The sequence below is a fragment of the Coregonus lavaretus genome (genome assembly GCF_964263955.1).
Source record: "Coregonus lavaretus genome assembly, chromosome: 37".
Lineage (NCBI taxonomy): Eukaryota > Metazoa > Chordata > Actinopteri > Salmoniformes > Salmonidae > Coregonus > Coregonus lavaretus.
Genome location: NC_140024.1, coordinates 1700916 through 1845094, shown reverse-complemented (window position 1 = coordinate 1845094; position 144179 = coordinate 1700916). Strand labels below are relative to the sequence as shown.

The window sequence follows — 144179 nt, the reverse complement described above, 5'->3', positions numbered from 1 at the left end:
TCCCCTTCAGTAATTCCCCAACATATTGTCAACATGTGCCATAACAACCTTTAGCCATAACAGTCCCGTGTAGCTCAGTTGGTAGAGCATGGCATTTGTTACGCCAGGGTTGTGGGTTTGATTCCCACGGGGGGCCAGTATGAAAAAAATTATGTATGCACTCACTAACTGTAAGTCGCTCTGGATAAGAGCGTCTGCTAAAATGACTAAAAATAACAAGGCCTCGGCGTCCCCTAAAGTTTCCAAAGATCTTTCCAAAATGTCACATTTTGAAACATCTTTATTTCCATGCATATAACTTAACAAAAAGCATTTTTATGACCAAATTCACACTCTAGTGTCGACAATCATTTTTTTCATGTTTTCATTAGTGTTTGAGATTAGGTTCCTGAATGGTGAAAAATCTCTTTAAATAGAACTACTTTTATAGCACTATTCACAAAATATCATACAGGTAGTCCCTCTCTCACTCTCTCTCTCATCATGTCACAAGCTGACAGGCTCCCAGGGGCAGGGCCATAAAAGGCCCCAGCTCACTCAACTGATTAGATATGCGGGACCGAGGATGCATACTGGTGACCAGGAGCGTTGAGCCGGCACACCCCGTCCTGGCTGGATGCCCATCTTCGCACGGCACGTGCGTGGTGCTAGCACAGGACGTACAGGGCTGTGCCGGCGCACTGGCGACACAGTACGTAGCTCCGCATAACACGGAGCTTGCCCAGTCATATGTCTTCTCGCGTGAGTACGGGGAGTTGGCTCTGCTCTAACCCTAGGCTCCGCAAACCACCCTTTTAGCCCCCCAAAAATGTTTTCTTGAGGCTGTCTCTCGGGCTTCTTCCTCGGCCGGCGCCTTCTGCGTTGCCGCTGCTCCTCTCTATACCGCGCCTCCACTGTCTCCTCCCAAGGACGGCGATCTATCCCGGCCTGAATCTCCTCCCATGTCCAGGAACCCTTCCCTTCCAGGATCTCCTCCCATGTCCAGGCTGTCTGCTCCTGGACACGCTGCTTGGTCCTCGTTTGGTGGGATCTTCTGTCACGTTCGTTTAAGGACTGGTCGAACCAAGGCGCAGCGTGATATGCATACATGTTTATTGAACCGAATAAACAACTACAAAACAACAAACGAAACGTGAAGTCCAAGGTACACAAACAACATACCTCAACACGGAACAAGATCCCACAACCCACTAGTGCCAATAGGCTGCCTAAGTATGGTCCCCAATCAGAGACAATGAGCGACAGCTGCCTCTGATTGGGAACCACACCGGCCAACATAGATCTAGACATACTAGATCTAAACATAGAAAATACAACATAGAAAATACCAAAAAGGAATATACACACCCTGACTCAACATCTAAGCGTCCTCTGAGTCAGGGCCTGACAAAAGGGCACATCGTTAAAGAGTACAATTATCATTTTTAGGTGTTTTTTAGCCTGTCAATCATTTATTGCTTCAGAAGCAGAATTGTATTTGTTCAAAGACACTTGGGATGCCCAAGTCATTAAGCATGTTTTGAGAATGTTGTGAACCTAGGTTGAAAATATTGAACGCATTAAGGCTTTAACACACTGATACTAACAAACAGACACAAAGACATACACACACACACCAAGGAGCCATTGGCTCTTGTGTAGTGAGGGAAACAGAGCGGGAAGAGACAGACAGAGACAGAGATTTCATTAAAGGTAAATTGCATTTTCTTTAAAACCTCTTATTTTCTTCAAGATCTTTAGTACAGAAATGCAAGCACACATATTACAATTATTAAAGGCGACTATTTAATATTAATTATTAAACTATGACTCTAATGTTTATTACTAAACCTTTATATAGATCATACATATTATTATTATTACACAATACTACACATAAACCTTTAAATAGATAATAAATGTTATTATGACACAATACTTTTAGTGCAGAAATGCAAGCATACGTATTACAATTATTAAAGGTGACTATTTAATATTAATTATTAAACTATAACACTAATGTTTATTACTAAACCTTTATATAGATCATACGTATTATTACTACATTACCTGTGCCATTAAACCCCTACAACTCATCCAGAATGCCGCAGCCCGTCTGGTGTTCAACCTTCCCAAGTTCTCTCACGTCACCCCGCTCCTCCGCACACTCCACTGGCTTCCAGTTGAAGCTTGCATCTGCTACAAGACCATGGTGCTTGCCTACGGATCTGTGAGGGGAACGGCACCTCCGTACCTTCAGGCTCTGATCAGTCCCTACACCCAAACGAGGGCATTGCGTTCATCCACCTCTGACCTGCTGGCCCCCTACCTCTGCAGAAGCACAGTTCCCGCTCAGCCCAGTCAAAACTGTTCGCTCTGGCACCCCAATGGTGGAACAAGCTCCCTCACGATGCCAGGACAGCGGAGTCACTCACCACCTTCCGGAGACACTTGAAACCCCACCTCTTTAAGGAATACCTGGGATATGATAAAGTAATCCTTCTACCCCCCCTTACCCCACCCCACCTCCCCCCCCCCAAAAAAAAAATAATGTTTTATTGTAAAGTGGTTATCCCACTGGTTATAAGGTGAATGCACCAATTTGTAAGTCGCTCTGGATAAGAGCGTCTGCTAAATTACGTAAATGTAAATATAAATGTAAACATACAGTGCTATGAAAAAGTATTTGCCCCCTTTCTAATTTTCTCTACTTTTGCATATTTGTGATACTGAATGTTATCAGATCTTCAACCAAAACCTAATATTAGATAAAGGGAACATAAGTGAACAAATAACACAACAATTACATATTTATTTCATAAACAAAGTTATGCAACACCCAATTCCGCTGTGTGAAAAAGTAATTGCCCCCTTACACTCAATAACTGGTTGTGCCACCTTTAGCTGCAATGACTCCAACCAAATGCTTCCTGTAGTTGTTGATCAGTCTCTCACGTCGCTGTGGAGGAATTTTGTCCCACTCTTCCATGGAGAACTGCTTTAACTCAGTGACGTGTGGGTTTTCATGCATGAACTGCTAGTTTCAAGTCCTGCCACAACATCTCAATTGGGATTAGGTCTGTACTTTGACTAAGCCATTCCAAAACTTCCAATTTGTTGCTTTTTACCAATTTTCATGTAGACTTCATTGTGTGTTTTGGATCATTGTCTTGCTGCATGACCCAGCTGCGCTTCAGCTTCAGCTCACAGACGGATGGTCTGACATTCTCCTGTAGAATTCACTGATACAGAGCAGAATTCATGGTTCCTTCTATTAAGGCAAGTCGTCCAGGTCATGAGGCAGCAAAGCATCCCCAAACCATCACACCACCACCACCATGCTTGACCTTTGGTATGATGTTCTTACTGTGGAATGCAGTGTTTGGTTTTCGCAACGACCGTCGGAAAGTCAGGCGCCAAAGCATGCTCGAGCTCCATGGCAGACGGCTCGAGCAGAAGAGGCCACCGCTGATGGATTGTGTGTTTTTTGGTTCCTTTACCTCTAAAGGCAGACCTACCCGGAAATGACATTTTTCTGTTCATTCTACAAGGGGTCACAAGCTCCCTATTAAGGGGTCAATAGCTCCCTATTAATGATACTTCAGCAATAATTATTGTTGGCAATTGATGATACATGTATGCTGCTATTTGCCATGTTGAAAATTACAATCACAGATTTGTAAAACAGACAGGAAATAGTAGCCTATTGTTGACTTGGTGATATGAGGTCTCAATCTTGAATTAAACTTTGTCTATGTTCAGGTTCAGAAAAAATTTGGCATGCAACCTTGGTTTATAGCAAAGTTACACAGTTGGTGATACAATTCATAACTTACCCAAGAGAGAATATAGTAGACGGTTACTGTCAAAAAGTGATTGATGAGTTTTTCTGTGTCCTTTAGTTGTCCTCTCATTGACCTCTTAATCAAATCAACATTTATTGGCCACATTCGCCAAATACAACAGGTGTAGACATTACAGTGAAATGCTTACTTACAGCCCTTAACCAACAATAATGACATCCTCTCTGGATGTTCTCACAATATTTAATGTGTCATTATATAACTTGATAGTTCAGCTGTTTCTTTGAAGTAAAAAACATTATTGAAGTAAAAAGTAATGGCCTGGTAATAGATGTGATGTGTAGTGACCTTGTTGAACTTTAAACGTGTTTGAAGTAAAATATGTTTGAAGTAAAAAGTATTTTCCGGGGAGGCCTGGAAGTTTTGTATTTTTGAAGTTTTGTGAAACTGCAAAACTACAAGCGAGAAGAAACCTCAAGAGAGATAAACCACAAAAAACTTGTGGGGGTGTCACACCCTGGCTCTGGGGACTCTATATGTTGAGCCAGGGTGTGTATATTCTATGTGTTGTATTTCTGTGTTGGCCAGAGTGGTTCCCAATCAGAGGCAACGAGTGTCAGCTGTTGCTGGTTGTCTCTGATTGGGAGCCATATTTATAGAGGCTGTTTTCCCACAATAGTTATGGGATCTTGTTCCAGTTGGTTTGTTCCTTTTGGTCTGTACCGTAGGACTGCACATATCGTTTGTTGTTTTGTTCTAGTGTTTACTCTCTTTAAATAAAGTATGTTTGCCTGCAACGCTGCGCCTTGGTCCACTCTCCCTAACGATCGTGACAGAAGATCCCACCACTCCAGGACCAAGCAGCGTGTCCAGGAGCAGGCAGCCTGAACATGGGAGGAAGCGCCGGGAAAGGAGCTGGAGAGGTTGGCGATGGCCCAGGTGGGCAAAGGGTGGTCCTGGGAGGACATGCTCGGGGGAAAAGGGCCATGGGCTAAGATTAAGGCCCTGGCGAGAGAGGAGCAACGGCGTCAACAGTGTCGTCGTCGGACGGACGAGAGGCAACCCCAAAAAAAATTTAGGGGGGGGGGCACACGGCATGGGCGACTGGGCAGCAGGAGGCTGCCACAGGGCGATTTGGGAGGTTGGCAGAGGAGGCCGCCAGGTTACGGGGGCCACTGGTCAAAGAAGGGAAGGAAGGTGTAGAGGCACGGCGAGAGGTACTGGGGTGTGTTACCAGTCCGGTCCGGCCCGTTCCAGATCCCGACGTAGGGCCAGTGGTGTGTGTCCCCAGTCGGTCCGGTCTGGTCTGTTCCTGCTCCCCGCACCAAGCCTACGGTGTGCCTCGCCAGCCCGGCCCGTCCTGTTCCTGCCCCTCGCACCAAGCCTACTGTGCGCGTCGCCAGCCCAGCCTGGCCTGTTCCTGCTCCTCGCACCAAGCCTACGGTGCGCGTCGCCAGCCCGGCCCGGCCGGTTCCTGCCACTCGCACCAAGCCTACGGTGCGCGTCGCCAGCCCAGCCCGGCCTGTTCCTGCTCTCCGCACCAAGGTAATGGTGCGCGTCGCCAGCCCGGCCCGGCCTGTTCCTGATCCTCGCACCAAGCCTACGGTGCGCGTCGCCAGCCCGGCCCGGCCTGTTCCTGCCACTCGCACCAAGCCTACGGTGCGCGTCGCCGGCCCGGCCTGTTCCTGCCACTCGCACCAAGCCTACGGTGCGCGTCGCCAGCCCGGCCCGGCCTGTTCCTGCCACTCGCACCAAGCCTACGGTGCGCGGCGCCAGCCCGGCCCGGCCTGTTCCTGCCACTCGCACCAAGCCTACGGTGCGCGTCGCCAGCCCGGCCCGGCCTGTTCCTGCTCCCCGCACCAAGCCTACGGTGCGCGTCACCAGCCCAGCCCGGCCTGTTCCTGCTCCCCGCACCAAGGTAATGGTGCGAGTCGTCAGCCCGGTAAGGCCCGTTCCTGCTCCACGCACCAAGCCAGGGGTGCGAGTCGTCAGCCCGGTCCGGCCCGTTGCTGCTCCACGCACCAAGCCAGGGGTGCGAGTCGTCAGCCCGGTCCGGCCCGTTCCTGCTCCACGCACCAAGCCAGGGGTGCGAGTCGTCAGCCCGGTCCGGCCCGTTCCTGCTCCACGCACCAAGCCAGGGGTGCGCATCGTCAGCCCGGTCCGGCCCGTTCCTGCTCCACGCACCAAGCCAGGGGTGCGCATCGTCAGCCCGGTCCGGCCCGTTGCTGCTCCACGCACCAAGCCAGTGGTGCGCATCGTCAGCCCGGTCCGGCCCGTTGCTGCTCCACGCACCAAGCCAGGGGTGCGAGTCGTCAGCCCGGTCCGGCCCGTTCCTGCTCCACGCACCAAGCCAGGGGTGCGCATCGTCAGCCCGGTCCGGCCCGTTGCTGCTCCACGCACCAAGCCAGGGGTGCGCGTCGTCAGTCCGGCACAACCCGTGCCTGGGTCACCGGTGCCTGGTCAGGTACCGGTCAGCTGCTCCACACCGGAGCTTAAGCAATCTGCTCCTACGATGTCCAGTCCAGCTCCAGCCAGCGGGGCCAGACCGGACCAGGGGCGCTACGGGGGGATTATTGGAGGGTGGTGGGCAAGCCCAGAGCCAGAACCGCCTCCGAGGAGGAATGCCCACCCAGCCCTCCCCTGGTTTGTTTATGTTTAGGCGCGGTCGCAGTCCGCGCCTTTATGGGGGGGGGTACTGTCACACCCTGGCTCTGGGGACTCTATATGTTGAGCCAGGGTGTGTATATTCTATGTGTTGTACTTCTGTGTTGGCCAGAGTGGTTCCCAATCAGAGGCAACGAGTGTCAGCTGTTGCTGGTTGTCTCTGATTGGGAGCCATATTTATAGAGGCTGTTTTCCCACAATAGTTGTGGGATCTTGTTCCAGTTGGTTTGTTCCTTTTGGTCTGTACCGTAGGACTGCACGTATCGTTTGTTGTTTTGTTCTAGTGTTTACTCTCTTTAAATAAAGTATGTTTGCCTGCAACGCTGCGCCTTGGTCCACTCTCCCTAACGATCGTGACAGGGGGTTACAAGCAGACAAGGGCCATGCTCATTCTACTTTTTTTCTAAGAAAGGAATTAAAAACACTTTCCAAAAAAAGAAATATAATACTATTACAAGAATTAAAGTTTACTATGCAAAATATTAAACTATGACAGTAACGTTTTTTTTTCTAAACCCTTATATGAATCCTACATATTATTATTGCACAATACTACACATTACGACCCAATATATGTTTTATATGTATAATATTTTTTTGTTGGAAAGATAGAAAATGTATTTTTCTTAGAAAATAATGCCTTGAGCATGTCCCTTGTCTGCTTGTTACCCCCACAGCTTGCAACCTAACACCACCCCATGGAACAAGGCACCACAACACCCACCCAATGGGAGAGAGAGAGATTTATTTAATTTAAGGTAAATTACATTTTCTTTCAAACCTTTTATTTTCTTCAAAACCTTTAGTACAGACATTTACACATACATATTACATTTATTAAAGTTTACTATGCAATATTAAATATTAAACTATAACACTAATAGTTTTTTTCTTTCTAAATCCTTATATAAATCCTACATATTATTATTGCACAATACTACACATTACGACCCAATAAATGTTTATATGTATAATATTTTTTTGTTGGAAAGACTGTTTTTTTAAATGTATTTTTCTTAGAAAATAATGCCTTGAGCATGGCCCTTGTCTGCTTGTTACCCCCCACAGCTTGCAACCTGACACCACCCAATGGAACCAGGCCCCACACACACCCACCCAATGGGAGAGAGAGAGATTTATTTAATTGAAGGTAAATTACATTTTCTTTCAAACCTTTTCTTTTCTTCAAAACCTTTAGTACAGACATTTAAACATACATATCACAATTATTAAAGTTTAATATGCATTATTAAACTAATGTTTATTGCTAAACCTTTATATAGATCATATTTACATTTTTTTTTTTTTACATTTTTTGTCATATAGCAGACGCTCTTATCCAGAGCGACTTACAGTTAGTGAATAATTTATTTTTATTTTTATACTGGCCCCCCCGTGGAAATCAAACCCACGACCCTGGCGTTGCAAACGTCATGCTCTATCAACTGAGCTACATCCCTGCCGGCCATTCCCTCCCCTACCCTGGACAACGCTGGGCCAATTGTGCGCCGCCCATGAGTCTCCCGGTCGCGGCCGGCTGCGACAGAGCCTGGATTCGAACCAGGATCTCTAGTGGCACAGTTAGCACTGCGATGCAGAGCGATCCACTGCGCCACTCAGGAGTACAAGTTATCATACATGTTATTATTACACAATACTACACATTACTACCCAATATATGTTTATATTTATTTTCTTGGAAAGTGTTTATAATTCTTTCCTGAATTGTATCACCAACTGTGTAACTTTGCCATAGTGTTTCTTTGTCATAACCCAAGGTTGCATGCCAATTTTTTTCTGAACATAGACAAAGTTTAATTCAAGATTGAGACTTCACATCACCAAGTCAACAATAGGCTACTATTTCCTGTCTGTTTTACAAAACTATGATTGTAATTTTCAACATAGCAAATAGCAGCATACTGTACATGTATAGTCAATTGCCAACAACAATGCTTGCTGAAGTATCCTTAATAGGGAGCAATTGACCCCTTAAAAGGGAGCTTGTGACCCCTTGTAGAATGAATAGAAAAATGTCATTTCCGGGCAGGTCTGCCTTTAGAGGTAAAGGAACCAAAAAACACACAACGAAGCAGCGGTGGCCTCTTCTGCTCGAGCCGTCTGCCTTGGAGCTCGAGCCTGCTTTGGCGCCTGACTTTCCAACGGTCGTTGTGAGAGTCAGTCAGTTGGTTAACAGTCGAGGCCAGCTGGAGAATATATCAAAAAGATCAGAATAGGTAATTGTAGCTATTGTATTTGTAGTAGTGTATTTCGTCGCTAATTAGTTAGTGACATTGTAGCTAGCTTCATTTCTGGACTGTTGTAGTCAAAGTTTTCTGGACTGTTGTAGTCACATTTAATCCCAGTAAAAATTCCCTGTCTTAGGTCAGTTAGGATCACCACTTTATTTTAAGAATGTGAAATGTCAGAATAATAGTAGAGAGAATGATTTATTTCAGCTTTCATTTCTTTCATCACATTTCCAGTGGGTCAGAAGTTTACATACACTCAATTAGTATTTGGTAGCATTGCCTTTACATTGTTTAACTTGGTTCAAACATTTCGGGTAGCCTTCCACAAGCTTCCCACAATAAGTTGGGTGAATTTTTTCCCATTCCTCCTGACAGAGCTGGTGTAACTGAGTCAGGTTTGTAGGCCTCCTTGCTCCTTTTCTATAGGATTGAGGTCAGGGCTTTGTGATGGCCACTCCAATACCTTGACTTTGCTGTCCTTAAGCCATTTTGCCACAACTTTGGAAGTATGCTTGGGGTCATTGTCCATTTGGAAGACCCATTTGCAACCAAGCTTTAACTTTCTGACTGATGTCTTGAGATGTTACTTCAATATATCCACATAATTTTCCTTCCTCATGATGCCATCTATTTTGTGAAGTGCACCAGTCCCTCCTGCAGCAAAGCACCCCGACAGCATGATGCTGCCATCCCCGTGCTTCATGGTTGGGATGGTGTTCTTCGGCTTGCAAGCTGCCCCATTTTTCCTCCAAACATAACAATGGTCATTATGGCCAAACAGTTCTATTTTTGTTTCATCAGACCAGAGGACATTTCTCCAAAAAGTACGATCTTTGTCCCCGTGTGCAGTTGCAAACCGTAGTCTGGCTATTTTATTGCGGTTTTGGAGCAGTGGCTTCTTCCTTGCTGAGCGGCCTTTCAGGTTACATCGATATAGGACTCGTTCTACTGTGGATATAGATACTTTTGTACCTGTTTCCTCCAGCATCTTCACAAGGTCCTTTGGTGTTGTTCTGGGATTGATTTGCACTTTTCCCACCAAAGTACATTCATCTCTAGGAGACAGAACGCGTCTCCTTCCTGAGCGGTATGACGGCTGCGTGGTCCCATGGGGTTTATACTTGCGTACTATTGTTTGTATAGATGAACGCGGTACCTTCAGGCATTTGGAAATTGCTCCCAAGGATGAACCAGACATGTGGAGGTCTACAATTCTCTTTCTGGGGTCTTTGCTGATTACTTTTGATTTTCCCATGATGTCAAGCATAGAGGCACTGTGTTTGAAGGTAGGCCTTGAAATACATCCACAGGTACACCTCCAATTGACTCAAATGATGTCAATTAGCCTATCAGAAGCTTCTAAAGCCATGACATCATTTTCTGGAATTTTCCAAGCTGTTTAAAGGCACAGTCAACTTAGTGTATATAAACTTATGACCCATTGGAATTGTGATACAGTGAATTATAAGTTAAATAATCTGTCTGTAAACAATTGTTGGAAAAATTACTTGTGTCATGCTCAAAATAGATGTCCTCACCAACTTGCCAAAACTATAGTTTGTTAACAAGAAATTTGTGGTGTGGTTGAAAAACGAGTTTTAATGACTCCAACCTAAGTGTATGTAAACTTCCGACTTCAACTGTATCTTAGCTAACTGTTAAAGCAGATGTAGCTAGCTAAGTCAATACGTTTAGGATCTAGCCTATGCGATAGTAGGTAACTAATTGAGTTAGCTAGTGTTTTTGTTTGTAAAACATCGATAGTCTAGCTAACACTAGGCATGAAAGCACCCGGTTAACATAGCTAGCGAGCTAACAGTCACAGTTAGCTATGCTAGCTAATGTTAGCTAGCTAGCTATGTCCATTGTGTCTCAAAGGACTCGCGTAACCCCAACTGGTCTCGAGCGGAGATGGCAAAGAGTGCTCCAAGATTCAATAATGATGATGATAATGGTATATTTTGTTTCATGTGTACTATGGCAGCTAAACGCTGAATTACAATAACACACACAATATTATTTTTTTACATGGTCCCGGTTGTTCTGTGTAAAATTAGCTACCTAAATTATTTAGATCTAGCTAGTGGTCGACCACAAAACAATAAATAGTTTTGCGAAACTATTCATGGTTGACCCTATACAGTCAATGGGTCAATCAGCTGCTGTCTTCGTTTATTGAAAACAAATCTATAAAAAAAAGAAAATAAACTATAAATATAATGTAAAATAACGTTCTATAGGTTGAATGATTAGTGTTTCCAGCTGACCCCATTCCTCACTTGAACCCAATGTAAACTGATGTGCTCTACTCAGACTGTTCGCAGCCAGAAACGTATGTGTGACACAACAGTTATCACTCATAATAACATATTATTTGTTGAACAACAATTACAGTCCATCCATTCTGGTTTACAATACATTTGAACTTTCCACTAATAATAACTATAAGTATAATGTGAAACAATATTCTATAGGTTGAATGATGAATGTTTCCAGCAGACCCCATTCATCACTTGAACCCCATGTAAAGTGATGTGCTCTATAATACATGTCTTCTTGTTTGTCTCTCCACCCTCAGCCTCTCTGATGGACTGTCTCCACCTTCCACCACCGTGCGCCAACTACTCAAAATGTGAATCTGAAGACTGGCACCCTGAGATGGTGTGTCTGGACAATAAAGGAGTCAATCTCAAATGTGAAAACTGTTCAAGGGTGTGTAGACTTTCACTAATTTTATTTATTTATTTCACCTTTATTTAACCAGGTAAGCCAGTTGAGAACAAGTTCTCATTTACAACTGCGACCTGGCCAAGATAAAGCAAAGCAAACTAGGTATCGATTCTTGAAGAAACTAGGTTATAAATGCTTGTTGAGCTTAGTTGAATTGTTCTTCCCCATCAGAACCAAACATAGGCCTGTTTAACTGAAAACAAACACTGTATAGCCTCAAAACATGGTTAAAACTATAATTTGTATATAATGGATGGCCAGTCCTTGCATCCATAGCTCTTATGTTTATGATCAGTGCTATCTGGAATCCTTGGGACGTCCCTACTCTAAACCATAACACTAATCTTAACCTTTATCCTAACCTTACACATAACCAAATCCCTTACCTAACCTTTACCATTTCAAATGTCAACTTCAATGGGGTAGAGACGTCCAAAGGATTCTGAATTGCACGCACCATATGTTTACACTCTGAGAGCTGTTTTCATGAATACTGGGCAGGGGAAACAAGAAGAGAGAGACTGGTGTGAGAGACTGACAGTGGCCAGACCATAGAATTAGATATTAGAATACTATTATGACATAGCCTGACCATAGATCACAGAAAATAGTTATTTTCTGAGGGAAATTGATCCGAGGACTTCTGTGCATATGTCCCTCTTCTTACAAGGAACCATAAGGTCTGCCATTTTTATTTTTGAAAACCACTCAAATTACATCTCCTCCGGAACCACAGGGCCAATCTGGATAAAACTTGATACAGTGAGGGAAAAAAGTATTTGATCCCCTGCTGATTTCGTACGTTTGCCCACTGACAAAGACATGATCAGTCTATCATTTTAATGGTAGGTTTATTTGAACAGTGAGAGACAGAATAACAACAAAAAAATCCAGAAAAACGCACATCAAAAATGTTATAAATTGATTTGCATTTTAATGAGGGAAATAAGTATTTGACCCCTCTGCAAAACGTGACTTAGTACTTGGTGGCAAAACCCTTGTTGGCAATCACAGAGGTCAGAAGTTTCTTGTAGTTGGCCACCAGGTTTGCACACATCTCAGGAGGGATTTTGTCGTACTCCTCTTTGCAGATCTTCTCCGAGTCATTAAGGTTTCGAGGCTGATGTTTGGCAACTCGAACCTTCAGCTCCCTCCACAGATTTTCTATGGGATTAAAGTCTGGAGACAGGCTAGGCCACTCCAGGACCTTAATGTGCTTCTTCTTGAGCCACTCCTTTGTTGCCTTGGCCGTGTGTTTTGGGTCATTGTCATGCTGGAATACCCATCCACGACCCATTTTCAATGCCCTGGCTGAGGGAATGAGGTTCTCACCCAAGATTTGACGGTACATGGCCCCGTCCATCGTCCCTTTGATGCAGTGAAGTTGTCCTGTCCCCTTAGCAGAAAAACACCCCCAAAGCATAATGTTTCCACCTCCATGTTTGACGGTGGGGATGGTGTTCTTGGAGTCATCGGCAGCATTCCTCCTCCTCCAAACACAGCGAGTTGAGTTGATGCCAAAGAGCTCGATTTTTGTCTCATCTGACCACAACACTTTCACCCAGTTCTCCTCTGAATCATTCAGATGTTCATTGGCAAACTTCAGACGGGCCTGTATATGTGCTTTCTGCATATGTGCCAGCACCATGCTTCACCGTAGGGATTGTGCCAGGTTTCCTCCAGACGTGACGCTTGGCACTCAGGCCAAAGAGTTAATTATTGGTTTCATCAGACCAGAGAATCTTGTTTCTCATGGTCTGAGAGTCTTTAGGTGCCTTTTGGCAAACTCCAAGTGGGCTGTCATGTGCCTTTTACTAAGGAGTGGCTTCCATCTGGCCACTCTACCATAAAGGCCTGATTGGTGGAGTGCTGCAGAGATGGTTGTCCTTCTGGAAATTTCTCCCATCTCCACAGAGGAACTCTAGAGCTCTGTCAGAATAACCATCGGGTTCTTGGTCACCTCCCTGACCAAGGCCCTTCTCCCGTGATTGCTCAGTTTGGCCGGGCGGCCAGCTCTGGGAAGAGTCTTGGTGCTTCCAAACTTCTTCCATTTAAGAATGATGGAGGCCACTGTGTTCTTGGGTACCTTCAATGCTGCAGAAATGTTTTGGTACCCTTCCCCAGATCTGTGCCTCGACACAATCCTGTCTCTGAGCTCAACGGACAATTCCTTCGTCCACATGGCTTGGTTTTTGCTCTGACATGCACAGTCAACTGTGGGACCTTATATAGACAGGTGTGTGCCTTTCCAAATCATATCCAATCAATTGAACTTACCACAGATGGACTCCAATCAAGTTGTAGAAACGGATTAATGGAAACAGAATGCACCTGAGCTCAATTTCGAGTCTCATAGCGAACGGTCTGAATACTTATGTAAAAAAGGTATTTCTGTTTTATGGGGTATTGTGTTTAGATTGCTGAGGATTTTTTAAAAACGTAATCCATTTTAGAATAAGGCTGTAACGTAACAAAATGTTGAAAAAGTCAAGAGGTCTGAATACTTTCTGAAGGCACTGTATGTCCGTTTTGAAGTATATGAAAATAGATTATACAAGTGGTTAGACATTTTCAACACACAAATGTTTCTTAAAAAGACTAGAAGAGAAGTAGTCAATTTTTCCTCAACCCTCAACCATGAAAGACTATCATGCATTTTGTTGATGTTGGTTCTATGTGTGCAGTTAAGGTCAAGGTGTGCTGCTTTGTTTTGAGCCAGCTGCAGCTTTACTAGGTCTTTCTTTGCTGCACCTGACCATATTACCGGACAGTGATTAAGATAAAAGTGTGAGTGTAATGTGTATGTATGTGTGTTGTGTTGTGTTGTGTCGGTATGCATGCATGCGTGTGTGCGTGTGTGTGTGTGTGTGTGTGTGTGTGTGTGTGTGTGTGTGTGTGTGTGTGTGTGTGTGTGTGTGTGCGTGTGCGTGTGCGTGTGCATATGTAGTGTATGTGAATGTGTGTGGGTGTTGTGTGGGAGTGTCAATGTAGTGTGTGTGAGTGAGTGAGTGTGTATATATAGTCTAGTGAGTGTGCATAGGGTCAGCTTACCCTCCTCAAATCCTAAGTGTAACCTATGGTGGTTGGGGGAAACTGTTAACATATCTTAGAACTGCATCTATGGGCAATTTTATTCCACTTGGTCTGGTAGTATGGCCAGTCCAGTAGCTGGCGCTTGAGTGTTAATTTTGACAGTTTTGTTTTGTGGGACAATTCCATGCCTTTTTAATGACTGACTGATTGGTTAATTGATAGCCTAAACTGTGCTGTGAAAAAGTTTGTGAACCCCTTAGGATAAAAAATACAAATATCCGAATAACAGATACAGATAACCTGAATAATACATGACTACAAAACATGATACTCTTTTAACATTTATTAAACAAAAATGTTTCAACATTCAGTGTCCTGGTGTGAAAAAGTATTTGCTCCTTTTGCTTCAATATTTGGTGGCTACCCCCTTGAGCAACTTATAAATGCTTCTTAAAGCATTCATAAAGGCTTCATAAGAAACATAAATGGGTCACAAATCATCTTTAAATATATGGCATGCTCTATAAAGGATTCATAAATGTGGCATAACTGTGTGACATAACCACCAATGTCAAATGTGACAAATCTGTGGAATCAGTTGACATAAGCACTGCTTAATAAAGGCTTTATAAATCATATTAAATTGAGCCTTCACAAAGCATCTATAACTTTGTTGTGTCATACAGATTGTTTTTTTTAAATATTGGGCCTGACCCCAACCTGACCCCAAGGCTATCATGATACAGCACTGCATGAGTTTATAAGACAATGCAGTACTTTCAGTAAGTATTCCCAGCATTCCATTTATTTTTATTTTGTCTATACTATAGGCCGGTTGTCTTCTCCATGTAGGTCAACCAATCAGAAAGTAGTCTGCTGCTTGGAATTGTCAATTTGCTGCAAACTCGAAAGGAGTTAAATGAGTTTTTAATGTTGAAACAAAAGAATGAGTCAACACTCAAGGACACAATTAAGTGACTTCATGTAATGTCAAACAAGAGACAAATTAATTATTAATTGAGGGTTAATTGTATAGCGACAAAGAGCGCTATTTCAGAGCAATGAATCAAAGGTTGTAGCTGTGACAACCTGCAATTTATGTGGAGCATTCTGATTAATTTAATTAAGTAGCACACACATAAAAAGCTAATTTCAAACATTTGATATTTTAGACATTTAGCAGACGCTCTTATCCAGAGCGACGTACAGTTAGTGCATCATACTTAAGGTAGCTTGGTATGTCAACCTCATATCACAGTCATAGTAAGTAGAAACTTTCCCCAATAAAGCAGCTATTAGCTAAATCAGTGCGAGTAAGAAAAGACAAGTACAAGTGTTAAAGGCGGAAGTGTAGTGGGGTAATAGTTATCATATTTTCATACTATATACACCTCGCTTGCGACTCGTAATAAGTCTTAGCAATTAGTCCATTAAATTAATTATCTGACTACCCAGGTAGCACAAACGTCTTGCCCACATCTGGCCTGATTCCAGCATGCCAGATCTAAAACTGCTGGCCCGGGTCTGGCAGCCGGATCTGAAACGAATGACGGTACAGACTAGGCAAGAGTCATTCGGGACAGATCTGGCAGGCTGAACTGAACCAAAGCTGCCATTTTAGCACCCCCCCCCCCCCCCCCCCCCACCCCAACAACATAAACATAAAAAAAATACATAACATTTTTTGATTTTAAAACATTCACTTAAATAGATGAAATCGACTTTGTGTTGGTGTCATCCCTCAACAGGCACTATGTATGTACAGTAGCATGGATGTATCCAAATAAATGTCACTAGAAAACAGCTTAAACAAATGTAAATGCAGCTACTGTGATGTTATTCTATTTGCAGAGTTGACACGACTGTGTTAGCCATAGTTGGCTAGCTAGCAAGCAAGGGATAAGAACATTGCCAGCCTGCATAGCAATCAAACAAATAGAATGAACAACAAGTCCGCTTCTCTAGCAACCTAACTCATAGAACTAACAACCAGGTTTTAATGGAAGGATGAAATAGTATGAATTTACTTATCAAAATTGAAATCTCAATGAAAACATGTAATTTTTACCAGTAAATGTGTTTTCTTTGGCAACCGTGGTATAAATGGGATAAACGCCTCCGTTCTGTACATTATCTGGAACTAATAAACTCAGACAGTACCAAGTCGTCCATTATTTCCAGATAATGTACAAAGCGTCAGTGTTTATCCCTTACATGTATGTATGTATGTATGTGTGTATGTAAATGTACATACAGTATGTCTTTTTGGGTCTATGCGCCCTTTCCTTGCTTTGTTCGGTCCTCTCCTTTCTGCCTCTGTCTGGTGCAAGCCGCAGCCACCTTATGACTTCTCATCTTCTCCGTCTCTCCCTCTGTAGCCTTTGATGTGAAAGTGTTTCTTCTGACAGCGCCTTAGAATAATAGAAAAAAAAGAGCATAAAAAGTGGTTACAAAAATGAGTCAGAGGAAAATCCTAGGAATCACAATCCAGACCACAAATGGGAAGCATACAAACACAAGACAATAAAGAGGTTTTCAATTTCAACACTGAGTCAAACGCCACCGTGTGGTCAATCTGAATGTGCTTACATATGTTGAGTCTTGAAAGGGTTTGGAACACGTGTAACAAGTTTGGTTACCATACAAATATCCGTGCCTGATTTATATGCATTAACAGTGCCTTCAGAAAGTAATCAGACCCTTTGACTTTTTCAACATTTTGTTACTTTACAGCCTTATTCTGAAATGGATTAAATTGAAAAAAATCCTCAGCAATCTACACAAAATACAATGCCTTGCAAAAGTATTCATCCCCCTTGGCGTTTTTCCGATTTTTTTTTTATTACAACCTGTAATTTAAATGGATTTTGTTTTGGATTTCATGTAATGGACATACACAAAATAGTCCAAATTGGTGACGTTTCAAAAAATTCAACAACAAAAAATGACGGAAAAGTGGTGCATGCATATGTATTCACCCCCTTTGCTATGAAGCCCCTAAATAAGATCTGATGCAACCAATTACCTTCAGAAGTCACATAATTAGTTAAATAAAGTCCACCTGTGTGCAATCTAAGTGTCACATGATCTGTCACATGATCTCAGTATATATACACCTGTTCTGAAAGGCCCCAGAGTCTGCAACATCACTTAGCAAGGGGCACCACCAAGCAAGCGGCACCATGAAGACCAAGGAGCTCTCCAAACAGGTCAGGGAGAAAGTTGTGGAGAAGTACAGATCAGGGTTGGGTTATAAAAAAATATCTGAAACTTTGAACAACCCACGGAGCACCATTAAATCAAATTTTTTTTAATGGAAAGAATATGGCACCACAACAAACCTGCCAAGAGAGGGCCGCCCACCAAAACTCACAGACCAGGCAAGGAGGGCATTAATCAGAGAAGCAACAAAGAGACCAAAGATAACCCAGAAGAGCTGCAAAGCGGAGAATGGAGTATCTGTCCATAGGTCAACTTTAAGCCGTACACTCCACAGAGCTGGGCTTTACGGAAGAGTGGCCAGAAAAAAGCCATTGCTTAAAGAAAAAAATAAGCAAACATGTTTGGTGTTCGCCAAAAGCCATGTGGGAGACTCCCCAAACATTTGGAAGAAGGTACTCTGGTCAGATGAGACTAAAATTTATATTTTTGGCCATCAAGGAAAACGCTATGTCTGGCGCAAACTGGTGGCAGCATCATGCTGTGGGGATGTTTTTCAGTGGCAGGGAGACTAGTCAGGATCGAGGCAAAGATGAGCGGAGCAAACTACAGAGAGACCCTTGATGAAAACCTGCTCCAGACTGCTCAGGACCTCAGACTGGGGCGAAGGGTCACCTTCCAATAGGACAACAACCCTAAGCAAACAGCCAAGACAACGCAGGAGTGGCTTCAGGAAAAATCTCTGAATGTCCTTCAGTGGCCCAGCCAGAGCCCGGACTTAAACCCGATCGAACATCTCTGGAGAGACCTGAAAATAGCTGTGCAGCAACACTCCCCATCCAACCTGACAGAGCTTGAGAGGATCTGCAGAGAAGAATGTGAGAAACTCCCCAAATTCAGGTGTGCCAAGCGTCACAAATTTGTAAAAACCTGTTTTTGCTTTGCCATTTTGGGTTATTGTGTGTAGATTGATGAGGGGAAAAAACTATTACATTAATTTTAAAATAACGCTGTTACATAACAAAATGTGGAAAAAGTCTTAAAGAATACTTTTTTTTTAATGTGGACTCCAGGAGGAGTAGCTGCTAATGGGGATCCTAATTAATTCAACTTTTACACTCATCATTTGCTACTGCTACTGCTGCTACTCTGTTCTTTAATTTACTCTTATTATTAGCTATCCTGATGCCTATTCAGTTGACTGTGCCTTCATGTACATTGCCTTCAGAAAGCATTCATACCCCTTGAATTGTTACACATTTTGATGTGTTACAGCCTGAATTCAAAATGGATTAAATAGATTTTTTTTCTCTCACCCATCTACACACAATACCCCATAATAACAGTGAAAACATGTTTTTAGAAATGTTTGCAAATTTATTGAAAATGAAATACAGAAATAGCTCATTTACATAAGTATTCACACCCCTGAGTCAAAACTTTGTAGAAGGACCTTTGGCAGCTGTAGGGTTCTGCATTTATTTTCTTAGTCAACCTTGTGTTCTTGAACGTAGCCCTGTTTCTTTGTGTTCTTGAACGTAGCCCTGTCTTTCATTTTTGTTCATTGATTTCACCTGTGTTTGTTACTCACTTGTTCTCATTAGCTCCTTATTTAGTTCAGTTCATTCTGTTTGTGCCTTGTGAGATATTGTTTGTTTTGACTCTGCTAAGCCTTTTCCTAGCGCAGTTGTGAGAACCAGTTATAGCCTTCAGTCCTAGTTTTTGTTTCTCCTGCAATTTTGCCTGCCTGTGACCACGATTCCTGCCTTTTGCGAAGGCAAAATAAACACCTGCCGCGCTCTGTGCGTGAATCTACCCCTTTTTCGCCTTGAGTATTCATTACAGCAGCGATAACAGCATTGAGTTTTTCTGGCTAAGAGCCTTCCACACCTGGATTGTGCAACATTTTCCCATTATTCTTTCAAAATTCTTCAAGCTCTGACAAATTGGTTGTTGACCATTGCTAGACAACCATTTTCAGGTCCTGCCATAGATTTCCAAGTATATTTAAGTCAAAACTGTAACTCGGCCACTCAAGAACATTCACTGTCTTCTTGGTAAACAACTCCAGTGTAGATGTATGAAAAATTTATGCACTCACTAACTGCACGTCACTCTGGATAAGAGCGTCTGCTAAAATGACTAAAATGTAGATTTGGCCTTGTGTTTGAGGTTATTGGCCTGCTGAAAGGTGAATTCATCTCCCAGTGTGCTTAGCTCCATTACATTTATTTTGGGAAAACACTTTTTATTAAGATGAACATATACTCTTTATGTAAAATAGTTGTTTTTGACAAATCAAATTGTATTGGTCGCATACACATATTTAGCAGATGTTATTGCAGGTGTAGCGAAATGCTTGTGTTCCTAGCTCCAGCAGTGCAGTAATATCTAACAATTCACAATAACACACACAGATCTACAAGTACATTTTATGTTTTGTTAACCCCATATGTAACTCTGTGTTTTTTTATCGCACTGCTTTGCTTTATCTTGGCCAGGTCGCAGTTGTAAATGAGAACTTGTTCTCAACTGGCTTACCTGGTTAAATAATTTAAAAAGTAAATCCGGAGTATAAATATATATGTGATGGGATGTATAGACATTATGGACAGTGTGGATATAATTGTTTTGTGTATCTGTAGAATAGTGTGTGTGTGTGTATGTATATGTATATATATAAAATAATTGTAAAGTGGTTATCCCACTGGCTATAAGGTGAATGCACCAATTTGTAAGTTGCTCTGGATAAGAGCGTCTGCTAAATGACGTAAATGTAAATATATATATATATATACAGCAATAGTTGAATAGGATTGCATTGACTAGAAACAGTGTATATACATATGAAATGAGTAAAACAGTATGTAAACATTATTAAAGTGACTAAGTTCAGGGCAGGGTACTAGGTGGGGGCCGGCTAGTAATGGCTATTTAACAGTCTGATGGCCTTGTTATAGAAGCCGTTTTTCAGTCTCTCTGTCCCAGTTTTGATGCACCTGTACTGACCTCGCCTTCTGGATGATAGCAGGGTGAACAGGCCATGGCTCGGGTGATTGATGATCTTTCGGGTGCTGTAGGTGTCCTGACAGAATTACACTACCCAAAAGCCACTCTCTTTGTGGAATGACATGTTATGTTCCCCTACCAGGGAGGATTTCAAATAGTTGAATAATCGATAAGTCAATCGACGCAATTCTTATCGATTTCAAAATAAGGAATCGAAGTGTTGGGGGGAAAAAACATTAAAGAAAAAGACTGGTTAAATGGGCTACGTTCAATGGATACAAGATCCACGTGGAAAAGACAAGCCACCTAATTCTATCTGTAAATAGAATTTAAAAGCAAAACACTCACTATTCGAAGCTGAACCAGGTCACGCTTCTTTCATTCCAAACGTCAAATGTACAGTATGATCTCCATTCATTGCCTTGTTGGTGTTGCGTGCCGATACAGGAGATGCAGTCCCCATAAATGATTGACATAAAGACATGCTCTGGGGATTTGAACTTGCAACCTCTTTTGATCAGGAATGCATTGATGTTTTTGCAGTGCCACAAGGTCTGTAGTAGTGATGGAAAACCACTTTTATCTTACCTTTATTTGATCAGGGAGTCGTACTGAGACCAAGGTATATTTTGCAGATGAGCCCTGCATTACAGAAATTACAGAAATACACACATCAAATACAAAATACAAAATGCAAGCAGAAAGAAAGAAAGAACACGATCACAAAAAACAAACACATTCATCAGTAATAAGGTCCTCAATCAGCTTTATGAATTGCCCTATATGCACCAAAACATCTAATTTAAGAGAAAAAAATATTGATTTAACTAACTCAGTAGAGACCGAAGGAATTTCTAGAGTTAGCCATTCCTGAGACCGGGTTTGGTAGGTTGTTGGGAGTTGACCCTACCTTACACAGAAAGCGGCACAGGTCCTAATCCAGGCACTTGTCATTTCCCTTCTGGATTACTGCAACTCGCTGTTGGCTGGGCTCCCTGCCTGTGCCATTAAACCCCTACAACTTATCCAGAACGCCGCAGCCCATCTGGTGTTCGACTTTCCCAAGTTCTCTCATGTCACCCCGCTCCTCCGTACACTCCACTGGCTTCCAGTTGAGGCTCGCATCTACTACAAGACCATGGTGCTTGCCTACGGAGCTGTGAGGGGAACGGCACCTCCTTACCTTTAGGCTCTGATCAGACCCTACACCCAAACGAGGGCACTACGTTCATCCACCTCTGGCCTGCTAGCCCCCCTACCTCTACGAAAGCACAGTTCCCGCTCAGCCCAGTCAAAGCTATTCGCTGCTCTGGCACCCCAATGGTGGAACAAGCTCCCCCACGACGCCAGGACAGCGGAATCACTGACCACCTTCCGGAGACATTTGAAACCATACCTCTTTAAGGAATACCTGGAATAGTATAAAGTAATCTTTCTACCGCCCCATAAAAAAAAAAAAAAAGTGGTTGTCCCACTGGCTATCATAAGTTGAATGCACCAATTTGTAAGTCGCTCTGGATAAGAGCATCTGCTAAATGATGTAAATGTAAATGTCATATGCCTAAAGGTTATTAGATATAATTAGGAATTAGAAAACTAGAATGGACATGAACCTTCTTTATGATGTTGTTCAACCATGGTTTCCAGTGCTGTGATGAGATATTGTGTAAAACAATGAATTTGAAGAATTTATCTGCACTCTATGTCCATTAGCTAGCTAGCCAGACAGTTTTAGAGGAATACTTTTTTTAATTATTAACTGCCAATATGCTAGCCTGGTTTCTGTTCAGTTATTACATTCCACTCCTGTCATTTGCCAAAGTGACTGGACTTCTGGATTATAATTGGATTGTATGAATGTCCAACTTAAAATAATGATCCCTTTCAGTTGGTCACTAGGTATAACATACTATGGGGAGTCAACGACCAATCATATTTACCTGAAAACTGAAACCACGCCCAACGGGCTAATGGATGCTGAGCCCGCCCTCGGAAGCCCTGCCTTCCTGGCTATAATACCAACGCTCACATTCATTTCCTCAATTCTTCACTCTTCAGCTCGCCTGGCTGAGGTCCATATCCGGATCTTGATATGCTTTTTGATATGCTGAAAATAAGGAAGATTTCTGATGCATTTCTGAGTTTTCAGCACATGCTAAATAATTTTACAAATATGGAGAAAAAAAAATATTTCATGCATAAATCGTTTTTGGATCCCTCCGGATATCATACATGGTATGGCCGGATATTGACTCATTTGATATCCTAAAATAGGCCTCTGTGGACATCTTATTTTCTCTATATGATGACAATTCTGACAGTAGACCTACATAGTATATGTTCTCAGCACATATGCTCTGTAAAAAAGCATATCAGGATCTTGATGTGCTTTTTTTATATGCTAAATCAGGAAAATTTCTGATGCTTATTTGAGTTGAGGACATGCTCAATAATTGGACAAAAATTGAATCCATATACTTCTTTCAGACCCGAGCTATACTTTTTGTATTCCCTCTGGATAAAGGTGTGCACAAACTGCAAGCTAAAAGCAATGTACAGTGGGGGGGGGGGGAAAGTATTTAGTCAGCCACTAATTGTGCAAGTTCTCCCATTTAAAAGATGAGAGAGGCCTGTAATTTTCATCATAGGTACACGTCAACTATGACAGACAAATTGAGACAAAAAATTCCAGAAAATCACATTGTAGGATTTTTTATGAATTTATTTGCAAATTATGGTGGAAAATAAGTATTTGGTCACCTAAAAAAAAGCAAGATTTCTGGCTCTCACAGACCTGTAACTTCTTCTTTAAGAGGCTCCTCTGTCCTCCACTCGTTACCTGTATTAATGGCACCTGTTTGAACTTGTTTTCAGTATAACAGACATCTGTCCACAACCTCAAACAGCCAAGACCAAAGAGCTGTCAAAGGACACCAGAAACAAAATTGTAGACCTGCACCAGGCTGGGAAGACTGAATCTGCAATAGGTAAGCAGCTTGGTTTGAAGAAATCAACTGTGGGAGCAATTATTAGGAAATGGAAGACATACAAGACCACTGATAATCTCCCTCGATATGGGCTCCACGCAAGATCTCACCCCGTGGGGTCAAAATGATCACGAACGGTGAGCAAAAATCCCAGAACCACACGGGGGGACCTAGTGAATGACCTGCAGAGAGCTGGGACCAAAGTAACAAAGCCTACCATCAGTAACACACTACGCCGCCAGGGACTCAAATCCTGCAGTGCCAGACGTGTCCCCCTGCTTAAGCCAGTACATGTCCAGGCCCGTCTGAAGTTTGCTACAGTGCATTTGGATGATCCAGAAGAGGATTGGGAGAATGTCATATGGTCAGATGAAACCAAAATATAACTTTTTGGTAAAAACTCAACTCGTCGTGTTTGGAGGACAAAGAATGCTGAGTTGCATCCAAAGAACACCATACCTACTGTGAAGCATGGGGGTGGAAACATCATGCTTTGGGGCTGTTTTTCTGCAAAGGGACCAGGACGACTGATCCGTGTAAAGGAAAGAATGAATGGGGCCATGTATCGTGAGATTTTGAGTGAAAACCTCCTTCCATCAGCAAGGGCATTGAAGATGAAACGTGGCTGGGTCTTTCAGCATGACAATGATCCCAAACACACCGCCCGGGCAACGAAGGAGTGGCTTCGTAAGAAGCATTTCAAGGTCCTGGAGTGGCCTAGCCAGTCTCCAGATCTCAACCCCATAGAAAATCTTTGGAGGGAGTTGAAAGTCCGTGTTGCCCAGCGACAGCCCCAAAACATCACTGCTCTAGAGGAGATCTGCATGGAGGAATGGGCCAAAATACCAGCAACAGTGTGTGAAAACCTTGTGAAGACTTACAGAAAAAGTTTGACCTGTGTCATTGCCAACAAAGGGTATATAACAAAGTATTGAGAAACTTTTGTTATTGACCAAATACTTATTTTCCACCATAATTTGCAAATAAATTCATAAAAAATCCTACAATGTGATTTTCAGGATTTTTTTCCTCTCATTTTTCTGTCATAGTTGACGTGTACCTATGATGAAAATTACAGGCCTCTCTCATGTTTTTAAGTGGGAGAACTTGCACAATTGGTGGCTGACTAAATACTTTTTTCCCCCACTGTAACTGGTAGCCTAGCAACAATAATATTTATTTGGAATTTGGGCGCAAATGTGTGTGGTCGAACTGACAATTGGAGAAACAAAGTGAGAAGCTGTTCAGAAAATACCTCAAAGAAACTAATTTGAGATGTTTTATTTATTAACTAAAATCAAGCTAATTTGGCTAGCTAGCATTAATAGGGGGGTAAAAGTTAACTGGTAGCTTAGCCAGCTAACAAAAAATGTAATTGCCTTCCCTCCAGAGAACAATTTTTACCCCCTCTCAAGCCTCAAGGTGACAGCTAAAATACGTTTAGGCATATTTAGTATTACTGGTTAATAAAAGCTAGCTAGCTAGCCTAGTTGCTAGTAAAAAATTAAATAATAACAACGAGGCTATATACAGGGGGTACCGGCACCGAGTCAATGTGCGGGGGGGTACAGGTTAGTCAAATAGCCCCCGCGATATGCAACTTTTCAGGGAAGTTAGGAACCAATATACACAAGCAGTCAGGAAAGCAAAGGCAAACTTTTTAAAACAGAAATTTGCATCCTGTAGCACTAACTCCAAAAAGTTTTGGGACACTAAAGTCCATGGAGAATAAGAGCACTTCCTCCCAGTTGCCCACTGCACTGAGGCTAGGAAACACTATCACCACCGATAAATCTACAATAATCGAGAATTTCAACAAGCATTTTGCTACAGCTGGCCATGCTTTCCATCTGGCTACCACTACCCCGGCCACCAACTCTGCACCCTCCGCTGCAACTTGCCCATGCCCCCCCCGCTTCTCCTTCACACAAATTCAGACAGCAGACGTTTTGAAAGAGCTGCAAAATCTGGACCCCTACAAATCAGCTGGGCTAGACAATCTGGACCCTTTCTTTCTAAAACTAGCCGCCGAAATTGTCGCAACCCCTATTACTAGTCTGTTCAACCTCTCTTTCATAACGTCTGAGATCCCCAGAGATTGGAAAGCTGCCGCGGTCATCCCCCTCATCAAAGGGGGTGACACTCTAGATCCAAACTGCTACAGACCTATATCCATCCTGCCCTGCCTTTCGAAAGTATTTGAAAGCCAAGTTAACAAACAGATCACCGACCATTTCGAATACCACCGTACCTTCTCCGCTATGCAATCCGGTTTCCGAGCTGGTCATGGGTGCACTTCAGCCACGCTCAAGTTCCTAAACGATATTATAACCGCGATTGATAATAGACAGTACTGTGCAGCCGTCTTCATCGACCTGGCCAAGGCTTTCGACTCTGTCAACCACCGCATTCTTATTGGCAGACTAAATAGCCTTGGTTTCTCAAATGACTGCCTCGCCTGGTTCACCAACTACTTCTCAGATAGAGTTCAGTGTGTCAAATCGGAGGGCCTGTTGTCTGGACCTATGGCAGTCTCTATGGGGGTGCCACAGGGTTCAATTCTTGGGCCGACACTTTTCTCCGTGTATATCAATGATGTCGCTCTTGCTGCTGGTGACTCTCAGATCCACATCTACGCAGACGACACCATTTTGTATACATCTGGCCCTTCATTGGACACTGTGTTAACGAACCTCCAAACGAGCTTCAATGCCATACAACACTCCTTCAGTAGCCTCCAACTGCTCTTAAACACTAGTAAAACTAAATGCATGCTTTTCAATCGAACGCTGCTGGCACCCGCCCACCCGACTAGAATCACCACTCTTGACGGGTCTGACCTAGAGTATGTGGACAACTACAAATACCTAGGTGTCTGGTTAGACTGTAAACTCTCATTCCAGACTCACATAAAGAATCTCCAATCCAAAGTTAAATCTAGAATTGGCTTCCTATTTCGCAACAAAGCCTCCTTCACTCATGCTGCCAAACATGCCCTCGTAAAACTGACTATCCTACCGATCCTTGACTTCGGCGATGTCATTTACAAAATAGCCTCCAACACTCTACTCAGCAAATTGGATGTAGTCTATCACAGTGCCATCCGTTTTGTCTCCAAAGCCCCATACGCTACCCACCACTGTGACCTGTACGCTCTTGTTGGCTGGTCCTCACTACATGTTCGTCGTCAAACCCACTGGCTCCAGGCCATCTATAAATCACTGCTAGGCAAATCCCCACCTTATCTTAGCTCATTGGTCACCATAGCAGCACCCACCCGTAGTCTGCGCTCCAGCAGGTATATCTCACTGGTCATTCCCAAAGCCAACACCTCCTTTGGCCGCCATTCCTTCCAGTTCTCTGCTGCCAATGACTGGAACGAATTGCAAAAATCTCTGAAGCTGGAGACTCTTATCTCCCTCACTAACTTTAAGCATCAGTTGTCAGAGCACCTTACCGATCACTGCACCTGTACACAGCCCATCTGAAATTAGCCCACCCAACTACCTCATCCCTATATTGTTATTTATTTTGCTCTTTTGCACCCCAGTATCTCTATTTGCACATAATCTCTTGCACATCTAGCATTCCAGTGTTAATACTATTGTAATTATTTTGCACTATAGCCTATTTATTGCCTTACCTCCATAACTTGCTACATTTGCACACACTGTATATATATTTTCTGTTGTATTTTTGACTTTATGTTTTTTACCCCATATGTAACTCTGTGTTGTTGTTTTTATCGCACTGCTTTGCTTTATCTTGGCCAGGTCGCAGTTGTAAATGAGAACTTGTTCTCAACTGGCTTACCTGGTTAAATAAAGGTGAAATAAAGAAATAAAATAAAAGTCGAGGTAATTTGTACATGTAGGTAGGGGTAAATGACTATGTTTAGATAGTAAACAGCAAGTAGCAGCAGTGTAAAAACAAAAAGGGGGGGGGACAATGCAAATAGTCCGGGTGGCCATTTGATTAATTGTTCAGCAGTCTTATGGCTTGGGGGTAGAAGCTGTTAATGAGCCTTTTGGACCTATACTTGCCATGGTACCGCTTGCCGTGCGGTAGCAGAGAGAACAGTCTATGACTTGGGTGACTGGAGTCTTTGACAATTTTTTTGGGCCTTCCTCTGACACCGCCTAGTATATAGGTCCTGGATGGCAGGAAGCTTGGCCCCAGTGATATACTGGGCCGCACGCACTACCCTCTGTAGCGCCTTACGGTCGGATGCCGAGCAGTTGCCATACCAGGCGGTGATGCAACCGGTCAGGATGCTCTCGATAGTGCAGCTGTAGAAGACATGCCACCAGAGGTCTCTTCACAATCCCCAAGTCAAAAACAGACTATGGGAGGCGCACAGTACTACATAGAGCCATCACTACACGGAACTCTATTCCACATCAGGTAACTGATGCAAGCTGTAGAATCAGATTTTTTTTAATGATAAAAATACACCTTATGGAACAGCGGGGACTGTGAAGAGACACACACACACAGGTACAGACACACAGATAAGCACACTAGCACACACACTCTACATACATGTACAGTACCAGTCAAAAGTTTGGAGACACCTATTTTGACTATTTTCTACATTATAGAATAATAGTGAAGACATCAAAACTATGAAATAAAACATATGGAATCATGTAGTAACCAAAAAAGTGTTTAACAAATCAAAATATATTTTATAACGTAACGTTAGCTAATGTTTCATCCCCTCTCGACTGAAGTTCTGTCTGAAGTGAACGAACTAGCTAGCTAGTAGCTACAGTACCACAGCCAGTTCAGCTCTAGCCTCTAGCTATTTGTCAGGTAGCAGTATCTAACAGCTGTTGTGTGTGTATGGAAATGTTTTGTAGCCTTTGTTTTGTCCCGTTTCAACAGAAGTAAATTAACTTGGCTCGTATTTGCCAGTTGATGTACCATTAAAGCTAGCCAAAAGTGGGCTAGCGTTAGATATTATTTTTGCCCCAATCACAGTCAGTATAGCAATGTAACGTTATTGATCTGTCCGTTTCCCTAGCTAATTCCCAAATTTAGTGTGCATTTACAGGTGATTACAACGCTTGTTATTGTCATTTTTACACGTGTTCTTTACACCTGTCCAGTGTGCATTTACAGGTGATGAGAACGCTATAACCCAGAGACTCTGTTTAGAGTCTCGCTTCAGAGAGGGGGGCCGACCCCCACCCACAGCAACCAGGGGGCGCCAATACATCCACACAGCTCCCTTCACTAGGGAGGTTGCCTGAACCCCGCCAGCGGCCACCAGGGGGCGCCACTACATCCAGCCAGCTCCCTGCCCCAGGGATATCGGGGGTGAGGGCCAGAGAGAGCTGAAGCCGACCCAGGGAGGGGTCCGACCCCCACCCAGGGCCACCAGGGGGCGCCACTACATCCACCTAGCTCCCTGCACTAGGGAGATTGGGGAAGAAGGCCAGAGAGGGATGCGGCCGACCCAGGGAGGGGGCCGACCCCCGCCCACGGCCACCAGGGGGCGCCACTACATCCACCCAGCTCCCTGCACCAGGGACGGCCAGAGAGGGCTGGGGCCAGCTCAGGGAAAGGGGGTAAACCCCCGGAGAGGGTGCCCAATCTCCGCCCCCAGCGTAGGCACTAACTCCGACATGGTTCATTCAACAGCCTATGGGGTAATGAGGTGCATTTTTGTAGGGTTTTTTGATAATCAACAAAAACAACTTATTTGGTAAATACAGGCTTAGAAAATGTTATACTATGAGAGAATCTTCATCAGCTAACATCATATTTTTGTGATTTTTTAAGGCTTTGTGTATTGACAAAAAAAGCACATGAAGGCTTCATAATTCATAAAGGTCATGTTAAAGGACTGATATTATCTCTGAGAAGAAAACGTAAAAGATCTCCTAAACCCGTCTTAATCTCAGACCTTATTTTCGGTGTTTTGTCATGTTATTTTTCTACCATTATTACTGTACATTTACATTCGTAATTTGGAGACGCTCTGGTAATATTTTGCTAATTACATATACTGTAAATCTCTGGGCTATCTTTTAGCATTTTCCTCACAGTAAAATACATTTTCAGCCTTTGTTGGTGTTATTACACCAATATCGATTATTTTATGGCATTGAAAAATCAATTCAGCTCCTCCACATTGAAATGAATGGTGGCCAACTTGAAAATAGGCTGCTGTGACTGATTTTACACTAAATCTATGATGACTCTATGACATTTTTCCAATAGGTACAGTGCCTTGCAAAAGTATTCATCCCCCTTGGCGTTTTTCCTATTTTGTTGCATTACAACCTGTAATTTAAATAGATTTTTATTTAGATTTATTGTAATGGACATACACAAAATAGTCAACATTTGTGAAGTGAAATGAAAAAAATAACTTGTTTCAAAAAATTCTAACAAATAAATAAGGAAAAGGTTGTGCGTGCATATGTATTCACCCCTTTTGCTATGAAGCCCCTAACTAAGATCTGGTGCAACCAATTATCTTCAGAAGTCACATAATTAGTTAGATTGCACACACGTGGACTTTATTTAAGTGTCACATGATCTCAGTATATATAAACCTGTTCTGAAAGGCCCCAGAGTCTGCAACACCGCTAAGCAAGGGGCACCACCAAGCAAGCAGCACCATGAATAATAATAATAATATGCCATTTAGCAGACACTTTTATCCAAAGACCAAGGAGATCTCCAAACAGGCCAGGGACAAAGTTGTGTATAAGTACAGATCAGGGTTGCGTTATAAAAAAAAATATCCAAAACTTTGAACATCCCACGGAGCACCATTAAATCCATTATTAAAAAATGGAAAGAATATGGCACCACAACAAACCTGCCAAGAGAGAGCCGCCCACCAAAACTCACGGACCAGGCAAGGAGGGCATCCACAGCGGAGATTGGAGTATCTGTCCATAGGACCACTTTAAGCCGTACACGCCACAGAGCTGGGCTTTACGGAAGAGTGGCCAGAAAAAAGCCATTGCTTAAAGAAAAAAATAAGCAAACACATTTGGTGTTCGCCAAAAGGCATGTGGGAGACTCCCCATACATATGGAAGAAAGTACTCTGGTCAAATGAGACTAAAATTGAGGAGGAGGGGGTTAGTTATGCACGCTCAAGTTTTCTGTTTTTGCATCTTCAAAGTGGTAGGCATGTTGTGTAAATCAAATGATACAAACCCCCCAAAAATCAATTTTAATTCCATGTTGTAAGGCAACAAATGCGTGAATGCTTTCGCAAGCCACTGTAGCTACATCTGTGTGCTTTTATGTTTTTCTGTCGTGCATAATGTGCGGTAGCCTATATCATAATAAAGGCACAATCATTTGTGCATTTTTGGGCTTGGGATCATACAATGTATTTAATGTAGGGTTCATAAAATGTATTTAATGTATTGCTCATCAGGCTAAGGTAGCATCAGACTTGTATTGTCATGCTCGAATCAAATCCAGACATATTAATATACTTTATATGCTTTAAAATTACATTTCCGGTCTGAGAGGGAAATACCGGGTTACCCAGGAAAAAAGTGATTTTTCTCAGGATGGAACATTTGTAAAATACGGGAAAATGTTCAACCCTAGTCTGTAACTTATTCTTTAGATATTTGGGGCTGCTGGTGAAAAATGATGTGCAGGCATAATCAAAGGGACATTGGACTAGCGCACTTGCCCAGAGTCTTTAGGGTGTCTATAGGTTTTCATCCAATTGGTGACAGATTTTCATGCGAATATTCAAAAATCTGCATAAAAACAATTCAGGGTTTCCTTTAGGAAAATTTGGCGCCAGACAACGTGACCAGGAAGATTTTACTTTACTAGACATTTGAAAATGTACCTGATTTTTGTATTTGTATTTATTATGGTCCCCATTAGCTGCTGCCAATGTGTTTGTATGCGTGTGTCTGTGCCTATGTTTGTGTTGCTTCACAGTCCACGCTGTTCCATACGGTGTATTTTTATCTGTTTTTTAAATCTAATTTTACTGCTTGCATGAGTTACTTGATGTGGAATAGAGTTCCCTGTAGTCATGCCTCTATGTAGTACTGTGTACCTCCCATAGTCTGTTCTGGACTTGGGGACTGTGAAGAGACCTCTGGTGGCATGTCTTGTGGGGTATGCATGGTTGTGTGCCAGTAGTTCAAACAGACAGCTCGGTGCATTCAACACATCAATACCTCTCACAAATACAAGTAGTTACGAAGTCAATCTCTCCTCCACTTTGAGCCAGGAGAGATTTACATTAATATTATTAATGTTAACTATCTGTGTACATCCAAGGGCCAGCTGTGATGCCCTGTTCTGAGCCAATTGCAATTTTCCTAAGTCCCTCTTTGTGGCACCTGACCACACGACTGAACAGTAGTCCAGGTGCGACAAAACTAGGGCCTGTAGGACCTGCCTTATTGATAGAGCTGTTAAGAAGGTAGAGTTGCGCTTTATTATGGACAGACTTCTCCCCATCTTAGCTACTGATGAATCAATATGTTTTGACCATGACAGTTTACAATCCAGGGAAACTCCAAGCAGTTTAGTCACCTCAACTTGCTCAATTTCCACATTATTTATGACAAGATTTAGTTGAGGTTTAGGGTTTAGTAAATTATTTGTCCCAAATACAATGCTTTTAGTTTTATAAATATTTAGGACTAACTTATTCCTTGCCACCCCATTCTGAAACTAACTGCAGCTCTTTGTTAAGTGTTGCAGTAATTTCAGTTGCTGTAGTAGCTGATGTATAGTGTTGAGTCAACCGCATACATAGACACACTGGCTTTACTCAAAGCCAGTGGCATGTCATTAGTAAAGATTGAAAAAAAAAAAGGGGCCTAGACAACTGCCCTGGGGAATTCCTGATTCTACCTGGATTATGTTGGAGAGGCTTCCATTAAAGAACACCCTCTGTGTTCTGTTAGCAAGGTAACTCTTTATCCAGAATATAGCAGGGGGTGTAAAGCCATAACACATACATTTTTCCAGCATATGTTTTTCCAGCAGCAGACTATGATCGATAATGTCAAAAGCTGCACTGAAATCTAACAAAACTTTTTTTATCATCAATCATGATTTGTGTAAGTGCTTGTTGAATGTCCCATAGGGCGGCGCACAATTGGCCCAGCATCGTCCGGGTTTGGCCGGGGTAGGCCATCATCGTTAATAAGAATATGTTCTTAACTGACTTGCCTAGTTAAATAAATAAGAAAATATATACAGTTGAAGTCGGAAGTTTACATACACCTTAGCCAAATACATTTAAACTCAGTTTTTCACAATTCCTGACATTTAATCATGCCAACTGAGCCTAGCAACTTGTGAAATGCCAGCTACAATGTTAGCTAATTTAGGTGCTAACCCAGCTAGCTATTTATTGGTCAAAGGCAGGAATGAGACACTTGATGTATGTCAGAGACCTGCTTGCTTGACATCTACGGTTGACAACTCCGTTGTGTCCTCCTCCCAGAGTGCGAAGAGCCTTGGCGTGACCCTGGACAACACCCTGTCGTTCTCCGCTAACATCAAGGCGGTGACCCGATCCTGTAGGTTCATGCTTTACAACATTAGGAGAGTACGACCCTGCCTTACACAGGAAGCGGCACAGGTCCTAATCCAGGCACTTGTCATCTCCCGTCTGGATTACTGCAACTCGCTGTTGGCTGGGCTCCCTGCCTGTGCAATTAATCCCCTACAACTCATCCAGAATGCCGCAGCCCGTCTGGTGTTCAACCTTCCCAAGTTCTCTCACGTCACCCCGCTCCTCCGCACACTACACTGGCTTCCAGTTGAAGCTCGCATCTGCTACAAGACCATGGTGCTTGCCTACGGAGCTGTGAGGGGAACGGCACCTCCGTACCTTCAGGCTCTGATCAGTCCCTACACCCAAACGAGGGCATTGCGTTCATCCACCTCTGGCCTGCTGGCTCCCCTACCTCTGCTGAAGCACACTTCCCACTCAGCCCAGTCAAAACTGTTCGCTGCTCTGGCACCCCAATGGTGGAACAAGCTCCCTCACGACGCCAGCACAGCGGAGTCACTCACCACCTTCTGGAGAGATTTGAAACCCCACCTCTTTAAGGAACACCTGGGATAGGATAAAGTCATCCTTCTAACCCCCCCTTACCCCACCCCACCCCACAAAAAAATAAATAATAATAATAATAATAATAATTGTAAAGTGGTTATCCCACTGGCTATAAGGTGAATGCACCAATTTGTAAGTCACTCTGGATAAGAGCGTCTGCTAAATGACGTAAATGTAATGTAAATGGGAGAACAAATATTTGATACACTGCCGATTTTGCTGGTTTTCCTACTTACAAAGCATGTAGAGGTCTGTAATTTTTATCATAGGTACACTTCAACTGTGAGAGACTGAATCTAAAACAAAAATCCAGAAAATCACATTGTATGATTTTTAAGTAATTAATTTGCATTTTATTGCATGACATAAGTATTTGATCACCTACCAACCAGTAAGAATTCCGGCTCTCACAGACCTGTTAGTTTTTCTTTAAGAAGCCCTCCTGTTCTCCACTCATTACCTGTATTAACTGCACCTGTTTGAACTCGGTACCTGTATAAAAGACACCTGTCCACACACTCAATCAAACAGACTACAACCTCTCCACAATGGCCAAGACCAGAGAGCTGTGTAAGGACATCAGGGATACAATTGTAGACCTGCACAAGGCTGGGATGGGCTACAGGACAATAGGCAAGCAGCTTGGTGAGAAGGCAACAACTGTTGGCGCAATTATTAGAAAATGGAAGAAATCACCCTCGGTCTGGGGCTCCATGTAAGATCTCACCTCGTGGGGCATCAATGATCATGAGGAAGGTGAGGGATCAGCCCAGAACTACACGGCAGGACCTGGTCAATGACCTGAAGAGAGCTGGGACCACAGTCTCAAAGAAAACCATTAGTAACACACTACGCCGTCATGGATTAAAATCCTGCAGAAGGTCATGTGGTCTGATGAGAAAAAATTGAGCTTTTGGTCTAAACTCCACTCGCCGTGTTTGGAGGAAGAAGAAGGATGAGTACAACACCAAGAACACCATCCCAACCGTGAAGCATGGAGGTGGAAACATCATTCTTTGGGGATGCTTTTCTGCAAAGGGGACAGGACGACTGCACCGTATTGAGGGGAGGATGGATGGGGCCATGTATCGCGAGATCTTGTCCAACAACCTCCTTCCCTCAGTAAGAGCATTGAAGATTGGTCGTGGCTGGGTCTTCCAGCATGACAACGACCCGAAACACACAGCCAGGGCAACTAAGGAGTGGCTCCGTAAGAAGCATCTCAAGGTCCTGGATTGGCCTAGCCAGTCTCCAGACTTGAACCCAATAGAAAATCTTTGGAGGGAGCTGAAAGTCCGTATTGCCCAGCGACAGCCCCAAAACCTGAAGGATCTGGAGAAGGTCTGTATGGAGGAGTGGGCCAAAATCCCTGCTGCAGTGTGTGCAAACCTGGTCAAGACCTACAGGAAACGTATGATCTCTGTAATTGCAAACAAAGGTTTCTGTACCAAATATTAAGTTCTGCTTTTCTGATGTATCAGATACTTATGTCATGCAATAAAATGCAAATTAATTACTTAAAAATCATACAATGTGATTTTCTGGATTTTTGTTTTAGATTCAGTCTCTCACAGTTGAAGTGTACGTATGATAAAAATTACAGACCTCTACATGCTTTGTAAGTAGGAAAACCTGCAAAATCGGCAGTGTATCAAATACTTGTTCTCCCCACTGTACCAAGAGGTCTGGACCTTTATGGCACAGAAAGAACAGGATAGGTCTACACAAAGATACTGGTGATATAGCTATTGGCAAGTGTGCTTACCCTACACTGGTCCAGTGTAAGCTGCCCCGGTCCAACTTCTCTCCCTCAATCACTACAGTAGCATTACTTGAACTTCTACCGCTGCATACTGGAGCTGGTATAATTACCATCCTCCTGTACCAACTGCAGGTTGGAGAGGTGGCCACCACCGTTCCCAGTACGTAACGCTTTTTATTTTTCATTTCTTTCTACTTGGAAAGGTGGTTCACGCACGTTATGTTGCCTAGTTCCAAGTGCATACAGGGAGAATTGATTGTTGTGTGCTCCACAATAATAAATGGTATTTCCACGTCATAAATACAGTGGAAGGTTAAAGGGCATTCCTTTCTTTGACATGTGCTCATAGCTCAATGTGTTTAATCTCTGTCATTGTGTTGTACAGCAATTGGCTTCAATGTGGAGACTGACTTACAAGAACCTGAAGTTCCAGGTGTGGGATCCTGGTGGACAGTATTAGGTAATTATATGAATACCACAACAAGCCTTTAATGTACACTGCTCAAAAAAATAAGGGGAACACTAAAATAACACATCCTAGATCTGAATGAATGAAATAATCTTATTAAATACTTATTTTTTTTACATAGTTGAATGTGCTGACAACAAAATCACACAAAAATTATCAATGGAAATCAAATGTATCAACCCATGGAGGTCTGGATTTGGAGTAACCCTCAAAATTAAAGTGGAAAACCACACTACAGGCTGATCCAACTTTGATGTAATGTCCTTAAAACAAGTCAAAATGAGGCTCAGTAGTGTGTGTGGCCTCCACGTGCCTGTATGACCTCCCTACAACGCCTGGGCATGCTCCTGATGAGGTGGCCAACTCCTGGACAGTCTGTGGTGCAACGTGGCGTTGGTGGGTGGAGCGAGACATGATGTCCCAGATGTGCTCAATTGGATTCAGGTCTGGGGAACGGGCGGGCCAGTCCATAGCATCAATGCCTTCCTCATGCAGGAACTGCTGACACACTCCAGCCACCAACGCCACGTTGAGGTCTAGCATTGTCTTGCATTAGGAGGAACCCAGGGCCAACCGCACCAGCATATGGTCTCACAAGGGGTCTGAGGATCTCATCTCTGTACCTAATGGCAGTCAGGCTACCTCTGGCGAGCACATGGAGGGCTGTGCGGCCCCCCAAAGAAATGCCACCCCACACCATGACTGACCCACCGCCAAACCGGTCATGCTGGAGGATGTTGCAGGCAGCAGAACGTTCTCCACGGCGTCTCCAGACTCAGTGCTCAGTGTGATCCTGCTTTCATCTGTGAAGAGCACAGGGCGCCAGTGGCGAATTTGCCAATCTTGGTGTTCTCTGGCAAATGCCAAACGTCCTGCACAGTGTTGGGCTGTAAGCACAACCCCCACCTGTGGACGTCGGGCCCTCATACCACCCTCATGGAGTCTGTTTCTGACCGTTTGAGCAGACACATGCACATTTGTGGCCTGCTGGAGGTCATTTTGCAGGGCTCTGGCAGTGCTCCTCCTGCTCCTCCTTGCACAAAGGCGTAGGTAGCAGTCCTGCTGCTGGGTTGTTGCCCTCCTACGGCCTCCTCCACGTCTCCTGATGTACTGGTCTGTCTCCTGGTAGCGCCTCCATGCTCTGGACACTACGCTGACAGACACAGCAAACCTTCTTGCCACAGCTCGCATTGATGTGCCATCCTGGATGAGCTGCACTACCTGAGCCACTTGTGTGGGTTGTAGACTCCGTCTCATGCTACCACTAGAGTGAAAGCACCGTCAGCATTCAAAAGTGACCAAAACATCAGCCAGGAAGCATAGGAACTGAGAAGTGGTCTGTGGTCACCACCTGCAAAACCAGTCCTTTATTGGGGGTGTCTTGCTAATTGCCTATAATTTCCACCTGTTCTCTTCCATTTGCACAACAGCATGTGAAATGTATTGTCGATCAGTGTTGCTTCCTAAGTGGACAGTTTGATTTCACAGAAGTGTGATTGACTTGGAGTTACATTATGTTGTTTAAGTGTTCCCTTTATTTTTTTGAGCAGTGTATATGCATAACACATAGACATTGTTGAGTGTAAAAGGGAGACAGAAGCTTCCTCAAGGCATCACAACTTGCCATACATTATTTTGTCTCTTTGGCCTACTTGCCTCTGCTCGCCAGTCTTTCCCCTAACCCTTGTTTCTCTTTCCCCATCTCCATTTTTCTACCCCAAACCCTGAGCTACTGAGCTAATTGATCAGTTCAGTTATTGCCTTAATTCAACACACCTGGTCTTCCAGGTCAGTTATTCAAAAACTTGAAGCGCCTGCAGCACTCCAGGACCAGGGTTGCCAACCTCTGACATACTGTTTAATTGTGAGATTTCTGCAATATAACCGAACAAAAGTGGCCACGCTGTTGATCCCTCACTTAAACCACACATGCATGCAAACATTTCATTTAAGATTGCATTACATACTGGTACTTTATTTGAATCCACAAATAACATTACATTAACAATTATTAAAACATTTCAAAGGTCTTGGATAAAAGGACAAGGCGATAAAAATCACCTTTCTCCACACAGCTAGGCTGCCCATAACAGCTGAAACAGAGCAGTACCTTCTCCTCCACACAGCAAGGCTGCCCATAACAGCTGAAACAGAGCAGTACTTCACCAGTTGCTTTGCTCTACTCGTAGACAGGCCTGCAATCTGAAGTTCACATACCGTAAGCCTATGTACGTGGCCGAGACGGCCAAATATCAGTGCCATCAACTTGCACTTATATCCAAGGCTGTCCGAGCGTGATACAAGGTTATGGTATTTCAGATGCTTGTCAGCAAAGGCCTGATCCATTTAATAGTGAAATGAGCAGCCCACTCCCCCATTAACAATATTTGTTGTATTTGGTAAAGAGGAAACCATATAATCATCATCATCAAACCTGCTTCCGCTTACACAATAATGTTTATGGAGGTGTGTTTGCTGTTGGTGAGGCTACATTTCTCACCTCAATGGCTATCTGGTCATTGAGGTGGTCATGTCTCGCTGGTCAGCCTAGGACCAAGAAGCATGGAGAGGCAGCCTTAGGATACTATGCCCCCAGCTTCTGGAATAGCCTGCCAGAGAACCTGGGGGTGGTGGGCAAAACTGTGGACATACTTAAAATAGTTATTTTGTTTCTTGTGTAGTAAATATTTACGTTTTTATTTTCATTGTTTTTTCCTGTTGAAGTGCATTGTGCTGCATTCATGTCTGAAGTGTGTTATATAAATAAAGCTTGATTTGATGTATTACTCTGTTCCAGAATAAATGGGCTTTGGAATGACCCATTTATGGTTTTGAAAAATCTATTCAGTTCCTCCACATTGAAATGAATGGCAGCCAACTTGAAAATAGGCTGCTGTGACTGATTTTACACTAAATCTATGATGACTCAAACTTTTCCAATGGGTCTCCTTGTTCTATGGGAAGTTTGGTGTAGTTATTATCTAGGGTACCATGTGATAATAAAGCACAGGGCGGGGGTTAAGACCCCTCCGGGGGTTGGCCCCCCTTCACTGGGCCCTCTACCCCCAACTCCTTGGGGCAGGGAGCTGGCTGGATGAAGTGGCGGAGGTCAGCCCGCCTTGTCCGGGGGTTGGCCCCAGCCCTCTCTGGGTGTATTTAGTGGCACCCCTTGGTGGCCATGGGCAGGGGTTGGGCGCCCCACCACCCCCCCTCCACCCCTCCCCAATGACCAAAACAAGCGTTTGCTACACCTGTAAATGCACACTAAACAGGTGTAATGAACACGTAAAAATAACTTTTGACACTTGATAAAAGCAAGTGAAAAATGATCATTACAAGCATTCAAATCACCTGTAAATGCACACTGGACAAGTGAAAAAAAACATGTAAAGAAAATGACATTTGACACTTGAAAAAAGCAAGTGAAAAATGATAATTACAAGTGTTAAGACGTCTTCCGGGTAAGACGATTTTAACCTTTTGGCCTACCATAGATGTGCAGTTCGCAAATCCGTTTGATTTATTTTTACTGACTCGAGAGTCATGATTAATTTATTTTAGTCGTTCGTTTGACCTGCTGGCTTGAATGAATTGTACAGTATGATTAATACGCGCTGCTCCGGTGACATGCTCCGACAAACAACTCATATATGCACACAGGCAAAATAGCTGAGAAAAATAGATGTTTAGAACTTATAATTGATCGCATGGTGCAATAATTAATGCAATTAATTTATTATTGAATGTGATGTAGAACCAAAACATACAGCCTCTACTCAAACTTGAACTCAGGAACGAATCGTTTGGGGTGCTGCAGTTGGCAAACGATATTGTGCTCAGCCGCCTCAGGGCAGTCAAGCAATTAATTCTGCCAATACTTTCATACTACACAAACATAAAAACGCAACAATTTCAGTTACACTTTACATGAGGAAATCAGTCAATTTAAACAAATTCATTAGGCCCTAATCTATGGATTTCACGATTGGGAATACGGATACCTTTAAATAAATGGGCCTCAGTATTTCTGTGCATTCAAATTGTCATCGATAAAATGCAATTGTGTTCGTTGTTCGTAGGTTATGCCTGTCCATACCATAACCCCACCATGGTGCACTCTGTTCACAACGTTGACGTCAGCAAACCGTCGCCCACACAACACCATACACGTGGTCTGCAGTTGTGAGGCTGGTTGGACATACTGCCAAATTCTCTAAAAAGACTGAGGCGGCTTATTGTAGAGAAAATAACATTCGATTATCAGGCAACAGCTCTGGTGGACATTCCTGCAGTCAGCATGCCAATTTTGGATCTTTTAGTCTTTTAGTTCAGTTTATGAAACCAACACTTCACATTGCATTAATATTTTGGTTCAGTGTACAATCTAGTCCGGTTGCAGCCACAACTAGACCTCGTTTCTAATGTACCAAGAAGTTATCTTATTTGTATGCCAAGCAATCAACAAATGTTCATAGTTTAAAGCACGCGTTTACAAGTCTGTCACAAATGACCGCTCCAACAAGCCCCTTATGATGAACGAGAGACTAGTACATGATTTTTTGAAGTTTTCAGTTCATCGCTAGCCGGTATGGGGTCCTGGGCATTACAGACTCTAATGAAACGAGTCGAAGACTTGTTCTTTTGACTGAACGAGTCAAAGATCTGAGTCAGTAAAACAAGCCAAACTTCACTACTGTGCAGGGGCACACCACCAAAATATCAGACTGATGCACAAACCCCACTGTTGCCTAAAGGCCGATCATTTGTCCGTCGCCCAAGTTGATCCATTCACAACTAAAATTGAGACATTCAAATTCCTATGCACATAATTATTTTGGAATTGCCCACTGCGCGCTCTGATGGCGCTTATGAAAGAACTAAGAATGTGGTCAAATGCAGCTGAAAATGTAAGATCTCTTGCTACAACCCCCCCCCCCAACATAGCATCAGGGGGTCTTCAATGAGGAACTGGACCCTTCACCCTACCATTTTCAGCCTTGTACATGAAGAACAATTCAAGATATGTCAAACTTTATTTATATAATACAAAACATGTATAATCCATACAAACATTACATCACACACCCCTCAACTTCATCGGGAATGACTGATTGCATACACCTCTCAAACACTCCATTTATACTATGTGCATTTGTCCTTTACGCCACCAGCATCCCATGAGAAAGAGAGCAGCCATTTGTTTTTTGACGATTGTACCCTTATTGAACTATTTTGTCATCATCAAGCCAAACGTGATGTTTGTCATGACAATTTCATAAGGAGTTGGCAAGAGCAGAAACCGTCCCAGGCACCCAGCTAATTCATTGTTGGTTGCCCTTGATCTTCTGTAGTCTCTTCATGAGGTCGGCTAGGTTGCCCGTGGAGGCGGAGTCGGGGTTAGCGGGCCGGGAGGGGCTCTGTGGGCGGGCCTGGTCCTGTGATTGGCGGTTGTGGAGGATCTGGGACATTTTGCTCTGGAGCACGACCATAGAGGAGGGGGGGGTCATGGAGAGAAGAGCGGCGGGCTCATCCTCATCCTCCCTCTGCTGGGGCTACACAGGAGAGGGGATAAAGGAGAGAAAGTAAATCACAGCAACAATCAAACTACTAGAACAAAAAATATGATTCAGTAACCAGATTTCCATCCACAGTTTTTATGCGAGTAAAGTCATGATGATTTGGTTGTTCGTCATGGTGGGGTCTTTTTGTGTCAGTCAAATTAAAGTACGCGGTAAATGGCAGTGGAAATGCCTTTATACGCAAATATTGATAAAATAACCATTATATCGAAGTAAATGTGGAGTCACGCGATGATATGGTGTGGTCCTCCCACTATGACTCAGAAATCGAGCTGTTGGCTAGAACGCAGGTGCCAAGACCAGAGCAGGAACATTTGCTATTTAATGCAACAGTTTGTGACAAAACTAAAATCGGTAGAGTTGAAAATGCGATGGAAACACATTGAACTTCAGATTTTTATTCGGTACATGAAAATTTAAGCGAAAAAGTACATTGTGTGCACTACATCATCACACACTGATTTTTATCTGCAACAAATCCATTTGGTGGAAACATACCACTGGTGGGAAAATGCTGATATTTCCTTTGAGGATTCAAAATTATTCGCATGAAAATCTGTCGTCAATTGGTCAGAGGGGATGTTGCTTGCAAATAGGGATGTTAATTGTTAACTGTAAACCGCCTAAATACAAGTAACCAGTCATGCTTGTCGGATTATAGGTGAATTTGAATAATGTAGTAACATTAAATAAGCGTGTGTATTTGTATAATTCGCTATATATTTTAATTATCACACACCCACCGCATACAGAGCAAAGTTTAAGCGGAACATCACCTGGTCAGCAGCGAGAGCTCGCAGCTCCTCAAATAGCTGGTTGCTATTTAAGCCTGGTCCTTGCGCAACATTTCTAAATGCAATCGCGTGAGAAAACAGTTTTGATGGTCACCATTAAAAAAAGGGGGATCACTGCTTTCCATTGCTACTATATTTATTTCTCAACTTGTAATATCAAGCAGATTGCACTGTTTTATAACCTGAGTAGCTTATCTGGCATGGCTTATATTAAAAAGGAACCACGGGATGTCCATTCGCCATTCCAGTGCATAGGCAATACGGTATAAGACAGACAACGTTGTCACTCTGAAAATAGACAACTCACACCCCCGTTACATTCATTTGTTTTATGCTACAATATTTTTGCCAGTTGTTGGAAAAGCTGATTGTGTAAAATTTGCCAATAGGCTAAAGTTGGATGGGATAGCCTACTACTGTAAGCGACTAATTCCCCCCCAATTTATTTTACATTGGCTATTTCATTTCAGTAGTTGAATGAATGTTCAATAATATAGCCTCTTGACTGTGATGATAGGCTTGCTATTGTCATGTTTCAGCTCTTAATAAAACATGTAAGTTCCTTGTACGCATGCATTAGTATTTTCTGTGGGTCACGTCATTTTACTAGTTGGAACGAGTTTATTCGGTTGTAAACCCCTAGAGTTGTTCTAAGTTACATAACTAAATAAAATCCATAAAAATTACATTTACATTTTAGTCATTTAGCAGACGCTCTTATCCAGAGCGACTTACAGTTAGTGAATACATGTATTTATTTATTTTTATACTGGCCCCCCGTGGGAATCGAACCCACAACCCTGGCGTTGCAAACGCCATGCTCTATCAACTGAGCTACATCCCTGCCGGCCATTCCTTCCCCTACCCTGGACGACGCTGGGCCAATTGTGCGCCGCCCATGAGTCTCCCGGTCGAGGCCGGCTGCGACAGAGCCTGGATTCGAACCAGGATCTCTAGTGGCACAGTTAGCACTGCGATGCAGTGCCTTAGACCACTGCGCCACTCAGGACACATCAGTTTAAGGATTTTTTTTGCATTGGATGCGTCTCAACCCACCACCTCCGCCTTCTGCATCTGCGGTGAAAGCTGGCAGAGCCAAGAGCGGTGTTTGTCAGACCATGAGACATCCCGAAAATTGGTCTTCTTAAAAAAACGTCTGTACAAAAACGAACGGTTTGACATAAAAACTATTATGACCACTCTATGGAAAGGGGAGATTCTCACAAACATGGTGTTCTCGGTTTTGATCTACGACCCCCACAAGTGTCACGGGACTCGTCTGAAGGTAACCGGTACCGGTTTTAAAAAACTAATGGAAGTATGAAGGTATTTTATGCCTAGCCAAAAAAAGGGGTTAAATGTGTAAAAAAATATATTTCCAGATTTAAAAAAAATATATATATATTTTTTAATTTTTAAAATCTATCTACTAGATTTAGGACAGACACCTTGCTTCTTATTATACAGTTTTTTGTGTCCTTTTTGCCACTTATGAATGTGTTGAATGCGTTTCTTTGGGCTTTAGTTGTAAAGGCCAAAAACCAATATCGTGGTCCTCTGTAGCTCAATTGGTAAAGCATGGCGCTTATAACGCCAGGGTAGTGGGTTCGATCCCCGGGACCACCTATACCTAAAAATGTATGCACACATGACTAAGTCACTTTGGATAAAAGCGTCTGCTAAATGGCATATTATTATAAATACAATTCTAAATCAAATAGCTAAATGATTCATAGTACGACCATCTTAAAACAACTACATGTCAGCTTAGCAACCCCGCCTCCCCCAACGTCTTAGACTAAAGAATTCACCAGTTAATGGGGGTTGGTTAGTCGGCAGCAAAATTGACCAAAATTTGTATCCCTTCCTGCAAATACTGTACCTTGTCGTTCTCCAGGCCGTGCAGCTGTCGGAGTATCTTGAGTCTCTCCTGGTAGACTGAGGGTCTGAGCTCCTCTCTGCCAGGAGTAGGGTCCAGACCCACACCTAATAAGGATAAATAATAGGTTAGAACAGGTGGTGTTGAGAAGCATTTGTGTGCACCTGTTGTGAGGGGCTGTATCCTCTATGCCTCCCCTCTGTTGTTTTTTCTGTCATTTAGCAGACGCTCTTATCCAGAGCGACTTACAGTTAAGTGAGTGCATACATTTTCATACTGGCCCCCCGTGGGAAACGAACCCACAACCCTGGCGTTGCAAGCGCCATGCTCTACCAACTGAGCTACAGGGGACGGTTGTGTGTGTACCTGTGGTGGGGGATGGTATCCTGGCCTTGTCTCCTCTCTCTGTGCAGAGTGTGTTCAGGCTGTGTTCTACAAAGGTCTGAAAGGTCTGTGGCAGCTTCTTCAGGTGGGAGGCAAGGTCCACCTCAGGGTGTCTCTGCTTAAACTCCCACAGCTTAGACAGACCCTACACACACACAATTAAAGAGAGTCATGCTGTCAGGGAAACACTATGGCAGAGCATGGAAAAACCCAGACCCATCACACTGGGTAGGAAGACCCGCTCACACACACGGCTGATGCCAAACCTCTCATCCCTAACCTAAGGCCCATATTTTGTAGATTATGTTCTAGGGTTAGATTGTCTGACAGTAATTACATGGAATCTGAACCTCACCTCTTTGCTGTTCTCCTTGGAAGATATATTTTTGAAGATCTCCCCCAACACCTCTGCATCCTTTGATTTGTGAACCTTTTAGGAGACAACAGATATAATATATAATGAGGCTTTATACTCAGTAACAAGCAGCATTGAGTGTCTTTGATGGAAATGTAGAACCATTTCTGTCATGAGGGAAACCAAGCCCCTGTGAACAAACTAGATGTGTAGGAGTGTACCGTGTGTGCAGTCTCTCTTTCCGTCTTGGCAGACTTGACAACCTTCTTCAGATGAGCCTCCAACTCAGACTCACTCTTGTCCTCGATAAGTGACAGGTGATCCAGGATCTGTTTGTGGAAAAGACAAATACTCAAAACAAACAAAAACTATTGGGATTAATGTTTAAATCAAGTTTTAGTAAATGTATCACGCCAAGTCAGTGAACATGCATATAATCATGACATAATGGGTCTGTCATGAAAGCCAACAACCTGAGTAAACTGGCTGCGTGTGCACCATCATGTTTATGTTGATTTTGTCCACCCACACCAGACGTGATAATGATACAGAGGTTAAAATATCTACACCAACTGTGAATCAATTATATTAATTTGGGGGCAGCTGGAGAAACACATGAAACGTTAATGGACATTTAGCTAGCTAGTTTGTGTCCTGGGAAATTAACAGTGGGGTGTTATTTTACCTGAAATGCATATGGTCCTTTTTTTGGTGGCCGGATCTTTGTATACTTTGACCCAGAGTCATACAAAATCATGCGTTTCTCTAATCTGACGATTAAGCCACAGATAAAAGGGGAAACCTAGTTTGTTATCTTTGATAAATCTCTCCTCGGTCATCTTCCAAGCCCCAACGTGAAAACCAATGAGTAGATGGAACAGGCTGTGCCGAGTGTCTCAAATAGAACCAAGTTCTATTTTAGCATTTTGCAACTGACGGTCGTTGACACGCGCAAGCAGTGTACATGTAATGAATAACATGTACACGTTAAATTATTTTGCAACGCTCGCAACACGCCCAGTGTGGTTGGGTGTAAGGCACAGAAATATAAAATAAGCAAATTATGAGGAGCAAAGGAGAATCCAATGGTGTTTAAATAAGCAAATTACACTACATGACCAAAAGTATGTGGACACCTGCTCGTCGAACATCTCATTCCAAAATCATGGGCATTAATATGGCGTTGGTACCCCCTTTTTTCCTATAACAGTCTCCACTCTTCTGGGAAGGCTTTCCACTAGATGTTGGAATATTGCTGCGGGGACTTGTTTCCATTCAGCCACAGGAGCATTAGTGAGGTCGGGCACTGACGGGCGATTAGGCCTGGTTCGCAGTCGGCGTTCCAATTTATCCCAAAGGTGTTCAATGGAATTGCGGTAAGGGCTCTATGCAGGCCAGTCAAATTCTTCCGCACCAATCTTGACAAACCATTTCTGTATGGACCTCGCTTTGTGCCCAGAAGCATTGTCATGCTGAAACAGGAAATGGCCTTCCCCAAACTGTTGCCACAAAGTTGGACGCACAGAATTGTCTAGATTGTCAATGTATGCTGTAGTGTTAAGATTTCACGTCACTGGAACTAGCCCGAACCATGAAAAACACTGTTGGCACTATGCATTGGGGCAGTTTGCGTTCTCTTGGCATCCGCCAAACACATATTTGTTCGTCGGACTGCCAGATGATGAAGCGCGATTCATCACTCCAGAGAACGCGTTTCCACTGCTCCACAGTCCAATGGCGGCAAGCTTTACACCACTCCAGCCAACGCTTGGCATTGCGCATGGTGATCTTAGGCTTGTGTGCAGCTGCTCGGCCATGGAAACCCATTTCATGAAGCTCCCGACAAACAGTTATTGTGCTGACGTTGCTTCCAGAGGCAGTTTGGAACTCGGTAGAGAGTGTTGCAACCGAGGACAGACGATTTTTATGCGCTACGCGCTTCAGCGTTTCTGTTCTGTGAGCTTGTGTGGCCTGCCACTTTGCAGCTGAGCAGTTGTTGCACCTAGACGTTTATACTTCACAACGGCAGCACTTACAGTTGACCGGGGCAGCTCTAGCTGGGCAGAAATTTGATGAACTGACTTGTTGGAAAGGTGGCATTCTATGACGGTGCCACATTGAAAGTCACGGAGCTCTTCAGTAAGGCCATTCTACTGCCAATGTTTGTCTATGGAGATTACATGGCCATGTGCTCGATTTTATACACCTGTCAGCAACAGGTGTGGCTGAAATAGCCGAATCCAGTAATTTGAAAGGGTGTCCACATACTTTTAGATAGATTGAGAGTGTGTATGAGGATGCAAAGGGGAATCTAATGGTGTGTGTGTGTTCCCACCGTGGGCCCTGCCAGGCGGCAGAGTGTGTGTAGCAGAGTTTTGAGCGTGCGGTGGGGCGTGTCAGTCTTGAGCTGCCGTAGGCGGTCTTTGGGGAAGAGCTTCATGAAGTTGTGCACATCCAGCAGGATCTTGTCCAGATTAAGACGGTTTATGGTATCAGGCAGGAACCTGATCATACGCCACAGACACTACACACACAGAGAGAGAGAGAGAGAGAGAGAGAGAGAGAGAGAGAGAGAGAGAGAGAGAGGTTTAGATTACATACACAGGTCCTTGATGGCAGGGAGCTCGGCCCCAGTGATGTGCTGGGCTGTCCGCACCACCAAGTACATCACTGGGACTGACCTCCCTGCCATCCAGGACCTCTATATCAGGAGGTGTGAAAGGAAGGCCCAGAAAATTGTTAAAGACTCCAGCCACCCAAGCCATAGCCTGTTCTCTCAGCTTCCACACAGCAAGCGGTACCGGAGAATCAAGTCTGACACCAATAGACCCCTGAACAGCTTCTATCCTCAAGCCATAAGACTGCTAAATAGCTACATTGACCTTTCCATTTCATTTTTGCACTCTTTTCACACACACACTTAATTTACTCACACACACTGACATACAATCATCATATACACTGCTGCTACTCTGTTTATCATACACTGAGTATACAAAACATTAAGAACACCTTCCTAAAACTGAATTGAGTTGTGCGCGCATACCCCTATACATATCTACCCTGCCACTCCAGTATCCCTGCACATTGTAAATACGGTATTGGCACTGACCCTGGAACTGACCCTGTTTTTTTGTTCTACTTGACTTAATTTTTTATAGTACTACTGATATTTGATTACTGCATTGTTGGGAAAGAGCAAGCAAGAAAGGCATTTCAATGTACTAGTGCACGTGACAATAACTTGAAACACAGGACAGTGGACAAAAAAACAAATAATGTTTTTCACAAATTGGACCAAACATTTTTACCTTCATGATGAGTTCAGAGAATTTGGGGGAGCAAGCGGAGGACAGGAGACTGTCCTGCAGTAGCACCAGAAGAGCACTGGAGAAAAAGCGGTGACAGCACATTAATAAACATAACAGTACCTGCTAGAAGACCATCTGATCAGTCCTCTCCAATTCTACATCATACAAATGAATAAACTAATACAATTATTTGATGCTTACAGGTCTGCTTTCTCCAGTGTACAGTACACACAGAGCATTTGGTGCCGTTCAAGATTAGGGAGGACCATTTTTTTGGGGGGGGGGGGACCATGGCCTTATTTCCATTACAGCATATTGGATGACTGTCATTCATATTCGATTCACCCAGCTCAAAGTAACAGCGATAGGTTTAGGCTACTACATCATTCTCAAATTTGCCCTAAACCAATCAAGAGATTGCTACAACCTAGCCTACAAATGAAATTTTATAACGTAGGTTCACAGGTCGAGAGACAAATTGGTGTAGTCAAGGTGACCGACAGTGACACATTCAATACCGCCTTGAACACGCTTGCCTGCATCTAGCTGATCTGAGGTGTAATCATTTGTTCAAACAGTTGCAAAACAATAGTTTTTATTGGACAAATTCACATTGTTTGTTTCCGTTTAGCTATAGAATCGACGGAATGAATACACCTCTGATCACCCGCACACATAGTTCACTTCCATAGCAGCCACATCCAGCATTATCACTTTGCTTATTGTATAATTACTTCTTGCATCTACGCGCTTTCCTCCTCACCTTTTCCCTTCACTTGTGGACTTCAGTGCACAACACAACAAATCTAAAATAAACCGTCTGACCAGTCGCAAAAACCTATCCAAGCCAAACCTTCATATCATAATGGCTAACCAGCCTAAATTGTTGTCACCATATTGTTAGCCAACAAACTAGAACTAAACGTGTTAGTAAACCCACAATCCAATCTGTGTACAATCACGCAATACAGTGTAGAGCAAGTAGTTAAGCAGTTACACTGGCCAGCCCAGGTGACAATAATTAATACAACCGGAAGCTAACCTTGACTTGGAAGTTACAGTGCTTGATAGCAAGCTAACATATGCAGTACCAGTTAAAAGATTGGAAACACCTACTCATTCAAGGGTTTTTCTTTATTTTTATTATTTTCTACATTGTAGAATAATAGTGAGGACATCAAAACTATTAAATAACACATGGAATCATGTAGTAACCAAAAAAGTGTTAAACAAATCAAAATATATTTTAGATTCTTCAAAGTAGCCACCCTTTGCCTTGATGACAGCTTTAAACATTCTTGGCATTCTCTCAACCATGCTTTTCCAACAGTCTTGAAGGAGTTCCCACATATGCTGAGCACTTGTTGGCTGCTTTTCCTTCACTCTGCCGTCCGACTCATCCCAAACCATCTCAATTGGGTTGAGGTTGGGTGATTGTGGAGGCCAGGTCATCTGATGTGGCACTCCATTGCTCTCCTTCTTGGTTAAATAGCCCTTCCACAGCCTGGAGGTGTGCTGGGTCATTGTCCTGTTGAAAAACAAATGATAGTCCCACTAAGCGCAAACCAGATGGGATGGCGTATCGCTGCAGAATGCTGTGGTAGCCATGCTGGTTAAGTGTGCCTTGAATTCTAAATAAATCAGAGACAGTGTCACCAGCAAAGCACCCCCACACCACCTCCTCCATGCTTCACGGTGGGAACCACACATTCTGAGATTATCCGTTCACCTACTCTGCGTATAACAAAGACACGGCGGTTGGAACCAAAAATCAAGACTCATCAGACCAAAAGGACAGATTTCCACCGGTCTAAGGTTCATTGCTCGTGTTTCAAGGCCCAAGCGTCTTCTTATTGGTGTCCTTTAGTAGTGGTTTCTTTGCAGCAATTCGACCATGAAGGCCTGATTCACGCAGTCTCCTCTAAACAGTTGATGTTGAGTTGTGTCTGTTACTTGAACTCTGAAGCATATATTTGGGCTGCAATTTCTGAGGCTGGTAACTAATGAACTTATCGTCTGCAGCAGAGGTAACTCTGGGTCTTCCTTTCCTGTGGTGGTCCTCATGAGAGCCAGTTTCATCAGCCAGTTTCAGCGCTTGATGGTTTTTGCGACTGCACTTGAAGAAACTTTCAAAGTTCTTGAAATGTTCCAGATTGACTGACCTTCATGTCTTAAAGTAATGATGGACTGACGTTTATCTTTGCTTATTTGAGCTGTTCAAGCCATAATATGGACTTGGTCTTTTACCAAATAGGGCAATCTTCTGTATACCACCCCTACCTTGTCACAACACAACTGATTGGCTCAAACACATAAAGGAGGAAAGAAATTCCACAAATTAACTTTTAAGGCGGCACACCTGTAAATTGAAATGCATTCCAGGAGACTACCTCATGAAGCTGGTTGAGAGAATGCCAAGAGTGTGCAAAGCTGTCATCAAGGCAAGGGGTGGCTATTTGAAGAATCTCAAATATAAAATAAATTGATTTGTTTAACACTTTTTTGGTTACTACATGATTCAATGTGTTATTTCATAGTTTTGAAGTCTTCACTATTATTCTACAATGTAGAAAATAGTAAAAAATAAAGAAAAACCCTGTCCAAACTTTTGACTGGTACTGTATATCATTCCTTTCAGAGTCAGGTTGTTGAGTAGGCCAAATTAACGAAGGAAAGAAAATACAAAATATAGCTAGCTCTTGCCGCTGCTTGTCCTTAATATTTGAATAAATTAATTTGTTAAAAACAACTATTGTCTTGCCCTCTTTGAGTCAACTACTCACCACACTTAGCTAGCTGTAGCTTATGCCTTCAGTAATAAACTCAACAAAAATAGAAACGTCCTCTCACTGTCAAATGCGTTTATTTTCAGCAAACTTAACATGTGTAAATATATGTATGAACATAAGATTCAACAACTGACAAACTGAACAAGTTCCACAGACATGTGACTAACAGAAATGGAATAATGTGTCCCTGAACAAAGGGGGGGGGGGGTCAAAATTAACAGTATCTGGTGTGGCCACCATCTGCATTAAGTACTGCAGTGCATCTCCTCCTCATGGACTGCACCAGATTTGCCAGTTCTTGCTGTAAGATGTTACCCCACTTTTCCACCAAGGCATCTGCAAGTTCCCTGACATTTCGGGGGAATGGCCCTAGCCCTCACCCTCCGATCCAACAGGTCCCAAAAATGCGCTCAATGGAATTGAGATCAGGGCTCTTCGCTGGCCATGGCAGAACACTGACATTCCTGTCTTGCAGGAAATCACACACAGAACGAGCAATATGGCTGGTGGCATTGTCACGCTGGAGGGTCATATCAGGATGATACACCGCCCCAGACCATGACGGACCCTCCACCTCCAAATCGATCCCGCTCCAGAGAACAGGCCTCGGTGTAACGCTCATTCCTTCGACGATTAACGCAAATCCGACCATCACCCCTGGTGAGACAAAACCGTGACTCGTCAGTGAAGAGCACTTTTTGCCAGTCCTGTCTGGTCCAGCGATGGTGGGTTTGTGCCCATAGGCGACGTTGTTGCCGGTGTTGTCTGGTGAGGACCTGCCTTACAACAGGCCTAAAAGCCCTCAGTCCAGCCTCGCTCAGCCTATTGCCGACAGTCTGAGCACTGATGGAGGGATTGTGCATTCCTGGTGTAACTCGGGCAGTTGTTGTTGCCATCCTGTACCTGTCCCGCAGGTGTGATGTTCGGATGTACCCATCCTGTGCAGGTGTTACACGTGGTCTGTCACGGTGAGGACAATCAGCTGTCCGTCCTGTCTCTCTGTAGTGCTGTCTTAGGCATCTCACAGTACGGACATTGCCATTTATTGCCCTGGCAACATCTGCAGTCCACATGCCTCCTTGCAGCATGCCTAAGGCACGTTCACGCAGATGAGCAGGGACCCTGGGCATCTTTTTTTTGTTGTGTTTTTCAAAGTCAGTAGAAAGGCCTCTTTAGTGTCCTAAGTTTTCATAACTCTGACCTTAATTGCCTACCGTCTGTAAGCTGTTAGTGTCTTAATGACCGTTCCACAGGTGCATGTTCATTAATTGTTTATGGTTCATTGAACAAGCATGGGAAACAGTGTTTAAACCCTTTACAATGAAGAAGATCTGTGAAGTTATTTGGATTTTTACAAATCATCTTTGAAAGACAGGGTTGTTTCTTTTTTTGCTGAGTTTAGATACATTCTCTGATCATTTGATTGGATAGACAACGTGTCAGTTCATACTGCAAGAGCTCTGAGGTTGGAGGACATCCTCCGGAAGTCGTCATAAATCACTGTGTAAGTCTATGGAAGAGTGTGAGAACCATGAGCCTCCTAGGTTTTGTATTGAAGTCAATGTACCCAGAGGACGGAAACTATCTGTCCTCCAGCTACACCATGGTGCTACCCTAGAGGGTGCAGTTGAGGCTACTGTAGACCGTCATTGCAAAACAGTTTTTTTAAATCAGTTATTTGTAGTTAATAATATACATTAATATATTTAGTCGTTTTAACTAAAAAGGATAACTTTAATGTTTCACTATTTTTATGAAATTCACCGAGTAGGATTGTCCTCCCCTTCCTCCACTGACACATACACACACACCTGAGTATGTTGGTCTGGTCTGAGCCCTCGAAGAGTCGTCTCAGCAGCATGTTAACAGAGCGGATGAGCTGTTGTCCATCCTGGCTCTCCTCTATCCGGGGGTCCAGCAGAACCGTCACCAGACCCTGGACCAGGTCCTTTAGCACCCCCATGGAGGCTTCCCTCGCCAGCCGTGCCACACCAAACAACTAGGGAGATAAGGTATAATGTACACTATTATATTAACAGCCCCTGATGGAAATAAGGTGTGAATAAGTTGTTTTAGTCTTACTCTCAATCATCTTAAAAGCAGTGTACTGTGTGGCTGAACACAGTCCAAATTACTCAACTACAATCGCTTTAAGTCTATGTGAAAGACCTAAACAGACCAATTTCTGAATCTTAAAGATGAACTAAACAAAACAAAAAACAGGAATGGGCAATGATTTAAATATCCATGAATTTCACAAACATGGTTGTAGCTATCCATGTTGCAGTTTAATAAAACATGTATTGAGATAAAAATACTGAGTGGCTGCGGTTCCGGATTTTCTTGCCATAGCTAATGAGAGATTTCTCCACATGTGCAGGATTTTTCTTTTCGTACATAACTGCTGCCCACTCAACTACAATCTCTCTAAGTCTAAACCATGCATGAAACTCCAATTCTAACTGCATTCGTAAAACAATGCCACTCGCACAATTGAAGGAGTAAATAAATAAGTCAGCAATGGAAAACTGGGACCTCCCTCTTTTTAACAAAAGTCCAAACTGCTTTGAAGTGTTTTCCTGCGAATGCATTAAGAGTTGTTTCCCCTGCTTGTCAGAATACGTTTCCCTCCCCATGGCTCTCGCAACTTGAATGCGCCTCTAGAGGATTATTTATCTTGCATAGAACACACAAGCTGACTATGTAAGTAGGTAAACTATTCTACTATAGGGTAGGTAACACATCTGCCACGCTGATCCTAAACACGGGGGCCCCTCAGGGGTGCGTGCTCAGTCCCCTCCCGTACTCCCTGTTCACCCATGACTACATGGCCAGGCACGACTCCAACACCATCATTAAGCTTGCCGACGACAACAGTGGTAGGCCTGATCACCGACAACGATGAGTCAGCCTATAGGGAGGAGGTCAGAGACCTGGCCGTGTGGTGCCAGGATAACAACCTCTCCCTCAACGTGATCAAGACAAAGGAGATGATTGTGGACTACAGGAAAAAAAAAAAGAGGACTGAGCACGCCCCCATTCTCATCGACAGGCTGTAGTGGAACAGGTTGAGAGCTTCAAGTTCCTTGGTGTCCACATCACCAACGAACTATCATGGTCCAAACACACCAAGAGAGTCGTGAAGAGGGCACGACAAAGCCTATTACCTCTCAGGAGACTGAAAAGATTTGGCATGGGTCCTCAGATCCTCAAAAAATTCTACAGCTGCACCATCGAGAGCATCCTGACTGGTTGCATCACCGCCTGGTATGGCAACTGCTCGGCCTCCGACCGCAAGGCACTAGAGGGTAGTGCGTACGGCCCAGTACATCACTGGGGCCAAGCTTCCTGCCATCCACGACCTCTATACCAGGCGGTGTCAGAGGAAGGCCCTAAAAATCGTCAAAGACTCCAGCCACGCACAGCAAGCGGTACCGAAGCGCCAAGTTTAGGTCCAAATGGCTTTTTAACAGCTTCTACCCCCAAGCCATAAGACTCCTGAACAGCTAATCATGGCTAAATAATGGCAAAATAGCGATGTAATGTTATTTTCTCATCATTACAAGCATTGGGTCGTTACTTTTTCAGCAACTCTCGCTATGATATGGCAGCATACTATTAAGATAATCATCACAAATAGTAGGCAGGTTAAAGCAGTAGGTGACAAACGACATAGGGAATAATAGTGCACAGGGCTATGCAAAACAAACTTGCCCATTATCAGACTGGTTATCGGTCCGAATACATGTTCGGCTGCCCAGAGGTGGAACAGCTACAGTGAGGGAAAAAAGTATTTGATCCCCTGCTGATTTTGTACATTTGCCCACTGACAAAGAAATTATCAGTCTATAATTTTAATGGTAGGTTTATTTGAACAGTGAGAGACCGAATAACAAAAAAATCCAGAAAAACACATGTAAAAAATTTTATAAATCTATTTGCATTTTAATGAGGGAAATAAGTATTTGACCCCTCTGCAAAACATGACTTAGTACTTGGTGGCAAAACCCTTGTTGACAATCAGAGGTCAGACGTTTCTTGTAGTTGGCCACCAGGTTTGCATACATCTCAGGAGGGATTTTGTCCCACTCCTCTTTGCAGATCTTCTCCAAGTCATTAAGGTTTCAGGGCTGACGTTTGGCAACTCGAACCTTCAGCTCCCTCCACAGATTTTCTATGGGATTAAGGTCTGGAGACTGGCTAGGCCACTCCAGGACGTTAATGTACTCCTTTGTTGCCTTGGCCGTGTGTTTTGGATCATTGTCATGCTGGAATACCCATCCACGACCCATTTTCAATGCCCTGGCTGAAGGAAGGAGGTTCTCACCCAAGATTTGAAGGTACATGGCCCCGCCCATGGTCCCTTTGATGCGGTGATGTTGTCCTGTCCCCTTAGCAGAAAAACACCCAAAGCATAATGTTTCCACCTCCATGTTTGACGGTGGGGATGGTGTTCTTGGGGTCATAGGCAGCATTCCTCCTCCTCCAAACACGGCGAGTTGAGTTGATGCCAAAGAGCTCCATTTTGGTCTCATCTGACCACAACACTTTCACCCAGTTCTCCTCTGAATCATTCAGATGTTCATTGGCAAACTTCAGACGGGCATGTATATGTGCTTTCTTGAGCAGGGGGCCCTTGTGGGCGCTGCAGGATTTCAGTCCTTCACGGCGTAGTGTGTTACCTATTGTTTTCTTGGTGACTATGGTCCCAGCTGCCTTGAGATCGTTGACAAGATCCTCCTGTGTAGTTCTGGGCTGATTCCTCACCGTTCTCATGATCATTGGAACTCCACGAGGTGAGATCTTGCATGGAGCCCCAGGCCGAGGGAGATTGACAGGTCTTTTGTGTTTCTTCCATTTGCGAATAGTCGCACCAACTGTTGTCACCACCTCACCAAGCTGCTTGGCGATGGTCTTGTAGCCCATTCCAGCCTTGTGTAGGTCTACAATCTTGTCCCTGACATCCTTGGAGAGCTCTTTGATCTTGGCCATGGAGGAGAGTTTGGAATCTGATTGATTGCTTCTGTGGACAGGTGTCTTTTATACTGACAATTACATTGATGGAAGCTACGATCTGCAATATAAAAAATGATCAGGAGGGGTGGGGGCGAAAACTCCATATTCGCAGTCACGGCCATACATTTTTTTTATGACAACAGACGTGTGGGTTTTTTCCTGGTTGTTATACGTAAGTAATTACACTCACTACAATGAACGAATCAGAACTGATGCTTGCATAATGTTTATACTCAATAAAAAGTATTATTCCAGTTAGACTTAGACACAATATCCCAATAAGAGTGTAACTGCTGCTTCTGCAGTGCACAACAACGCTATGCAGTCAAAGCAGCACATGAAATAAATTAGCTCCATCTAACTGGTATTAGTGTTCCGACACAATGTGCTCTCCAGTTTTTATCTTAGGTCTACAAAGCACAGCAGGATAGCATGCGAACAACATGGGGTGAGCCTTTGGCCATACAGTGGGCAGACAAAAGCAGCCAATAACCGATGCGGACGTGTGAAGGCTGGATGAGGGAGAGCAGCCAGGACCCCTGTCGTGATGCAAGGCTTCAGTAAATCACTAATTCCCCTTGTGCAAAACCAGAGCTCCACTCCCAAGCAACAAGAGGGAGAGGCCTCCTCTACCTTCAACCCTTTATGCAAATGATTCCAATTGTAGTACAGTAGGACCTTGTAACTAGTACAAGTTGAAGAACATGGATAACCTATAATAGCTGTATGATATTTTCTATCAGATCTGGCTGAGATGTCTTAGAATACAGTTTTAGTTTTCTTCCCCTATAATAAAAATACACTACATGACCAAATGTATGTGGACGCCTGCTCGTCGAACATCTCATTCCAAAATCATGTGCATTAACATGGAGCTGGTACCCCCTTTGCTGCTATAACAGCCTCCACTCTTCTGGGAAGGCTTTCCACTAGATGTTGGAACATTGCTGCAAGGACTTGCTTCCATTCAGCCACAAGCACATTATGAGGTCGGGCACTGAAGTTGGGAGATTAGGCCTGGTTCGCAGTCGGCGTTCTAATTCATCCCAAAGGTGTTCAATGGGGTTGAGGTCAGGGCTCTGTGCAGTTGGTACTATGCAGTCGGGCAGGTAAGTGTTATCCTGGCATCCGCCAAACCCAGATTCGTCAGTCGGACTGCCAGATGGTGAAGCGTGAATCATCACTCCAGATTCCAATGGCAGTGAGCTTTACACCACTCCAGCCGATGCTTGGCATTGCGCATGGAGATCTTAGGCTTGTGTGCGGCTGCCGACGAACAGCTATTGCGAGGACGTTGTTTCCAGAGGCAGTTTGGAACTCTGTACTGAGTGTGTTGCAACGGTGGACAGACGATTTTTACGCGCTATGGTCTTCAGCACTTGGCGGTACCATTCTGTGAGCTTGTGTGGCCTACCACTTTGTGGCTGAGTAGTTGTTGCTGCTAGACATTTCCACTTAACAATAACAGCACTTACAGTTGACCGGGGCAGCTCTAGCAGGGCAGAAATTTGACAAACTGACTTGTTGGAAAGGTCGCATCCTATGACGGTGCCACGTTGAAAGTCACGAGCTCTCCAGTACGGGCCATTCTACTGCCAATGTTTGTCTATGGAGACTGCATGGCTGTGTGCTCGATTTTATTCCCGTCAGCAACGGGTGTGGCTGAAATAGCCGAATCCACCCATTTGAAGGGGTGTCCACATACTTTTGCATATATAGTGTATATTGTACCTACAACCCAATGGAAAATGTTTAATTAGGGCCAAATATGAACAATTTCTCAAATTAAGAATTCTCAATTACAGCAAATCATGCTATTAATGCAATTAATTTTTATATCGTATGACATCCCTAACACACACCTTTCATCCAGTACTCACTGTAAGCATGTTTCCAATGGCACAGCTGTAGAGTTTGAAGATGTCCTCCTTGGGAAGGCGTGTGTCAGCCATGTGTGTGCTGTGGGCCAGACGGAGCTGGAGGGAGGTAGCGATGAGGAACTGGTCTATGTGACCAACCATCACCTCCGCCCTGCTCTCCTGACGAAGCACCTCGTCTATCTACAGGGGGAGAGGAGAGAAGGTAATGGAAATACAACTGTGTGAGTGAGAGGATGAGGAGAAGAGAGATAGGTGAGCATGTGGGTGCATTCATGAGTGTATAGCTTCATCCAGGCGCACACACACACACCATAGCACATCTGTGTATACAAATACACTTTGGAGTTGGACATTGGCGTTGTAGAAGAGAGATTAACTATGTGTGTACCTGTGCAAGGGCCTGCATGCTAGTGTTAATATCTCCAGAGGCCACCTGGGAGATAACCAGGTTGATGGTGGAGGAGGGGCCTGCGTGCAGCTCATCAAAGTTGGCGGGAACTGGGCGGAGCCTGGGGAGGAAGTACATCATCACTGAGGCACAGGACGACAGAGGCACAGTGCTGAAGTGCTTGGGCTCTGACATGTAGTGGGTGAATGGGTATGTTACTTGCTTGGGCAAGAGTTGCAGAGTTTATCAACTCAGACCTGGGCTATGAGCTACACTACATGACCAAAAGTATGTGGACACCTGCTCGTCAAACATCTCATTCCAAAATCATGGGCATTAATATGGAGTTGGTCCCCTCTTTGCTGCTCTAACAGCCTCCACTCTTCTGGGAAGGCGTTCCACTTGATGTTGGAACATTGCTGCTGGGACTTGCTTCCATTCAGCCACAGGAGCATTAGTGAGGTTGGGCACTGGCTGAAATAGCCGAATCCACTCATTTGAAGGTGTGTCCGAATACCTGTGTGTTTATTTTGCACTAGGTCAGGCAGCATGCTGACAGAGGTGTGTTTGTGTGGTAACCTCTTACTTGGGCTCTGGGATGATAACGGAGTCCAGCAGGTTATCTAGTTGGTGTTGCACCAGGTCAGGCAGCTCATCAGAGGTGTGGTCACTCTCCAGCTGCTCCAGCAGCTCCAGGTCCAGATGGAACTCCCCAACAGGGATAACATGGGAGGGCTCAGCCTGCTGGGACTGGACCAGGGTATTCAGACTGATCTGACTGGAAGGGGGAGGAGAATATAAGTTAAGGGCGGACAAAAAAGCAAAACATTTGAAATCATGTCTGTGCCAGTATTACTTAAATTGACCCACTCAAAGCTTTCATCTTTCTGTGAAATGATTTTATTTCAATGTTAAAGGAACGCAGTCAGATAAGGTAGTAGAAAATGTAAGTGAAAAGGTGGGTGAAGAGAATACAGTTCGAGATATAAGTAAAGTATTCTTGGTACAGATTAATTGAGGGGAACGTTGCGTACCTGAGTTTTATAGGGGGCTGCACTCTGTTGGAGGGCTTCAGTAGGAGGCTGGCATTGGAGTGAGCAGGCAGAGCCTTCTCCTCCCCCTGTTTGGGGGTAGGGGCTGTGGAGGCTGGGGTCTTCTTTGCTGAGCGTTTGATCCTCTCCTCCAACATGCTCATGTCCTTCTCCGACAGCTAAAGAGGACGAAGCGCGTATTTGAGATGTACTACACTGCAGTCAGACTCCACAGTCCGACTGTAGTGTAGTCATTGTAGAGCAGTGATTTTGCGCAGTCGGACAGATCGACAATGACTACACAGCAGTCGGACTGCGCGGAATCATTGACAAACCTGTGCAGAGCCTTGCACCAACCGATCCCCTCAAACACGTAGTAGGATGAAACGACACCAACACTTGTATGCAGATCATTTGAATTAGGGATGTGACAAATTTACAATTGTGCTTAAGGTTTAAACCGCCATAAAATTCCATGTCAATACACAATGCAGAATAATGGTCCCATTACGAATATGACCGCTAGGGCCAGGCAATGAAGTTATATCGACCGCAGTCATAGATCCTTGAAAATGCCTTGCCTACGGCATGTTTGTCTGCAAGGTTACACTACGACTTTTTAAATGCCAACACGAAACCTTCTGAGATGAACGGGCATTTTACTTGTCTGTAAAGGAGTCCCACTTCAGAAGCGGAATTAACGTCCATCACTAGGCGACCAGAATTGTCAATCAAATAATCGAGCTGCTTGCGCACATACCACTCTCTCCTAAGAAAGTACTTTAAAGTTAGTTAAATACTGTGACTTACCAAGACATTTAGTATAAAGAAAACATCTTCTGCTAGGAATCGACTCTTAAGAGTCAGTATTTTTGGAACGGAGAAGACTGATTAGTACTTCCAAGAACACAAAACACTTGCATCTTTCATAGCGAGCTAGCGAGGGACAGAGAGAGGGGAGGGGCACAGTAGATTTCTTGGCTTGCAATGTCCTGCAACTTCAGTAAAGGAAGGCTTATCATCAATTAATAGGCTAAGATATTCTACACGGAACAGACCGAAGATGAAACACTCTCGCATCATTAGTGAAGAGAAAGTGCAGGCGAGCCCAGCTGCACTGTGATAAAAATATATATATATTGTTTTTCTGTTAGGGATTTTTCTGAATGTTAAGGATCCCAATTTCGTTTTAACATTCACACCCCTAATTTGAATGGCAAGAATTTAACAGAATACAAAAAATCCACACAGGAACATAAAATGGACAGTGTGATCAATGTTGGCATGTATTTGTTTGCACATGGGCAACGGCTTCTCTAAACATAAAAGGGAGAGACAGTTAAGTCAGGCTGGAGGAGTGCTGTTATTTTCAAAGCAAGGCACTCAAAATTGCCAGGTAATGGACCAACAAACATATACACATACATACATATTATTTTTTACTCAAACCACCAACATTGAATCGACTTGTGGCCGCGGGCCCCATCTTTAACACCCCTGTTTTAACATGACAAGTCTGTATCTGATGGTGGATGGCGGGTCAGATGGCCCGTGTATCTGGGTAAGTATCTACCTCAACTCCGTTATGCTGTTGATAGATGTGGTGCTGGAAGTGACAATGTGTATGTGTGTTGCCTCACATTTCTAGATACAAACCACACCCACATAACGATTTAAAGAGTGATAGACTGCGGCGTGAAACCTACATTGCCGATGAGTTTGTAGACTTGCTCCCCGCAGACGTTGTAGACAGTCACCATGGTGTTGAGGGCTGTGTTGCGGACGGACGTGTCTCGATCTCCGATGTGTACAGCGATCTCTTTGAGGGACTTGGCGGCAGTCGGCTGGCAGACAGACATGCCGTAAAAGCCAATGAGACAACCCAGCTCCTCCAAGCACTCTGAGGACGGGAGAGGGATAATTCCAGGGAGTTAGATAGAGAACACTATCAATATTTGTGATCAAATTAGCTAATGTTGCCTTTGAAGATAAACATTGTGGTAGGTAGTGCTGGGGTAGGTTAGGGCAGTTAAAGTCAGTTTTAATAGTACTTGTGACAAAAAAATCCTTGTTTAACTGCTCAAAGTGTGCAAGTTAGTGGTTACACCAAAAACATCAGTCAGCTTGGGTGTGAATTGGATAGGTACCTGGCGGGCCGTGAAGGGCTTAACAAAGGTAAACCCATTTTTGTATTCCTAGCTCAGACCTCAAAATGGCTTGACAATGACACCCTAAAGACTCTGGCAAATGCCCTAGTCCAATGTCACTTTGATTATGCCTGCACAGCATGGTTCACTAGCAGCCCCAAATATCTAAAGAATAATCTACAGAAGAATTGTACTTAAAATCCTGCAGGTAGCCAACTCACTGTTGTGCAGCATGCACCATGTGATCTAATTACAATGTGGAATTCACAACTAAATGTTTGCCAGCAAGATATCTTATAACTATTAAGTTAACTGTCTAAAATGTGCTAAATGCTCTGCAGTTGTGTATTTGGTTTGCTAATTTAGTAGCTAGCTAGCTAAGCTTCTTCCAAAATCAAGCATTCGCTTGGTGACAGCAGAGAATCCCCTCTTGGATCCTTGCTGGCTAATATTTGTTATGTCCGTGAAGCAAACTGTGAGTAGCATTTTTGAGATACTTGTATAGTTTAGGTCAGACAACATGTTCGCAATGCAGTCATTAGCATTTAGTTAGCATTCTCTATGGGATTTTACATGTACTTGTTAGCATTGCTAACCTTTGGATTACAGAGTATCTGTGGGGGTTTGAAAACAGCGCCCCTTTGTGTTCTGTGCCAGTATTACCGAAAATCCCAGTATGGCACAAGGTCTGTATGACAATCTGGATACCGCCAAAGCCTATTAGCAGCCTACTGTTGACATACGGCTATAGCAAGAGAACAGATCAATATCTGATTAATTAACATAGGTCTACTAAACAAGACAATGGCAGAAATGGAAACAGGCACAACTTACTCAAATCAAGGTGGGTCCATAGTTTGAAACTCTGGGATAACCCTCTGCTTAAACCTTTTGGAAGATCTGCAGCAGTTGAGCTTTTCCCATAGGAAAACAAGTAGCAGCCTTGCTACCACGAGTCACACGTGCGCGGTTATATTTCCGGGGAGAAATAGTGCACGAACCAATCAAAGTTCTTAATATAGGTCAACTTGCGCATCAGAGATAGCTAAACCTCCATATTCAAAGTTTAGCTTGATTGCACAGGTCTGAAAACGAGGGCTGGACAAATGTATTTGCATGCATCCTTGGGAGTGCTCCTAATCTCAGCTTGTTACCTGTATAAAAGACACCTGTCCACTGAAGCAATCAATCAGATTCCAAACTCTCCACCATTGCCAAGACCAAAGAGCTCTCCAAGGATGTCAGGGACAAGATTGTAGCCCTACACAAGGCTGGAATGGGCTACAAGACCATCGCCAAGGAGCTTGGTGAGAAGGTGACAACAGTTACAGTGGGGAGAACAAGTATTTAATACACTGCCGATTTTGCAGGTTTTCCTATTTACAAAGCATGTAGAGGTCTGTAATTTTTATCATAGGTACACTTGAACTGTGAGAGACAGAATCTAAAACAAAAATCCAGAAAATCACATTGTATGATTTTTTATGAATTTATTTGCATTTTATTGCATGACATAAGTATTTGATCACCTACCAACCAGTAAGAATTCCGGCTCTCACAGACCTGTTAGTTTTTCTTTAAAAAGCCCTCCTGTTCTCCACTCATTACCTGTATTAACTGCACCTGTTTGAACTCGTTACCTGTATAAAAGACACCTTTCCACACACTCAAACAGACTCCAACCTCTCCACAATGGCCAAGACCAGAGAGCTGTGTAAGGACATCAGGGATAAAATTGTAGACCTGCACACGGCTGGGATGGGCTACAGGACAATAGGCAAGCAGCTTGGTGAGAAGGCAACAACTGTTGCCGCAATTATTAGAAAATGGAAGAAGTTCAAGGTGACGGTCAATCACCCTTGGTCTGGGGCTCCATGCAAGATCTCACCTCGTGGGGCATCAATGATCATGAGGATCAGCCCAGAACTACACGGCAGGACCTGGTCAATGACCTGAAGAGAGCTGGGACCACAGTCTCAAAGAAAACCATTAGTAACACACTACGCCGTCATGGATTAAAATCCTGCAGCGCATGCAAGGTCCCCCTGCTCAAGCCAGCGCATGTCCAGGCCCGTCTGAAGTTTGCCAATGACCATCTGGATGATCCAGAGGAGGAATGGGAGAAGGTCATGTGGTCTGATGAGACAAAAATCGAGCTTTTTGGTCTAAACTCCACACGCCGTGTTTGGAGGAAGAAGAAGGATGAGTACAACCAAGAACACCATCCCAACCGTGAAGCATGGAGGTGGAAACATCATTCTTTGGGGATGCTTTTCTGCAAAGGGGACAGGACGAGTGCACCGTATTGAGGGGAGGATGGATGGGGCCATGTATCGCAAGATCTTGGCCAACAACCTCCTTCCCTCAGTAAGAGCATTGAAGATGGGTCGTGGCTGGGTCTTCCAGCATGACAACGACCCAAAACACATAGCCAGGGCAACTAAGGAGTGGCTCCGTAAGAAGCATCTCAAGGTCCTGGAGTGGCCTAGCCAGTCTCCAGACCTGAACCCAATAGAAAATCTTTGGAGGGAGCTGAAAGTCCGTATTGCCCAGCGACAGCCCCGAAACCTGAAGGATCTGGAGAAGGTCTGTATGGAGGAGTGGGCCAAAATCCCTGCTGCAGTGTGTGCAAACCTGGTCAAGACATCACATTTACGTCATTTAGCAGACGCTCTTATCCAGAGCGACTTACAGTTTGTGAGTGCATACATTATTTTTACATACTGGCCACCCGTGGGAATCAAACCCACAACCCTGGCGTTGCAAGCACCATGCTCTGCCAACTGAGCTACATCCCTGCCGGCCATTCCCTCCCCTACCCTGGACGACGATGCACAGAGATACCATGACGAGACCCTGAGTCCCATTGTAAGGCCCTTGTGACCAACCGATGCATAACTCCATTCCTAGTCATCAGAAAGCAATAGATTAGGGCATTTCAATAGACTGATTTCCTTATGAATTGTAACTCAGTAAAATCGTTGCATATTTCGTTCGTATTTCTATTCAGTATACAACTGAAAGTAAAAAAAAAAAAAATCTAATTTCAGATTCAAACACAGGCATCAAGCTGCGAAAATATTACGCAGCCAGTAGCCACCCTTCCTAAAGTGAGCCACCAGGCCAGTTGTTATCGACGCAATCAATTAGGTCATGAAAGCATATATGTGCATGGAATGATGAGCAAGGTACTGAAGATATTCGATCACATCTTGTTACCAAAAATAAAACTGTGCATGCCCAAAGACGTTCCATAAGGTTTAACCAGGTGGTTTAAGCCAGATGTTGTAAGTATGGACCCAGTGTGTCTTTTAATATATTTTAGAAAAAGACCAAAATACAAGACCAAAATACAGATAAAGCTATAGAAACATTCTAATACAAGGGGTGATGCTCTCATCCCATGCCCAGAGTATTGTGTCATCTCACCGGCTCTCTGTTTAGAGTTCTTGGATTTGGTTCCCTCCATGAGAAAAGGGAAGATCCTGCTGGCGGGGTAGACTTTACACAGCATGCCCATGATGGCACGCACGTCCTTCCTAACCACGTCCTTAGACTCACCCACCTGAGAGGGGGGGGGGACACAGAGCAAACAAATAAGTAAACCCTCAGGAGGTCTATAGAGTTATAGACCAGTCAGGGCAGTTCAACTGCAATCTGGGACTGTTTCCCTCTAACCCTATTGTAGGTAATACTTGTCAGATTAGAGTTGATTAACTTGAAATATTTTTTGGTGGGGGTGAATCAGATGGCCCCTGTGCACATGGTGTGTCCCCAAAGAAGTGCGGGACGAGACGCCCGTGCCACTGCAACCAGCGCCCCGACAGAGTGCAACTCATCACTCTCACACCCCACCACAGCTAATTACATGTTGCTAGCGAATAAACAACTCCTTATTATCGTATATAACAGATCTATACCCAGGCCAGCACAGTAGAGCTCAGCTCGGAGTGAAAAAGGTATCAGTGAAACACAGGTCGAGTCTCAAACGCCACCCTATTCCTCATGTGGTGCACTACTTTTGACCAGGGCCCATAGTGCTCTGGTGAAAGTAGTGCACTATATAGGTATTGGGTGTCATTTGGGACGTAGCCTTGAACCCCCAGTGACAGACCTTGAGGACGAGGTAGGGGATGAAGGAGGTGGCCTCCTGTTCACTCAGGTGGTAGTTGTGCTTGCTGAGGCTGAGGAAAAGGAGCTTCAGATACTCCAGGGCCTTCATCAGCACGCTGGTGTTTGTGTCGAAGAAGCGCAACGTGTACCACTTCAGGACCAGGTCCAGGCAGGCCACCGTTGCCTCGTGTTCCTCCTCCAGACACTAGCCAAGGGATGATGGGAGGAGAGAGAAGGGGAGAGAGTGAACTTTATTCATTCATACATGTAGGATTGCTACCAAATTAAAAAGGTAGGGTCACCATGATGTTTATACTGGTTATTTCCTACTATTCATCAAGTACTATGGAAATCATGTGTGGCTCAGTTGGTAGAGCATGGCACTTGCACCAGGGTGGTGGGTTCGATTCCCACAGGGGACCAGTATGAAAAGGTACGCTCTCACTACTGTAAGTCGCTTTGGATAAAAGCTCCTGCTAAATGGCATATTTTAGTATTAAAAGGGCTAGCTATGGGATTTTGCTTTTATTGCCAGAGATGTCCGTCTCACCTCGTACACATCATCGAGTACGGTTACATGCACACAGTAATGCAATTGTGGATAGTCAGATTAAGAATAATTTGATTAAAACGTTTACATGCTTTGCAAAAAGAAAGATTTCCCTAATAATCCTGCTTACATGGACACATCTGAAATCAGGCTACCTGATAAATCAGGCTACTCTGATAAATGCAGAAAATAGCCAATCAAAATAAACGTTCTACCCCATGTCTGATTCTGAGTTTGGACAAAGTTTATATGTGAAAACTACTTCTAAGATGTATACATTCAGTTGTTCTGAACTCACTTCACTCGTGCTAAAGAGGGAGGCTCGCTCGGCTGGTGCTAGCATACGTGCAGATCAAATACGCAGCTGGAACGCCGTTTAAGGTGTTAACATGTCCTAATCATTTGAACGATTGCTCAGAAAACCAGGTTATTAAATCGGCGTATGCTTACTTAGATTTTGACCTTACGCTGATTAAGATAAGCAGAGTAATGTGTTTACGTGACTATTGCATAATCTACCTACTGCCATTAATTTAATATCAAATTATTACTGTGCATTAGGGTTGGGATGTATCCAGATTTTCATACCGTTTCTGTACCATACCAGGGTATACAGTATTACCAGAAGTGCGCACAAGGGGTGCCATTTCTAAAAATCAATTTTAGAAAACGCACAAACAATTTAGGCAAAGGGATCTTGATCCAGGAAGGGATTCAATGTCTAGTCTGGGTACCAGTCTTTTTAGCTAACATTCCACTCCATGTCATTGCCAAAGAGACTGGCCTTTCAGCAATCTCAACGTTCAATATGCAGCTGGATTTACTGCGGAGTTGCTTGTTGGTAATAACATTAATATTGGAAAGAACAACATTATCCGTATCCATGACATGTGGAGCCACGAAAATAGAATTCCAATTATAACAAAGTCAAAAATAAACATTTAGCTAGGCAAGTCGTATTTTGAGGCTTAAAATCAAAGCAAAGAGTTTTTGTGGCTGGAATTGCAGTATGTATTTAGTTTGGGAATTTACACGAGCCAGCTATTTTTGACAGACTGGACAAACAAACAAAAAACTTGCATAGCAACCGGATATCAACGTGTTCTATGGAGAGAAGAAAGTGAGCGTTCCAATATTTTGATAATTGTTGTGATTGGAGGATAGCGGTGAGGATTATCGAATCAGGATCAACTCCTCAAGCTCATTAATGATAGAATGTTCATATTTGAAGATGGCAGAAAGGCCAGTCTCTTTGACAATGAGAAGGAGTAGAATGTTAGCTAAAGAGACTGGTGCTCAGGCTAGAATGTCTCTGCTGTAACCAAGAAGCTTAATTTTGTCATCTAGCCACTTAGCTAGTAAGTTAGCAAACCAAATGCAAAGCTGGAGCCCTGAGCTGGATGTCATTTGACACATCTTAGAGGTTTTACAGTTATACTTACTTCATAGTTATTAGCAGTGGTGGTGCACTACGTTTTTAAATGTTATATTGAAAATTATACCGTTAGCATTTCGAAATACACTACATCACCAAAAGTATGTGGACACCTGCTGGTCGAACATCTCATTCCAAAATCATAGGCATTAATATGGAGTTGGTCCCCCCTTTGCTGCTATAACAGCCTCCACTCTTCTGGGAAGGTCTTCCACTAGATGTTGGGACATTGCTGTGGGGACTTGCTTCCATTCAGCCACAAGGGAATTAGTGAGGCCGGGCAATGATGTTGGGCGATTAGGCCTGTTTCGCAGTCTGCGTTCCAATTCATCCCAAAGGTGTTCGATAGGGTTGAGGTCACGGCTCGGTGCAGGAGAGTCAAGTTCTTCCACACCGATCTCGAAAAAAACATTTCAGTATGGACCTCGCTTTGTGCACAGGGGCATTGTCAAGCAGAAACAGGAAAGGGCCTTACAAACTGTTGCCACAAAGTTGGAAGCACAAAATCGTCTAGAATGTCAATGTATGCTGTAGCGTTAAGATTTACCTTCATTGGAACTAAGGGGCCTAGCCCAAACCATGTAAAACAGCCCCAGACCATTATTCCTCCTCTACCAAACTTTACAGTTGGCACTATGCATTCGGGCAGGTAGCGTTCTCCTGGCATCCGCCAAACCCAGATTCGTCCGTCGGACTGCCAGATGGTTTAGCGTGATTCCTCACTCCAGAAAACACGTTTCCACTGCTCCAGAGTCCAATGGCGGCGAACTTTACACCACTCCAGCCAACACTTGGGATTGCGCATGGTGATCTTAGGCTTGTGTGCAGCTGCTTGGCATTGGAAACCCATTTCATGACGCTCCTGACGAACAGTTCTTGTGCTGACGTTGCTTCCAGAGGCAGTTTGGTAGAGCATGGCGCTTGCAACGCCAGGGTAGTGGGTTCGATCCACAGGACCACCCATACGTAAAAATGTATGCACGCATGACTGTATGTCGCTTTGGATAAAAGCGTCTGCTAAATGGCATATTATATTATGATTTTACACGCTTCAGCACTTGGCAGTCCCGTTCTGTGAGCTTGTGTGGCCTACCACTTCGCGGAAGAAATTTGACGAACTGACTTGTTGGAAAGGTGGCATACTATGACGGTGCTCTTCAGTATTGGCCATTCTACTGCCAATGTTTGTCTATGGAGAATGCATGGCTGTGTGCTCGATTTTATACACCTGTCAGCAACGAGTGTGGCTGAAATATCAAAATCCACTAATTTGAAGGGGTGTCCACATACTTTTGTATATATAGTGTACCCCGGTATATCGCCCAAGCCTACTGTGCATGTAATTGTACTCATTGATTGATTTATCGTGATGCTGGAGTAAGTCTGTGTTGGTGGTGGTGTGTGTGTGGGGGGGTGAGTCAGATGGCCCATGTGCACATTGGTGTGTCCCCAGAGAGGTACGGGACACCTGTGCCACTGCAACCAGCCCCCTGACTGAGGGTGCAACTCATCCCTCACCAATTCACTACATCTGGGTCAGTATATAGCTCACCTGTTATGGTGGTGAAAGCTCAGAGTTAGTGCTGGAAGTCTATGTATGCGTAGGGTCTCACCTCTATCATGGAGTTGATGGCTTTGATGTGGTGCTGAAAGTCATGGGAGAAGAGTTCCTCCTGAAGCCACTTGGCCACACAGGGAGCCATCTGAACTTTAAGCTGCTCCACATACTCGTCGCGAGGAGACCCAAAGTTCCACTTTAGCACCTACAACACACAGGGGATACATTTAACTCACACAGTGTTTACTCAACAAGCAAAAGTGAACTACACTTCCTAATCTGCACCACCAAGCACTTTTGCCCATAGATGTGCACACACTAGGGCTGACCCATTTAGTTGGTAGCCCCAATCTTTTTTTGGGAGCGTCGCAAATAAATTCTTTTTGGGGAGGGTTTTGCACACGAGACACCCATCTGAGTTGCGCCTGTCTCAGCGGACTGACTAATCCATTGCAGAGGACGAAGGGATGGCACCCGTCCATCACTAAGACATGTGCTATTGAAATTGTATATGGTTATATTATGTAAGAACAGTGGTGCAAAACTAATAATAAGGTGTATTACTTTATAAATTGTGTTTTCAGAATTGTATGGTTTACTATACTGAACAAAAACTAAACAATTAAGATTTTACGGAGTTACAGTTCAAATAAGGAAAATCAGTCAATTTAAATAAATTCATTAGGCTCTAATCTATGGATTTCACGACTGGGAATACAGATATGCATCTGTTGGTCACAAACACTTAAAAAAAAAAAAAATGGGCCTCAGGATCTCGTCACAATATCTCTGCATTCAAATTGCAATTGTGTTAGTTGACAGTAGCTTATGCTATAACATAACCCCACCTCCACCATGGGGCACCCTGTTCACAACGGTAACATCAGAAAACCGCTCGCCCACACGACGCCATACACGTAGCCTGCGGTTGTGAGGCCGGTTGGACGCACTACTAAATTCTCTAAAACGACGTTGGAGGTGGCTTAAGGTAGAGAAATTAACATTCAATCCTCTGGCAACAGCTCTGGTGGACATTCCTGCAGTCAGCGTGACAACTGCATGCTCCCTAAAAACTTGAGACATCTGTGGCATTGTGTTGTGACCAAACTGCAGCCTTTTATTGTCCCCAGCACAAGGTGCACCTGTGTAATGATCATGCTGTTTAATCAGCTTCTTGATATGCCACACCTATCACGTGGATGGATTATCTTGGAAAAGGAGGAATGCTCACTAACAGGGATGTAAACAAATTTGTTCACAAAATTTGAGAAATAAGCTCTCAGCGATATGACGTAGATGCAGAAAGCAAACAGCATAGTGTGCACGATGCTCAACTTCTCTGCTGTTTTGGTGCCCTGGCTAACCAAGCTGTAACAGCGTGAAGTGAACCAGTGCACATGCGCAGATACTGTGAGTGACTGTGTGAGAGTCATGCATCTCGCTCATCGCAATATCTGGGGCGCTGCTCGTGGCAACGTCCTTTCGCTGAGTCTACCAGATTTTTTTTTTTGCAGACAGCACACACACATTAGCCTAATTGTAGCCTAAGACTTACCTATCGGTACATACGGTAGCTACTTATTAGGCCTACATAAGACAAAATGTCAAAAAGTCTGCAGTACGGCAGCATTTCATTGTTGTAAAGGATTACGCCAAATAAAATGGAATGCAAACTAATAACGAATATGACAAACCACTTGAACAGTAAGTTTGCCTACTTTGTTATTCTTCTGGTTATCTTGATCTTTGGCTCCCGAGTCATTTGTGTGTCTTAATTATTTCATCAAACAGCATCAGACAAGCTCAGTACATATAGTTTATTATAAAAAAAAACACATAGGGTGTGTCTATGGACAAATATGTTAAAAAATGTACACCAATCGATTGGTTGGGGACAGCCCTATTGCACACACACACACACCTTCAAGCTCTTCTCATCTTTGACACGTAGATCCTTGCCATTGGGCACCAGGGTGAAGATGGGACCAGACTTGCCCTCCTCTTCTTTGCCCTTACCCAAGGGCTTCTTCCCAGCAACAGCCTGGAGAGAGGTGGGGGATATAGGTTCAAAGGAGCATCAGAGCGATGGAGGACTGGAAATTGACCCTTATCAAATGAATGAGGAAATGGGGGGGGGAGGGGTAGATGAGAACAGTGACCAATTAGGCAAGAATGCACCAGATAAGCAGCGTTGTGAATCACCTCTAACGCCGTGTGCCTGGAAAAAGAGATGGGTGAGAGTGGTGTAGACTTGGACCAAAGGTAGTCCCTAGAGAAGAAACACAGCTAAGCCCAATTTTAACACCTCAATTTGTGTGCGATTCCGTTAATGGCAGTGTGTTTGCCATAAAAAGAAAACACTGTGCGTGTCATCAACTGGAAAAGAAACGTGCATGTCATCAACAGTAGCAGATAGTCCGAGTCCCCTTCCAAGTGCATTTCCTTTCAGGCAGAGGCCTGAGGTAACTGCTGTTTACGGTTCTTTCCCCTGGCTGAGCCTTTAGCTTGACTGGCACTAGGCTCCTTGTCCAGACTGGTGTTAATGCCCCCGTTGGAGCTCCTGCTGCTGTTTATGCTGGAGTTCAGCTCCTGAGACCTCCACTAGCCACACAAAACACCAGGGTCGTGTTCATTTGGCATGAAACGGAACAAAACTGATAGACGGAGGGAGTACCTGTACTTGTAGTTCAACAAACGCTTGCTTTCAGTTGGTTTTGCTACGGCATGCCCTAATAAACAGTCCGTTTCAATCACACGGATTGTAAATAAACCCCTCCATTCTGGATGACCACAGTCTTAAGTGACTGATTCATCAAAGAAAAGTTAAATTGTTCTGAATTCGCCTGTAGATTATTAATAATTTTATCTGTGATCAATATAAAACGAGCACACTGCCTAGGTGGTCTTCATCAAAGGGAGAATTAAAGTGAAACTTTGGCACGTTCTAGCACCATGATCCAACTATCTGAGCCATGAGGTACAGTACATGTAACACAAATTTGGATATTGGTGAAGCTCCTATTGAGATGCAGGAAAACACGAGAACAGCTTTGACTCACTAACCTTTCCTTTGGCTGGTAGTGCCCCTGGTTTGACTTTCTTTGGGTCGGCTTTGGGTTCGGCGACTGCAGAGTCTTCAATGGGAGCCTGGGTTTTGCTCAGAGCTGAGGGGATGCGACGGAGAGAAACATGGATTTTAAGAACACAGGCTTTTCGTACAAAAATATGGCATGTTTGTTAGAGATGCCTATGGGTCAGGACACAACTTGAGTTGGTTTGCTTTTAGTGTTAGCGATGCTAGCTATATTTGAGGTCAGGATTGAAGAAATGAAAGCGAATCAATTTCTACTTATTGCTCAGGGATGGCCAACATCAATGCTAGAGGGCCACATCAGGACTTAGTAATTAAACTGTAGGGGAGCATAAAAAAAATTAACAATCACATAATCCACCGCGGCCGCATTTTGTCTGCCTGTTGGCCCTCCCTGGATTATAATGCCTTTAGTAGTGCTGTATGTGAACCCACCTGCAAGGGCTTTGGCTGGGGGGACGCTGGCAACAGGCATGGTGGGGGCAGCTTTAGCAGGACCAGCTGATTTAGCAGGCATCACAGCCCTGGCCTTGTCCAGCATGGCAACCACCTGGTCCTTAGAGGCAGGCTAGACAAGAAATCGATTCATTTCTCATGTTCTATTATCAATTAACTTCAAGACAGTGTTTATTGCAAGCATATTGGGAGTGGATTAAAAGATACAGGTAACAGCCAAAATAAAGGAAACACCAACATAAAGTGTCTTGAAAGGGTTTTGTGCCACCACGAACCACCAGAACAGCTTCAATGTGCATTGGCATAGATTCTACAAGTGTCATTCTCGATGAGAAATTACATAATTTGGGTGTTTTGTTGATGGAAAACACAGTTTTAGGGCTGGGCGATATAGCCTAAAAATCTTAATAAAAACAAAAAACTTATGGGTGATTCACAATATATATCTTGATTTTGTAAAAATGTTTCCTAAATAAGCGTTGTACAATTAAAGGTCAAATACACTGCATTTCAAAACAGACAGCAATAATCTAATGCATTCATGGCTTGTGAAGTTATACCTAGGTTAAATATAAGCTTTCTACAACCATAAGACCCCCTATTCATTTAATTATTTTATCAAAATAGTTTACCTTGCTTTTTGTTGTTGCAATAATCACTGATCTGGCTTTCAAGTCTGTCTATAAAAATGCACTTTCTTTGTTAAAAATGTAACTAGAACCATGCATAATGCACATTCACTGATAATGACTAACTTCTTATAGCAGGCATTAGGCTATAGAAAATTAACACAGATCTAAACAACCTCTCAAGCCCACGTGCTAGTGATTAGCCAGCTAATCTTTATATTTCAAGTTTAGCCAACTTGGATCTATTTGCTAGCTAACAAGGTTGAACAGTGGAATTGTTATGAACACACCCTTCTGTCTCCAACTGTTTGAAAGCATATTAGCCTTTCCACTTGTTCAGATGTTGAAATCAAGTGGCCTACCTTATTTCTCAGAATGAGAACGAGATGCCAATTCCTTATATAATTGTGTTTTATGCTTATTGCACATTTATAAAAACCAGACTAAACAGCTAGTATAACAGTCTTTCGCTAAAATGCTGCTAGTGGTACCTGGTACCACAATGCAGCACGCGACAAACTGAGCATTCATTTTCAGGAATCAATGTTAATTGATACTATCTTTTTAGTAGTGTCTGCTCTGCGCACAATTTGAGAAGTTGAGACATAAAAAGGGTATAGTTTGAAAAGTGAACTTCTCTATATCAGTTAAATAATGTGTTTGTGTCCATATTGCCGATTCTGTTGGACCAAACCTCAAATGCAAATTGCGAGTTGAAACCACTTGCCAGAGAGGAACTTTGTTAGAGTGAGAGACAAGGGGAGGGGCTTGGGGTGTGTGTAAGCCATAGAGGAAGAGGCATATGTCCAAAATAAGGCCAATGTGTTTCTATGGGCTTATTTTGGACCTAAGCTTGTCGCCTGCCTTTCCGTTTTTGGGACAACAATTCCCATTGTTAGAGCGGAGACGTACATCTCGTCATTATATACAGATCTCTGGTGTAAATGGGGAAGGTACACACAGCGCAGAGAAGTGAAGCAGACGAGACCAAAAATACAACTAGAACAAGTGGAAAAACGCTCATAAAAACATAAAATAACAATACAGGCATTTGGAATATCTCGTAAAGACATTAATTTGAAATATCGCCCAGCCCTACGCCGTTTCAGGTGCCGCTCCAGAATCTCCCATAAGTGTTCAATTGGGTTGAGATCTGGTGACAGACTGCCATGGCATATGGTTTACATAATTTTCATGCTCATCAAACCATTCAGTGAGCACTCATGCCCTGTGGATGGGGGCATTTTCATCCTGGAAGAGACCACTCCCATCAGCACAGGAAATGATTCACCATAGGTTGAAGATGATCACTCACAATAGCTGTGTATTTATTGGCGTTTACCCTGCCCTCTAAGGGGTTGAGTGGACCTAAACCATGCCAGGAAAATGCACAGTAGATTAAAAACAAGGTATGCACAGTAGCTCTCCTTAGTCCCCTACCTTCAGTTTGCCTGTGGCCTTGTTCATCTTGTCGAAGCCCAGGTGCATCATGAAGACAGGCAGGGCATCCTGGGCTCGCTTCCTTACGTCAACGTTGCGGTCCTCCAGGCAGCCGAACAGGGGGGGTACACACAGCATGAGGTCGGAGGGCACTGAGCGCATGGTGGGCAGATGCACTGCCAGCCAGCCAAGCACCTAGGGAGGGACGAGCGGGAGATTGAACCAGGTGTCACCCAAGCCATAAAATTAGAGCGTTTGGCCAATTTTTATAACAGACTATTTTAGAGGGCGCCTCTGACCATTCCCTTTGAAATGACCTGCAGCAAATAAGAAATACAGGGCCACAAATGTAACAGTTATACTGATATCATGATAATGTGTATCCAAGTCTTCAATCACAAACCCTATCCATAACAACCCCCCTCCCCACACACACCTCCTGTCTGAGGAAAGGGTTCTCCCTCTTCAGCTCTTCAGACAGCTCTTCTCCCTCCAGCCACTCCTTCATACCAGTCTGCTCCACCCAGGAGTTCAGGGTGGCCATGGCTGCAGCACGCACTGTGTTCTGAGGAAAGTCCGTGAGAAGTGTGTGGGTTTGACAATAAGTTTGTGCGCGTTTCAGTCTATGATAGAGAGATGGGGTGTTTGTGACGTGTGTGTGTGTACCTTAATATCCCCCAGCACAGTGATGACTGGTATGCCCAGGGTCTTGACATGCTGTTTGAGGGACGGGCCCATGGCAGTGGCCATCTGCTGCATGATCGACAGGGTCTGCAGGACCTGAAACAGAGAGACGCATACGAGGTGATCACATATATGTAGAATCATTTAACTGGTCACATGATGATCACATCAATATAATATATATATAATATGCCATTTAGCAGACGCTTTTATCCAAAGCGACTTACAGTCATGCGTGCATACATTTTTGTGTATGGGTGGTCCCGGGGATTGAACCCACTACCTTGGCGTTACAAGCGCCGTGCTCTACCAGCTGAGCTACAGAGGACCACAAGGCAGTAATGACAAAGCACTGAAAAATCACTGTTCCTGTGTCAATTCTGGAGACGTGGAAATGACAGTCCCAGCTCCGACAGTACTATTTTATGTTTAATTTTTTACACACGTCTGACATGCAATTTATACCGGTGCGATTAATGGTAATCCGCAGCATGCACCAACGCAAAGTCGCAGCATGTCGAGCAACAAGACTCTCTGGGAGAATCAGATAGAAGGGAAAATGACATGCAGGCAGACTGCTCTGAACTCTAATCCACATATAGGCCTAAGCGACGGTATGGTAGTTGTTCCGCATCTCTGAAATGTAAACCCACCTAAACATTCACTCACATTTAGAGAAACACACTCAGGATGTAACACTCACCAGGATCTTGTTGGAGTCGGTGAGGCGTCCCTTCAGTGTGATGGGCAGGTCTCCCAAACTGGGCTTGATGAACTTGGCCTCGGAGAGTACTGCAGCCACCTCATTCAAACCTTCCTTACGGATCTTCCAGTTCTTATCGCCCACCTTCGACACCATGTCCTCTGTGATCTTATCACTACAGCGAAAGAGAAAACTGAGGTGTTAGAAGAGCCATTTCTTTGACCATGATGAAATGCATCCAGTTCTTTCAGTTCTCATCTAAGCACTGATCTGACCAGATTGGATTTGTGAAAGCAATACAGTACAAATGCCAGCACATTACTTTAACCTCAGAACAATGGCTGCCTGAAGGATAATACCGCTGACAGTCTTGGTATCATTCTACCCGGGAAGTTTTCTATTTTTATGTTTGCTTAACAGAAAAAAACTCAGGTGCACCACCTAATTTTAGATGGGGGCGTCCAGTGTGATGCTAACCCATAGAGTTAAAGGGTACACGTGAGGTTTTGGATAAAGGGAGATAGCCCTCAATTGTGCTGCCCGTGCACTCACAGAAGCAGCCATTGCAAAGCTTGAGATAAGCTCTTTAGTACAGTGTTTCCCAACCCTCTCATCAGGAACCACCAGATGTTTCACATTTTTGTTGCAGCCTTAAACTGGCACACCTGATTCAAATTAGTCTACTAATCATCATCCCCTTGACTAATAAATTGGCAGACCGGATTATAAGTCCGCAACAAAAATGTGAAAGGTGAAACGTCTGGTGGCCCCTGAGGAGAGGGTTGGGAAGTACTGCTCTAGTACACGGTTTTGCCAAACTCGGTCCTGGGGCCCCCCCCGGTGCATGTTTAGTATTGTTGCCCTAGCACTACACAGCCGATTCAAATAACCAACTCATCATCAACCCCTTGACTAATTGAATCAGAAGCGCCAGTTAAGCACTTAATCAAAAAGGTGAAAAGTCTGGTAGTCCCCGAGGAGAGGTTTGGAAGTACAGCTCTAGTACATCTACAGCCCCAGTAAAAAGTTTGGATACACCTACTCATTCCAGGGTTTTTCTTTATTTTTACAATTTTCTACACTCTAGAATAATAGTGAAGACATCAAAACTATGAAATAACACCTATGGAATCATGTAGTAACCAAAAAAAAAGGTAAACAAATCAAAATATATTTTATATGTGAGATTCTTCAAAGTACAGCTTTGCACACTCTTGGCATTCTCTTAACTGGCTTCATGAGGTAGTCACCTGGAATGCGTTTCAATTAACAGGTGTGCCTTGTTAAAAGTTAATTTGTGGAATTTCTTTCCTTCTTAATGCGTTTGAGCCAATCAGTTGTGTTGTGACGTGACAAGGTAGGGGTGGTATACAGAAGATAGCCCTATTTGGTAAAAGACCAATTCCATATTATGGCAAGAACAGCTCAAATAAGCAAAGAGAACGACAGTCCAGCATTACTTTAAAACATGGTCAGTCAATCTGAAACTGGCTCTCATGAGGACTGCCACATCAAAGGAAGACCCAGAGTTACCTCTGCTGCAGAGGATCAGTTCATTAGCCTCAGAAATTGCAGCCCAAATAAATACTTCAGAGTTCAGGTAACAGACACATCAACTGTTCAGAGGAGACTGCGTAAATCAGGCCTTCATGGTCAAATTGCTGCAAAGAAACCACTACTAAAGGACACCAATAAGAAGAAGAGACTTGCTTGGGCCAAGAAACACACGCTTTGGACATTAGACCGGTGGAAATCTGTCCTTTGGACTGATTTTTGGTTCCAACAGCCATGTCTTTGTGAGATGCAGAGTAGGTGAAAGGATGATCTCTGCATGTGTGGTTCCCACCGTGAAGCATGGAGGAGGTGGTGTGATGGTGCTTTGCTGGTGACACGGTCTCTGATTTATTTAGAATTCAAGGCACACTTAACCAGCATGGCTACCACAGCATTCTGCAGCAATACGCCATCCCATCTGGTTTGTGCTTAGTGGGACTATCATTTGTTTTTCAACAGGACAATGACCCAACACACCTCCAGGCTGTGTAAGGGCTATTTGACCAAGGAGGGAAAGTGATTGAGTGCTGCAACAGATGACCTGGCCTCCACAATCACCCAACCTCAACCCAATTGAAATGGTTTGGGATGAGTTGGACCGCAGAGTGAAGGAAAAGAAGCCAACAAGTGCTCAGCATATGTGGGAACTCCTTCAAGACTGTTGGAAAAGCATTCCAGGTGAAGCTGGTTGAGAGAATGCCAAGAGTGTGCAAAGCTGTCATCAAGGCAAAGGGTGGCTACTTTGAAGAATCTAAAATATATTTTGATTTGTTTAACACTTTTTTGGTTACTACATGATTCCATATGTGTTATTTCATAGTTTTGATGTGTTCACTATTATTCTACAATGTAGAAAATAGTAAAAATAAAGAAAAACCATGGAATGAGTAGGTGTGTCCAAACTTTTGACTGGTACTGTATGTGCTAACCTGATATCAGTGCGAGGCAGGAAGTCCATGATGTCACCGGCACTCCCCTCTTCCTCCTGTTCCTTGGACTCTTCTCCCTCCTCCTGCCCACCTGTCCTTTTGGTGGACCCTCTAGTGGGGGTAGGGGGAGTCTGGCCCTGCATCTGTGACACAGCAGAACCAAGATGAGTCAATCACAGAGTCAATATGGAAACAAAGTTACGCCTGGCAACAATGTCAAAGAAAAAACAAACAAGTAAGCATTCTTGCACTGATAATATTTAATGTGAAATTCATTTATAGGCATTTAAGAGGCCATAATCCAATTATTTCACAATAGGTTACTTACTTCACAATTAGAAAAGTATTTGATCGAAAGGCACATTATTTGGTAGCTACATTTAAGGATAGATACATCAACATACTAGGTACTCCAAGTGTCAAGTCAGCTTGAGAGAGATTTATGAAGATGTGTCAACTAAAAATCCTACCTTGTCAAACTCTGTGTCGATTTGAGCGAGCAGGGCAGCCTTCTCGTCCTCAAAGAACATACGCAGTGAGGCGCCCATGTACAGGTACATCGTCCCCAGCAGAGAGATGGCTGCTGTTCGTATAGCCTGGTAGACACACACGTTAAAAAGGCAGAGACTCGTTAGTTTCTTCACCGTTACTTAAATAACTTCAACTACAGTGAGGGAAAAAAGTATTCGATCCCCTGCTGATTTTGTACGTTTGCCCACTGACAAAGAAATGATCAGTCTATAATTTTAATGGTAGGTTTATTTGAACAGTGAGAGACAGAATAACAACAAAAAAATCCAGAAAAACGCATGTCAAAAATGTTATAAATTGATTTGCATTTTAATGAGGGAAATAAGTATTTGACCCCCTCTCAATCAGAAAGATTTCTGGCTCCCAGGTGTCTTTTATACAGATAACGAGCTGAGATTAGGAGCACACTCTTAAAGGGAGTGCTCCTAATCTCAGCGTGTTACCTGTATAAAAGACACCTGTCCACAGAAGCAATCAATCAGATTCCAAACTCTCCACCATGGCCAAGACCAAAGAGCTCTCCAAGGATGTCAGGGACAAGATTGTAGCCCTACACAAGGCTGGAATGGGCTGCAAGACCATCGCCAAGCAGCTTGGTGAGAAGGTGACAACAGTTGGTGCGATTATTCACAAATGGAAGAAACACAAAATAACTGTCAACCTCCCTCGGCCTGGGGCTCCATGCGAGATCTCACCTCGTGGAGTTGCAATGATCATGAGAACGGTGAGGAATCAGCCCAGAACTACACGGGAGGATCTTGTCAATGATCTCAAGGCAGCTGGGACCATAGTCACCAAGAAAACAATTGGTAACACACTACGCCGTGAAGGACTGAAATCCTGCAGCGCCCGCAAGGTCCCCTGCTCAAGAAAGCACATATACAGGCCCGTCTGAAGTTTGCCAATGAACATCTGAATGATTCAGAGGAGAACAGGGTGAAAGTGTTGTGGTCAGATGAGACCAAAATGGAGCTCTTTGGCATCAACTCAACTCGCCGTGTTTGGAGGAGGAGGAATGCTGCCTATGACCTCAAGAACACCATCCCCACCGTCAAACATGGAGGTGGAAACATTATGCTTTGGGGGTGTTTTTCCTGCTAAGGGGACACGACAACTTCACCGCATCAAAGGGACGATGGACGGGGCCATGTACCGTCAAATCTTGGGTGAGAACCTCCTTCCCTCAGCCAGGGCATTGAAAATGGGTCGTGGATGGGTATTCCAGCATGACAATGACCCAAAACACACGGCCAAGGCAGAAAACAGTGGCTCAAGAAGAAGCACATTAAGGTCCTGAAGTGGCCTAGCCAGTCTCCAGACCTTAATCCCATAGAAAATCTTTGGAGGGAGCTGAAGGTTCGAGTTGCCAAACGTCAGCCTCGAAACCTTAATGACTTGGAGAAGATGTGCAAAGAGGAGTGGGACAAAATCCCCCCTGAGATGTGTGCATACCTGGTGGCCAACTACAAGAAACATCTGACCTCTGTGATTGCCAACAAGGGTTTTGCCACCAAGTACTAAGTCATGTTTTGCTGAGGGGTCAAATACTTATTTCCCTCATTAAAATGCAAATCAATTGATAACATTTTTGACATCCATTTTTTCTGGATTTTTTTGTTGTTATTCTGTCTCTCACTGTTCAAATAAACGTACCATTAAAATTATAGACTGATCATGTCTTTGTCAGTGGGCAAATGTACAAAATCAGCAGGGGATCAAATACCAGTCAAATTGTCAACCAATCCATCTACCACAGAGCTCTATAAGAGCAAGGAATGAAGACCCAGAAATGTCAATCTAAGGAAACATAGCAAAGTACAAATGTTTTTAACCATAATGCATACAAGCTGACTGACAAATTCCAAATAGCAGCAGACAAATAAAGCCAGACACTCAACAAATAGATATCAGCTCGAGCAGCAGTAACACTCACAGGATTGGAGGCACCCAAAGCAGTCTTGACGTGGTTGATAAAAGCTTTCACATTGATTCTGGAAAAGGAGAGGACATGCTTGATTGATTGATTCAATACCAATTAATGAGACAAGAAAGCGCTGACAACACTCCAATGGAATATAAGACCTGACCTGTGTGATGATAACTTACCCTGTGAAGCCAAATTCCTTCATGGCATTGGCCAGCCAATTCAGTGTCTCAGCTTGGTTTTTCGGGTTCTTCTGTGCAAAGGCCAATGACACAACCTGGAGTGGTCAGAGTGGTTAGTGGATTGTCTGCAGTTTGGTTCACAATAAAGTAAATCAATGGTGTCAGGTAATCTCAGTGAGAAAAAAACAAAAAACTATCGACAAACTGCATCAGTGGGTAACAGTTTGTTATCCAAGGAATGTTCACACGCATCCTTCCCTCCTTTCTTTAAGTGATAACTGAACAAAACAAAAGCACATTTTGAAGCAAGCCATGGGTTCCAGTTCAACTACTTGGCATTGACAGACCTGGACTTGTACAATACATTAATTTTCCTTTACAGTTGCAAACCGTTTTCTGTTGTGTTCCCTAATGAACATGACCCTGGCCATGTTCAGTGTATCCAGTCTGTTACCTGTTCAGAAATCCAGGACAAAGAGCAGGCCTCTCCTATGGCCGTCAGGGCGTCCTTGGCCTTCCCTCCACACTTGACATCTCCCACTTTCTCCACCAGGGCATCCAGCACCACAGAGGCAGACGTCTTAGAGAACCTGCCCCTCTGGGCCACCACCGCCACCACCTGGAGCTTTAGCTGCATCACCTGGAGGCATGTCACAACACTGAACATTTTGTAGGCTGTTTAAGCACACTTCAACCAACTAATTTTAAATACAGTATGCAGGTGAAATCATCCTGTTGACAGGTTTGGACACAGTTGATATTGTGAATCTGTATTATAAAATAGTTTGTTTTGCACACCTGCAGTGGGTCTTATCACTAGCCAATTACTAGACCATTAAATAGCATCTTTTCTTGGCAAGAGGCACCATCAACTATTATAGACCCCCAAAACATTTAGGCAGAAATCTACTCTCTGGACAACCCCCAGTTGAGTGTGGTAGGTATGTTAGGTACCTGGAAGTTGGTCTCCTTCCAGCCAGGTTTCTTGGCCAGCATGCGGACCAGAGCCTGACAGGGCATCTCACTGATGTCCATTTGCTCCACAACCTGGAGGCGAGAGGTCAGAACAGATGGGTTAGCATCATGCACTCATACAGGATGTCTTTGAATGTGTAACGCCTGGTGTGTGTCTCAATTAAGCATTAAGGGTGTGGTATATGGCCAATATACTGTACACCACGGCTAAGGGCTGTTCTTGTACCAACTCAGTGGCCTTATGGGTAGAGTGTCCGCCCTGAGATTGGAAGGTTGGGAGTTCGATCCAGAGTCATTGCAAATATAGTAAAAATGGGACCCAATTAGGGTTGAATAGCAGGAACCGGGTTACTGAGATTTCCCACCCAAACCCACTCCCATTTCCCAGGATAAATATATTTGAGAAACCAGTAAATTATTTCTATGAACATCATGACATGAAATGGTACTTAAAATGATGTGCTGGCTTCTCTACAGCCTAACTCTATGCGAAGGAGATGTGTCGCGCTGCATGAGTCAAATGGTGGTACCACCTAGGGCTGTTACAGTGACCGTATTACCACTACACCGGCAGTCAAGAGTCATGACCCCCATCAAATTCCACGTGACCGTTTAGTCACGGTAACTAGGCTTCTACAAGCGCTGACGCTGCTGATGGTCATTAGTAGCCTACAAATCTTGCTAACTGCCTTGTACAAAGCACTCATTTGTCCCTCTAATCACTCTGACATCAATGCAGATGTTATCGAAAATCTAAATCACTTCATGAGAGCCCTTGAGCTCATGTTGAGCAACATTTCTATAGGCTATGCAATTCCGCGAGAAAACAGTGTTGGATGGCCTCTATTAAAAAAAAGAGGATCCATCAACTTTCTATAGGCTAGGCCTACTACCTTTATTATTATTAACTTTCCTAATATTAAGCACACTGCTTCGCTTTACAACAGGAGTATAGCCTACCTGGCCAGCATGAAAATTAACCACGGGAAAAGTGTCCTCTATTCACTACTTGTGCATAGATGAGAAGTATTTTGTTCCCATGCTCTGAGACAGCGGCATGATAATGGTCTATTTTAAGTCAAAACTGATTTCACACATATATTACTTAGTATATGTAAAGACAAGATTAAATCAAGAATCGTCTGATGGGTGACAATATTCACTTGTGAATGATGCCCAGCTTGTAGGCAGTAAGGCAAGAAACGCGCATGCCTTTTATTTTTTTATCATAGTCCCAACACCTCATGTCGCCTAGCCCATAGGCTTATATATGTTTTGATAAGGTTTGTATCACAACTAAAGTGTGATCACTTCTAAAATGAAGCACATTAACCCGCTTTACAACAGGTGTAGTGCCAAACTGGCAGACATAGGCGGAGTGTTTGGTTAAGATCATTTTCACCATAAAATGCACCTTTATAATTACATTTACATTTTAGTCATTTAGCAGACGCTCTTATCCAGAGCGACTTACAGGAGCAATTAGGGTTAAGTGCCTTGCTCAAGGGCACATCGACAGACTTTTCACCTAGTTGGCTCGGGGATTAGAACCAGCGACCTTTCGGTTACTGGCACAACGCTCTTACCCACTAAGCTACCTGCCGCCCAGTTAGTGAGTGCATACATTTAATTTTTTTATACTGGCCCCCCCGTGGGAATCGAACCCACAACCCTGGCGTTGCAACCGCCATGCTCTACCAACTGAGCTACATCCCTGCCGGCCATTCCCTCCCCTACCCTGGACGACGCTGGGCAAATTATTCGCCGCCCCATGGTCTCCCGGTCGTGGCCGGCTACGACAGAGCCTGGATTCGAACCAGGATCTCTAGTGGCACAGCTAGCACTGCGATGCAGTGCCTTAGACCACTGCGCCACTCGGGAGACGTAATAAAGCATTACATGCATAAATCACTTTTGCGGTCACTTTGAGAACGGCGTTTTCCCGCTAATTGATTGCATTTTGGAACATTAGCTCTTGTAGTCTACTGCTGCGTGCGCATTGCTGCACTTACGTGAAGAAATAGCCTAATAGTTTATCAACATTTTAAGCTAAACATTCTGATCTGTTGCATCAGCTTCATTGCTTTTTTGATGCTAGTGGTTGTATTAATTTAGGGATCTATCACATCCCACAACTGTCCCAGAGTATGGTTGGAATATTTATTTATCGTACAGAAGGACAAATTGACCAATATAATAGGTCAACTTTTGTACTATGGGGATAGTAGATTGACATAGGCTAGTGCTTTTGCCTGTGAGAAGAACCCGATCACGTGAAGGGCATTGGCTACTAAGAATTGAAATATCTGAGAGAGCCATGTGAGTGAGAGGCGCTATTATTTTCAGCCCAAGGGCACAACGGCCACAAAAGGCATGGATTTTCTAAAGGGGCATTACAGCCACACTAGGGGGATGCCACCGAGAAATTCGAGGCATTATCCAGTGCTTGTCAAATTGTGAATGAGACTGTTGAAGTACGTGGAAGAAACAAAGCAGAGCTCATGCCTTTCATGCAACTTTTTTCAAATAATCACTAGTCGCATCATGCAGCCTTCGAATGTATTGAACATCCAAACATATAGCCCAACGTTTCTATCACAACTAAAGTTGCATAAATAACTAAATTAAGCATATAGGAGGACCTGTTTTTTTGTTAACCGCTCACAGAATAGCTGCATGTGCGCACTACCTCAAATCGTTTAGAGAAAACATTTATATATTTTATTCAGCTATGTTTAATTTTATTATTTTATTTACATTTTAGTCATTTAGCAGACGCTCTTATCCAGAGCGACTTACAGTTAGTGAGTGCATAGATTTTTCATCCTTCATACTATAAAATAATGCCACGGAATTCTAAGCAAATCTTGTCTTCTAAATTAACTAGTGTAGCCCAAAGCTATATGGCATAGCAGAATCAGGGCCTAACATAAGGACAACGCAGAGTATGCTATTCTGTTCTTCTGAAATAGACTACATTTTCTTCATATGTTTCTTTAGACCTGTCTAAAATAATGGATTTATTGTGATGGTGTAGGCTTGTTGCTCAGATGGATAAAATCCAAGTGTGCTTTGGAACATCAGATTTTTTAATGTTCCAAAGGTCTGTAGGCTATGGGTGGAAGCCAGGAGATGCTAAATGTGTTTATTTTATTTTGTATTTTATTTAACTAGGCAAGTCAGTTAAGAACAAATTCTTATTTACAATGACAGCCTACACCGGCCAAACCCGGATGACGCTGGGCCAATTGTGCGCCGCCCTATGGGACTCCCAATCACGGCCGGTTGTGATACAGCCTGGAATCGAACCAGGGGGCCTCAAGCACTGAGATGCAGTGCCTTAGACCGCTGCGCCACTCGGGAGCCCACTATTTATGTTAATTAATAGTCAATTACCTTGAAACCGGCATTTATTTGCTTGACAATCACCGGCTGACAAAATGTCATGACCACCATAGCCCTGGTCACATCAGATACTGACTGATTTTCTGATCCACGCCCTTACCTTTTAAGGTATGTGTATTCCCAGTCATGTGAAATCCATAGATTAGAGCCTAATTAATTGATTTCAATTGACTGATTTCCTTATATGAACTGTAACTCAGTAAAATATTTTTAGATATATTTATATGCTTTAGAATGACACTTTGGGTTTGGGCGGGAAATACCGGGGTACCCAGGAGAAATGGGAGTTATTCTCGGAATGGAACATTTGTAAAATACCAGGAAAATATTCAACCCTAGACCTGATGCCACTCAGCATTAAGGAGATAGATTGGGGGTAAGGCCCTGCGATAGATCAGCATCCTGTCCAGGTGGTGTACTTGTACGTCTAGCTGCCTCACGATACAGAAACAGGCGATATGCTCCTGCTCATATGAGCCATTCCTACTCACACAAGGCTGGTGCAAGGCTACTCAAGGGCTGTTCTTAGGCAGACTTTTGCTGCGAGAACGAATATGTTGTAAGAGAGTAGATGGAGAAACAACGATGAGAAAGTGAATACATAAATACTGCTGACCTTGTAAAATTCTTCCATGCTGGCCAGCCTCTCCTTCCAGTTGGAGCTGTCCAGCATCTTCACACAGGAGGCAGGCAGCACCGCTGCTGCCAGCTCATCACACACCTCCACCTGAGAACACAGTCAATATGTACTTTTGACCAGAGCCGTATCAAATGACACCCTATTCCAGAGCTAAATATTAGTGTACTATAGGGGGAAATGGGCTGTCATTTGAGACTTGTATCTATTTAATATTGAATAATTTATTGATGACTATATAGATGCTTCAAAATCAGTAAGATGTGAGTACTCACCGAGAGCTCAGTCTCCACGATCTCTTTGGTTTCGCCAGGCTTCTTACTCTTGGCTCCTGGTCCTCCTGCTGCCCCAGGCTTCCCTTTCTTAGCAACGCTAACATCCTAGACAACAGATCAAACCAGATCATTGTATTTTTACATACAGGAAATAACACATTAGGGAAACATTGTTAAAAAGTATATTGAGCGCAATTTAAAAAACAGGAAAACCACAATCCAGCCTTTAGCCATGACCAAACACTGGCTGCAACCCACCATTGAGGATTCACTGCTGTAGAATAAAACAGCATAGATGACCACATAGATGCTTTGGGAGTCAGCAGAGATTACATTGTCCCACGCTGCACTCATTGCACTAATTTTACCAGCAGGTTGTCCATATGTCCAGCTTCAACACTAAACCCCCCACCTATCATGGTTTTGACCAAAGCCTTTTATTGAAGAGGAGACCCTACAAGCATCTCAGCTCTGTGCTTAGCTAAAGAAACACTGTCCCTGGGGCTCTGGGTACTCTGTGGTCACTGGTTTAGTGGATCACACAAGAACGTGTTGAAAAGCATTAATGCAAATACCTCCTAGCGTCTTTCCCATGGATTGTTCACTGGTTTTCAAGCTCTATTGGTTAGAGTGAAAAACAAGCTGCTCTACTCTACTGTATATAGTCAAAATTATTACAATTAACTTTAAAAGTTAAAGTTCAATTGAACCCCTCTAAAGACACATTGAAACATTTTGTGCAACAAACCTGACAAGGACCACCATTGCATGCAAACACACTACGGAGAGACAATACATACAATAAGAGTCATGCCCTCTCACCTTAGACACAGGGGCCTTTTTAGGGGGCCTTGAGAGTTTGGCTGGGGCCTCGGACTGTGGCTGCACCTTGGATCCAGGTTTCACTTTCTCCGCTCCTCCTTTCTTTCCTCCAGCCAGCTCCACATTGTCTGCACTCTCCTTTATCTTTGAGAGGAAAATAGCATGAAGAAAATACACTTGGATTTTATCCATCTGAGCAACAAGATGGCCTGAGGGCAGCAACAAAGATAAATCAGAATTATGTCAACAATACTAACACTATATTTCCACAAGAAACTGGCTCTGAAAACGCTGCAACAGCCATTTTATTTGAAGTTGACTAAAGGGAGGTAGGAAGTGACCAAAAGCAGGGATCCAGAGTGATTATTTTGCGTCCACTGACTTGGGACGCTTAATGTTTTAATTGGGTGCATCAGTGTGAGCTGCAAATTCTAGTTGGTCACTTCACTCAAAACTTAATATTTTTGGGATGGCTAAAACCATGATTTGGTCAAACAGTAGCCTTCAGTGCAATAATATTCTGACTCCTGCATGAAAGTGTCTGATCTGCCCCTGTGCCCGTTTCTCCCTGTGCGCTCAGAGTAGGCAAGAGGGAGAGAAAGCGAGAAAATGTGTTCTGATGGGTTCCGCCAAAAATAATTACACAACTGCTGTGACTGTTGGAGAGAGGAGGGAAGGTCTCAGCTTTCTTTAGAACTCTAAATATTGACAGTTTTTAATCTAAGTATTTGGTGGCTTTGAGATATAGGGAGCGCAGGAAGCATGAGTCTGTTTTTAGGACATAAAATGTACTGTTAGATTAATAAATTACATGGCTAACAAGCAACATACTATATTTAGCGATCTAGCTAATGTGTCTCAACTTCCCCAGCTGGTGAACTAGCCCCAACTTTTGTACACAAAAGTTAAGTAAATTCATCTCTATTGAACAAAATAAATCTGCAATTCTGGAGCCCTACTTTGAGATTAAAATATATCAACAATAGCCTAATTGTCAACCCAGAAATGTATGACAATCACTGGTTTAGGTTGCACATCAGACTAAATTGGTCACGCATTCCTGCTTGTTTAAATCAACGTATTTCTTGAATCATACCGTCTCAGTAGCACAGTGAATAACTTAATAAAAGGGCATTCATTTTACTAAGTGACGCCGCAACAATTTTGGTGCAGCCAAATCATGGGCTGGTGCCACCATCTGAAAATGTTAGTGGCACCAGAGGAAAAAGTCTGGAACCCTGAAAAGTGTAAAACCATTTATCCATACTAGCAGTGGAGATATATTAGTGCCTTCTGAAAGAATTCAGACCCCTTGACTTTTTACACATTTTGTTACGTTACAGCCTTATTCAAAAATGGATTAAATAAATAAAAATCTCAGCAATCTACACACAATACCCCATAATGTTAAAGCGAAAATAGGTTTAGACATTTTTGAAAATGTATTAAATAAAGAGAAATACCTTATTTACAAAAGTATTCAGACCCTTTGCTACAAGACTCGAAATTGAGCTCAGATGCATCCTGTTTCCAATGACCGTCCTTGAGATGTTTCTACAACTTGATTGGTGTCCAATTGATTGGACATGATTTGGAAAGGCACATACCTGTCTATATAAGGTCTCACAGTTGACAGTGCATGTCAGAGCGAAAAGCAAGCCATGACGTCAAATGAATTGTGCATAGAGCTCCGAGACAGGATTGTGTCGACGCACAGATCTGGGGAAGGGTACCAAAGAATTTCTGCAGCATTGAAGGTCCCCAAGAACACAGTGGCCACCATCATTCTTAAATGGAAGAAGTTTGGAACCACCAAGACTCTTCCTAGAGCTGGCCGCCCGGCCAAACTGAGCAATCGGGGGAGAAGGTCCTTGGTCAGGGAGGTGACCAAGAACTCGATGGTCACTCTGACAGAGCTCCTCTGTGGAGATGGGAGAACCTTCCAGAAGGACAACCATCTCTGCAGCACTCCACCAATCAGGCCTTTATGGTAGAGTGGCCAGACGGAAGCCACTCCTCAGTAAAAGGCACATGACAGCCTGCTTGGAGTTTGCCAAAAGGCACCTAGACTCTCAGACCATGAGAAACAAGATTATCTGATCTGATGAAAACAAGATTCAACTCTTTGGCCTGAATGCCAAGCATCACGTCTGGAGGAAACCTGGCACCATCCCTACCGTGAAGCACGGTGGTGGCAGCATCATGCTGTGGGGATGTTTTTCAGCTGCAGGGACTGAGAGACTAGTCAGGATCGAGGCAAAGATGAATGGAGAAAAGTACAGAGAGATCCTTGATGAAAACCTGCTCCAGAGTGCTCAGGACATCAGACTGGGGCAAAGGTTCACCTTCCAACAGGACAACAGCCCTAAGCACACAGCCAGGACAATACAGGAGTGGCTTCGGGACAAGTCTCTGAATGTCCTTGAGTGGCCCAGACAGAGCCCGGACTTGAACCCGATCAAACATCTCTGGAGAGACCTGTAAAATAGCTGTGCAGCGACGCTCCCCATCCAACCTGACAGAGCTTGAGAGGATCTGCAGAGAACAATGGGAGAATCTCACCAAATACAGGTGTGCCATGCTTGTAGCGTGATACCCAAGAACACTCGCGACTGTAATCGCTGCCAAAGGTGCTTCAACAAAGTACTGAGTAAAGGGTCTGAATACTTATGTAAATGTGATATTTCCATTTTTTATTTGTAATACATTTGCAAACATTTCTAAAAACCTGTTTTTGCTTTGTCATTATGGGGTAATGTGTGTAGATTGATGAGGGAAAAAAGAATTTAATCAATTTTAGAATAAGGCTGTAACGTAACTAAAATGTGGAAAAAGTCAAGGGGTCTGAACACTTTCCGAAGCCACTGTGTGAGTGTATATATATATAAATTATACACACACACACACGCAGCTCTGGAAAAAATTCATCAAATTCATCGATCCTCCACCAACCTCAGTGGGTGCGAGACACTGTGGCTTGTAGGCCTCTCCAGGTCTCCGTCTAACCATTAGACGACCAGGTGTTGGGCAAAGCTGCCATTATTTTTGTAGGTCACTTGATGTCATCCTACGGTTGTTGAGCAACATTCGAATGAGTTGGCGGTCATCCCAGTGAGTAGTCGTTTTCGCCCTCTGCCGGTCTGTAGCTTTGCTGTCCCCAATGTCTGCTGCTTGACCTTGTTCTTATGAACCGCCGTCTTTGAAATTTTAAGGATGGAAGCAACCTGACGCTCACTGTATCCCTCTGCCAGTAAAGCCAGAATTGAACCCTTCTTTTCCTACCTCAAAACTTTCCTTTTCAACTATTTTGGCATGGTCAATAGTTATTTTTTGATTAATATTCCATTTGAGGTACTATTAGCACTGTTTTTGCCATCCAGCTGGTCCTATTGCAAGAGGATAGTGATGACCACAGCAGTGGTTTTTATTATTTTCCTCGTTAAATAACATTTGGTTCAGGTGATCACCTAATCAGTACCTAATTCAGTAGAATGAGGTGTGCCTGTGTTGGAATTCAACAGACACTGGAATGGAAGTCATACATGTAGAGATGCTGATTTAGGAAAAATGTGCAGTGGTCTCTACATTTTTTCCAGAGCCAGCATATATATATATATATATACAGTGAGAGAAAAAAGTATTTGATCCCCTGCTGATTTTGTACGTTTGCCCACTGACAAAGACATGATCAGTCTATAATTTTAATGGTAGGTTTATTTGAACAGTGAGAGACAGAATAACAACAAAAAAATCAAGAAAAACGCATGTCAAAAATTTTATATATTGATTTGCATTTTAAATGAGGGAAATAAGTATTTGACCCCTTTGCAAAACATGACTTAGTACTTGGTGGCAAAACCCTTGTTGGCAATCACAGAAGTCAGACGTTTCTTGTAGTTGGTCACCAGGTTTGCACACATCTCAGGAGGGATTTTGTCCCACTCCTCTGCAGATCTTTTCCAAGTCATTAAGGTTTCATGCCTGACGTTTGGCAAATCGAACCTTAAGCTCCCTCCGCAGATTTTCTATGGGATTAAGGTCTGGAGACTGGCTGGCCACTCCAGGACCTTAATGTGCTTCTTCTTGAGCCACTCCTTTGTTGCCTTGGCCGTGTGATTTGGGTCATTGTCATGCTGGAATACCCATCCACAACCCATTTTCAATGCCCTGGCTGAGGGAAGGAGGTTCTCACCCAAGATTTGATGGTACATGGCCCCGCCCATGGTCCCTTTGATGAGGTGATGTTGTCCTGTCCCCTTAGCAGAAAAACACCCCCAAAACATAATGTTTCCACCTCCATGTTTGACGGTGGGGATGGTGTTCTTGGGGTCATAGGCAGCATTCCTCCTCCAAACACAGCGAGTTGAGTTGATGCCAAAGAGCTCCATTTTGGTCTCATCTGACCACAACACTTTCATCCAGTTCTCCTCTGAATCATTCAGATGTTCATTGGCAAACTTCAGACGGGCATGTATATGTGCTTTCTTGAGCAGGGGACCTTGCGGGCGCTGCAGGATTTCAGTCCTTCACGGCATAGTGTGTTACCAATTGTTTTCTTGGTGACTATGGTCCCAGCTGCCTTGAGATCATTGACAAGATCCTCCCGTGTAGTTCTGGGCTGATTCCTCACCGTTCTCATGATCATTGCAACTCCACGAGGTGAGATCTCGCATGGAGCCCCAGGCCGAGGGAGATTGACAGTTATTTTGTGTTTCTTCCATTTGCGAATAGTCGCACCAACTGTTGTCACCTTCTCACCAAGCTGCTTGGCGATGGTCTTGTAGCCCATTTCAGCCTGTGTAGGTCTACAATCTTGTCCCTGAGATCCTTGGAGAGCTCTTTGGCCTTGGTGGAGAGTTTGGAATCTGATTGATTGATTACTTCTGTGGACAGGTGTCTTTTATACAGGTAACAAGCTGAGATTAGGAGCACTCCCTTTAAGAGTGTGCTCCTAATCTCATCTCGTTACCTGTATTAAAGACACCTGCGAGCCAGAAATCTTTCTGATTGAGAGGGGGTCAAATACTTATTTCCCTCATTAAAATGCAAATCAATTTATAACATTTTTGACATGCGTTTTTCTGGATTTTTTTGTTGTTATTCTGTCTCTCACTGTTCAAATAAACCTACCATTAAAATTATAGACGGATCATTTCTTTGTCAGTGGTCAAACGTACAAAATCAGCAGGGGATCAAATACTTTTTTCACTCACTGTGTAATGTAATATATATATATACACACACACACACACACACACACACACAACCGTTCAAAAGTTTGGGGTCACTTAAAAATGTCCTTGTTATCCATTAAATGAGTTTGAATAAGAAATATAGCAAAATGCATAAGAAATGTAGTCATTGACAAGGTTAGAAATAATGATTTTTTATTTAAATAATAATTGTGTCCTTCAAACTTTGCTTTCGTCAAAGAATCCTCCATTTGCAGCAATTACAGCCTTGAAGACCTTTGTCATTCTAGTTGTTAATTTGTTGAGGTATGAAGAGATTTCACCCCATGCTTCCTGAAGCACCTCCCACAAGTTGGATTGGATTGATGGGTACTTCTTACATACCATATGGTCAAGCTGCTCCCACAACAGCTCAATAGGGTTGAGATCCAGTGACTGTGTTGGCCACTCCATTATAGACAGAATACCAGCAGACTGCTTCTTCCCTAAATAGTTATTGCATAGTTTGGAGCTGTGCTTTGGGTCATTGCCCTGTTGTAGGAGGAAATTGGCTCCAATCAAGCGCCGTCCACAGGGTATGGCATGGCGTTGCAAAATGGAGTGAGAGCCTTCCTTCAAGATCCCTTTTACCCTGTACAAATCTCCCACTTGAACACCTCCAAAGCACCTCCAGCATCTTTTCATTTAGTCTGCATCTCACAAATGTTCTTCTTTGTGATCCGACCACCTCAAACTTCAATTCGTCTGTCCCGGAGTCGCCTCTTCACTGTTGACGTTGAGACTGGTGTTTTGCGGGTACTATTTAATGAAGCTGCCAGTTGAGGACCTGTGAGGCATCGGTTTCTCAAACTAGACACTAATGTATTTGTCCTCTTGCTCAGTTGTGCACCGGGGCCTCCCACTCCTCTTCCTATTCTGGTTAGAGACAGTTTGCACTGTTCTGTGAAGGGAGTAGTACACCGCGTTGTATGAGATCTTCAGTTTCTTGGCAATTTCTCAGAACAAGAATAGACTGACGAGTTTCAGAAGAAAGTTATTTGTTTCTGGCCATTTTGAGTCTGTAATCGGGGGCGGCAGGTAGCTTAGTGGTTAAGAGCGTTCTTTCGGTTACTGACACGTCGCTGGTTCTAATCCCCAAGGCGACTAGGTGAAAAATCTGTCGATGTGCCCTTGAGCAAGGCACTTAACCCAAATTGCTCCTGTAAGTCGCTCTGGATAAGAGCGTCTGCTAAATGACTAAAATGTAATCGAACCCACAATTGCTGATGCTCCAGATACTCAACTAGTCTCAAGAAGGCCAGTTTTATTGCTTCTTTAATGAGCACAACAGTTTTCAGCTGTGCTAACATAATTGCAAAATAGTTTTCTAATGATCAATTAGCCTTTTAAAATGATAAACTTGGTTTAGCAAACACAACGTGCCATTGGAACACAGGACTGATGGTTGCTGATAATGGGCCTCTGTACGCCTATGTAGATATTCCATTAAGAATCTGCCGTTTCCAGCTACAATAGACATTAACAATGTCTACACTGTATTTCTGATCAATTTGATGTTATTTTAAAATGGACAACAAAATTGCTTTTCTTTCGAAAACAAGGAAATTTCAAAGTGACCCTAAACTTTTGAACGGTAGTGTATACACACACACCCCCCCCTCACCTTGCCAAGCTTGAGTTTGTCGAGGTCTGCCAGGAAGGGGTTAACAGCCTTCTCTCCCGCCACCTTCATGGCCGTGCCTAGAGCCTCGAACGCAGCATCTCTCACCTCTGGGGCAGGGTCATTCACTTGCTGCCATGAAGAAGAAACAACCAACAATATGTCATACATTCAGACAGAGCCATATCCATATTCAAATGGGGATTTATAGAAATAAGTGTAAAATAAGTATTTTACCATATACCGGTATTGATGCACTGACTGGTTTGGGTTTTTACTTTACCTTCTATAACGGTATTTGAATGATTGGTTTGTTAAAATGGGATACGCCGTGTGTAACGTCCATTTTTATAGTTTACTTCACTACTCGAGTCATCTCTCTCTCTCCGCTCCCACCATGCCGCTTTCCACACAGACCTAGCCCCGCCCCATCACTCAAGGAGCGCATTTGTTGTTCCTCAACAACGAGACACTTGTGTTCAGTCTGCATGGTCAATGAAGCACATGCAACAATGTTGATGACAATGATGCTTTATTCACTTTGCTTCTTAATATAAATCCACTAGCGTTCTATAATTACACTATTAGTTTGTGTTTCTTACATCTGCAAACAGCTAGTATGTCTTTTCTTAGCAAGTTGGACCTAAATTGTGTTAGCCACTAATGCTAATTGCTAGCTAGCTAATAAACGTACTGAGTCTGAGCAAACGTAATTAGCTATACAGCCTGATAATACCAGTGATGGTGTAGACCTAAATCTGCATGTTTGTGCAACAGTATCTTCTAAATCAAAGAGGAATACGCGAAGCATGAATATGTTACCTACATGAAGTAGCTAAGAGAAAACATTGAATGTAGCCAAAGATTATAGGCTCACCTAGGTTTGTACCCTGTCACAATAACTCCTCCATGGCATTTTCATTCATTGTCATGTCAAACACTGTATTCAAAGTAATAATCATTCCATTTCCATGATTCCAACAATTCACCCAAGTGTTTCTAAAAATAAGGCCTATATTGTTTGCCCATATCATGCAGTCCTACGTGGCAGTGTGGAAATCATCTCAAATGAGTGCAGGAAATGCAGAAATTGATAAATTATTTTTGGTTGGAGTTTAATTGAACAGTATAAAACAATCACAATGTAGAAAGACCCATTGAAACCACTTAGAATGTATGCGTTGCCACCCTAGGGTCACAAACTACTCAAAGCAAATTTAGAACTTGTATTATTCAAAAACATCAAATACCTTAAAAAAAAAAATATATATATATATATATATATATATATATAGAGATATGATATTTGGGCCATATTGCCCAGCCCTATGTTGGGTTGTATAATACTTCACCCGACCAACCAATAACCTCAATATTCCTTTATTTTGTGAACATTTGTCAAGTTTAACTCTGATCATTGCATGTTCACATAATATTTTCCCCCAGTGGACATGTACAGTTAGAAGCATATAGGATGGTTGAGATCAGACCAACCTTGATCAGGGCAGCACAGAGGGGTTTGAGCAGGCTCTTGGGCAGGGTGGAGGGGGTCGAGAGACGGATACTCCTGGCCAGGAACAGAGAGGCCTGCTGCTTGATGGACGGGTTCTTGTTGTCCATCACGGCCAGCATGTCCTCGCTCAGGTTCTGGAGAGTGGTCTGGGGGGGGGGGGGGGGGGGGAGAACAAACCAGGCCATTACCCTGTTTTTCTATTTGACTTTTTTGTTGATGTTACCATTCAACAATGTGTTGTGGATAAAGTGATATGAAAGATATGCTGGCTTGTTTGTCATCTTGGAAATCACACAAATTACCCTTGGCCAACTTCAGACCCATGCAAAAAGCAAATATCTTCACTCTTACCACTGTCCATCAATCAAGGGTGGATTTGCTACTCTAATGGAGTCTTGAATTACGTTTGACTAATTAAACATCTATCCACATTAAAAAGCTGTAGTAAATTCTAAGTGAAGGAAATGCAGTAATATGTGTACATGCCCACAGATAATCACATGCATTGACCATCTAGACTAGCATACATCTGCTTCTCAAATGGCAACTATAGAAAGGAAACAGGAACTATTGATTAGCACAAGGCCTATACAAAGGACTGGAGAGAGCTGCTAAATAAAACAGATATTTCACCTTATTAACAGTAAATTATACATTGTGTTGAGATCCACGGCCAAAGAGATACTGGTGCAGTTTCTCCAATAACACAGGCTCACACAGTATTGACACAGATTTAAAGTGCATTGCAAGCTATGAGCCAAAAGGATCATCAGTGGGAATAAAATTGGCCTACTCACTGTCAGGAAGACTGCATTGATGGCCTCTTGCAGGGACTGGACCACAGCAGGTTTCTTATCCTTAAATTTGTCCAAAATAGTTGGGACCACCTTGAGGAAAATAAACAATTTAAATAACCAAATCAGTCAAAATTGGAGATTAGCAAACAGTTTCCATTGTAGAAGAGTCTTGCACAGTAAAGCAATAATCTTAAGTATCTCTAGTTTCTCAGTCACCGTCTAAAGGGAGAATTTACCTGGCAGGCATACGTCCCAAACTTCTTCCTGAGACCAGAGGCCAATCCAGCCAGGCATTTTGCAGCTAGAGACACCAGCACGACATTGGTGTCTTTACCAATTACCTACAATAGGCAAACAGAGTTTAAGTGGCTATTCAGTGCACTGTACACATACTGTACCCTTCACTCACTCAGAGTTAACCAAAGAGTTGCCTACCCTTTTGAGTGCTCGAACCACATCTCCATAGTCTCCATTATCCAGTTTGGGGTGTTTAACCAGCATCTCCAAGGCCTCCAGGGCCTCTTTCCTCTCCTGCCATTTCTTTGCCTCCTGCAGTGACAGAGAGAGGGAGGCTCAGCCACAGGCCCAATACACAACAATGACAAATAGAGTATCGGCTCTATAGCTTTAGTTTATTGTGTAAGCTCTTAGCAGGAAAGATTAGATTTTATGAAGACAAGCAAGACAGATTTCAGACACTGCCTACTACAACTAAATGACATACTGTGTACTACTAAATATTACTAAAATGTACTGTTTAGTAAACATTTATGCAGTAAGCAACAAATAACATACTAGGCTCACCCATACTGCGAATTTGTCATCTAACGCGCATTTGCGTGTCTCGCCATTCATTCATTAATTATGATACAGCCCGTCCCCTTATCTGATTATCAGCGGTTGTCAAAAGAAGATTCTGTTCCTCAATAGCATGCAGTGAATTCATACTAGATGAAAAGCCCAAATGCGTATGACATCCTGGCAATATTTGGAAATGGCCACGGGATGGCTTTTCAAATATCGTCAAAACTATTTAAAGTTTTTCAACTAAAAAGTTATATTTGTACCTACATTAAGTAAATACCTGCAGTCAACTTGTGCAATATGTTAGGAGATAAAGCAGATCGCGTTCATTATTTCACCAGTCACATTACGAAGCTTACAATCACACGTCTGTTTGTAAATAGCACAATGGGAGAAAGCAGGAGCAGGTGAGTCCAGCTGTGTATGGACCGGGGTCGCGTTTTATATTGAAAGCCAACAGTGTTTCTTGCTTCAATAGTGATCAGGGACGTGCAACTATAGTTTTCGTTCACAGAAAATATATTAGCGCAACACATTCGGCAGAAAATAGCTTCATTTTTCATCAGATGACAACTATTTGGCCGGCAGCCACCAGTAAATGAGCTTACAATGAAAAAGCAAGGTATTTTTTGGCAAAAACGATGCATGGCCAACATATTTCTGATGTTTATCATAGAAATAATTTAGTCAGCTACATTTCCTAATGTTTTGCTTAAAGTTAATCTAGCATTGTACCAGAGAAAAGTAGGCTGGCTACATGGAGAAAAGTACCAGAGAAAAGTAGACTGGCTACATGGAGAAAAGTACCAGAGAAAAGTAGGCTGGCTACATGGAGAAAAGTACCAGAGAAAAGTAGGCTGGCTACATGGAGAAAAGTACCAGAGAAAAGTAGGCTGGCTACATGGAGAAAAGTACCAGAGAAAAGTAGGCTGGCTACATGGAGAAAAGTACCAGAGAAAAGTAGGCTGGCTACATGGAGAAAAGTACGCTGGCTACATGGAGAAAAGTACCAGAGAAAAGTAGGCTGGCTACATGGAGAAAAGTACCAGAGAAAAGTAGGCTGGCTACATGGAGAAAAGTACCAGAGATAAGTAGGCTGGCTACATGGAGAAAAGTACCAGAGAAAAGTAGCTCCACATCAGTCAGAGTCTGTCTGCTGATAGAACGCCTGTTCGTGAATTGTTATGAGTGGAAAAGTGCAACTGAAACAAAACAAAAAAAATTATGCCAAGCAGATATTACAATAAGAAGCATTTTAGATCAGAGTTTACAAAACGCAGCAAGATATGAGTTTTAGATATTTTTCCTGCAAGAAACGCAGAATAACACGACCCAAGTTTAACTTGCTAGTTATCCAATTAAGTGGCTGAATTAATAAGGTGACGGCATCATATTGCGTTGGCTTTCTGCCGCGTTTGAGAGGTCAAAGCCCTGTAGATGAGTTATCTGTATCTTGATTTCCTTGCGTTTTTTCTCCTCTCCATTCTCAGCCCGTCTGCTCCTCCGCAATCATCTTCGATCAGAGCAAGCAGGCCCGTTACCCTATCGACTCAAGACTCCACAAACACAGCGTGTACACGAGGTGGTCACGTGACCTACAAACGCAATGGTCAGAAGACTCAAGCTCCTGCCGACAATTCCACATTTTCTTCAGGTTATCTACTTTCTTGTTTAAACGTCTGTGGAAAATGTCTGGGTTCAAGAAAAATACATGTTTGCCCATCAAAATGGCAACTAAACGCCAGAAAACCAAAGTTACTGCTGATGCTAGCGACGCCATTTCGCTAACTTTAGCTGAACAACTAGACCGGGTGGAGGCGGTGGTTACACGTGCTGTTGGTGCAGCAATTCAAGGAGTGAGGGAACAAGTTTCTACCTTGCAAGATAAGTCGGACACCCACATGGGATCAGTTTGAGCGCTAATAGAAAAGGTGGATCGCATTCAGACTGAAGCAAGGGGCCGAAAAAGGGATGTGAACCTCTGCACTTTGGAACTTGAGAAGATGCAGTTACTTTCAACGGTGAGCAGCTCTCCTTTACCTAGGCAAAATAATTTCTGAGAAGTCTCCCCAGCGACAGGCCTACACCCCCCCCCCAAACTTTATATAGAGGGGCTATCAGTCTTTCACACTGTGGTAAAATAAGCCAGTTTGTTATTTAGAATTATTTATGTTTTTAGAGGGAGAGAAACCAAAAGCCCACGTGCCTATTTTTCAAAAATCAGTCTTTAATTCCCCCATTGTATTTACCTAAGTTCTCTCTGAACTCCAGGACCACCGCCAGCTATATACATTTTTTGCCTGATGCAGGACTCTAGTGCCAGAGGAGAGAGACTCAAGGACAGAAAACTATTCCATTAATATTAAAAAGACAGTCAACTTGTGCCACAGTTTAGATTACCGATAGATCAGCGCTCTAACTCCCTCTGGTGATAGTGTGGTGCAATGACAGAGTGACGCAATTTACCACCACCTGCCACCATCTACCACAAACAGACGCAGCATAAGCTCAAAACTTTTAAAGGAAGAACCACTGTATTACGCAGATATTTTCCTCCTATATTCAGTGGCTTCGGAAAGTATTCAGACCCCTTGACTTTTTCAACATTTTGTTACGTTACAGCCTTATTCTAAAATGGATTAAATGAAAAAAACAGCCTCAGCAATCTACACACAAAACCCCACAATGACAGTGAAAACCGGCTTTTAGAAATGTTTACACATTTAAAAATAAAAATAAACAAATGCATACAGTTGAAGTCGGAGGTTTACATACACCTTAGCCAAATACATACTCAGTTTTTCACAATTCCTGACATTTGATCCTAGTAAAAGGTTCCCTGTCTTTAGTTAGGATCACCACTTTATTTTAAGAATGTGAAATGTCAGAATATTAGTAGAGACAATGATTTATTTCAGCTTTTATTTCTTTCATCACATTCCCAGTGGGTCAGAAGTTTACATACACTCAATTAGTATTTGGTAGCATTGCCTTTACATTGTTTAACTTGGGTCAAACATTTTGGGTAGCCATCCACAAGCTTCCCACAATAAGTTAGGTGAATTTTGGCCCATTCCTCCTGACAGAGCTGGTGTAACTGAGTCAGGTTTGTAGGCCTCCTTGCTCGCACACGCTTTTTCAGTTCTGCCCACACATTTTCTATATGATTGATGTCAGGGCTTTGTGATGGCCACTCCAATACCTTGACTTTGTTGTCCTTAAGCCATTTTGCCACAACTTTGGAAGTATGCTTGGGGTCATTGTCCATTTGGAAGACCCATTTGTGACCAAGCTTTAACTTCCTGACTGATGTCTTGAGATGTTGCTTCAATATATCCACATCATTTTCCTTCCTCATGATGCCATCTATTTTGTGAAGTGCACCAGTCCCTCCTGCAGAAAAGCACCCCACAGCACGATGCTGCCACCCCCGTGCTTCACGGTTGGAATGGTGTTCTTCAGCTTGCAAGCTCCCCTTTTTTCTCCAAACATAACAATGGTCATTATGGCCAAACAGTTCTATTTTTGTTTCATCAGACCAGAGGACATTTCTCCAAAAAGTACGATCTTTGTCCCCATGTGCAGTTGCAAACCGTAGTCTGGCTTTTTCATGGCGGTTTTGGAGCAATGGCTTCTTCCTTGCTGAGCAGCCTTTCAGGTTATGTTGATATAGGACTTGTTTTACTGTGGATATAGATACTTTCGTACCCGTTTCCTCCAGCATTTTCACAAGGTCCTTTGCTGTTGTTCTGGGATTGATTTGCACTTTGACAGAACGCGTCTCCTTCCTGAGCGGTATGACGGCTGCGTGGTCCCATGGTGTTTATACTTGCATACTATTGTTTGTACAGATGAACATGGTACCTTCAGGCGTTTGGAAATTGTTCCCAAGGATGAACCAGACTAGTGGAGGTCTACAATTATTTTTCTGAGGTCTTGGATTTCTTTTGATTTTCCCATGATGTCAAGCAACGAGGCACTGAGTTCGAACGTAGGCCTTGAAATACATCCACAGGTACACCTCCAATTGATTCAAATGATGTCAATTAACCTATCAGAAGCTTCTAAAGCCATTACATTTTCTGGAATTTTCCAAGATGTTTAAAAAGGCACAGTCAACTTAGTTTATGTACACTTCTGATGCACTGGAATTGTGATGCAGTGAATTATAAGTGAAGTAATCTGTCTAAACAATTGTTGGAAAAATGACTTGTGTCATGCACAAAGTAGATGTCCTAACCAACTTGCCAAAACTATAGTTCCTTTACAAGAAAGTTGTGGAGTGGTTGAAAAACGAGTTAATGACTCCAACCTAAGTGTATGCAAACTTCCGAATTCAACTGTAAATATTCAGATCCTTTGCTATGAGACACGAAATTGAGCTCAGGTGCATCCTGTTTCCATTGATCATCCTTGAGATGTTTCTACAACTTGATTGGAGTCCACTTGTGGTAAATTCAATTGATTGGGAATGATTTGGAAAGGCACACGCCCGTCTATATAAGGTGCCACAGTTGTCAGAGCAAAACCAAGCCATGAGGTCGAAGGAATTGTCCATAGAGCTCTGAGACAGGATTGTCGAGGCACAGATCTGGGGAAGGGTACCAAAGAATTTCTGCAGCATTGAAGGTCCCCAAGAACACAGTGGCCGCCATCATTCTTAAATGGAAGAAGTTTGGAACCACCAAGACTCTTCCTAGAGCTGGCCGACCGGCCAAACTGAGCAGTCGGGGGAGAAGGTCCTTGGTCAGGGAGGTGACCAAGAACTTGATCGTCACTCTGACAGAGCTCCTCTGTGGAGATGGGAGAACCTTCCAGAAGGACAACCATCTCTGCAGCACTCCACCAATCAGGCCTTTATGGTAGAGTGGCCAGACGGAAGCCACTCCTCAGTAAAAGGCACGACTGCCTGCTTGGAGTTTGCCAAAAGGCACCTAGACTCTCAGACCATGAGAAACAAGATTCTCTGATCTGATGAAAACAAGATTCAACTCTTTGGCCTGAATGCCAAGCATCACGTCTGGAGGAAACCTGGCACCATCCCTACCGTGAAGCACGGTGGTGGCAGCGTAATGCTGCGGGGATGTTTTTCAGCTGCATGGACTGAGAGACTAGTCAGGATCGAGGCAAAGATGAACGGCGCAAAGTACAGAGAGCTCCTTGATGAAAACCTGCTCCAGAGCGCTCAGGACATCAGACTGGGGCAAAGGTTCACCTTCCAACAGGACAACAAACCTAATCACACAGCCATGACAACGCAGGAGTGGCTTCGGGACAAGTCTCTGAATGTCCTTGAGTGGCCCAGCCAGAGCCCGGACTTGAACCCGATCAGAGAACAATGGGAGAAACTCACCAAATACAGGTGTGCCATGCTTGTAGCGTGATACCCAAGAAGACTCGCGGCTGTAATCGCTGCCAAAGGTGCTTCAACAAAGTACTGAGTAAAGGGTCTGAATACTTATGTAAATGTGATATTTCTAAAAACCAGTTTTTGCTTTGTCATTATGGGGTATTATGTGTAGATTGAGGGGAAAACATGTATTTAATAAATTTTAGAATAAGGCTGTAACTTAAACTGTGGAAAAAGTCAAGTGGTCTGAATACTTTCCAAAGGCACTGTATGACAGATATTCAGAATTCAATCTCATCTTTATTATCCACATTTGAAGAATTCAAATTGCTGTCCAGGTAGAAGATAAATTGGACAAAATCAGCATTAACGTTAATGAATGAAGCGGCCAAGAAAGTTTCACTTCCCTCAACAATTCCTATGAAAACACAGTTCACTTATTTGAGTATTAGTATACAAACATCTCTGCATGGACTGGTGAAGTTTAACTATGAGAAAATGTACAACGAGGTTGAATGAGATTTAACCATTTGGGAGAAGTTGACTGCTTCTTTACAAACTAGGGTTGCTTTCATAAAGATGAATGTATGGCCACATATTAGTTTCCTGAGCATGATGATCCCACTCCCTCCACCAGTAGGCTATTGGGAAATGATTGATAAACGTATACGTAAATACCTTTGGAATGGCAAACATCCAAAGATTAGGTTTGAGGTGTTACAACGACAGAAGTGTAATGGTGGCCTTGCATTACCTTTTTTTTTTTTTTACCACCAGTCTTTCCAGTTACGCCCACTTAGAGCATGGTTTGATCAGTCTACATCAGTCTCTTGGAGAACTATTGAGAAATAACTTGTTTCACCTACTAGATTACAGGATGTGCTATTTTCTGGTATATCTAATAAGAAATGCATGCTATATTTTGGTCCTATTATTTCTAATACAACAGAGAATTTTAGGAAGGTTGAGAAGTGAATAGGTGGTAACTGGAAATGTCATCTCCATACACACATATGGCATAACAAGGCTATTACTTCCGGTAATAAACCTTTTGAGTCTAGAGCCTGGTCTGCAAAAGTGGTCAATAATCTAGGGGACATATTCAACTCAAAGGCTCTTCTTAGTTTTCAGGAACTTCATCTTGATTTGCAAGGGTCGTCAATATTTCTATATCTTAGACTACGGTCAGCACTTCGTGCCTATGGGGTCCCATTGGGTACAAGTTTGGGAAGGCACCCGGTGATGGAGTTGATTTTTACATTCAATGTTGTTTATTTTAATTTGAACCCTTTGGGGGGGGGGGGGGGGGTATGTTTGGAATGGGTGGGGAAAAGTGTCATTTTATTTTTATGATTGTATTGCCCTTGTGATCCAATTGTTCACAACAAAAAATAACCACGCAAACCTTGTGTACTAAGCCGATAATACCGTAAATGCTGGGATGAGAGAAGGACGGAATGACAATATGAAAATCTGGATACCGTCCAACTCTAACGCCCATAGGCACCTTGTAATACATCCAACATGTTCAGTAAGGTAGGTGCTTACAATCTTCTCGTAGAAGTCTTTGGGCAGTTTGGAGAGGATCTCCACTGGGTCCAGAAGCTCATAGGGGTCAACCTGAGGAGCAGATTCGTCCTCACAGTCTCCGTCCTCACAGTCTCCGTTAGACCCTGCCTCGGCCTGCTGTTCCTCAAACTTGGCCCTCAGGTCCTGCTGGGAGCGTAGGAAACGACTTTGTCTGGGGGCCGACGACGGCACCTTCACCCACTCCTCCTCCAGCTCCTTCAACTGGGGACATATACAACACAGGCAGAGTGGTGCATGCTTGTTTGCAGAGACATAGTTACAAAAAAGGGCTATTGTATAAAAACACCACCCACAAGAATTATCAAGTTTGTCAAAAGCAAAAGGGCCTTTCACAGGAAAGGAGTCTGAATTCCCCAGCATAGTGAGTAAGAACTCATTAAAAGGTGCAATATGCAAAAATCGGCATTTCCTGGTTGCTAAAATAGTTTGCGACAAAACAAGCAGTCATGGTGTAGAGAATCCTTATACCATCTAAACCACTGTGAAATGTATTTTCCATAACCAAAAATATTGTTTTTTCAGCTGGTGTACAATACCGAAAGTAAGAAGCAAAAACGATACTTAAGAACGGGAAACATAAATAGCGCACAGAACAGATCTATAACTAACATTTCTATGTGAATTTGGTCGGGTCGCCTACAAAGTTACATATTGCAGCTTTAAACAACCCCCCCGGTGCACATTTTGGTTTTTGCCCTAGCACTACACAGCTGATTCAAATAACCAACTCTCCATCAAGCTTTGATTATTTGAATTAGCTGTGTAGTGCTAGGGCAAACATCAAAACATGCACCCAGGAGGGGCCCCAGGACTGAGTTTGGGAAACCCTGCCCTACAGCAAAGATGTCCTGGGAGATTCTATCCAAAATACTGTTCAAAGACATCTTAGAAGACTTTCCAACATACAGCAACAATGCTGGTCCACTATTCGCATTCAGGTAATGATGAAATACCATGTTTTGGATCGACCCTTAACCCTCACCTGTACAGAGTTTATGTTTTGAAGAGGAGGTCTTAGTGAGTCCCTGATCCACCTGTAGACCTCCACAGCCAGCAGTTTGGCCTCATCTCGGACTGCCTTTTCTCTGGACTCAAAGAGCTTTGGCAACACTTTAACTATGGGCTTTAGGGTCACAGTCTTGGATCCAAATTCACTGGGGAGGCAGATAAGCATATGAATTAAGTTTCATTTTTGCGTTACATTTAATCAAAGCAGGTGGTACATACAAGACATGAGCAGGTCTTAATCCCAAAATTGGGCATGTGTGTCGTCTTTGGTAAAAGACCCAACATGTCACATCTCCACAATCATTACCAGTATTTAGTACTTATCTAGGATAAGGGAGAAGGACACTTCCTTCTCTACTGCTCCAGCTCTGTGTCTCACCAGAGTGATCTGCGTATGGTCTCCACACAAGCGACGACTATTTTCGGGTTCTTGTTCTCTAATCCTTTGATGAGCTCCTCCTGTACCGTGTCGCCTTTCTCAATCTCTATGTACATGAGGCAGATGTCTGAGCCCAGCTCTTTGGCCCGCGCCTTAGGCTTGTTGAATACCTTACACACCACGCCTGACACCACCTCACCCACCGTCCTGCAGAGCAACAACAGATAGTAGGTTATAAAACAAAAATAGCTCATCTAATGTTCATTCAAACAGGTGGGATTAAGAATCAATTCTCTTTTGCAAGGACTAGGATCCGGGAGTTCTACCTGACCAAAAGGAAATAATCCAGGCCATAGGTCTAGTTGGTCAGAAGAAACTCCCGGGGCAGTATCCAAAGAGTCTCACAGTAGAACATTTGTCAATTTTACTCCTACTCTTATGGGTAAAAATAAAAGCTATGCATGAAGCCTCTTTAGTCATAGGAGTCCTAGTCGACAGATATTTAGGAGACCTCATGAGCTGTCCTAAACAGTTAGAGTTACCAGCAGATGTCTTGATAATAGAAAAAAGGCAGCGAGTCAGCGGTTCCAGCACCATAGACAGGTCATTTCTTTGGAGTTGTTGAAAGTGGAGTTTTGATATTTATACATGATTAATTCATAATCTAGTCCTACACAATATTTAGTATTCAGCCCATGTCTAACTGTTATATATATTTATATTTTTTCATCCCCTTACCTAAAAGCCACGTGTGCATTCACTACATAAGCCAGAACAGCCTCCAGTCCTTTGAGCTGGGCCACTGCGTTTGAGTCAGTCACAAACTTCTTGATGATTCCCTGGTACTTGGCCCATTCTGGACTCTTATCATCAATCCTCTGGAAGAGCTTCAGGGCCTCCTCATACCCATTCAGCCTGGCCTTCCATATCTGGGACAGCAAGGAGGGACAATGAAGGGGTTAAAAACGGAACAGTGCTAGAGTAACGTTAGCTATATAGCTAATGTTGTTAAATTGCTTTCATGGTGTATTACCCACAACCAACTGAATTCTACCCTTCAACCTGCATCACAAAAAGGGACCATAAAGGAGCCAAAGTATAACAAATGAGAATCACCTTATGTTCACATTTCTGATCGACTGGTAACTTCATCCAGTCACTGTCATCTCCCATGATGATTTGTGTGGATTCACTTCAAAATGATATAGCCAAGCTAGATACTGTTGAAAATGAGAAAACACTGGCACATATTCATTGCAACAACAACAAAAAAAGAATTGTGAGGGTCTTAGCTAGAATAGTTAGCTAGAAATATTCAGTTCTCTGACCTTGCTAGTATGAAGACGTATCAGACTGTTAGCCAGATTCCAACACTGGCCAACAGTTGTACGCAGGGCAAACCAGTTGAGGATTTCTAGTATGTCATCAAAATCAAATCACGTTTTTGGAGTCATTCAGCAGTTAACCAATTAAGTACAACGCCATTGGAAATTAATGTTTAAAGTTGGCTTGGGCGGTATCCAGATTTTCATATCGTCATACCGTCCTTCACGCATCCCAGGATTTACAGTATTACCAGCATATCACACAAGGGGGCACTAAAAACGCAAGAAAAACATATATTACCTCCATTGGGCCTCTATTACCACAATGCAAAAACAATTTGCACAAATAACTAAATCACACACTTAGCCAACTGTTAACAAGCGAAAACAAACTAATTGCAAAGACCGGCAAACCCAGCTCATAACGTTATACAAGCATAACTAGTAGCTACCGAATGTCATTTTCGGGGGGGGGGGGGGGGGGGGTGGACATTTACAAGCGAAAGTGAACAAGATCAATAGTGATGCACGCTTTTCAGCAGCACGGACTGGGAGACTAGTCAGGATCGAGGGAAAGATGAACGGAGCAAAGTACAGAGAGATCCTTGATGAAAACCTTCTCCAGAGAGCTTAGGACCTCTGACTTGGGTGAATGTTCGCCTTCCAACAGGACAACGACCCTAAGAACACAGCCAAGACAACGCAGGAGTGGCTTCTGGACAAGTCTCTGAATGTCCTTGAGTGACCCAGCCAGAGCCCGGACTTTAACCCGATCAAACATCTCTGGAGAGATCTGAAAAATAGTTGTGCAACGACCCGCCCCATCCAACCTGACAGAACTTGAGAGGACCTGCAGAGAACAATGGGAGAAACTCCCCAAATACAGATGTGCCAAGAATGTAGCGTCATACCCAAGAAGACTTGAGTCTGTAATCGCTGCCAAATGTGCTTTAACAAAGTACTAAGGGTCTCAATACTTATGTAAAATGTTATATTTCCATATTTATGTATATTTGCAAAATTTTCTAAAAACTTTATTTTGCTTTGTCATTATGGGGTACTGTGTGTAGATTGATGAGGGGGGTAAAACAATTTAATCAACTTTAGAATAAGTCTGTAACGTAACAAAATGAATGCACTGCATGTTCAGAGTAAATTTAACTCAACATTAATTTCCAATGGCATTGTACTTGATCAGGCAAAAACTGCTGAATTTCAAAAAACGTGCTGCGATTGATTTATTATGATGATATAGCAGAAATCACTAAAACGGGTTTGCCCTGCTTACTAAAAATTGACCCCGGTGGCTGTTAGTAGGCAGGGCAAACCCATGTTGGTGATGGCCAGCAACTTTAAGAGACCTCCCCAAATTACATGCTGACTAGATCGCTCGCATGTTGATTTTGTCCATCCACACCAGGAAACGCAGGTTGTAATATCAAAATGAACTCTGAACCAACTATATTAATTTGGGGACAGGACGATTTAGGAATTTAGCTACCTTACTGTTACTAGGTAAATTGTCCTGGGATATAAACATGGGGTTGTTATTTTACATGAAATGCACAAAGTCCTCTACTCCGACAATTAGTCCACAGATAAAAGAGTAAACAGAGTTCATATCTAGGAATCTCTCCTCCGTCAGGCTTCTTCTTTGGACTTTATATGGCGGTTGGCAACTAACTTTAAGGTGCATTGCCACCACCAACTGGACTGGAGTGTGGAGCTCAGTTCATCTTTCGAAATTCTATTTTAGCAACTGGCTACACAGATGCCAGTTGATGCGCATGAGCAGTGTGGGTGCAATAATTGAATTTTACATTTTTTACTTAACCTTTATTTAACTAGGCAAGTCAGTTAAGAACAAATTCTTATTTACAATGACGGCCTAACCCGGCCAAACCTGGACGACGCTGGGCCAATTGTGCGCTGCCTTACCGGACTCCCAATCACGTGTAAATTTATTTTGCAACGCTCGCGCACTGTGTGGTCAGCACGTTCGGTTTGAGAAAGACAATTATAGCTGCATACCATGCACCTCCAATGTATTGAACCGTTGTAGATTTCCAACCTGTGGGTGGCAGTAATAAGTGACTTGGAGGTCCGAATAGCAATTTTTTCGGTTGCGTGTACATTTTCATTTAGACCTTTTTTGGAAGTAACGTTACATACCTGCCGTAACGAGAGTAAATAAAGATAATTTAAGCGAAACGCCATATTTGGTGAGAAACGAACGTATTGACATTTGTAAGTCGCTCTGGATAAGTGCGTCTGCTAAATGATGTAAATGTAAATTACAACGCTTGCAGAGCTGTCTAATTAACAAAATAAACGGGGGAAAAACATTTTCTAGATTGTCCCAACCACGGTTCGATGACAATAATCCAGATTAGCAAATTCGACTGTTTTCCTGACTTGTTTTAGAGTGCCATTGTTGAGAACTTTAACTAACGGTAACTATGTGCTGTTAACAAACGTAACATTAGCTAATTAACTTAAGTAGCCTATTAACGTTACACAGCAGTAGGGCTAGTCATCTACCTAGCTACTGTTAGCTAACAAACTAGCTTAGGCTAAAGTAGCTAGGTAGATGACTAGCTAACGTATACTAGCGGCTCGACTTTATCAGGCTAGCTAAACGTATAATGAAAAACCAACCTAACTAGGGACATTCATTCAAGCAATGCAAATCTTACCTCACTTGCCTCTGCAATATGTAGCTAGTCGTTTGCGAAATGAAAGGCAAGAAAACAATTATTATTTCTCTGCACCACAGCTGCCCTGGCTGAACACCCACTAGCGCAGAAAAATTATTTCATTTGAAAATGTCAGTTCACGAAGCTTACCCATGGATTGGTTATGAAAGTGGTGGGATGCGCTCGATGATTGGATGATTTAAACGCACTTCCTGTGGGTCTGTGCCACTGGCTCATTAGGCATTTAAGACAGAGAGGAAAAGGCTAAGCGAGACGTATAACTGGGTCCAGAATCTGTCTTCTCCAGCAGGTGGCGTTTAGTTTTTTTTTCGCTCATCAAGCGAGGAGTTTTTGTATAAAGGTCAGAGATTGTCGCATTTGGTAAAACAAATACATTGAATGGCTTGTTTGCTAGGTGTGGCTTATTAATGGATTTAATGGTGCTCCGTGTTCAAAGTTTCAGATATTTTTTTATAACCCAACCCTGATCTGTACTTCTCCACAAATTTGTCCCTGACCTGTTTGGAGAGCTCCTTGGTCTTGGTGGTGCCGCTTGCTTTGTGGTGTTGCAGACTCTGGGGCCTTTCAGAAAAGGTGTATATATACTGAGATCATGTGACAGATCATGTGACACTTAGATTGCACACAGGTGGACTTTATTTAACTAATTATGTGACTTCTGAAGGTAATTGGTTGCACCAGATCTTATTTAGGGGCTTCATAGCAAAGGGGGTGAATACATATGCACGCACCACTTTACCGTTATTTATTTTTTAGAATTTTTTGAAACAAGTAATTTTTTTCATTTCACTTCACCAATATGGACTATTTTGTGTATGTCCATTACATGAAATCCAAATAAAAATCAATTTAAATTACAGGTTTGTAATGCAACAAAATAGGAAAAACGCCAAGGGGGAAGAATACTTTTCCAAGGCACTGTATAAGCTAAACAGACTGGTAGCCAGGAATACAAAAGTGGAATTAAACACATTAAAAGAATGCTTGGAAGCTGAAGTGCTGGAAACCTTTCCAGGATTTCAGTAGTCTGGGCATCCACCATGAACTTTCTCCTGTAAAATCTCATCCTGTTCATTTCTTCCTGTAAAGGTTTCACATCTGGGCACACCTAGGCATCTCTGTGGAGATTTGTTGAAGATGAGCCTGGATGCTCCTCCCATCCTCCCCACAGTTTATGTCCTCTTCTGCCTATAATGCATTCAACAAAATGACACTAGCAAGCGTGTTTGTCAGCACAGTGCCAATGACAGCACACCACCAAGATTAGGCACTAAGTCAAGGGACATGGGGCTGGGGAAATGTAACAATTTTCAAATGCATAAACACTTATGGATGCAAGGACAGATGGTCCATGACGCTTGTATGTGTTTCAAATAGATTTCAAATAAAATTAAAATTAAAATGTATTTGCCACATGCGCCGAATACAACAGGTGTAGACCTTACAGTGAAATGCTTACTTACAAGCCCTTAACCAACAATACAGTTTTTAAGAAAAAATAAATAAATGCAAATAGTCCGGGTAGCCATAGCCATGATTAGCTGTTCAGGAGTCTTATGGCTTGAGGGTAGAAGCTGTTAAGCGTATAGCCTGCTAGTGTCACGGATTCTGCCGAGGCTGCTCCTCCTCCTTGCTCGGGCAGGCTTCGGCGTTCGTCGTCCCCGGAGTACTAGCTACTGCCGATCGATGTTTTCGGTGTTTGTCTTGTGTTGTCTAGTTAGTACACCTGTTGCATATTAGTGTTGATTGTTTAGCATATAAGTTCCCTTGTTTTACGTTTGGGCTTTGTGTGTTATTGTTCATTGTCTTGTTGATGTTCGGCCTAGCTACTACTTCGGATTACGCATATGGTGTTTTTCCCTCCAGTGTTGGAGACGTTTGTTTTGTGCGTAACACTCAGTAAAGTAGTCAACCTGATTCTCTGTGTCCTGCGTCTGACTTCACTCGCCATGTACACATCACCTCCTGACAGAATAACACACCACCATGGAGTCAGCAGGACCAGCGGTACCAATGGAGTCTTTAGAGGAGCGCGTCATCAGCCAAGACGCCATGATCCGAAGACTCGGCAACGCCATGCAGAATGTGATGGACACTTTGAGCCGATGGGAAAGAGGAGGTTTGCCCACACCTCCTCCTACAATACCACCACCATCGGTCAGACCCATCGTTCCATCTCCGGAGTCCAGTGGGATTCGGCTCTCGCTCCCGAGGGCTTATGATGGCACCGCAGCCGGGTGTCAGGTTTTGCTACTTCAAGTAGAACTCTACCTGGCAGCCATTCACCCGGCGCCCTCGGGATACGAGAGCGTTTCCGCCCTTATCTCCTGTCTATCCAGCAAGGCATTGGAGTGGGCCAATGCCGAATGGAGGGGAATAGACGCCGCCACCATCAGTTATGCGGAGTTCTCCCGCCGCTTCAGGGCGGTTTTCGATCATCCCCCAGAGGGGAAAGCGGCGGGGGAGCGTCTGTTCCACCTCCGACAGGGGAAGAGGAGCGCGCAAGATTTCGCCCTGGATTTCCGGACTCTGGCGGCCAATGCGGGATGGAATGAGAGGGCCCTCATCGACCACTATAGGTGCAGCCTACGGGAGGACGTTCGCCGAGAGTTGGCCTGCAGGGACACCAACTTGAGCTTCGATCAGTTGGTGGACATGTCGATCCATCTGGATACCCTGCTGGCTACCCGCGGACGTCCGGAGTTGGGGCCGTCCATTCCATCCCCCAGCACCTCCGAGCCGAGCCCTATGGAGCTCGGGGGTGCTGGTGCTAGAGAGAGGAGGAGAGAGACCCGGAGAGAGGCCGTCCCCTGCACCAACTGTGGCCGTAGAGGACACACTGCGGTTCGGTGCTGGGGAGGGTCTCCTAGGAATCGAGGCAGCAGGTCACGCACTGATGAGTCATTCCAGGTGAGTCAGCGCCCAACTCACCCAGAGCTCTCTGTTGTCCACTTGTGTATCCAAGTAGAATTTCCCCAGGTCTCATCTCATTCCCAACATAAGGTGCTAGTCGATTCAGGCGCAGCTGGGAATTTTATTGATCGCAATTTCTGTTATAAATTGTCATGAGCCCTCTCACTCCACCGGGTTACCACCTTAATTTGTTTCCACTATCTTCCACTTTGCTCACCACTCTCTCTCTACTCAGCCTAACTAGCTCCACCTGTCCCTGCTCTGCTCGGCTCTAATTACTCTGCCAGCTGCGCTGCATTACCCACTACCTCTCCCAGTATTTAAAGTCCTGTCTTTCAGCTCTCCTTTGTCAGATCGTCTGCAAAGCTCACACCCGGAACCTGTTTGCTCGCGCTTCTGGCTCACCCTTGTTTTGTGACCCCGGACCTGCCTGATTCTTGGATACTCTTCTGCCCCAGGAAAACCAGACCTGCTTTCTGCCATTACGACTCCTGACTACTCTTCGACCCCGGTAACTCTGACCAGCCTTCTGCCTTGCTACAACGTGTTTGGATTTCCCTTGAACTGTACTTCTGCCTTGTTTCATCCGCCCCGTTGTGTCTGTGTTTCCTCCCCCCCAGGACTTCTGGACCACCAACCACCGGCGTCATCGGACGCATCGCTGCCACTGGGGGGGGGCACAGACCCAGCACATTGGACGGAATAACCCCTGGAGCCTTCACTCACTCCCTACTTCCCTTTTCCCTTAAGTTTAATAAACTTTCTGGTGTGACGCAATTGTGGTCCTCTTGTCGTCTGTCTGAACCGTGACAGTACGATCTGACCATTATGGACTCAGCGCACACTTCCCCCGACATGGAAACCGAAGAACCTGAGCAACCCACCGCCATGCTACGCCTGGAACACACTGAGAGAGAGCTAGGCCGCATGAGCGGCGACATCACCTCTCTGCTTCAGGTCGGCCACCAACAGCATCAGCAGTTCCAGCAGCACCAGCAGCAGTCCCAGCAGCAGCAACAACAACTCGCCATGATCATCCAACTCCTCACCAACCTTACCCCAGCCAGTCTGCCCACCAGCCCTGCCTCCGAGTTACCTGCCCCGGTCATTGCAGCCGCTGCCCCGGAACCCAAGATTGGAAACCCCGAGCGGTTCAACGGCGATTCTACCCAGGTCCGGCCATTCCTGACTAGCTGCCGACTTCAGTTCTCCTTGCAGCCAAGGACCTTCGCCACGGAGGGGGCTAAGGTCGGGTATGCCATCACTCACCTGACGGGCCGAGCTCGACTCTGGGGAACAGCAGAGTTCGAACGTCAAACCCCCGCATGTGCAACCTTCGACCTGTTTGCTGAGGAGATGCTGAAGGTGTTTGACCTGGATTCACCAACCGCAGAGGCGTCTCGTGAACTGTTCAGTATTCGACAAGGCAGACGTACAGTCGCAGACCATTCCATCGACTTCCGAACCCTGGCAAGACGAAGTTCTTGGAACACACCATCGTTGGTGGACGCGTTCTTCCATAGCTTGGCTGACTATATCAAGGACGAGTTGGTCTCCCATGAACTGCCTTCCACTCTTGATGAAGCCATCGCACTGACTGTCCGGATCGACAGAAGGATACAGACCCGTCGTCGTGAGAGGGGGCGCCAAGGTCCACCAACTACCGGCATTCGGAGAGATCCGACTGGGCTCCTGTCAGCTACTGCCACTCACCCAAGTCAGCTTGATCAGTCTGAGCCTATGGAGATTGGGCGAGCCTCTCTCACTCCTGCAGAGCGCCAGCGCCGCTTCACCTCAAACCTCTGCCTCTATTGTGGAGGTGATGGACATCGTGTGGTTACCTGCCCTTTAAAAGCCGAAGCTCACCGGGCATAGGGGGAGTCCGGTTGAGCTCAATGACCATCCAGTCCTCCGACCGCAAACCCCTGCTGCAAGTTCACCTCCGCCTCTCTGACTCAACTCACACCCTGGCTGCTCTGGTGGATTCTGGCGCCGAAGCCAACATAATGGACATCAAGCTGGCACGCCAACTGGGACTGGAGAACCTCCGTTTGACACCTCCTATTCCTGCCCGGGCACTGGACGGACACTTACTCGGATCGGTCACTCATGTCACGGCCCCGGTCTTGATGGGTCTGTCCGGAAACCATCAAGAAACTATCCAGTTTCACCTGCTCCCCTCTCCAGGCCAACCCCTCATCCTGGGTTACCCATGGCTCCGCCGGCACAACCCTCAGCTCGACTGGGTGACCGGGGTGATCAGGGAGTGGGGAGAGGACTGCCACCGAACCTGCCTGCTTGCTGCCGCACTACCCCCTCGGCCAGTACCTACTAACTCCGCTCCTGACCTCTCCCATGTCCCAGAATGCTACCATGGTCTCAGAGAAGTGTTTAACAAAGCAAGAGCCACATCTCTGCCCCCTCACCGACCGTACGACTGTGCCATCGACCTCCTCCCTGGAACAGCCCCTCCAAGGGGCCGTCTTTATTCGTTGTCTGCTCCTGAAAGAAAGTCCATGGAGGATTACATCAATGACTCTCTGTCCACAGGATTGATCCGTTCATCTTCATCTCCGGCTGGTGCTGGCTTCTTCTTTGTGGGGAAGAGGGACGGATCTCTTCGCCCCTGCATCGACTACAGGGGACTCAACGACATCACAGTGAAAAACCGTTACCCTCTCCCTCTGCTCACCTCTGCTTTTGAGTTGCTCCAGGGAGCCACTGTTTTTACCAAGTTGGATCTCAGAAACGCTTACCACCTAGTGCGGATCCGGGAGGGAGATGAATGGAAGACCGCATTCAATACACCAACAGGCCACTACGAGTATCTGGTTATGCCTTTTGGCCTCACCAATGCTCCTGCTGTGTTCCAGGCTCTAGTGAATGATGTACTGCGGGACATGTTAAACAAGTTTGTCTTCGTTTACCTGGATGACATCTTAATCTACTCCAGAAACCTGTCTGAACACACCCGCCATGTCCAGCAAGTCCTTCATCGTCTTCTGGAGAATTCCCTCTACGCCAAGGCAGAGAAATGTGAGTTTCACGTCAAGACAGTGGCCTTCCTGGGGTACATAGTGGCAGAGGGAAGTATCCAAATGGATCCTGCCAAAGTATCAGCAGTCACTTCATGGCCAGTTCCGGAGAACAGAAAGAAGCTGCAACAGTTTCTGGGGTTTGCTAACTTCTATAGAAAGTTTATCCGGAACTACAGTACCGTTGCTGCCCCTCTCACTGCTCTAACCAGCACCAAGCAACCCTTCACCTGGACCCCAGCAGCCGACAAGGCCTTCAGTACCCTCAAGGTAAGGTTCACCTCCGCTCCCATCCTCCAGATGCCTGATGTGGACCGGCAATTCATTGTGGAGGTGGACGCCTCGGATGTGGGAGTTGGTGCTGTGATTTCTCAGTGGGCTGCGGAGGATAGGAAGCTCCATCCCTGTGCCTTTTTCTCACGTCGGTTGTCCCCCTCTGAGTGCAATTACGACATAGGGAACCGAGAGCTGCTGGCTGTGAAGCTTGCCTTGGAGGAGTGGCGTCACTGGCTGGAGGGGTCCACCATTCCATTTCTCGTTTGGACCGATCATAAGAACTTGGAGTACATCCGCACGGCCAAACGGTTGAACTCCAGGCAGTCCCGCTGGGCCCTGTTCTTCACCAGGTTTAATTTCACTCTGTCATACCGGCCTGGATCACGCAACACCAAGCCAGACGCCCTCTCCCGTCAATTCCAGAAGGATGACAACCCCTCCAAGGATCCTGTGTCGATTCTGCCAAGTCCCTGCATCGTAGCAGCTCTGACCTGGGCTGTTGAGGAACAGGTGCTGGAAGCTCTCCGTAACCAGCCCGGTCCCAGCACTTGCCCAGCTGACCGCCTTTTTGTCCCCGAAAACCTGAGGTCCCAGGTCGTTCAGTGGGGACATGACTCCCGCCTAGCTTGTCACCCTGGCTCCACCCGCACTTACAACCTGCTCGCCCAGAGGTTCTGGTGGCCCTCTCTGAGAAAGGATGTACGGGAATTCGTCCAAGCCTGCCCCATCTGCAACCAACACAAGTCGTCCTGCCAGCCCCCAGCCGGATTGCTGCAGCCCCTGCCTGTGCCCAGACGTCCCTGGTCTCACATCGCCCTTGACTTTGTCACGGGGCTGCCCCCTTCAAGTGGCATGACCGTCATTCTCACCATAGTTGACCGATTCAGCAAGATGGCACACTTCATTCCCCTCCCCAAGCTCCCAACCGCCAAGGAGACCGCCCAGGTGGTCCTGGAACACGTCTTCCGGATCCACGGACTGCCAAAGGATGTAGTTTCTGACCGTGGTCCACAATTCTCCTCCGCTTTTTGGAAGGAGTTCTGTCACCTGCTGGGAGCCACAGTCAGTCTGACTTCCGGATTCCATCCCCAATCCAATGGGCAGTCAGAGCGGGCAAATCAGGAGCTCGAGAAGGCACTGCGATGCATGACTTCACGCAACCCCCACTCCTGGTCGCAGCAATTGACATGGGTGGAGTACGCACACAATTCTCTGACCTGCTCTGCCATCGGTATGTCCCCTTTCCAATGTGTTTATGGTTACCAGCCTCCTCTATTTGCCAGCCAGGAAGGGGAGGTTACTTGCCCATCTGCACTTGCTTTTGCCCGTCGATGTCGCCGCACCTGGTCACAAGCCCGAGCCACACTTCTCAGATCCGTTGCCAGCTACACTACCGGGGCCAACCGTCGGAGAATCCCTGCTCCCACCTACCATGTTGGTCAAAGGGTGTGGTTGTCGTCAAGGAACCTGCCACTCAGGGTGGAGTCGCAAAAGCTGGCACCTCGGTTCATTGGCCCATTCCCTATCATAAGAGTGATTAGCCCAACTGCTGTCCGGCTCCAACTGCCTAATTCCATGAGGGTGCACCCCACTTTCCATGTGTCTAAGATTAAGCCCATTCATGAGAGTCCGCTGGTCCCTGCTGCGCCTTGTCCTCCTCCTCCACAGCTCGTCGATGGTGGTCTGGTTTACACCGTCCGCCGCCTGCTTCGGTCCAGACGGAGGGGTAGGGGTCTCCAGTACCTCATTGACTGGGAGGGCTATGGACCTGAGGAAAGGACCTGGGTGCCAGCTAGTCGGATTGTGGATAGGACTCTCATCACCGCCTTCCACCAACGGCATCCTGATCAACCTGCAATCCGTAGGGGCCGCCCCAGAGGGATCCCTAACCGTCCTGCCCGCTCGGCTTCCTGTCCTGTGCCTGATCCTGTCTCGGGACCTGTCCCATCTCCCGACCACGGCCCTCCGGCTTCCTCCGAGGATGAGGACGTTCGCTCGGACCGTTCGGAGGAGTTCTAGCCCTCCTCCGGCTCCCCTCCTCCCGCCCGGCGTGGTGTTGCTCTTGGGACTTCTGGGGCCGTCCCTTGGGGGGGGGGTTCTGTCATGAGCCCTCTCACTCCACCGGGTTACCACCTTAATTTGTTTCCACTATCTTCCACTTTGCTCACCACTCTCTCTCTACTCAGCCTAACTAGCTCCACCTGTCCCTGCTCTGCTCGGCTCTAATTACTCTGCCAGCTGCGCTGCATTACCCACTACCTCTCCCAGTATTTAAAGTCCTGTCTTTCAGCTCTCCTTTGTCAGATCGTCTGCAAAGCTCACACCCGGAACCTGTTTGCTCGCGCTTCTGGCTCACCCTTGTTTTGTGACCCCGGACCTGCCTGATTCTTGGATACTCTTCTGCCCCAGGAAAACCAGACCTGCTTTCTGCCATTACGACTCCTGACTACTCTTCGACCCCGGTAACTCTGACCAGCCTTCTGCCTTGCTACAACGTGTTTGGATTTCCCTTGAACTGTACTTCTGCCTTGTTTCATCCGCCCCGTTGTGTCTGTGTTTCCTCCCCCCCAGGACTTCTGGACCACCAACCACCGGCGTCATCGGACGCATCGCTGCCACTGGGGGGGGGCACAGACCCAGCACATTGGACGGAATAACCCCTGGAGCCTTCACTCACTCCCTACTTCCCTTTTCCCTTAAGTTTAATAAACTTTCTGGTGTGACGCAATTGTGGTCCTCTTGTCGTCTGTCTGAACCGTGACAATAAATTAGGTATTCCCTACCTACCAGTAGATGTGCCTTTCCCTATCCATGTCCTAGACAGCCGTCCTTTGGGGTCAGGATTGATTAGGGAGGTCACGGCGCCACTTAAGATGAAGACGCAGGGGGGTCATGAGGAAATTATACATTTGTATCTGATCGACTCTCCTGCGTTTCCCGTGGTGCTGGGGCTTCCTTGGTTGATATCTCATGACCCCAACATTTCGTGGCAACAGAGGGCTCTCAGGGAGTGGTCTGATCAGTGTGTCGGGCGGTGTGTAGGTGTTTCCGTAGGGGCGACAACGGTGGAAAGTCCGAACCAAGTGCCCGCACTGCACATTCCTCCTGAGTATAATGGTTTGGCACTCGCCTTCAGTAAGAAGAGGGCGACTCAATTACCACCGCATAGACAGGGGGATTGTGCAATAGACCTCCAGGCAGGCGCTGCACTTCCGCGTAGTCATGTGTATCCTCTGTCTCAAGAGGAGACGGCGGCTATGGAAACATACATCGCCGAATCTCTGGGACAGGGATACATACGGCCCTCCACTTCTCCTGCGTCCTCAAGTTTCTTTTTTGTGAAGAAAATGGGTGGAGGTTTGCGCCCGTGTATAGATTACCGTAGTCTCAATCAGATTACTATTAAATACAGTTATCCTCTCCCTCTGATTGCGAGTATGACGGAGTCATTACACGGAGTGCGATTCTTCACAAAATTGGATCTCAGGAGCGCTTACAACCTGGTGCGCATTAGGGAAGGAGATGAATGGAAAACAGCATTTAGTACCACCTCGGGTCACTATGAGTATCTCGTCATGCCATACGGGTTAATGAATGCTCCTTCAGTCTTTCAATCATTTGTGGACGAGATTTTCCGGGATTTGCATGGGCAGGGTGTAATGGTGTATATTGACGACATTCTAATATACTCTGCTACACGAGCCGAGCATGTGGCCCTGGTGCGTCGGGTGTTGGGTAGGCTGTTGGAGCATGACTTGTATGTGAAGGCTGAGAAATGCCTGTTTTTCCAGGAGTCCATCTCCTTCCTGGGACATCAGTTGTCCGTGTCAGGGGTGGAGATGGAGATTGACCGCGTTTCAGCTGTGCGTAATTGGCAGACTCCCACCACGGTTAAGGAGGTGCAGCGGTTTTTGGGTTTTGCCAATTACTACTGGAGGTTTATCCGGGGTTTTGGACAGGTAGCAGCTCCCATCACCTCCCTGTTAAAGGGGGGCCCGGTGCGTTTGCAGTGGTCGGCCGAGGCGGACAGGGCGTTTAGACATCTGAAGGACCTGTTCACCTCGGTTCCGGTGCTGGCACATCCGGACCCCTCTTTGGCGTTCCAAGTGGAGATGGACGCGTCAGAGGCGGGTATTGGGAATGTACTGTCTCAACGCTCGGTCACACCTCCTAAACTCCGTCCCTGTGCCTTTTACTCTAAGAAGCTCAGCCCGGCGGAACGTAATTACGACGTGGGGGACAGGGAGCTGCTAGCTGTGGTCCAAGCCCTAAAGGTGTGGAGGCATTGGCTTGAGGGGGCTCAACACCCTTTTCTCATTCTGACTGACCATCGTAACCTGGAGTACATCCGGGCAGCTAGGAGACTGAACCCTCGTCAGGCTAGGTGGGCCATGTTTCTGGCTCGGTTTGTCTTTAAGCTCACCTACATACCAGGGTCACAGAACGTTAAGGCAGACGCCCTGTCCCGGCGATATGACACAGAGGAGAGGTCCATTGAGCCCACTCCCATACTTCCGGAGTCTTGTCTGGTGGCACCGGTGGTGTAGGAGGTCGATGCGGAGATCGAGCGGGCGTTACGTACCGACCCTACTCCTCCAGAGTGTCCGGAGGGGCGGAAGTACGTGCCGCTTGAGATCCGTGATCGACTGATTTATTGGGCTCACACGTCACCCTCCTCTGGTCATCCTGGTATTGGCCGGACAGTGCACTGCCTTAGTGAAAAGTACTGGTGGCCAACATTGGCAAAGGACGTGAGGGTTTATGTCTCCTCCTGCTCGGTGTGCGCTCAGTGTAAGGCACCTAGACACCTGCCCAGGGGGAAGTTACAACCCCTACCCGTTCCACAACGGCCGTGGTCTCACCTATCGGTGGACTTTGTCACGGACCTTCCCCCCTCCCAGGGGAATACCACTATTTTGGTCGTTGTGGATCGGTTTTCTAAGGCCTGCCGTCTCATTCCAATGCCGGGTCTCCCTACTGCCCTACAAACTGCTGAGGCCCTGTTTACTCACGTCTTCCGGCACTACAGGGTACCTGAGGATATAGTGTCTGATTGGGGTCCCCAGTTCACCTCTAGAGTCTGGAGGGTGTTTATGGAACGCTTGGGGGTCTCGGTTAGCCTTACCTCGGGTTTCCACCCTGAGAGTAATGGACAGGTGGAGAGAGTGAACCAGGATGTGGGTAGGTTTCTGAGGTCCTATTGCCAGGACCGGCAGGAGGAGTGGTCGGGGTATATCCCCTGGGCAGAGATTGCCCAGAACTCACTTCGCCACTCCTCTACTAATCTGACTCCTTTTCAGTGTGTGTTGGGGTATCAGCCGGTTCTGGCACCCTGGCATCAGAGCCAGATCGAGGCTCCTGCAGTGGATGAATGGTTTCGGCGCTCGGAGGAAACATGGAACGTCTGCAGGCATAAGGCGAGCGCCGATCGCCACCGCAGTGAGGGTCCAGTGTATGCACCTGGAGATCGAGTCTGGCTCTCGACTCGAAACCTACCCCTTCGCCTGCCCTGCCGGAAGCTGGGTCGGCGGTTTGTGGGGCCATTTAAAGTCCTGAGGAGATTGAACGAGGTATGTTACAGGTTACAACTGCCCAATGATTATCGCATTAACCCCTCGTTCCATGTGTCTCTCCTCAGGCCGGTGGTAGCTGGTCCACTCCAGGAGAATGAGATACGAGAGGCTCCTCCGCCCCCACTGGACATCGAGGGGGCTCCGGCATACTCAGTCCGGTCCATCGTGGATTCGAGACATCGGATGGGGGGTCTGCAGTATCTCGTGGAGTGGGAGGGGTACGGTCCGGAGGAACGGTGCTGGGTGCCTAGGAGGGACATTTTAGATCCCTCCCTCTTGACAGAGTTCCACCGGAGTCATCCCACTCGCCCTGCTCCGCGTCCTCCTGGTTGTCCCCGAGGCCGGGGTCGGCAAGGGGTGGGGGGGTACTGTCACGGATTCTGCCGAGGCTGCTCCTCCTCCTTGCTCGGGCAGGCTTCGGCGTTCATCGTCCCCGGAGTACTAGCTACTGCCGATCAATGTTTTCGGTGTTTGTCTTGTGTTGTCTAGTTAGTACACCTGTTGCATATTAGTGTTGATTGTTTAGCATATAAGTTCCCTTGTTTTACGTTTGGGCTTTGTGTGTTATTGTTCATTGTCTTGTTGATGTTCGGCCTAGCTACTACTTCGGATTACGCATATGGTGTTTTTCCCTCCAGTGTTGGAGACGTTTGTTTTGTGCGTAACGCTCAGTAATGTAGTCAACCTGATTCTCTGTGTCCTGCGTCTGACTTCACTCGCCGCGTACACATCACCTCCTGACAGCTAGCTGTATGTTGTCCATGTCGTCGTTCAGCCACGACTTGGTGAAACATAAGATATTACAGTTTTTAATGTCCCGTTGGTAGGATAACCGTAATCTTAGGTCATCCAATTTATTCTCAAATGATTGAAGATTGGCTAATAGGATTGATGGGAGAGGGAGTTTACTCGCTCGCCGTCGGATCCTTACAAGGCACCCCGACCTACGTCCATGATATCTTCCTCATGCGAATGACGGGGATTTGGACCTTGTCGGGTGTCTGTAGCAAATCCTTTGTGGCTGCCTCGTTGAAGAAAAAATCTTCGTCCAATACGAGGTGAGTAATCGCTGACCTGATATCCAGAAGCTCTTTTTGGTTATGAGAGATGATGGCAGAAACATTATGTACAAAATAAATTACAAATAACGCGGAAAAACACATAATAGTACAATTGGTGAGAGGGCTGTAAAACGGCAGCCATCTTCTCCAGCACTATTCTCATCACAGGTAACAAGCTGAGATTAGGAGCACTCCCTTTAAGAGTGTGCTCCTAATCTCAGCTCGTTACCTGTATAAAAGACACCTGGGAGCCAGAAATCTTTCTGATTGAGAGGGGGTCAAATACTTATTTCCCTCATTAAAATGCAAATCAATTTATAACATTTTTGACATGTGTTTTTCTGGATTTTGTTGTTGTTATTCTGTCTCTCACTGTTCAAATAAACCTACCATTAAAATGATAGACTGATCATTTCTTTGTCAGTGGGCAAACGTACAAAATCAGCAGGGGATCAAATACTTTTTTCTCTCACTGTAACTATTCACCCCCCCCAAAGTCAATACTTTGTTGAGCCACCTTTTGCAGCAATTACAGCTTCAAGTCTCTTGGGGTATGTCTCTGTAAGCCACTGGGATTGTTGCCCATTGTTCAAGGCAAAACTGCTCCAGCTCCTTCAAGTTGGATGGGTTCCACTGGTGTACAGCAATCTTTAAGTCATACCACAGATTCACAATTGGATTGAGGTCTGGGCTAGTTCATTCCAAGACATTTAAATGTTTCCCCTTAAACCACTCGAGTGTTGCTTTAGCAGTATGTTTAGGGTCATTGTCCTGCTGGAAGGTGAACCTCTGTCCCAGTCTCAAATCTCTGGAAGACTGAAACAGGTTTCCCTCAATGGTTGTATAAAGTTGCTGGATATTGGCAGGAACAGGAACACGCTGTCGTACACATGGATCCAGAGCATCCCAAACATGCTCAATGGGTGACATGTCTGGTGAGTATGAATGCCATGGAATAACTGGGAAATGTGCAGCTTCCAGCAATTGTGTACAGATCCTTGCGACATGAGGCTGTGCATTATCATGCTGAAACATGAGGTCATGGTGGCGGATGAATGGCATGACAATGGGCCTCAGGATCTTGTCACGGTCTCTCTGTGCATTCAAATTGCCATCGATAAAATGCAATTGTGTTCACTTTGTGTAGCTTATGCCTGTCCATACCATAACCCCACCGTCACCATGGGGCATTCTGTTCACAACACTGACATCAGCAAACCGCTCGCCTACACAACAGTACATCTGCCCGGTACAGTTGAAACCAGTGTTCATCTGTGAAGAGTATGCATCTCCAGCGTGCCAGTGGCCATCGAAGGTAAGCATTTTCCCACTGAAGTTGGTTACGAGGCTGAACTGCATTCAAGTCAAGACCCTGGTGAGGACGACGAGCACGAGGATGAGCTTCCCTGAGATGGTTTCTGACAGTTTGTGGAGAAATGTTTTGGTTGTGCAAACCCACAGTTTCATCAGCTCTCCAGGTGGCTGGTCTCAGACCATCCTGCAGGTGAAGAAGCCAGATGTGGAAGTCCTGGGCTATTGTGGTTACATGTGGTCTGCAGTTGCGAGGCCGGTTGGACGTAATGCCAAATTCTCTGGCAACAGCTCTGGTGGACATTCCTGCAGTCAGCATGCCAATTGCACGCTCCTTCAAAACTTGAGACATCGGTGGCATTGTGTTGTGTGACAAAACAGCACATTTTAGAGTGGCCTTTTAATTTCCCCAGCACAAGGTGCACCTGTGTAATGATCATGCTGTTTAATTACCTTCTTGATATGCCATACCTGTCAGGTGGATGGATTATCTTGGCAAAGGAGAAATGCTCACTAACAGGGATGTAATCAAATTTGTGCATGAAATACGCTTTTTGTGCATATGGAATATTTCTGGGATTTTATATTTCAGCTCATGAAACATGGGACAAACACTTTACATGTTGCATTTATATTTTTGTTCAGTGTATACAGGGCAATTTAGAAATTAGGATTTGTCATCTCTAATGGTTATAATAAATTACTCTTGGCATAGGCCTATAGATAAATGTGCACATATTTATGTCCAATGCGGGCCTTATAGATAGATAATTTTTTCTTCATTTGAGTAATCCCCCGAAAAACATAAGAGTACTTGAACAGTGTCAAATCCCTATTCCTGTGTGGTGTCCCATATACAACAGGAGTTCCCTGACACTGGTGCAGGATACACAGGGTTTCTACCTCCCATATACCATTCAATTCAATACAAATAAAAAAGACAATACAAGTAAAAGTGGTCTCGTAAAATGTTCTTGCAGAGTGCCAGGCCTCTCACCATTCAGAGACATCAGTATCAAGCCTGTCTGTTAGTCTGAACTTCATCACATCATCTTGCAAGTCTCCATGTGCTGGCTCCATTCGTGTTTCTGTGAACACATACACAAATAGTCACTTGTCTATTACCAATAGTTTGAACAAGTTCTTATACAGAAACCCAGCCTAAAACCCCAAACAGTAAGCAATGCAGATGTAGAAGCACGGTGGCTAGGAAAAACTCCCTAGAAAGGCAGGAGCCTAGGAAGAACCAGTCCTCTTCTGGCTGTGCCGGGTGGAGATTATAAGAGTACATGCCCATTAAGGCCAGATTGTTCTTCAAGATGTTCAAACATTAATAGATGACCAGCAGGGTCAAATAATAATCACAGTGGTTATAGAGGGTGCAACAGGTCAGTACCTCAGGAGTAAATGTCAGTTGGCTTCATAGCCGAGCATTCAGAGAGAGAGAGAGAGAGAGAGAGAGAGAGAGAGAGAGAGAGAGAGAGAGAGAGAGAGAGAGAGAGAGAGAGAGAGAGAGAGAGAGAGAGAGAGAGAGAGAGAGAGAGAGAGAGAGAGAGAGAGAGAGAGAGAGAGAGAGAGAGAACAGCAGGTCCGGGACAACGTAGCACGTCTAGTGTACAGGTCAGGGTTCCGTAGCCACAGTGGACAGCCAGGAGTCATCAGGCCAGGTAGTCCTGAGGCATGGTCCTAGGGCTCAGGTCCTCCGGGAGGGGAGGGAGAGAGAGAGAATTAGAGGGAGCATACTTGATGAAAAAGATTGTGGGGGCTGTTTTGTTAGACTTCAGTGCGGCTTTTGACATTATCGATCATAGTCTGCTGCTGGAAAAACATATGTGTTAGGGCTTTACTCCACCTGCTATATTGTGGATGAAGAGTTACCTGTCTAACAGAACACAGAGGGTGTTCTTTAATGGAAGCATCTCCAACATAAGCCAGGTAGAATCAGGAATTTCCCAGGGCAGCTGTCCAGGCCCATTACTTGTTTAAATCTTTACTAATGACATACCACTGGCTTTGAGTAAAACCAGAGTGTCTATGTATGTGGATGACTCAACACTATACATGTCAGCGACTGAAATGACTGCAACACTTAACAAAGAGTTGCAGTTAGTTTCAGAGTGGGTGGCAAGGAATACCTTAGTCTTAAATATTTCTAAAACTAAAAGCATTGTATTTGGGACAAATCATTCACTAAACCCTAAACCTCAACTAAATCTTGTAATAAATAATATGGAAATTGAGCAAGTTGAGGTGACTAAACTGCTTGGAGTAACCCTGGATTGTAAACTGTCATGGTCAAAACATATTGATACAACAGTAGCTAAGATGGGGAGAAGTATGTCCATAATAAAGCGCTGCTCTACCTTCTTAACAGCACCATCAACAAGCCAGGTCCTACAGGCCCTAGTTTTGTCACACCTGGACTACTGTTAAGTTGTGTGGTCAAGTGCCACAAAAAATGAAAAAATTGCAATTGGCTCAGAACAGGGCAGCACGGCTGGCCCTTGGATGTACACAGAGAGCTAATATTAATAATATGCATGTCGATCTCTCATAGCTCAAAGTGGAGGAGAGATTGACTTCATCACTGCTTGTGTTCATGAGAGGGGTTGTCAAGTTGGGTGCACCGAGCTGTCTGTTAGAGCTACTGGCGCACAGCTCGGTCACCCATGCATACCCCACAAGACATGCCACCAGAGGTCTCTTCACAGTCCCCAAACCAGAGCAGACTATGGGAGGTGCACAGTACTACAAAGAGTCATGACTACATGGAACTCTATTCCACATCAAGTAACTGATGCAAGTAGTAAAATTAGATTTAAAAAAAACAGATAAAAATACACCTTTTCGAACAGCGGGGACTGTGAAGCAACACAAACATAGGCACAGACACATGCATACACACACACGATAACATACACACACGTACACATGGATTATTGTACTGTAGATATGTGGTAGTGGTGGAGTAGGGGCCTGAGGGCACACAGTGTGTTGTGAAATCTGTGAATATAATGTAATGTTTTTAAAATTGTATGAACTGGCTGAATTTTGCTGGACCCCAGGAAGAGTAGCTGCTGCCTTGGCAGCAGCTAATGGGGATCCATAATAAATACAAATACAAATACTTAAATTCACAAGGGACACCAGAAAAGACAGCAGAATTACACCAGATTTAACAGACTGACCCTAGCCCCCCGGCACATATACTATTGCAGCATAGATACTGGAGGCTGACGCGGGGGTCGGAGGACACTGTGGCCCTGTCCGGCGATACCCCTGGACATGGCCAACCAGGCAGAATATAACCCCACCCACTTTGCAAAAGCACAGCCCCCACACCACTAGAGGGATATTAACAGACCACCAATTTACTACCCTGAGACAAGGCATGAGCCCGAGGGGACGCAAAACCGGACAGGAAGATCACGTCAGTGACTCAACACACTCCTAGGAACGGCATGAAAGAGCACTAGTAAGCCAGTGACTTAGCCCCCATAATAGGCTCAGAGGCAAATAATTGCAGTGGAGAGAGGGGAGCTGGCCAGGCAGAGACAGCAAGGGCGGTTAGTCGCTCCAGTGCCTTGCCATTCACCTTCGCACCCCTGGGCCAGACTACAGTCAATCATAGGACCTAATGAAGAGATGAGTCTTCAGTAAAGACTTAAAGGTCGAAACCGAGTCTGCGTCTCTCACATGGATAGGCAGACCATTCCATAAAAATGGAGCTCTATAGGAGAAAGCCCTGCCTCCAGCAGTTTGCTTAGAATTCTAGGGACAATAAGGAGGCTTGCGTCTTGTGACCGTAGCGTACGTGTAGGTATGTACGGCAGGACCAAATCGGAGAGATAGGTAGGAGCAAGTCCATGTACTGCTTTGTAGGTTAGCAGTAAAACCTTGAAATCAGCCCTAGCCTTAACAGGAAGCAAGTGTAGAGAGGCTAGCACTGGAGTAATATGATTCTAGTCAAAATTCTAGCAGCCATGTTTAGCACTAACTGAAGTTTATTTAGTGCTTTATCTGGGTAGCCGGAGAGTAGATCATTGCAGTAGTCTAAACTAGAAGTGACAAAAGCATGGATTAGCTTTTCTGCATAATTTTTTGACAAAAAGTTACGAAGATTTAAAAAAGCTGCCCTTGAAATATTCTTGATATGTTAGCCAAAAGAGAGATCAGGGTCCAGAGTAACGCCGAGGTTCTTCACAGTTTCATTTGAAACGACTGTCAGATTGTCAGATCCAACAGCAGATCTCTTTGTTTCTTGGAACGTAGAACTAGCATCTATGTTTTGTCCAAGTTTAAAAGTAAAACATTTGCCGCCGTCCACTTCCTTATGTCTGAAACACAGGCTTCTAGGGTAGTCAATTTTGGGGCTTCTCCATGTTTCATCGAAATGTACAGCTGTGTGTCATCCACATAGCAGTGAAAGTTGCCAACAGGTAGAATATATAGTGAAAATAATAGTGGTCCTAAAACGGATCCTTGAGGAACACCGAAACTTACAATTGATTTGTCAGAGGACAAACCATCCACAGAGACAAAATGATATTTTTCAGACAGATAAGATCTAAACCAGGCAAGAACTTGTCCGTGTAGACCAAATAGGGTTTCCAATCTCTCCAAAGGAATGTGGTGACCGATGGTGTCAAAAGCGGCACTAAGGCCAAGGAGCAGCTTTTTTTTATTATTGAGAGGAATGGGAGATTCGATATAGGCCGATAGCTTCTTAAATTTTCCGGGTCAAGGTTTGGCTTTTTCAAGAGAGGCTTAATAACTGCCACTTTTAGTGAGTATAGTACACATCCGGAGGATAGGGAGCCATTTATTATGTTCAACATTGGAGGGCCAAGCACAGGAAGTAGCTCTTTCAGTAGTTTAGTTGGAATAGAGTCCAGTATGCAGCTGGAAGGTTTAGAGGCCATGACTATTTTCGTGAATGTGTCAAGAGATACAGGATTAAAATACTTGAGTGTTTCCATTGATCCTAGGTCCTGGCAGTTCTGTGCAGACTCAGGACACCTGAGCTTTGGAGAAATACGCAGATTCAAAGAGGAGTCCGTAATTTGCTTTCTAATGATCATGATCTTTTTGTCGAAGATGTTCATGAATTCATCCCTGCCGAAGTGAAAGCCATCCTCTCTTGGGGAATGCTTATTTTTAGTTAGCTTTATGACAGCATCAAAAATACATTTTGGATTGTTCTTAATCTCCTCAATTAAATTGGAAAAATAGGCTGATTGAGCAGTAGTGAGGGCTCTTCGATATTGCACGGTACTGTCTTTCCAAGCTAGTCGGAAGACTTCCAGTTTGGTGGGACGCCATTTGTGTTCCAATTTTCTGGAAGCTTAGTTCAGGGCTCGGGTGTTTTCTATATACCAGGGAGCTAATTTCTTGTGACAAATGTTTTTGGTTTTTAGGGGTGCGACTGCATCTAGGGTATTACGCAACGTAAAATGTAGATCCTCAGTTAGGTGATTAACCGATTTTTGTACTCCGACGTCCTTGGGTAGGTGGAGGGAGTCTGGAAGGGCATCTAGGAATCTTTGGGTTGTCCGAGAGTTTATAGCGCAGCTTTTGATAATCCTTGGTTGGGGTCTGAGCAGATTATTTGTTGCGATTGCAAATGTAATAAAATGGTGGTCCGATAGTCCAGGATATTGAGGAAAAACATTTAGATCCACAATATTTATTCCAATGGACAAAACTAGATCCAGGGTATGACTGTGGCAATTCGTAGGTCCGGAGACATGTTGGACAAAACCCACTGAGTCGATGATGGCTTCGAAAGCATTTTGGAGTGGGTCTGTGGACTTTTCCATGTGAATATTGAAGTCACCAAAAATTTGAATATGATTTGCCATGACTACAAGGTCTGATAGGAATTCGGGAATTCAGTGAGGAACTATGTATACGTCCCAGGATGCCTGTAAACACTAGCTATAAAAAGTGATTGAGTAGGCTGCATAGATTTCATGACTAGAAGCTCAAAAGATGAAATCGTAGTCATTTTTTTTGTTTAAATAGAAATTTGCTGTTGCAAATGTTAGCAACACCTCCGCCTTTGCAGGATGTGAAGCGGATATGGTCACTAGTGTAACCAGGAGGAGAGGCCTCATTTAACAGAGGAAATTCATCAGGCTTGAGCATTGTTTCAGTCAGGCCAATCATATCAAGGTTGTGATTAGTAATTAGTTAATTGACTATGATGCCTTGGAAGTGAGGGATCTAACATTAACTAGCCCTATTTTGAGATGTGAGATATCACAATCTCTTTCAATAATGACAGGAATGGAGGAGGTCTTTATTCCAGTGAGATTGCTAAGGCGAACACCGCCATGTTTAGTTTTGCCCAACCTAGATCGAGGCTCAGACACGGTCTCAATGGGGATAGCTGGACTGACTACACTGACTGTGCTAGTGGCAGACTCCACTAAGCTGGCAGGCTGGCTAACAGCCTGCTGCCTGGCCTGCACCGTATCGCATTGTGGAGCTAGAGGAGTTAGATCCCTGTCTATGTTGATAGAGCACCCCTCCAGCTAGGATGGAGTCCGTCACTCCTCAGCAGGCCAGGCTTGGTCCTGTTTGTTGGTGAGTCCCAGAAAGAGGGCCAATTATATACAAATTCCATATTTTGGTAGGGGCAGAAAACAGTTTTACCCAGCGATTGAGACTCTGCTGTATTGCTCATCATTCCCCCTAACTGGGAGGGGCCCAGAGATAATTATTCGATGCTGACACATCTTTCTAGCTAATTTACACGCTGAAGCTATGTTGCGCTTGGTGACCTCTGACTGTTTCATCCTAACATCGTTGGTGCCGACGTGGACAACAATATCCCTACACTCACCAGTTTTAGCCTTAGCCAGCACCCTCTTCAGATTAACCTTTATGTCGGTAGCCCTGCCCCCTGGTAAACAGTGTATGATCGCTGGATTACTCCTTTTAAGTCTAATATTTTTGTATTTGTATTTATTAAGGATCCCCATTAGCTACTGCCAAGGCAGCAGCTACTCTTCCTGGGTTCCAGCAACAATAAGGCAGTTATATACAAGTTAAAATATTACATTACATTACATGACTCCTTCAGGCCACTACTCTCCTACCACATATCTACAATACAAAATACATGTGTACGTGTGTGTAGGGTGCATGTCTTTACACTCACTTTACAGAATGTAAAATTGCAATGCTTGTCTTTCATAATTTGATCAGTTGTACTTGGATGTGTAGTGTCAGCAGAAAAATCATTAAAGTAATTGGCAATATCAGCGGATTTTGTGATGAATGAGCCATCTGATTCAATGAATGATTGAGCTGAGTTTGCCTTTTTGCCCAAAATGTCATTTAGGTGATCCAAAGCTTTTTACTATCATTCTTTATATCACTTATCTTTGTTTCATAGTATAGTTTCTTCTTCTTTTTATTCAGTTTAGTCACATGATTTCTCACTTCACAGGACGTTTGCCAATCGGTTGTGCAGCCAGACTTATTTGCCAGTATTGGGGGTAATGGAGTCTCTGAAGACTAGGGTTTTACATTTTTCAGAGCTAATGGTGGGAGGCTTCGGCGGCTCAGACCCTGTAACGTGGGGGGTGGGGGGTGGGGGGGGGGGGGGGGGGGGGGATCAGTCTGGCACCCAACTGTTTACTTTGTCTAACAGAAAAACAGGGTCAACGATTGTCATCATTCTTCAATTATAAACATAGCTTGAGAAATAACGTAATCTTGTTTGGAAGCTAATTCTATGCTACACAGATGTAGACTGACTGGCTCCAGATTGGATTAGATTCAGGTTGGCTACACCGTTACACTATGCAACCATGTTTTGCTGTGACGCTGGGTTGGTTTGAGTTTGTTGCTGCTATTTAGTACACTGTTGTAGTCAGACATGAGTTAGCTAGTTCCACCATAGCTGCATCCAATATTTGTTTGTGCCCTTGACATGGGTTGCAACTCGGAGGCTAATGTGACTGTTTTGTCTAAATTACACTAACTTAGAGTGGCATGGAAATATGATGACATTGCTAAAGTAGGGGAATAATTAGTTGGAAATAACTTTGCAATATTATGAGGTCTTCAAATTTACTTTAGAGAGAAACACGATAGCTATTTTTTACTTATATTCAGAAAAGAAGCAACATTAAAGCAACATCCACCAATACCCACAGCCCAAAAAACATAACCATCTTCACCTTTGGTTTTTGTGTAGCATAGCCTTCAGTGTACATTTTCAATAAGGTCTTTGAACTTCAATGCCTCAACAGACCCTCTGAAGTAAAAATGTAATGATAAGGTGTAACAAGTTTAGTTACATCTAAGCTTTTTATTATCTATCAGTCATCTAGAGGCTTTGAAGGCAGCGGGCGACTGAAACAGAAGACACCAGATGCCATCTTAGCCGCTGAGAGTAAGACATCCAAAGGGCATGGCCAGGCCGTCTCTTGCATTTTTTATGTACCCTCTGAAACAGTCCCTTGTAGTATGTGTGCAGTAGATTTGGTGTACATTACATGCAATTGTGATTATGCCATCCAGGGCAACCTATCCAAACCTATATCACTGGCAAAAAGTGTCAGAGAACAGTCAGTTAGATGTGAATAGATTACCACAAGATAAGGCAGATTTGTTTAATGCTGAAAAGGAGTATGCACATGATGGTTTAACAATTGTGGTACACAATAGTGGCCACGTGGGCATTGTAAACGAGAGCAATGAGTCATGGAGAGGTTTGTGTGTGTTTGATACTTGCACAAAAAATTTTTCGGAGAAATTCCCCCCAATGAGGAGACAGATACAGATGTGATTGTGACAAGATTCACTAATTCAGCAGAGGACCATATGTCAAAGTGGTGCATAAAAGACATGATAAGCGATTTGAGCAGTTGGTGTGATAGGGTTGATAGAATGCATAAATCCCCATACAACACTTCACACATGTAGATATGGGTTTGAATAGTAGACAGATGCAGCGATGCACATAACTGTAGTCCATGTTTTAGGCTTTAACTCATCTTATAACACTACACACATCATCATGGCAAAAACAAGGCTTGGTGTATATCTGTGTGTGTTCACCCGAGAGTTCACTCAACTGTTCTTTCACTTTTTCTCCTGCAATTTCCTACTTTCACCACTACAGGTGAAAAAACATGATTTATTTGGTATGGAGCATATGGTAAAATGCTTAATTATGCACGAGATTTTACTGTATATAGAATAAAGACTGCCCTGCATGTGTATTACCTACAGTGTGGACTATGATGTGTCATATTAGTGTTAGTGTGAGAATTCTGCCAGGGGGTGTGCCCATACTGTGGGAAGATCTCAATTGCAAACTCCTTGCGTCCTCTCTCCTCATCTCCTTCTCAAAACCCATTGGATGAGAAAGCCAGATGTCCCTCCCCTCTGACCTTCTCTTCCAGTGGGTTTTGAGAAGGAGATGAGGTGAGAGGACATGAGGAATATGCAGTTAAGGTCTTCCCATTGTCTACCTGCATATCACTAAAATGTGTCATCAATGGCGCCAATGTTACAGGGCTGGGCAGGCTAGTGCTAAATCGTTAATCAATTGCATTACAATCAATAAATCTGCAGCCTTTCAACATTAAGCTAGAATATTTTAATTAGATATATAGGCATAGGCTAGCAGTCTACCACACACAATATGAGAAGATTAACTTGGTCAAATGTTTTTCTTTATTTAAGAACAAAGAACAGAAGATTTAAGAAGGAAGACACACGTTAGCTACATTCTGAACCCATAATATAATGAAAAATAATACAATAAAAATTATGGGAACTTAAAGGGGCAATCTGCATTTCCTGAATCCATTTTTTGACTTTTATGGTATGTACCCATTGATTCTTGAAGAATATATCTTATAAATGCCACATGAGCTTAGTTAGTCAAATTCTAAGCTTGTTTTACTCCAATGTTTGTAAACAAAGTAAATGTAAACCAACACTGCATAGCCTCAAAACATGGTTAACCTCTTAAGGAGGTGACCTTTTTTTCAATTTTCGCCTAAAATGACATACCCAAATCTAACTGACTGTAGCTCAGGACCTGAAGCAAGGATATGCATATTCTTGATATCATTTGAAAGGAAACACTTTGAAGTTTGTGGAAATGTGAAATTAATGTAGGAGAATATAACACATTAGAACTGGTAAAAGATAATACAAACAAACAAACATGCGTTTTTTCTGTTTTCATCTTTGAAAAGCAAGGATTCTAGATGTAATGTTGATGTTGTCCACCAGATGGCAGCAGTGTGTGTGCAAAATTTCAGACTAATCCAGTGAAGAATTACAGCACTACAAAATATTTTGCATCAAGTCTGCCAGGAGTTTTACCAAATGTGCTGAATTGGTTTTCAAGTACATAACTATAGAGAACATACAAAAATGCTATGTTAATACAAAATTTAAGTTTGCACACTCCCAGGAATGTCATAAATGATGGATCATTAGCTTCCCTACAGAAAAGACACTAACCTTCACACATCTAGATGGCCGGGCGGGGTGGGTGTGGAGTCAGAGGTCAAACTGTAGAACCCAGTTCTTACATTTGAATATAAAAATTTATTTTTCAAACAAAACTACACTACATTTTATCTCTGGGACCCTCATGAAGACAAATCAGAGCAAGATTACTGAATGTACACTACTGTTCAAAAGTTTGGGGTCACTTAGAAATGTCCTTGTTTTCCATGAAAACATACATGAAATGAGTTTGAATAGGAAATATAGCAAAATGCATAGGAAATGTAGTCACTGACAAGGTTAGAAATAATGATTTTTAATTGAAATAATAATTGTGTCCTTCAAACTTTGCTTTCGTCAAAGAATCCTCAATTTGCAGCAATTACAGCCTTGCAGCCTTTAGCATTGTAGTTGTCAATTTGTTGAGGTAATCTGAAGAGATTTCAACCCATGCTTCCTGAAGCACCTCCCACAAGTTGGATTGGCTTGATAGGCACTTCTTACGTACCATACGGTCAAGCGGCTCCCACAACAGCTCAATATGGTTGAGATCCGGTGACTGTGCTGGCCACTCCATTATAGACAGAATACCAGCTGACTGCTTCTTCCCTAAATAGTTATTGCATAGTTTGGAGCTGTGCTTTGGGTCATTGTCCTGTTGTTGGAGGAAATTGGCTCCAATCAAGCGCCGTCCACAGGGTATGGCATGGCGTTGCAAAATGGAGTGAGAGCCTTCCTTCTTCAAGATCCCTTTTACCCTGTACAAATCTCCCACTTGAACACCTCCAAAGCACCCCCAGACCATCACATTGCCTCCACCATGCCTGACAGATGGCATCAAGCACTCCTCCAGCATCTTTTCATTTGGTCTGCGTCTAACAAATGTTATTCTTTGTGATCCGAACACCTCAAACTTCGATTTGTCTGTCCATAACACTTTTTTTTCCAATCTTCCTCTGTCCAGTGTCTGTGTTCTTTTGCCCATCTTAATATTTTATTTTTATATGCCAGTCTGAGATATGGCTTTTTCTTTGCAACTCTGCCTAGAAGGTCAGCATCCCGGAGTCGCCTCTTCACTGTTGACGTTGAGACTGGTGTTTTGCGGGTACTATTTAATGAAGCTGCCAGTTGAGGACCTGTGAGGCACCTGTTTCTCAAACTAGACCCTAATGTATTTGTCCTCTTGCTCAGTTGTGCACCGGGGCCTCCCACTCCTCTTTCTATTCTGGTTAGAGACAGTTTGCGCTGTTCTGTGAAGGGAGTAGTACACAGCGTTGTACGAGATCTTCAGTTTCTTGACAATTTCCCGCATGGAATAGCCTTCATTTCTCAGAACAATTATAGACTGACGAGTTTCAGAAGAAAGTTCTTTTTTTCTGGCCATTTTGAGCCTGTAATCGAACCCACAATTGCTGATGCTCCAGATACTCAACTAGTCTCAAAAAGGCCAGTTTTATTGTTTCTTTAAACAGCACAACAGTTTTCAGCTGTGCTAACATACAGTTGAAGTTGGAAGTTTACATACACCTTAGCCAAATACATTTAAACTCAGTTTTTCACAATTCCTGACATTTAATCCTAGTAAAAATTCCATGTCTTAGGTCAGTTAGGATCACCACTTTATTTTCAGAATGTGAAATGTCAGAATAATAGAAGAGAGAATGATTTAATTCAGCTTTTATTTCTTTCATCACATTCCCAATGGGTCATAAGTTTACATACACTCAATTAGTATTTGGTAGCATTGCCTTTAAATTGTTTAACTTGGGTCAAACATTTTGGGTACCCTTCCAAAAGCTTCCCACAATAAGTTGGGTGAATTTTGGCTCCTGAAAGGGCTGGTGTAACTGAGTCAGGTTTGTAGGCCTCCTTGCTCGCACACGCTTTTTCAGTTCTGCCCACACATTTTCTATAGGATTGAGGTCAGGGCTTTGTGATGGCCACTCCAATACCTTGACTTTGTTGTCCTTAAGCCATTTTGCCACAACTTTGGAAGTATGCTTGGGGTCATTGTCCATTTGGAAGACCCATTTGCGACCAAGCTTTAACTTCCTGACTGATGTCTTGAGATGTTGCTTTAATATATCCACATAATTTTCCTTCCTCATGATGCCATCTATTTTGTGAAGTGCACCAGTCCCTCCTGCAGCAAAGCTCCCCCACAGCATGATGCTGCCACCCCCGTGCTTCATGGTTGGGATGGTTCTTCGGCTTGCAAGAGACCCCCTTTTTCCTCCAAACATAACGATGGCCGTTATATCCAAACAGTTCTATTTTTGTTTCATTTGACAAGAGGACATTTCTTCAAAAAGTACGATCTTCGTCCCCATGTGCAGTTGCAAACCATAGTCTGGCTTTGTTTATGGTGGTTTTGGAGCAGTGGCATCTTCCTTGCTGAGTGGCCTTTCAGGTTATGTCGATATAGGACTCGTTTTACTGTGGATATAGATACTTTTGTACCTGTTTCCTCCAGCATCTTCACAAGGTCCTTTGCTGTTGTTCTGGGATTGATTTGCACTTTTCGCACCAAAGTACGTTAATATCTAGGAGACAGAACGCGCCTCCTTCCTGAGCGGTATGACGGCTGCGTGGTCCCATAGTGTTTATACTTGCATACTATTGTTTGTACAGATGAAGGTGGTACCTTTCAGCATTTGGAAATTGCTCCCAAGGATGAACCAGATCTACAATTTTGTTTTCTGAGGTCTTGGCTGATTTATTTAGATGTTCCCATGATGTCAAGCAAATAGGCACTGAGTTTGAAGGTAGGCCTTGAAATACATCCACAGGTACACCTCCAATTGACTGAAATTATGTCAATTAGCCTATCAGAAGCTTCTAAAGCCATGACATCATTTTCTGGAATTTTCCAAGCTGTTTAAAGGCACAGTCAACTTAGTGTATGTAAACTTCTGACCCACTGGAATTGTGATACAGTGAATTATAAGTGAAATAATGTCTGTAAACAATTTTTGGAAAGATTACTTGTGTCATGCACAAAGCAGATGTCCTAACCGACTTGCCAAAACTATAGTTTGTTAACAAGAAATTTGTAGAGTGGTTGAAAAACAAGTTTTAATGACTCCAACCGAAGTGTATGTAAACTTCCGACTTCAACTGTTTGTTTATGTAGTTTGTCCAAAATAGTTGAAGGGTCACCTCCAGAGACAGAGCTTGAAAAGTAGCTTAATTTACCCCCCCGTCACCTCCAGGTCTCCCTGTCAGGCCCTCAGTGTGTGGTACTGAGTAACGACACAACAGGGGGTGAGGAATGGGGGAGACAGGTTGAGGGCAGAGTGCCAATAATCACAGCTCACCCCCGGGAACCACACCACACCACTCAGCGTTTAACACTCAGCAGCACCCAGCTGTGTCTTTCAGCTGACCTCGGATCAGCCAGGTCCTGTCTGAATGTAGACAGCCTTGTATTATTAATACACCTCCACCATCTGGTCCTATCAGAGCAAGGTGCCATCTCACCATCCCTGCTTTACCTACAGTTCCAGTCAAAAGTTTGGACACACCTACTCATTCAAGGGTTTTTCTTTCTTTTTACTATTTTCTACATTGTAGAATAATAGTGAAGACATCAAAACTATGAAATAACACATATGGAATCATGTAGTATCCAAAAAGTTTTAAACAAATCAAAATACATTTTAGATTTGAGATTCTTCAAAGTAGCCACCCTTTGCCTTGATGACAGCTTTGCACACTCTTTGAATTCTCTAAACCAGCTTCACCTGGAATGCTTTTCCAACAGTCTTGAAGGAGTTCCCACATGTGCTGAGCACTTGTTGGCTGCTTTTCCTTCACTCTGCGGTCCAACTCATCCCAAACCATCTCAATTGGGTTGAGGTCGGGAGATTGTGGATGCCAGGTCATCTGATGCAGCACTCCATCACTCTCCTTCTTGGTCAAATAGCCTTTACACAGCCTGGAGGTGCGTTTTGGGTCATTGTCCTGTTGGAAAACATATTTCAGTCCCTCTAAGCGCAAACCAGATGGGATGGTGTATCTCTGCAGAACGCTGTGGTAGCCATGCTGGTTAAGTGTGCCTTTAATTCTAAATAAATCACAGACAGTGTCACCAGCAAAGCACCCCCACACCATCACACCTCCTCCTCCATGCTTCACGGCGGGAACCACACATGCGGAGATCATCCGTTCACCTACTCTGCATCTCACAAAGACATGAGGGTTGGAACCACAAATCTCACATTTGTACTCCAGACCAAAGGACATATTTCCACCGGTCTAATGTCAAATGTGCGTGTTTCTTGGCCCAAGCAAGTCTCTTCTTCTTATTGGTGTCCTTTAGTAGTGGTTTCTTTGCAGCAATTCGACCATGAAGGCCTGATTGACACAGTCTCCTCTGAACAGTTGATGTTGAGATGTGTCTGTTTCTTGACCTCTTTGAAGCATTTATTTGGGCTGCAATCTGAGGTGCAGTTAACTCTAATGAATTTATCCTCTGCAGCAGAGGTAACTGTGGTGGTCCTCATGAGAGCCAGTTTCATCATAGCGCTTGATGGTTTTTGCGACTGTACTTGAAGAAACTTTCAAAGTTCTTGAAATTTTCCGGATTGACTGAACTTCATGTCTTAAAGTAATGATGGACTGTCGTTTTTCTTTGCTTATTTGAGCTGTTCTTGCCATAGTATGGACTTGGTCTTTTATCAAATAGGGCTATCTTCTGTATACCACCCCTACCTTGTCACAACACAACTGATTGGCTCAAACACATTAAGAAGGAAAGACATTCCACAAATTAACTTTTATCAAGGCACACCTGTTAATTGAAATGCATTCCAAGTGACTACCTCATGAAGTTGTTTGAGAGAATGACAAAAGTGTGCAAAGCTGTCATCAAGGCATTTTGATTTGTTTAACACTTTTTTGGTTACTACATGATTCCATATGTGTTATGTCATGGTTTTGATGTCTTCACTATTATTCTACAATGTAGAAAATAATACAAATAAAGAAAAACCATGAAATGAGTAGGTTTGTCCAAATTTTTGACTGGTACTGTATGTATGAGGCAGACGCTGAGGTTTCTTATCTGAGCGGTGCTGAGAGCAGGCACTTAAATATAGTAGTTCGTCTGATGCATGCATTAACACAACAGATGGCGTGTAATATGGACCCAATTCAACTTGACTAAAATGACTGTCTTATGACATGAAACTATGGCCAAAACGTTTATTTTATACACATGTGTAAAGAATGTTGGATTAATCTTGGGTGGGTTTATGTATGTGCTTTTCACAAGAAAGAATGTCCATATTTTGATATAGTGTATTTTAGTAAGCGTGTGCCATGTTTAAAATCCACACAAGAGGATCACATCAACCTTTCACCACTTGAGGGCACTAGTCCCCTTAGTCAAGTACACAAGCCAGCGTTCCACTGTCGCGCTCTTTCCCCTCAGTCAAAGGTACCATTCTACAACGTATGTATTATATTAATTTAACCTTTATTTTATCAGGCAGTCATATTGAGACCCAGGTCTCTTTAACAAATTAGCCCTGCATGCAAAAATACACATATTAAATATTAAATGCAATCAATAAATAATAATACATTCAAAAAGTTTCCCGAACAGTTTCCCCATCCCATCAAGACATCAGAAGTCAATTACAAAAAACACGTACACTCCAATGTGAACAGGTCTCCCATCAATGCCCGAAGTGACCAAGAGGCACTATCTCAGAGTATCCTGAAATTCATTCCATGTACTAAACCAAAATATAAATGCAACATGCAACAATTTTAAGAGGTATAATATTATATTATATTATAATTTTAAAGATTTTGCTAAGTTACAGTTCAAATAAGGAAATCCGTCAATTGAAAAAAAAAATTAGGCCCTAATCTATGGATTTCACATCACTGAGCAGGGGTGCAGCCATGAGTGGGCCTGGGAGGGCATAAGCCCACCCACTGGGGAGCCAGGCCCAGACAATCAGAATGAGGTTTTCCCCACAAAAGGGCTTTATTTCAGACAGAAATACGCCTCAGTTGCATCAGCTGTCCGGGTGGCTGGTCTCAGGCGATCCCGCAGGTGAAGAAGCCGGATGTGGAGGTCCTGGGCTGGCGTGGTTACACATGGTCTGCGGTTGTGAGGCCGGTTGGACTTACTGCCAAATTCTCTAAAACGACATTGGGGCGCCATATGGTAGAGAAATTAACATTCAATTATCTGGCAACAGCTCTGGTGGACATTCCTGCAGTCAGCATGCCAATTGCACGCGCCCTCAAAACTTGAGACATCTGTGGTATTGTGTTGTGTGACAAAATTGCACATTTTGGAGTGGCCTTTCATTGTCCCCAGCACGAGGTGCACCTGTGTAATGATCATGCTGTTTAATCAGCTTCTTGATATGCCACACCTGTCAGGTGGATGGATTATCTTGGCAAAGGAGAAATGCTCACTAACAGGGATGTAAACAAATTTGTGCACAAAATCTGAGAGAAATATGTTTCTTGTGCGTATGGAACGTTTCTGGGATCTTTTATTTCAGCTCATGAAACATGGGACCAACACTTTACATGTTGCGTTTTATATTTTTGTTCAGTATATGTGGCGCATAACAACTAAAGGCTGTTTTACCTAGATCAGTAGCGACAAAAGGAATTTCAAGAATTAGCCATTCCTGGGAGCCAGTGAAGTATTTCGTACATGGTTGTTTATACAGGAGTGCTTTGTAAATTAACAGAAGGCAATGCTGTGTTCTCCGCGTTACCAGTGATGACAAGCCCACTTTCTGATACAGATCAATGCGTGCGAAAACGGTCACCTGTAATAAAGTGGAGCGCGCTCTGATAAACTACATCCAGTAAGTTTTAAAGTAGTGGCAGCTGCTTTCATATATATTATTTCACATAGTGCCCTCCAGTCTCTAACACTAGCCACCTCAACGTTTTTTCCAGTACATTCTCATTTTATTTAAGTCCCTATTTATCCTGCCATTGCCCCTTCTTTAATTATTCATTTATTTCACCTTTATTTTATCAGGGAGTCATTCTGAGACCAAGGTCTCTTTTACAGATTAGCCCTGAATTACATACTGTAAATTACAGAAAATACACACATCAAAATAGAAATACAGAATGCAAGCAGAACGAAAAACACTTCATAAAAAACAAACACATTCATCACTAATAAGGTTATCTCAAATTCACAGTCATTTTACATTTACATTTTAGTCATTTAGCAGATGCTCTTATCCAGAGTGATTTACAGGAGCAATTAGGGTTAAGTGCCTTGCTCAAGGGCACATCAACAGATTGTTCACCTTGTCGGCTTCAAATCAGCAACCTTTCGGTTACTGGCACAACACTCTTAACCACTAGGCTCCCCATGCAACCATTGACTCTATACTGTTCAGAGCCATCTCCCACCTTTCTTTTTGCTCAATCTTAGGACCCCTAGTTACCCCTCCCCCGCACTCTCCTGCCCCTAGCCAGTCTCTCCTCTGCCCCGATCTAGGGTATGCTGGCTGGTGTGCTTGCATTGGCAGCCCACCTGAGCGTGAAGCAGGTGATGTCACATGCCTGGCCCTCTGCCCTCTGGGTGACACTTAATTATTTCCTCCCTCTCTCCCAAAACCATACCCATGGAATTACAATTAATTCTAGTCCTCACGGTTTGTTTTTCTTCAATGTGCACAGTTTGCAGCGGCAGCTTTAATATAAGCAGTGAGCGCATTGGGTTCTTTACCAAATGTATTGGTTCTTGGTTTGGTGAACCACGCTTGCGTGATGAATAATCTGAGACCTGAGGACTTGCTTTATAATAATAATAATAATAATAATAATAATAATAATAATAATAATAATAATAATATGCCATTTAGCAGACGCTTTTATCCAAAGCGACTTACAGTCATGTGTGCATACATTTTTACGTATGGGTGGTCCCGGGGATCGAACCCACTACCCTGGCGTTACAAGCGCCATGCTCTACCAATTGAGCTACAGAGGACCAAAACTCCCAAGATTATACGTACAGTGAGGGAAAAAAGTATTTGATCCCCTGCTGATTTTGTACGTTTACACACTGACAAAGAAATGATCAGTCTATAATTTTAATGGTAGGTTTATTTGAACAGTGAGAGACAGAATAACAACAACAAAAAAATCCTGAAAAACGCATGTCAAAAATGTTATAAATTGATTAGCATTTTAATGAGGGAAATAAGTATTTGACCCCATCTCAATCAGAAAGATTTCTGGCTCCCAGGTGTCTTTTATACAGGTAACAAGCTGAGATTAGGAGCACCTAATCTCAGCTTGTTACCTGTATAAAAGACACCTGTCCACAGAAGCAATCAATCAATCAGATTCCAAACTCTCCACCATGGCCAAGGCCAAAGTGCTCTCCAAGGATTTCAGGGACAAGATTGTAGACCTACACAAGGCTGGAATGGGCTACACGACCATCGCCAAGCAGCTTGGTGAGAAGGTGACAACAGTTAGTGCGATTATTCGCAAATGGAAAAACACAAAAGAACTGTCAACCTCCCTCGGCCTGGGGCTCCATGCAAGATCTCACCTCGTGGAGTTGCAATGATTATGAGAACGGTGAGGAATCAGCCCAGAACTACACAGGAGGATCTTGCCAATTATCTCATGGCAGCTAGGACCATAGTCACCAAGAAAACAATTGGTAACACACTACGCCGTGAAGGACTGAAATCCTGCAGCGCCCCCGCAAGGTCCCCCTGCTCAAGAAAGCACATATACATGCCCGTCTGAAGTTTGCCAATGAACATCGGAATGATTCAGAGGAGAACTGGGTGAAAGTGTTGTAGTCAGATGAGACCAAAATGAAGCTCTTTGGCATCAACTCCACTCGCCGTGTTTGGAGGAGGAGGAATGCTGCCTATGACCCCAAGAACACCATCCCCACCGTCAAACATGGAGGTGGAAACATTATGCTTTGGGGGTGTTTTTCTGCTAAGGGGACAGGACAACTTCACCGCATCAAAGGGACGATGGACGGGGCCATGTACCGTCAAATCTTGGGTGAGAACCTCCTTCCCTCAGCCAGGGCATTGAAAATGGGTCGTGGATGGGTATTCCAGCATGACAATGACCCAAAACACATGGCCAAGGCAACAAAGGAGTGGCTCAAGAAGAAGCACATTAAGGTCCTGGAGTGGCCTAGCCAGTCTCCAGACCTTAATCCCATAGCAAATCTGTGGAGTGAGCTGAAGGTTCGAGTTGCCAAACGTCAGCCTTGAAACCTTAATGATTTGGAAAAGATCTGCAAAGAGGAGTGGGACAAAATCCCTCCTGAGATGTGTGTAAACCTGGTCAACTACAAGAAACGTCTGACCTCTGTGATTGCCAACAAGGGTTTTGCCACTAAGCCATGTTTTGCAGAGGGGTCAAATACTTATTTCCCTCATTAAAATGCTAATCAATTTATAACATTTTTGACATGCGTTTTTCTGGATTTTTTTGTTGTTATTCTGTCTCTCACTGTTAAAATAAACTTAACATTAAAATTATAGATAGATCATTTCTTTGTCAGTGGGCAAACGTACAAAATCAGCAGGGGATCAAATACTTTTTTCCCTCACTGTAGGCTTTAGCTCAGTGGGCTAACACAAAGTTTTGTTGCGTGTAGGAGACCCAGGTCTGAACCCAGTTGATTACACTTGTATTCATACACTGGTCCATAACTTTCTAAACAGAGGTTTCCCAGACACAGATTAAGCCTAGTCCTGGACTAAAAAGCACATACAATGGAAATATTGAAATATATATTTTTAATCTATGACTAGACTTAATCTCTGGGAAACTG

At 44.0% G+C, this 144179-nt stretch overlaps 1 protein-coding gene across 1 annotated transcript; it reads right to left on the bottom strand.

The window, feature by feature from the left end:
- Window positions 1-41248: 41248 nt before the first annotated feature.
- LOC311111263 (cytoskeleton-associated protein 5-like) lies at window positions 41249-109741 on the bottom strand (the record flags this gene model as incomplete). The annotated part of the gene is made up of 43 exons (XM_084153977.1): window positions 109688-109741; window positions 106783-106886; window positions 106405-106595; window positions 105667-105873; window positions 105262-105433; window positions 104238-104480; window positions 96971-97084; window positions 96772-96876; window positions 96536-96625; window positions 95720-95884; window positions 94229-94357; window positions 87374-87517; window positions 86552-86656; window positions 86256-86366; window positions 82214-82306; window positions 81714-81899; window positions 81260-81354; window positions 81087-81144; window positions 79093-79218; window positions 78623-78765; window positions 76140-76314; window positions 75419-75532; window positions 75189-75317; window positions 74753-74947; window positions 72663-72795; window positions 72200-72300; window positions 71058-71177; window positions 69192-69341; window positions 65595-65798; window positions 64910-65045; window positions 61040-61233; window positions 59337-59512; window positions 58889-59080; window positions 58303-58423; window positions 57915-58094; window positions 52830-53017; window positions 48230-48305; window positions 47254-47442; window positions 45140-45247; window positions 44919-44993; window positions 44525-44708; window positions 44183-44286; window positions 41249-41479 (listed from the first exon to the last, which is right to left on the bottom strand). The coding sequence occupies exons 2-43, from the start codon at window positions 106837-106839 to the stop codon at window positions 41249-41251; spliced, it is 6009 nt and encodes a 2002-aa protein (XP_084010103.1). The 5' UTR covers window positions 106840-106886; window positions 109688-109741.
- Window positions 109742-144179: the final 34438 nt, after the last annotated feature.